General features: G+C 45.2%; 7 protein-coding genes and 1 long non-coding RNA gene across 14 annotated transcripts in view; 6 read left to right on the forward strand and 2 right to left on the reverse strand.

Annotated features, from left to right (window-relative positions):
* Nucleotides 1–257: 257 nt before the first annotated feature.
* Nucleotides 258–8,555, forward strand: APOLD1 (apolipoprotein L domain containing 1). The gene is made up of 4 exons (XM_085047829.1): nucleotides 258–352; nucleotides 911–1,051; nucleotides 3,665–3,836; nucleotides 5,976–8,555. Exon 4 carries the CDS (start codon nucleotides 5,981–5,983, stop codon nucleotides 6,719–6,721), a length of 741 nt encoding a protein of 246 aa, XP_084903955.1. The 5' UTR covers nucleotides 258–352; nucleotides 911–1,051; nucleotides 3,665–3,836; nucleotides 5,976–5,980; the 3' UTR covers nucleotides 6,722–8,555.
* A 1,873-nt stretch (nucleotides 8,556–10,428) lies between these two features.
* On the forward strand, nucleotides 10,429–18,330 carry DDX47 (DEAD-box helicase 47). The gene is made up of 12 exons (XM_085047864.1): nucleotides 10,429–10,574; nucleotides 11,162–11,255; nucleotides 12,418–12,606; nucleotides 13,282–13,353; nucleotides 13,847–13,965; nucleotides 14,471–14,542; nucleotides 14,660–14,776; nucleotides 14,933–15,079; nucleotides 15,376–15,513; nucleotides 16,896–16,966; nucleotides 17,499–17,628; nucleotides 17,722–18,330. The coding sequence occupies exons 1-12, from the start codon at nucleotides 10,491–10,493 to the stop codon at nucleotides 17,839–17,841; spliced, it is 1,353 nt and encodes a 450-aa protein (XP_084903990.1). The 5' UTR covers nucleotides 10,429–10,490; the 3' UTR covers nucleotides 17,842–18,330.
* Nucleotides 18,331–33,763: 15,433 nt separating this feature from the next.
* Nucleotides 33,764–40,373, forward strand: GPRC5A (G protein-coupled receptor class C group 5 member A). 2 transcript variants are annotated; one of them, XM_085047875.1, is made up of 5 exons: nucleotides 33,769–33,889; nucleotides 36,053–36,185; nucleotides 36,400–37,355; nucleotides 38,342–38,385; nucleotides 39,039–40,373. In XM_085047875.1, exons 3-5 carry the CDS (start codon nucleotides 36,431–36,433, stop codon nucleotides 39,129–39,131), a joined length of 1,062 nt encoding a protein of 353 aa, XP_084904001.1. In that variant the 5' UTR covers nucleotides 33,769–33,889; nucleotides 36,053–36,185; nucleotides 36,400–36,430; the 3' UTR covers nucleotides 39,132–40,373. The 2 variants fall into 2 exon arrangements, with proteins under 2 accessions (XP_084903995.1, XP_084904001.1); XM_085047869.1 differs by lacking the exon at nucleotides 36,053–36,185 and having other exon boundaries at nucleotides 33,764–33,889.
* Nucleotides 40,374–56,949: 16,576 nt separating this feature from the next.
* On the reverse strand, nucleotides 56,950–62,384 carry HEBP1 (heme binding protein 1). Its single transcript, XM_085047884.1, has 4 exons — nucleotides 62,201–62,384; nucleotides 61,960–62,098; nucleotides 60,364–60,544; nucleotides 56,950–59,076 (listed from the first exon to the last, which is right to left on the reverse strand). The coding sequence occupies exons 1-4, from the start codon at nucleotides 62,276–62,278 to the stop codon at nucleotides 58,905–58,907; spliced, it is 570 nt and encodes a 189-aa protein (XP_084904010.1). The 5' UTR covers nucleotides 62,279–62,384; the 3' UTR covers nucleotides 56,950–58,904.
* A 4,122-nt stretch (nucleotides 62,385–66,506) lies between these two features.
* LOC146443661 (uncharacterized) lies at nucleotides 66,507–68,901 on the forward strand. Its single transcript, XR_014848891.1, has 2 exons — nucleotides 66,507–67,494; nucleotides 67,843–68,901. It is a non-coding gene; the product is annotated as an uncharacterized LOC146443661 (long non-coding RNA).
* Nucleotides 68,902–77,920: 9,019 nt separating this feature from the next.
* Nucleotides 77,921–98,895, forward strand: FAM234B (family with sequence similarity 234 member B). 3 transcript variants are annotated; one of them, XM_085047893.1, is made up of 13 exons: nucleotides 77,921–77,992; nucleotides 83,550–83,942; nucleotides 84,893–84,991; nucleotides 86,294–86,482; nucleotides 88,348–88,478; nucleotides 89,149–89,296; nucleotides 89,636–89,777; nucleotides 90,403–90,546; nucleotides 93,923–94,004; nucleotides 94,232–94,387; nucleotides 94,965–95,082; nucleotides 96,207–96,433; nucleotides 96,854–98,895. In XM_085047893.1, exons 1-13 carry the CDS (start codon nucleotides 77,956–77,958, stop codon nucleotides 96,857–96,859), a joined length of 1,872 nt encoding a protein of 623 aa, XP_084904019.1. In that variant the 5' UTR covers nucleotides 77,921–77,955; the 3' UTR covers nucleotides 96,860–98,895. The 3 variants fall into 3 exon arrangements, with proteins under 3 accessions (XP_084904019.1, XP_084904026.1, XP_084904034.1); XM_085047900.1 differs by having other exon boundaries at nucleotides 94,968–95,082; XM_085047908.1 differs by lacking the exon at nucleotides 77,921–77,992 and adding an exon at nucleotides 78,231–78,392.
* Nucleotides 98,838–120,524, reverse strand: GSG1 (germ cell associated 1). Of its 4 annotated transcripts, none has more exons than XM_085047931.1 (7): nucleotides 120,481–120,524; nucleotides 110,787–110,853; nucleotides 106,194–106,512; nucleotides 103,611–103,658; nucleotides 101,426–101,578; nucleotides 101,189–101,300; nucleotides 98,838–99,991 (listed from the first exon to the last, which is right to left on the reverse strand). In XM_085047931.1, the coding sequence occupies exons 3-7, from the start codon at nucleotides 106,510–106,512 to the stop codon at nucleotides 99,679–99,681; spliced, it is 945 nt and encodes a 314-aa protein (XP_084904057.1). In that variant the 5' UTR covers nucleotides 110,787–110,853; nucleotides 120,481–120,524; the 3' UTR covers nucleotides 98,838–99,678. The 4 variants fall into 4 exon arrangements, with proteins under 4 accessions (XP_084904057.1, XP_084904050.1, XP_084904043.1 ...); XM_085047924.1 differs by lacking the exon at nucleotides 120,481–120,524 and adding an exon at nucleotides 111,830–111,947; XM_085047917.1 differs by lacking the exons at nucleotides 110,787–110,853; nucleotides 120,481–120,524 and adding an exon at nucleotides 109,635–110,198.
* A 14,582-nt stretch (nucleotides 120,525–135,106) lies between these two features.
* The window catches only part of EMP1 (epithelial membrane protein 1), a 14,765-nt gene continuing 8,933 nt past the window's right edge, over nucleotides 135,107–140,938 (forward strand). The window contains exon 1 of the mRNA XM_085047944.1: nucleotides 135,107–135,266. The gene's annotated coding sequence lies outside the window, so the exon portion shown is untranslated. The remainder of the gene's footprint in view (nucleotides 135,267–140,938) is intronic.

The raw sequence follows: 140,938 nt of genomic DNA on the forward strand, positions 1-140,938 counted from the left end.
CTAAAGAGGGCTGAAATTAGGTGAGATGCATCTCTATCTGAAGTTGAAGGTAGCAGTTTTTTCCTGGACTTCTTCAGGCCCTTGTTTTTCTCTGTCATGTTTCTGTTGTGCCAGATGAGAGGGTTAGTCAATGTAATGACAGTAGCTTTTGAGCTTCCTAGACAATCTCAGACAGAATTTGAAAAAACAGTCAAGGTTTTAAAGATTCTTGAAAGTTTGACTTCTTGAAAGTTTCACAAAAATAAGTAGTTTTGAAGGTGAGAAGAATCCAGACTCTTTTCTTCCAAGAGAAATGTTGCCTTATGAATTCAGCCATCAAGAAGTCCATTGGAAAAGAGACACAAGGAACAAGGTTAGCTAACTTCTACTTTTTACCAACCTATTAGGTTTCTTTGCAGTTCTGAAAATACATTAACAATTCTCTGCTTTCTATAATCCCGGAGGGAATGGGCAGCCAGAATTGCTTATTGCAGTGCTGCTGCTTGCAATGCTAAGACACTGAAGAGAGCAAAGTCCTCCAGCAGCACTGGTCTCAGCAGAACCTGCGTGTGGCTGCACTGAGTTACGTCAGCTGAGCCACAGCCAAGGCTGGAGGCTTTTGGGATAAGTGGGGAGTTGTTTCTTTGTGCGTCAGAGACAGAGTCTTGTGCCACACAGAATGCACTGAAACATGTAATTTAAGCTGGCGAATGGCAGCATAAGCTGCTCTGTTTAAATACATTGCAGAAATTCATTCTCCACGTCCAAATAAACACTTGATCACTGCAAACAGTGCTAACAGTGTTTTGACAAGGCAATTTAGGATGGTATTTCTGTTACATGAATGCTTGCTCACAAAGTAGGCACAGTCAGTGCGCTTGACTAATTTTCTGCTTAAATGGAACTAACAAGATGCATTCTCATCCCACAGGCTTTCCCGTTCCCCCCACCCTGCCCTGCTCTTTGCCACTTTCTTCAAACCCAGCTGAAGTCCCACATAGACCAGTGACTAGAGCCCAGAGCAGCCTGTCTCATTCTGGAATGCTTTCAAAAAATTGATTTGGATCTACTGGTAAAGTTACTAAAAGCTGATGCAGCCCTTTTGGTTCCAATTTGCTTTCTTTGTTTTAGTTTCTGCCTATTCTAGTTTCCTTGGATTCTGAACTAGTCTCTTGCTGTGAAAAGTTAAAATTCATCTTTGATTCAATTGAAAAAGAAAATAAAAGAAAAAAAAGACAACTTTCAGCTCCAGGATCTAGCAGTTAAGGTTGAAAGTACCATGCATGGCAGAAATCTCCTATTAAAAAGATGGTACATCAGTGTAAATGAACTCAAATTTTCTCAGTTATTTGATCAAAACAATGTCAATAAAGGAAGTGTATATTTGAAACTCCAGTTTCAAATATTATACATTTGCACTCAAATGTTACATCACAGTAGCTGCAAACAGCTTCAGATCAAACACTTCTGCTATATATCCCTTCTGCTGGAAAGACCAGGAGCATAAAGACCAGTCCTTTCTGCCAAAATCCCCTGAAAGGAAGAGAGCTGAGGCAATAAAACATCCTTCCTTCCCTTTTCTGGTCACCTGCTCCCACAAAATGCCCTCAGGCATTTCAAGAGGATGTGGCTAGATGGGAAAGGGTGGAGCAGAGGTACAATTTTTGGCCAGGGTCATTGTGAAACACCTGCTGTGCCCCTTCCACCATCAAACCAAAGTGCTTCACAGGTCACAAAGAGACAGCAGCAGCAGAGGGGTTGGGTGAAACTGAGTATGAACCTAATTATATGGGTGGATTATAGGGAAACATCCTCTTTAAATGGTGAAAGAGCCCAAGGATGACTCCTGTGAGAAACCATCCTTGGCTGACACCAAAAGCTCATCTTGAGTGAAGTGCAGATCTTTCAGTGGACAGGAAAGTCTGTGAGGAAATACTCTAAGAAAAATGAATTGTCTCTCCTGCACTCTAATCAGGTCCTTGCTCACACACTGAGCATCACAGGCATTTCTGACAATATTTGGCAGCTGAGTATATTGGAGGAAGAGCACTGGAAAAGGAAAGACAGGACCCAAAACTATATGTCATCATCTTAGGCTCATTCTAGATCAGTTTTTTTCCTTTTACTTTGTTATTTCATTTTACCAAAACTCACTGTCCTAACAAGGACACATCTACAGGCATGAACTCTGATGCAGATACAGTTAAATGAAAAAATGTGCCCTATTCTGTTTGGGAATGTGAGAAAAGAACTCTCCATCAACTGCAAACCCTTGCCAAGGCAGATAGGCTCCAATTCAAGCACATGCTTGCTAAAACAAAGGGAAGGGCTAAAGTAGAGTTTCCTTCAGTGTCAAAGCTCACCTTCCTGTCAACGTGCAGTAAGTACAAATTGTAACAGACCACGACAGCATATTCAGGCATCTTCAAAATTATGTTTTCTCTTTTCATGTCTGTGACAAAGTGAAATAACTCTTCCATGCTATTTATTTTTTCACTCATGTTTCATCTCCTGTAGGTCCACCCCTGACAAAACACTTGACATACTCTTGCACACCTATTTTAACATAATTGAAAATCAAGATTGCCATTGAAATGAATAATCCCAGCTTTCTACTCTCCCTGCCTGATGCCTCTCAGTCCTGGCTCTTTTTAAGGTCAGCTCCAGCAATTGTGTGGCTACACATCTCACAAATCCAACAGGAATTCAACAGGAAAGCCTCACCACTCAGTGACAGCTAGATAGCTTTCAGATTAGATAGGTCAGGGGATCTCTAGGGCCCAATCAGAGCTTCCCTGTCAGCAAATAGTCCTGAAGAGTAACAATCCACCAAACAAGAAAGTAGATGTCCCATCTTCAAGCACAACAGCTCAGAAAAAATGTCCCCAGCACCACAGGCCCTGTGTCAAGAGAGACACATACCACTTTGGTCTGCCACTTTGATCTACCACTTAGCACCATCAAAAAAGTGACTTTTCCTCACCCCATCAAAAGAATCTTTCTCTGATTAAAACTGGCCCTGGTTCAGCATGGAAGGCAGCACCAGGAGTGGCACTTAGGCTGTTCCTCTCCAACACCTTCATCACTTCTTCCCTCTGACCACATCTGTATGGCACAACTGCCAGGCAACAGCAGGCAGCAAAACAGGGGACCCAAATGATCCTTTTTTTCTGATTATTCATTGCTGGGCAAGCACCTTAGGAAAACAACAGGTCTGTTTCTCAATCATTGTGGTGCCCATAGTAAAGAAACAGAATAAAACCACAGGGAAATCACTGCTTTTGCAGCATGTTTTTACGTGAGAAGGAATAGGAATTCAGAGCAATGATCTTGCTGTGGAGCTGCTTCCCTTTTATGGGTTGTGCCAAAGAGCAGGGATTTTAAAAGTACACTGGCCTTGAATGGAGTAGCTGACTGGCTGATAGCTCCACTGGGTCTAGACATGTGGCAGAGGGAAACTTAAGTCATCAAGCAGTCGGTGGCTCCAGCACAGAGTAAAGTCAGTTGCTATTTCAGGGAAAGGAAAGGCAACTGTTCCCTGCAGGGGATGTCTGCACTACCTCAGAGCCAGGAATAGGCTGCAGTTTTAACTTTTTTTTCACCCTACACTTCAGGAAAAGCGAACACACAATGTCCATTTGCAGGGATCATTTCCTGAACACGATGTGTGCTCGCTGTCCCACAGGTCACTTTCCAGTGTGTCACATCCTCCTGCACAAGGGAGAACAGGAAATGGCAAACTCCCAGTATGAGGCAAAGCATTCCCATCGCAGCAATTGGTCCACAGGAGCTATAAATTGGTCTCCTCCAGAAACAGATCAAAATTTGTCTTCTGGGACAGTGGCTGGAAACTGAAGGTAAGTTTGAACCAGTAATTTTTGGAATGTCTCTGAGTCCTCTATTAGGAAAGTGTTTGCAGGTTTTGGACTAATGTATACCTTTATTGCTGGGGAGATTTTTCTCAAAGATCAGGAGTTGGACTTTTTGCCTTTATGCTGGAATTAATCAATATCAGAGGATATGCATCACTAAATGGCCTATGTTATATACTGAATGATTGTTCTTATAATGTAGTGAGATAGCTGCTGTTATTACCTGAGACAGTTCTCAGCGACTGAATCTTCAGAACAAATTGTTAAGAGGCAACAGGGACTGATATATTTAATGATCATCATATTGATCTGTTGTTATTAGTTTTATGCTCATTGCTCCTTTCAATGCTGGTATCCATTTAGATTATTGTTAGTCCTTGTGCATCCAGCTGTATCTTTGATTATAATGAAAAAATAATAGAACACTGCCTCCAGTTGAGAGAAGCACAACATACTAAGTGATTCAAATGACTCAATGACACCAAGAGAGACTGGGGCATTTTCTGAAGGGCATAGGGGGAGGTCTTAAAGGATCTGTGTGAGACAAATTAGGTCAAGCAAGGAGAAAGGGGGAAAGATTGCAGTGAGGATTATTTACCTGGACACTTCAGGATGGATAAACTATTTATGGTACACAGTTTCCTCCTTCTGAAACATGAGGATCCTGCAGAATGAAACCCCAAGGATCCTAACTACACAGTGCAACTTTGTGAGGGACTAGGCACCTCCAGTTCCCACAGCACAGAAAGCTTAGCAGTAAAAAGGTGCCTTCAGCAATAAATAGTTTTGCTTAGCTGGCATTGTGACAGGGTCTCTCTGCTACAGAGACTCCTTTTGGCTATGAGGGCATTATGGACTGCAAACAGCTTCTTAGCTCTATGGCTGGACCTTGCTAGGTGCAGAGGCAGTACAGCTGTGTGCACAAATGCAGTGTTGTGAAGCACAGAAACTCTGCTTCCACCAGACAATTGGCTACATCACTCATTGCCTTAGGTTCCCTGTAAGCAAGCTGCCTTCCTTTGTAAAGCATTTTGCAGCCCTAGAGCAGCCCAAAAATGCTTATTGGAACATTTCTTTCTGGTCTTGTGACAAAGAACAGAGACAGCAAACAGAGATCATCTAGCATGGAAACCCTGAAGATTCATCTTCCAGAAGGGAAGACTCTCCTGCAATCTTGCCAGGGGAGGTTTTCCATAGCCAGCAGTTTTCAAGTGTTTTCTGTTCATAGGCCTCTGTATTTCCCCTGTTCCCCCATCCCCAAGGAAAGCAAACTAAAAATGGGCCTGCTTTTCTGATACACTGTACATGAGCATTTTAAACCATTTCTGTAGGCCTCCCCGCCACTGTCACTGGGGATCCACAACCACAGGTTGCACTAAGAGCCACAGAACAGTGGTTCCCATCTTTGTTTTTACACAGACACCAGGTTACAATAGGAAAAAAAAGTGCTGCAGGACCTTGAGTTACTTAAGCTTAAAGAAAGGAAGGATGTTCACAATACCCATCCAAGGCATCAATAAGCTCCTCACCTCCTATATGGAAAAGCCAGATGTAGATTCTGCTTAGCAGCTTCCCTCTGTCCTCCTTTAATGGGAAATAACCCCTAAATAAAATCCTGGGATGGTGGCTTTCACCTACTTAGAGTCTGACCTTTCTTGTGAAAGATGTCCTTCTATAGTGCAGATCCTCTGAATTCTGTCACAGGGGACAACATATTAGTTCTGACAGGATTACCATTCTGGGCATTGAGTCACTTAATCTCAGGGGAGTTTCTGTCCCCAGGGTTTGAAAAGACATTTTGTGTCTTCCCAGAGATAATGGCAACAGCACCTCAGACTCCAGCCCTCAGGATATTTTAGCCTTTGCAGGGAATAAGAAAAACATTTAAAAGTTTCTCTGTCTGAAAGTTACAATGGAATATGCAATTAAATGTACATGTGCAAACGAGTATGTGTGTGTGCATGAGTGTGCATGTGTGTGCAGATGGAAAAGCTTTCTCATAGCCAGGTGAAACAAAAAAAAACTTGGCTGGATGCCATCCCTGAAATGGTGGTCCAGGATGAGCATGTCTCAGGGGGGTTTTCTGACATAAATCCCAACCCAGACTTTTCTGTTTCTGGACAGAAGCCATGGAGAGGAACAGTGATGCTTTTCTGCAAACGCCAGACCCCACACACCACTTCCACGTGGCCCTGCTGGACCAGAGACAGAGGCTGCGCGGCCAAATTGCTCACCTCCACAAGGCAGCTCGGAAACTCAACAAGCTCCGCAAAAGGTCCCTGATTGCCAACGTCAGCGGGAGCACCCTGACTGCTGCAGGAGCTGTCACAGCCATCCTGGGGCTGTCCCTGAGCCCGGCAACGCTGGGAGCTTCTCTGCTGGCATCAGCTGTGGGCCTGGGCCTGGCCACTGCCGGTGGGGCTGTCAGCATCACTTCTGACCTCTCCTTAGTGCTCTGCAACTCCCGAGAGGTGAGGAAGGTGCAGGAAATTGCAGTGACTTGTCGGAAACAGATGAGGGAAATACTCGGCTGCCTGGAGTTCCTTCGCCGAGGGCAGGGCCCAGGTGACCCCGCGCTGCGCCAGTCGGAGAAGAGGGCATCCATCTCCCTCTACAACTCTGTCTGCTTCATGGTCTTCTGCGGCTCCCACAGCTTCCTCGTGCCAGAATACACCAAGGAGGTCACAAAAGTAAGCCAGGCTGTGCTGAAGGCCAAAATCCAGAAGCTGGCTGACAACCTCGAGACCTGCACCAGGGCGATGGATGAAGTCTGTGACCTTCTTGAGTCCAGAACTGAGCTTTCTCCATGCACGAGGAGACTCAACTTGGGTGCTAAAACCACCGCTGAGATCCTGAGACCATCCAGCTGAAAAAGTGTTTGGCCCATATGAAAACTGGGTTTGGGGACATTACATTATTAACTGTGACCATCAGGACCTCTACCTGTTTTACAGTTCACGGTGCTGATGCACACAGGTACGCCTGTCTCATGTGCTTTATACACATCCGAACACAAACTCCTCCCTGACGGGAAGATAAAGCTTACACACACCCCCCACTCCTCAGAGTGACAGTAGCCACCTGACTCGGGTTGGAGGCTATGATGGACACACAGACTCTGACAGAAACAGCAGCAGATCTCAGAGCCTGAGGGCTGGGGTCGGTGGATGTTCCACAAACCCATCTTTCCCCAGCCATCTCCACTGCTCTGCTTCCCCAAGGCAGCAAAAAGAAGTAGGTCAGGAGACTGATGAAATACCTGATGCTGACTGAACCTAGTTTGCAAACAACTGATGAATCTGTGTGTGGTACAAGGGCTGGAGTACCTTAAAAAAGCCAGCAGCTGCCCATTTCCAGCAGAGTACAGTCCCATTAGCAAGGTACATCTGGAAACGCTGTAGAAAGAAGCAGCTCCAGATACAACAGACTGTATGGATAGTTCACCATCCCAGGGTGAAATAGCAGGGCCAGAACTTGTTATCCCTTTTGAAGAAACCTCTCCAGACTGAGAACTGTGATGTTTGTGTTCTATTTATTTACACAGAATTATTTTAACGTTATGATATTGTATTTAAGAGTGTATATTTTTTTCTGTTTGTTTTAAAAAGGAGGCCTCTGTTCCAAAGGAAAGCAGTTGTTTTTCAGAGTAAAAGCAAGTCTGTGGCATGTGAGAGCAAGTTACCTGTTAATTTTGTAGTGAGGGAGGGCAAGTCCCTGTAGGAAAAGGAAAGCATGACCTGAATGCTGATAGTTATAGGTGAAACACAGTCAAACAGTGACAACAGATCTTAGGAGCCAAAACAGAGAGAACAGTGACCCTGGGACCAGAGTTTGCCTCAGGGCATTGGTGGAAGAGAGAAGCAGCAGGAAGGGAAGGGTAGGTTGATTACTGGTCTGAGCTGGAGCCCTGCTGTGCTGGGAGCACACCTGAGAGCTGGAGGTGCCACTCTCCATGCAGTCAAGCAGCCTGTGAGACCCACAGTGGATCATCTGTGAGGAAGGAGGCAGCATTCATACTCCTAGCAATGCTTCCCAGGGAAGGCTTCAAATGAGTGAAATATATGCGGGTGCTAATAACCAGGAGAGGTAGAGAGGAGTAGGATGACTCAGTGGCTGAGCCCCTACAAAGCAGCAGCAAGGACTGGGACCCTATTTCGAGTGATTGTTCTGCTAAATATTCCCTTTGTGACCCATCAATACCTCAGTTCCCTGTCTAAGAAACAGGGACAGTAGCACTTGCTTACCTCATACCTCACAAGAATGCTTCTGGGACAAATACTGAAAAGTGCTCAAGTACAGTGATGATGGGGATCATATCAGTACCTGAAAGAGGTAAAAGGAAGAGACCCTGAAACTAGCTTGAGGCAACTAGAAGAGTTAATGCAGAAGTAATTCCGTTCACAAGCATGCCCCCGTGGATAAAATTCCCTGTGCAGGCACAAATCCAAATGATCAGAAAAACCTACTCTGTAATTCTGTAACATTGACCAAATTCTTTGGAAGGGCAACACTCCCTGTCACAAAGCTTGAATCCTTGTCCTTTTTGTCTCTTCTTCTCATGAAATCAACACTTGTTTTTATGTGTAGGAAGAATAAAAGCTCTGGTTCCTCAGAGTGGGACTCACTCAAATGCTTGTGACACCCATGCCTGTTTGCCAGAAATGAACAAGTACACTGCTGATTCGAATAAATGAATATGAAGCACTTTTGTGTCAGTGTCTCTCTGCCCACCTGGATGTGACAAGCTGTACACATTGTCCATCTCATCTCATCTCATCTCATCTCATCTCATCTCATCTCATCTCATTCTGTTTTCCTTATGAAATAGCTGACATTATATCTGCACTGAAGCTCATCTCCTGTCGATGCTCTCACTCTGTCCCTGCTAAGGAAGACTGAGCTGTAACATGCAGTAGAGCTAGGAGCATATTGGGTTAAAAGGCAAGTTTAAAAGGCCAGGAGTGAAAATTTTTAAATCCTGTATAATCCGCAGTGTCTTGTGCTGAAAAGCACAGAAAGGGAATTACTATTTAGAAACTGTATATTTATTTTATCACACATGACTGCACTCAACAGCAGTTTAGGACAGGGGAAAACTTTCATTTAAATACACCTATTGACAAAAGGGAATTACACTATCTGAAATTTCACCAGAACAGAATTTCTCCACCCTGCTCCCCAGTAAAACAGCACCATATAACGTGGGCAATAAGCCCAACAAAGAATCACAAGCAGTGACTTCCTGTCACATCCCTATTCCATTTCCTGAGGCATCCCAGTGACCCTTACAGGGGCTCATGTCTACGTGCTGGCCAGGCTTAACTTCCAGCACTAATGATATATAGCAAGCTCATGGCTCAGACTGCAGCAATTTTTGAAACATATGATCACAAAGAGCATTTACACAGGGTGGTTTGGGGTTTTTTTGTTGTTTTACTTTATTGTTGCTCCTGAGCGCAGTGGGATGCAGCAGTTTCATTTCCACTCCTGCCCATTAATTGTTTCGGGTTTCCTCTTCTTTCCCTGTCACACAGAGAGTTTGTTCGTATTTCCTCTCACTTTCCTCATTGTTCTGGGAGCAGAGGAAATGCCATGCTTGGAATCCAGTGACAGATGCTGAAGCACATCAGCATTTCCACTGAGAGCGCGCCCAGACAGCCTTCCCACAAAGAGGGAGGTCTGCTCAGAAATGCAGGCATGAGCATCATTTTGCAGCCAGCTCTGCTGTCCTTTTGAAGCCCAAACATCTAACCCTAACATCTCGCATACATTAATCTTCTTTTCCCTAAAACAAAGCTCATCTAGCTGCAAGGTTGCCCTGCTGCAATCAGCACTGGGACTACAGACCAGAGATGTTACACCCAGACCAGATGGAAACCAGTGACTCAGGAACTTCCATCATGATGATATTTTGATGCTGCACTCCCTGAGAGGTCATTAAATGCATATCCACCTCTCATCAAGCACTTGCAGGCTTAATTCACAACAGCAGCAATCAAGAGAGCTGGGATAGTGTTTGCATCTATTCTCATCCTGTACTCTCTCATTTCATGACATGAGTTGCCATGGTTCAGTTTATTTTGTATTTCTGGCACTTCAAAAATTCATACTAGCAATTACCATACGCAGGAAAACAGTATGGGACAATGACAGTTCTTTTCTCTCTTCCCATCACTAGTGCTTCAAAATATTTCATACCAGCACTTCCGAAGCAGTTAATTTGTTCTTGATATGCATTATGCATGTAAGTTGATAAATATTCTCGTCCTTTTGTGCCTGGCCGGCTCATTTTGCCTTGTTCTTTCACAGCTGTAGAAGGTATGAATTGGTAAGAGCATCACCCACTGCCTGAGCAGTGCAGTGCTGAGCTGCGCGCCTGAGGCTTAGCCGCTCGGGGTTACCGCTGGGCGGGCAGGCAGGCAGGAAGTTTTCCCACAGCCAAGTGAGTGTGCCCTTGTCCCAGGACAGGCGGCTGTAGATCCGCAGCTTCCCCGTCCCTGGGCACCTCTCGGAGCAGAGGGAAAACCCACCCGCGCCGCGCCGCTCGGCTCTTCCCCGGAACTACAACTCCCATCGCACCCCGAGGAGGACTACAGCTCCCAGAATGCTCCGCGCTGCCCCGTGAGGGGACGGGCCAAGATGGCGGCAGGAGAGGAGGACGGCGCGGCGGCGCAGCCGGAGCAGGAGCCGGCGGTGGAAGAGCCACGGACCTTCAAGGACTTGGTGAGGCTGGACCGGAGCCGCTTCTGCCCCCGGTGCTCGCCGCCCGGTTCCGAGGAGCAGACCGGGCCGGGGGAGCTCCGCGGCAGCCCCTGTGCGCCCCGGGCAGACACGTGCGGTGCCGGGCCCGGGCGGGAGCTGTGCGCCCTCGGGCCGCTGCCCCCTGGGCTTGCCATTGCTGCTCCCATCGCCGCTCCGCAGCCGGCCGCCGGTAGCTTCAGTAGTGTTAACTCGCCGTGGCGTGTTTTGTTTTCCATGGTCATGGGTCACCCACTGAGGTGAAGAGAGACAGCTGAGTCTGGGGAAAGTTCCTTGTGTAAACTAGGGTAAAATCGACCCTAAAATTTCTTCCTGATGACGGTCGTCTCTAACAGATGATTTTGAACACATCCTATGAAGTTACTGATGGAGATGGGGACCACTGTGGGCAGCCTGCCCTTTCAGAGAGTTGCACTGGGGGCCTGGTGAGGTTTATCTCTGCTAGAGACAAGCTTGCTCTGTTGCAGCATGGATTTAACTTAACTCTGTGATTTAATATAAGTCTTCTTGGCGATGTCTGTTTCCCCTTTTTCCTTGTCACTAATGTTCAGGGGGTGACAGATGTCCTGTGTGAAGCTTGTGACCAGTTAGGATGGAAGGTGCCAACGAAGATCCAAATCGAGGCTATTCCAGTGGCTCTCCAAGGTGAGAAGTGTTCTTCTTTTATCCTCAATCAGGGAGTGCTGTAACACTGCCTGCAATCACAAACTTTCAAATGGGTACAAACATTGTTCCTGGAGTGTTCACTACGGTTGTGTAGTTCTGACAGTCTGTGTTAAATAGAATTTTTATGAATCATTTGAACTGCTAGTCCACTTTGACCATTTTGTTCCTGAAATACCCAAGGATACACAGGAAGCTTTCAATAGGTTTTGGACTGTGCTCCTCATAGAGACCTACAGACCTACAGGAATTACAAAAAAATTAATTACTGAATTCAGCTGACATTTTTGCCTCTAGGACTATTTTTTTTTAATAAACAAAACCTCCCAAAACACTGTCAAAGAGGAAAAGAATAATGTAGTGACAGAATAGGAACAAACTTTCAGTATCTACTCTGTCCTAGTATTTAACTTTTGTCAGACTCTTTTACTACACATATAAGATTCTCTTGGAGGGAAAAGAAGACCAAACGCAAAGGTAAGACTGCATTCCTGAGAAATTGTTCCTAGTGTAAGGCCTGTTGACATCACGTTCTTCTTGGATTTATGAGCTTAGGAGCTCATAGTGGATTCTACTGATAAATTCCACCCTGTTGCCTGCCTTTTTTTTGGGCAAAGGACTTGCTGTTGTACCCTTCCTGCAGCAAACTGGTTTAGCGTACTCTGTTAACCAATGCCACAGTTGTGGCTTGTGAAATGTGAGTTTGGTAGTGCTGTTGTCCTGTAGTTTGTGTGACTGAAGTCTCAAACACTGCAGTCTGTTTCCTTGTAAGCCTGTAAACAGACAACATCTGGACTAGAGTACTGAGACAGAGTCATGAAGCTGTAAACTGATGTCTGATTTGAGACATAATAAAGCTTATTTTGAACCTAAAGTTTGTATGAAACCCTGTGTATTAGCAGAATTTTGACTAGACAACTGAATATTGAGACTGTAATCATTGTACAAATAAAAGCACAGTCTAAAAATGCTTCAGAGAGATTCTGAAATTCTTTGGTTTGATCCTTTGTTATTTTTTACCATCTGTGTGTCTGCTTTTTTTCTGTCCTCAGGGAATTCTTGTGTTTTATTGCACAGTGCTTTGAAAGCTTCGTTCTCTGTCTTAGCTATATAAGTTTTTTGCCCTTCCTGCTCCTTCTCGTAGGCAGAGACGTCATTGGGCTGGCAGAAACAGGCTCTGGAAAAACAGGAGCCTTTGCTTTGCCAATTCTTCAAGCACTGCTGGAAACACCTCAGCGATTGTTTGCTCTTGTCCTGACACCAACAAGGGAGCTGGCCTTTCAAATCTCAGAGCAGTTTGAAGCTCTTGGCTCCTCCATCGGTGTTCAAAGTAGTAAGTAGCTTTATGATATTGGACCAGTTCTTCTGAAGACCAGTTTGTCAGCTCTAGATTGCAAAGATAAAAATAGAGGATTTGTTTGGGGGGTTGAACAAAATGTGAGAAAAGCTTATGATGCTGGAAGACAGAGATCTGGTATCAGGTTTGAGAAAGAAAGATTGCATGGTTTTTCCTCATGGAGTAGTCTGCAGCTCTCCTGCGTTTTATGTCTAAACAATTAAAAGTGGAAGTGGAAGAGAATGTTCTCAGTAGTGGGTTTGTGTCCAGTGAAATTGCACAGAGCTCCCTGATATAGTGTGATATAGTTTAATCTTTCCTTCAGACTGTCTGTATTGATTCTTTAGATAACCTGTCAAAAAGAGCCTTGTGGGTATTTTTAGAATTCCTAGATTTTTGCAGCTGAGTTAAGCTGCAAGTAATAGATTCTGCCTGTAGCTCTTCAGCTGTGAAAATAAAGTACTTGTGACCAGTTAGGACTTAATTGTATGGCTTAAGAAGCCTAGAAAGGTCAGATATGCTAAAATAAAGTGAAATATCTTAAAAATAAGTAGCTTTTCATTTGTACAGAATTGCTGTGGGTGGTGGGCAGTAGGAGTAAATACTATAGTGCCAGGGGAGGACTGGTGCTACGCTGAGGGGTTCACTCTTTTCTTTCTGTTTGTCCTGCAGCGGTTATTGTGGGTGGAATTGACACAATGTCTCAATCCCTGGCCTTAGCCAAGAAACCACATGTTATAATTGGTAAGTTAGTGTGCTGGGGGATATGGGGTATGAATGTTACCAAACTGCACTTAACCAAAGAAAGGAGAGTACATCCTTCATTTGTTTTTGTCCCAAGCTCTGAGTTGTGACTTGTTAATTTTTCAAAAGTATCCACCACTGACTTCATTGCTACAAGCTCATTCCAAAACATTCCTGCTAGACCTAGAGCATCTTTGGCTTGTTTTTTTCATTCTCCTCAAGTATTTAAAATGCTGGTCTCATCCTTCACAATACAGCTTTCTACAGTCTTTTGGTGTCATGTTTTTTTTAGGACATTCTTCAGAGAGTCCGACTCCATTACTCTTATTTCAAAACACTCTCTGAAGATTTCCTATGAAAGAGTTATTCCCACAAAGCAGTCTTTACTTTTCTTGGGCAAAGAATCCTGTTTCTGTAATGTACAACTCTCTTGTCTGTTTGGATCTTTTCCTTTGCTTTCATTCTGAATTTGCTCTCATCATGCTTTTGGTAGCAACCCCTGGCCGTCTGGTTGATCATCTGGAGAACACAAAGGGCTTCAACTTACGAGCTCTGAAATTCCTGGTGATGGATGAGGCTGACCGGATTCTTAACATGGATTTCGAGACAGAGGTAGGAATCTCCCAAAAGAACAGTTTGGAACACCAGATGAATCCCTTTAAAAATCACTTCGTATGGTCACACAGTAAACACTGAGCTGTTCTGTAGAAATCAGTAGCAAATTGTAACTAACATCTAATAATTACACAAAAGTCTGTGGTGGGATTACAACATAGCAGAGTTCTGCAGAGCACTGGCAAGACAGTAGGAGGCATTTTGTTTCTGAAATCTGCTGGTTTCTCTGATGTAGAATCTAGTTAGTGTAGAACACAATCACACACACATTCCTGCAGAAATATTGCCTGATATTTGCACTTTTGCACTTTCTGGAGTTCACACTGCCTAATTATAAACAAGATATCATCTTACACCTTTCCTTTAGAAGAGAGAAAATTTATTCCTACTGTATGTTTACACATGCATTACTCTTCATGTGGATGATCATTCTGTTTGTGGGAGGCTTGTGTCTTGCTTGGTTGTAGTATTTAGTATTTCTGTTTCCTTTCTGTTTTTACAGGTGGATAAGATATTAAAAGTGATTCCTCGAGACAGGAAGACATTCCTGTTTTCTGCCACCATGACCAAGAAGGTGGGAGCAGAGTAGTCTGTTTTAGCTCTTCTTCCATCAGGCTATCCCTGTTGACTAGACTGTATTAATACAGTTTTCTGACAAGATCTCTGTCCTAAATTTCATTGATCTTACCAGGTTCAAAAGCTCCAGCGTGCTGCTCTGAAGAATCCTGTTAAATGTGCTGTTTCTTCCAAGTATCAGACTGTTGAAAAACTACAGCAGTACTACATTTTCATCCCCTCCAAATTCAAGGTAATGCCACTTCTGTTTCTTCTGTCTTACTGTGTCTTTTCTTGTTCCCACATCTGTCCAGTATCTTGTCATCTTCTGAGGCCTGTACTTACTCTTTAATGTTGAACATGTGATTATCTCTGGGTTTATTTTAATTCCATCTCCATTTCTTTACAGGACAGCTACCTGGTCTATATCTTGAATGAGCTGGCTGGTAACTCTTTCATGATATTCTGCAGTACATGTAACAATACTCAGAGGACTGCGCTACTGCTCCGCAACCTGGGCTTCACTGCCATTCCCCTCCACGGGCAGATGAGTCAGGTATGGGTGTGACTCCACAGAGCAGACAGGAGACCTGGGGCTTGGGAAATGGGCTGCACCATACTGAGTCACAGCTACCTTGCAGAAGGAGCATTTCACAGCTAGTGGACTGGACTGATCCATAAAAATTTAACTAATGTGAATGCTGCCACTGATTCTGTAATATTTCAAAAATAAATTAGAGAAGTGACATTTTCAAGCAGTTTCTCCCTCAATTCTTTTGTACCACTATTTCAACAAGAGAATATTAACTAGAATGAGTGTTATTTTCTCATTCCCTTTTTATCCTTTCCCAGAATAAACGTTTGGGCTCTCTAAACAAGTTCAAGGCAAAAGCACGCTCCATTCTGCTGGCTACTGATGTTGCAAGCAGAGGTCTGGACATCCCACATGTCGATGTGGTGATAAACTTTGATATTCCTACGCACTCTAAGGTAAGCTTGTCTGAATGCCAGCTGAGAGCTTCTGGTCACTGGGAACAGACAGACAAAGAAGATAGACAAAGGAACAGAGACATCTTTTCTCTGTTCTGCTGACTGGAAACCTAATTCATGATTCTGTACATTGCAAGGTGTAGTTCAGCCTGTGCAATTGAGTTGGTATCTCAGTTTGCTTGTATGGCCTCATGGCCTCAGCTGGGTTGTAGAAGTGATCCTGTAAGGGAAGAGGGGAAGTGAGGAATGTTTTTTTGTCTTTACATTTCTGCTCAGACTATACGTTTTGCCATATTACATTAAAGGGCTTTGAAAACAGTTTTAACATAATACTAGTTTCATATAGTCATCTCTGTTCCTGTGATCCAGGTCTGCCTTCGTATTGTAAACTGAGTTTAAAAAAAAAGAAAAAAAATTAAATTCTCTCATTATGATGTTCAATGAGCATTTGGTCAAGAAAGGTGTCCTTAGTATGTTTCACCTTCATAGCACAAAAGTACAGCAAAAGGAAAAGAAAGTGAGTTACTAACTCTCTGCCTTATGGAAAGTCTGGGATTCTCTCAGGAATGTGACTGTTTCCCAGCTTAGTTCTAGAAGGCATACCATTAACATGCACTTCAGGAATTGTAATGATTAAAGATACTGCACCTTGCAAACAGAAGAAAGTTTGGTGGGTCTTTTGAAGACATTCCTTTTGCCATTGTAAAAGGACAAAAGCAAATGAAAAAGCAAAAGGTGGGGGCAGCAACTTGAATGGTGTTATTACAGTCTTTGTGCTCTTCTCTCTCATCTAACCCACAGAATACATCCTTTCTTACGATCCTCTCTCCACAGTTCCTGTATGGAGAAGGGAGTTTTAATTTCCACAATGTAGTATAAAACCTGGAAAACAGCATGGAACTATATTGACAGAAGATGCTCAATAGATCAGACTCTTTTAAATTGTTCTCCATCATCCTTTCTTTCACTGTGCTTACCAGATCTAAATCTACTTGTCAGAGTTTCTCTGGAAAATGGACTATGCAGAGCACTAGATCCCAGGACTGAAAATGCAGGCATGGGCTCACTGAATATTAGCTTTCCAAGGAAGTGATAGTGAAGTCCTTGCAAAGTCATGTATTGCAACTTACGTCCCACAGTCTGGAATAATTGGAGTTGGTCTTTTATTTTAGAAAGAGAAGAATTAAAACTGAAGTTATGCCTCCACCTATGCCTCTTCTCAAAATCTGATGTTGCACACCCTCATGAGCATTTAATCCTGGCTCTTGGTTCTCAACACTTTCTTGTTATTTCCTAAAGAGAAAATATTGGCTGACCTGGTGTAAGATCTGTTCTGTGTAAGGTGAACATATATTATTGCTTATCAAGAAAATTCTTTCCAGGATTACATTCATCGTGTTGGGAGAACAGCTCGAGCTGGGAGATCTGGCAAATCTATCACCTTTGTCACACAGTAAGTGACAAAATTTGACAGACTTATTCTTTCCAGCTGTGTTTCAGAGTAAAAAATACCTGACCTCATCCTTGGTGAGAAGAAAAAACTGCTTTTCATTTTGAGGTGCCCGCTGGTTTTATTTAGTTAAAGGGGAAGAATTCAAAGCCCAGGGTGGGGAGGGTAGAAGGTCTAGGTAAATTCTAAAAGCAGGCATGTATTGAGCAGAACTGTTAATAACTGGACTCTACAACATATATGCATTTTTAAAATATATAATGCAGGTTAAGTAACTGTGGGGGTGTTTTATAAACACTGAAGTATTAGTCTAAAAGGAAAATCTTTGCCAAATGCTTCTGAACAGAGTTCAGCTGAACAAATCAGAGAACCCATGCCAAATGGCATCATTTAGATGCAGCTGAGTTGCTTGTGAGACCATCAGCACAAACTAGCAGTATCTGTGGGCTGGAGATAAGGAGTGAAGTCTGTGAGTGGTGACAGCTGAGGGCCTCTCAGGGGGGCTGATTCAAGCTGGTGTCTTGTCTTTTCTCAGGTATGATGTAGAGCTGTTCCAGCGTATTGAACACCTGATTGGCAAGAAGCTGCCAGCATTCCCCATGCAAGAGGAAGAAGTCATGATGCTGACAGAGCGTGTAGCTGAGGCCCAGAGATTTGCTAGAATGGTGGGTGCTGGCTTCTTGACCCTGTACTCACTGTTAGAGTCTGAATTTCTTCAGGTGCCAGAACTCTGGGTCAATATGTTGATTGCATTGCAGGAGCTGCGGGAGCAGGGAGAGAAGAAGCGATCTCGGAATGATGATGATGATACAGAAGAGGCTATTGGTGTCAGGAATAAGGTGGCAGGTGGGAAAAAGAAGAAAAGGAAAGCCTTCTAGCTTGGTATTTGAACAGACTTTTTTATTTTTCTCTTTATGGCTGCATGAGCTGTCAGAAACAGTCTACCAAGCCATCTCCAGTGGATTTTTTTTTTTTTTCGGAACTACACATGAAATTTGGCAATCTGAGGAAAAACCTACTTATTTTCTTCACAAGCTATAGAGTGAGCTTGGCCCAAATTTGTACCATGGTTCCAGTTTTCCTTTCAGAGACCATCACCTCTGGACCTGTAAGCAGCTGTGGTCTGGCCCTGCTCATTCACAATGAAGCTGGTTCCAGTATGCAGTGTGAGTGCAGCTTTTGCACTGCTGCAGCCTGTCTCACTATCCAATCTTACTGAGTGCATCTGGAGTCAGATCTGTCGGAAGAAAGAGGAAAAATTTTAAAAAGTGACTGAATTTTCACAGCACAGCTGTGATGCCCTTGCCTTGGTGAAAGGATGTGTTACGTTGAGAACTCAAAATATATTTTGCTTAATTTTAAAGCTACCTGGTTTTCCTTGTCTTGTCACTGGCCTGTTCCGTTTACTTTGTGTATCAGCTCTGCCAGAAGGTTTTCTGCTTGGGTCAGTTTTAACAATTTTAAGATCAGTGGCTTAGATTTGTCAGCTGAAGAGTGGTCCAGCACAGCGAGAACCATTTTCGGCATGATGAAGCTTTTCACTGCCTGGAATTCGATCCACTATCTGTTAATGATTGACACCATCAAGGATAGGTCTGGGTTTTGGGTGGGGTTTTTGTGGCCTGTTCTTGTAGTGCTTCCAAATGAACACAAGAGGGAGGTATTTACGTGGGAAAGCAGCTCAAAACTGGGAGGTGAAGAAAAACAGGTATCCTGGAAAGCTCTTTGTTTCCCTAGGCAGGGAACTTTGTTACTCTTAGGCAGAGTTCCATGCCATATAAGTAGACTTTGGCAAGGATGAGATAAAAGTCCTTCATATCAATCTAGAAGATTACTCCTAGTTCTCATTGACAATAAAAACTTTCACACTGGATGTTCCTGCTGGTGGGCAGAGAACAGTAGGAAGCTCCTGCATATGAAATTTACTCAATACATGAAAATTTATTGCCCATTAGAACCATGCATAGGCTGGATTTTCTGCCACATGAAAAACAATATTCAAAATAGTCTTTTTTAGATCTAAAAGGAAAGTAGAACCTATTGCAATAGTCAAGATGAGCACAGTGGTTATTTCACCTTGTCAGCATAAATCTAATATACAAATGTATGCTAGTCAGAATGCTTTTTACACTTTTGTTAGGGGCAGCATATTTTGCAAAGAAAGGCCAAAAAATAATAGGACTGTTTTCTCATGAGGAGCAGACATACTCTTTGGTGCAAAAAGAGTGACAGTGTTCTCACTCTGTTTTTATTTTGTAGCAGTTTACTTATATCTCTCAAATATCTTCAAGTTTGATAGCTCTGAAATGGTCTCAAGTCAGTGGCAGATAGTAAGTGTACAAGTCTTGTGTGTGTTGACTGCTAAGAGAATTATTGTAAAGCAGAGTGTGTATCTTCCCTTCACAAAGGGGCAGGGGTGAAAGCCCAGGAAAGAGAACATGTTCCTTCTACAGGGCCTTTTGGTAGCAAACCACACAGGTAAGAGGAAAAAGCCCTAGAAGACAGAGAGAACAAAATGAGTGATAACATGGGTGGAGATGCAAATGCTTGTTCCCCATGGAGGAAGGGAACACTCCCAGCTGTCCTGCTGGGTGCTTGAACAAAACTTCTTATTCTTTGCAGGCAGGATAGGGTTGGTTCCAGTATCAGCAAAGGAAGCTTAAATCCATCTGAGGGTCCTGGATCACTGGAAAGTCTCTGGAGTGTTATTCTTAGCTATGTAATGGATGAGATGCAGAGTCAGTCCTGAACCAGTCTTGGAAAATGATGTGAAGAGCACTTTGCTGGAGAAGGCAGGGCAGAGTCATTCCTTTCAGAAGTAGTGAGGCTTGTTTAAGAGATTGTTAGAGTCTCTAGCATCTCTCTGTGTTCTTCCTATGTGGAAGGCTGCAACAACAGGGCATGTCTTGCCCCTTGGTGGAGTCAAAGATTATCCCTCATTTGCAGCTGCAAGAATATTGGAGGAGAGAAATAGAGCTACTCCTTGTGAAAGATTAAAAAGCCTTGATAGGAGTGACTAGGCAGCTGGCCACCTCCCTGGATTTGGAATGACAAACTGTAGAAGCACTTGGCATTAGAAAAGCAAAGGTCTCACCACACCCACATTCTCACTGGTGCCTCACCTGCCACAGGTATGTGCATTCAGTTTCAACTAAAAATATCTCAACAGGTTGGAGGGGCAGGAAATGGGGTTTTTATTGTGGCTACTCCAGGAGGGCTGGGTCAGAGGGTGTTTGTATAACTGAAGTGGAATAGGGAGTGTCCAAAGATGTATTTGGGCAAAACAGAATTTGCAGCCAGCCTAAAACAAAATCTCTAGCTGATCTAATGAGACACGAGGGGAAAAGAATGAAGTGAGACCTGTCTCTCTCTGAATAAATGTTCAGAAAATACCAGCAGTGGTATGTGTGTGGCTGCATACTTTCATACAACAACTGCTGCCAGTGTGTTTGTTCAGTCAGGAGGGCTTTTGAGGGGCAGCTCTGAAGCACACCCTGCACACTCTCGAGTTTCACTCAGCAGGGAGCTGAGTGGAGCATTAACCTTAGTGTGATGTAAGGTAGGATTGGGCTAACACAATCTGTCATATTTTTATGGTTGAAACTCAGGTGAAGTTTCAGTGAAAGCTCTGTTCTCAAACAATGTTCAGCGGGGATGTTTGCAGTTTAAAACAATTCTGCACTTCCCAAGTCCATAATGAGAAGGTGATTATTTATTTGTAATACATACTTTAAATTTTGGTTTATAGTTTTTATTTCTAGTACTGTGTAGGTGAGTACTTCAGGCAGTAAAAAAGACGGATAGAGTGTCTTTCATTTAAATGTTCTAGGGGTAACAGAAGTGGGTCAACCTTTCTGAAGGGAGAACTAAAATTAAACATTGATGTCAGTGTGGATAACTAACTTCAAGATAAGTGACAATAGCTGCAAAAACGTAGCAGTCCCTGCCAACCACACAGTGGTCCAGTTGCTGCACAGAAGCTGCACTGAACTGACCCATCTGAAAAGGATTTGGCCATGGCAGCTCCCCAGTGCCATGCACCTCCTGCCCAGGGGCTGCAAGGGAAGGCATGGGCCAGAAAGCTGGGAACCAAAGTGGGCAATCCAGGGCCTTTTTCTGTGGTGGCATCCTGAGCTGAAGTCTTCTAAAAGTAATGAGGCATACATGAACTTGTTGAAGGAGCTGACAGCCCACCTGTCCCCCTGCCCCCAAAGAGGTAGAGATAACTAAAGAGGGAGAGCTAAATGCCATGACTTTCTAGCAATACCACTGCCTTCTGCTGAAAAGAGTCCCAGTTTAGGAGGAATCCTCAGAAGTACTTGGCAATCTGGAAGGCCTTAGTTTACAAATCAGGATGAAGTTAGTAAAAATTCTCAGTTTAACCAAGAACAGAAGTAGTAAAATATCCAACATACTTAAAAGCCCTTGGACATACTTAAGAAGGAATGGAATTTATTGCATGACCTCTGAAAGACTCAGGCATGTACCAAGCATTGTGGTGTTGTATAAATGTGAAGTTGTGGTTTGTCTGCAATGACATGTGAGGAGCTTCTATAAACATTCAAGTGAGCAATTAATTATTGTAAATGTTGCAGAGTAAATGCTGTAAAAATCCAGCTTCGGTGCAAGGCATAGTTTACGTGATCATTCTGAATTCTTACTCCTCTTTCTTACGTACTTAGTAGATTTTTGGGGGGAGTAAAAACTCCCAACAATAGTAAACACAGAGAAACAGAATATGAGTTTCTGACAGAATCCCAAGATTTGGGGTTAACTCCTGACCTTTAAAAAAAAAAAAAGGTTAAAAGATACTTTCTTAGTTTTCAGACTGCTTTTTCTCCTGGTCTGACTAGGAAAGCTCCTTTTGAATAACAACATTTAAAAGAGAGAACTAAGGATGTTTTGTTCATCTGGCACCTAAGAAATGGAAATTGTTACTTGATCTCTGGCCCAAGGGTGAATACAGCCATGCCTCCAGTGCTATATCTCTTCCTTAGGACCCTTCAGATATGGAAACTTAGAATGATGACAATAACACTTCCTCTTGGCTTCCAAAGCCCTCCTTAGGCACCAGTATTTGCCTTCCTGAACATGGTAATGGAGTACTCATCATGTCTCATGGTAGGATGGGTGTCAGACTGTGCCAAGGTCATGCCCAGTTGTGCAACAGAAGACAGTGGCACTGTGCAGTTTTTACATGTTGATACTGTAGGTCCTCAGGGAGGGGTGGATGCCTTTGGAGCTTGCTCAGCACTTTTTCAGGGAAGCACCTACAAGCCTGAAGCTGTGTTTCCTAGAGGTTAACACAGAGTAATTTTACATGCCCAAAGGGAAGAGAACTCTTTATCTTTACTTTCTCTTCTGGAGGATCAGCATCATTGCAGAGATGTACATGCTGGTCTGTTGCCTCTCTCTAGAATAAAGTTAGGGAGAGGACTTGTGTAAGAAGCTTCTGCCTTCCTTTGGGCTTGGTGGTTGCTAAAGGTTCCTGAGGAAAGGGAATGTAATGTGGGCTTTCTATGCAAAAAATGGGAGAAGTTTTTTCTTGCATCTCAGACTCCATTGCTTCTGTCCAGCACTTCCTCTTCCCTTTTTGATATTTTCAAGGAAGGTGGGTTTTTTGGCATGTATTCCCATTTGAACTGAAGTCCCCCTTAATCCTGTTCAAATTTTTCACTCACAAACATGCCTCTGTGTAAAGGAAACAAAAAAAACCCACTTGCTCTGCCAGTTATCTGTGTGATGTAGAGGGAGGACTGCCTGATAAGGTTGAACTGCTTTGGTTATGCTGGCTTTCCAGACAAAAATGAACTCCTTTGTGTGGTTTTCATTGTACATTTGCTCCATCCTATGAGCAGGGATAAAGCATGAAATTTCTTGGCTCTGATGTAGGAGAAAGTCTTTTGCACTGTAAGAGTTGGAGCCACAAAAGTAGCTCCTCTCCTGCAGTAGCAATGTAAGGATCCATGGAGCAAGCCTCGGAGAGAATGCATGGAGGCTCATTCAGTTTTATTTAAAGCAACAGAAATTAAGGTACCCCAGTCATGCATGTAATTGCATATACTCGGTCTTCTACTGTCTTTATTTTAGCTCAGTTGAAGGGAATTCATAACAGGAAATACCCAGCCTGATCTCTCCTTGACAGCTTCTGTGTTTGGTGTATCAGCAGGAAAGTAATACTTCTTATCCTTCAGTATGTATTCAGAATGATAGATTTGCCACAGGTGAGTGATTTCCTATTACTGCTGCTCCTGTGCATGCTTGCAGGCTTGCTAAGTCTTTGCCCTGGTGTCTGCCAGAGGCTGTTTTTGGTCTAAAAGGATTAGTCGTCTCCAAACACAGCCAACAACATGAAGCAGACAGCCTAACAGACTCCTGGCAAAGCAGCTTTCCATGCCTGTAGTTGCAGGTCTCAAGATGCTTCTTGGAGATCCTGCAGAGCTACTAGCTGTTTTCCACTGGATACACTCAAGGTATGTATATGTAACTTAGTTTAGTCTTTGTACACCCATTGGTGAGAATTTCCTCAGTATTATCTAGGAATCTTAGAGTTGCCTTCCCAATTTTCAAAAAGAGTTTAGATAAAAATGCAAACCTTTGAAAATGAATAAAGGCTGTGCTCTCCAAAATGGATAACATAGTGAGGAATGGTTATAAAAGATCTGTGGAAGAAATGTCAGAAACAGATTTGTTGCTATGTTCTCCTTAAGATCAAATTTAGAGATATACACAGGCAGATGTGAGGTTATCTGGCAGGCTGCAGCTAGGCCTGCTCATCTTGGATAAGTTTGTTAGAGAGCTTTTCCTTGCAAAAAACATGCTAGTGTTTTGTGGCCCTTTAGTTCTTCCAAAGCTGCCACTCAGATATGACTTCTTTACTTCAACTATACTGCCTCTATCTAGTTCAGAGGATGACTTTTTGAAGATCCATTCTCTGAATACCAGGCTATTCCCTCCTCTTTCAAATGCTGCCACCTGGTCTGTCTGATGAACAGTTTGTCATTAGTGTGGAAATCCCCTCTCCATCAGGGCTGCATTAGGCTGGTGGAAGAGGAATCACTGTCACTAGTCTTGCTCTTGTATTTGCATGGACTGTTTTTGAGTATGTGACTGCTGTGCTCTTTTGAAAATCCTCTAGCAGAAAGTTGTGCCTCTCTTGGATTTAGTAAAAGCAGTAGATGTAGGGGAAGACTTAACTAGTGCAAGGGCCCTGTTAGCCTTCTATTGTTGAGAAACCTGTTGAGCAATGGGAAGGCAGCATGCTGGAGGGCATGGTATCAATTAAATCTTTGGTGTCTTTATCTCTGTATCTTACACACGAAGCAAATAAGGACTCATTTTTGTGTGTGTGGTTTTTTTGGAGTTGGTTGGTTAGTTTGTTTTGGGGTTTTTTTTTGTTTGTTTGTTTTACTTTTAACCCAAGCAGCCCTTTGGAAGGCTAATTGCTCTGTTCTTTCTTGAAAAGGGAGGTATAGCCCCTGAACCAGTGTGTCCTGTACCAATCAGGATAAACAGATTAAAAAATTTAAGAGCTCTCCTCCTTTGTCCTGCCTGTCCTTTAGCTTCCACTGCTTGGGCCTGGGCAGCCTCATCTGGAAGCGCTCAGCTTTGTTAGCCACGTTAGCCCTTTGTTTCTCTACAGGATTGTGTATTACCAATTTATAAAGGCAACACAGAAAATGTGCAGGTGAGGATGCTTTTGTGCCTTGAAAGGCTTGTGGATTAATATCCAAACATATGCTGAGATCTCTGGAAAAGACAGCACTGTAGTTATTTACACGTGAAAGGACAGAGATAAAGAGGAGGACTGATGGGTGGAGAGATGCTCTTTTTAGCAGGATGGTGAGTTTGCTTGAAGCTGCTGTCTCTCTTGGTGGGAAATGGCCTTTGCCAAATAGAGATCTGAAACCAGCCATGGTTGGGTGGCATTGCCTTGAAGTGGCTTCTGTGATCTGGACACTCATTTCCGCTGCCTTCACGATGGAAAGACAAATGGGTAAATTTCTGCTTGCTTTACCAAAGTAAAGCCACGAGCCTTAAGACCAGAAGCTATGAGCCTTAAAATTAGTCCTGTATAGAGGGAAACAGCTTGTGAGCTTCTGTATTGCCCTGGATTCTGCTTCAGCTGTAACATTTTTCTCTATGACCAAAGTGGGTGATGGGGCTGAGCCTCGTGGCAGAAACCAGAATTGCCTGACATACAAGATGCTGGTACACCAGAGCAGGTGAGCCTGCCTGCTCAGCAGAATCACAGAGGCAGACTTTGCATGTTGCTGCTCTCCTGAATTGTCTTGCAGGATTGCATCATTACCCACTTCGCTCCAATCGTTTGATCAGATAAGGCTGACCAAGGGATTCCACTAACCTTTGGAAGCATTCAGTGACTGCTGTCCTGGGACAGTGATGCCTGCAGGTGCACGAAGTTGGGGAACCACCTCTCCTGTGACTGAGGGAGAGGGAATCTCCCTGCACAGGCTGGGGTAGGGAAGTCCCTCTGCCCAGGAGTGCCTGGGTGCAGCCACCCTCCCTGCCTTCAGGTCTTTCCACATGGACTAACTTACTCATTCGGAAGCATTGGCCAAGGGTTCCCTTCACATAATTGACTAACAGTGATGTGCTTTGTTTCTTCAGCTAGCACAGACCTGCTGAGTTCTGCTGAGATCCTTCCCAGGCAAGATTTCCTCTTGCTCTGCATGTCCCAGAATGTGTTGCATTAGTGTTCCATTATTTGGTGGTTTTTTGGGACCTCCCATCTTCTCACCCCATCTTTAGCCTCTCCGACATGTTTGAATCCCTTCCTTCACCCTGCAAGTCTTGTGTATGCTTCCCATTTTCCCAAGCACCTTCTGCACTCTCTTCTGCTTACTTTTCCCCAGCCTTGCCCCACCGAATAGCCTGCAACCAGGCCCCAAACAGGGCTGGTTCTTTGCTTTGCTGTTCTTCTGCATTGCAATATGGTCCTGCAGGCTCTTCTCCTGTCTAACAGGTGTCTGCTCAAGCTGTTTGCTTTCAGTTCTGTTTTGATTTTGGTTTCCAGAGTATAGGGAAGATGGGAGCTGCCTCAACAGTTTCCATGTGGCTCTCCCTGTCTTAATGGTATTTTAGGAAACACTTCAGTGCCTTGAAGCCTCTTGCCAGAGGAAGCTACTACACCCCCTGTGCAGGTAGAGGTTCCTCTACTGCACAACTGCAGGCATACCCCACCTCAGTTGTTATGGGACTGACTGAAATTTGTGTTTCCAGATGCTCTAGCAGATACAAAACAAGTAGGAATATGACAGAAAGTATTAGAGATCCTGTTGGGCTCTCTGGGCAAGTATCTCGTTAATAAGTGTAGCACTGCTTGTTAGGAAAAGATGGTTTATTTATATGCAGCAACTTGTTTCAACTCATTAATTGTTGTAGTAAACTCCTTTTGATAATTAAAGAGAAGGATAGTTGGATTTAGGGCAAAACAATCAAAATTTTGTGCTGTCCTGCAAGGTTAGGATACATCCCAACCAGTAATAGTCTCAATAGTGTCATTGTTCTGCTTTATGGTTATAAATGAGTAGTTAAGAAAGTCAGATTTCAATTGGCCAGCAGAGGTTTTAACCATGCATACATCTAGATTAACCATTCCGGAGATTGGGGATTATCAACTGTTACATAATAGCAGACTTTTCTTTTTTTTCATTGGAACAGGACTGTTAACAGATGCTGTGCTTGCTAAAGAAATCAGATTGTCATGTAATACATCCAGAGTGTGTGCTTTGTTTGGCAGAATCATGCATGTGGATTGCTACATTTCTTTGCCTTTACATCTTGGGACAGCACGCTGCTGATCAGACAGGTGAATCACTAGAGGTTGGATTAAGTTCTTATTTGGGTTAAGTAAGAACTGAAGTTGGTTTGGTTTAGTTCTGGTTCAACACAGCTTTAGATCTCCTGTGTGTGTTTAGTTCTGACTGAGGGAAAGCTAACTCCATGTACTGTAAAATCTCACGGTAACTTGAATTCCATGTGTATCACAGCTCAGTAATTTGATAAGGCCCCTGCAGCAATAATATTGCTCAAATCCATAGCATATTTTGGTGGGATCCCTTCATTGACATAGAGCATAGGCTTCTTTTTTTTCAATAATATATCCTAGTTCATCCCACTTAATGGGACGTGTTGTGTGCCAAGCAGAAGGTCTGTGCTAAAATTTGTAGTGATTCTGTTTGCCTTTTAAAATGTAGCCACAGAGACACTGAATTTTCTGTGTGACCAAATAAACCTCCCCACAGGTCCCAGAGATGGAATAATGTGTGCTTGCTGAAATGTAGCAGCTCTGCCTGGTGCCCAGAAGCTGATAGGTCCTATCCTGGGTGAGGTCCCATTGCAGCCAGGGACTCCTGGAAAAAGCAATATATAGCCTTTTAAAGAGAGCCACTCGTGTGCCAGTTGGTATTTCATTACTGGTGTAGTAGTTATAGCAGTTTGTTCATAATTAACAAGGAAGGGAATGTCGGGCAGAGCAACAACCTTGGAAGAGAAGAACCTGCTGGAGAGAGGCTAAAGCTTCTCTTTGCCATATTATGCACACACCAAGAGGCATCCCTCATCTCTGATGCTTTCCTGGATTGCTCATGCCATTAGCTGAAGCTGTGTTTGCATTTCTGAAGAGGTTAATTGGTAATTAAACCTCCACTCAATCCTTCCCTGGGGTATGGCTGTCACTTACAATGTCGTTTTTGTTTACCAAGCAAAACAGCCAGGGCTGCTAGGTCTGGAGAGCAGCAGGGAGCCCAGGGGCTCCCATGGGAGGCTTGTCCATCACACCCAGCAGCCAGCTAAGTGGCCAGGAAAGAAGCACAGCAAGGCCAGAAAGGGGCTCCTTAGGTTGAAGTTACTGGTCCAAATGGACGCACAGTCTCTCTTCATACTGCAAGCCAGAAGCTTGTAAACCTTCTCCCTTCTGCCAAGTCCTCACCACTTGGCTGTTAGTAATGTTCTTCCCGCTAGTTTAGGGGAGCTCCTGGATTGTCAAGATGGTTGGAAGAAAAATAATCAAGACCAGAGGCATGGCAACCTTTGTGTTTTCCGGCTAGTTCAGACCTCTCCTTCTCCTAGCCCTGGGCACAGCATCCAGGCTGAGAGTTCTCATTTAACAGCTTAATGCTCTTTTGTAATCCAGTATTGCTGCTTGTTATTGTAAACATGGCAAGTTTACAATATCTTTAGTGACTATAGCAAATATGAGATAGCAAATATTCCTACAGGCTTATCTGAAATCAGGAGAGGAGTTAAATGAAGGTGTGAGGTGAGACAAAGAAACTGTCCCAGCAGCTGATCAAGAGACACTTTTGAGTTCTGACAGCTGGTCTGAATTATCAGTGGAAATTTCCATTTGAACTTTTGATGGAATAATGGACTTTTGGTTAAATGAGTGAGGAAGAGTATCTGTGTATATGTGACTCTTAAAGACTATATATTTGTGGCATTCTTTATTCTTTGCATGAATCAGAAGACTTAAAATAGGAGTAGGAATTTTATGCACAAGAGTGCATTTTTCAGTTAACTTTGTTTGAGATTTATGCTCTTTATCATGAAAGATTTAAAGGGAGAATAATTAAATGGATTACATTAGGCCCTCTGCTTCAGTTCTCAAGTACTTAATCTCTCTGGCTAGGATTCAAATCTATGGCCTCAAGTGCTCCATCTTTAAAAAGTGGAGCCACTGAACTAGATAGCATTTAAAGAGTGCACATCTTTCAGATCTGGTGTCACAAAGCAAAGAAGACCCATTGCAGAGGAATAGGTAGATGTGCTAGATATCCTGCAGTCAATTTTCTATAGAAAACAATTTTCAGTGCTGGTCCTAGCTTGCAATTGCCCATTTTTTCCCAACCTGCCTGGCTGCCACTTCTGCTCCTAGTTTGTCATTGCCTTCTCTCGCTCTTCCAACACCTGGCTACCACTTCTACCAACAACACCCCCACACCTTGCAAGTCCTGCATTTTATCTATTTTTAGTAGATATTGCAACCAGGGAGGCAAAAGAGTGGCAGGCAGTGCGAGGCTGGGTGTGGCTGACAGCAGGGTGTGCGTGCTTGCACACAGGTATGTGTGTGTTTTTGTGGGTCTGTGCCTGCCGAGAGTAGGTAGAAACTGCAGAAAGAGGCATCATTTCACAGAAGCCAGCAGGAATGCTAGCAGACCTCTGAAACACACCCAAGTCATTGGTATGTCCCTTAGGCAGCTCAGTGTCTCTGGTGGTACTTAGGAGTGGGAGATTTCATAAAGTGTCAGTTGTGGTTAGCAGGTAGGGCGAAAAGAAACTTGGGAGGCCTTAATATTGATGCAACAACTGGTCACTTCTGGCAAATATTGCACCAAGTGAATCATTTAAGAAAAGGATTTTGGTGCCTGCACTCTGAGCTGGGGAAGGACTTCAGCATGGACCAACCTAGTACTCCCATGATGGATGCTGACATATGAGTGAGTGCTTGAGCTGCCCTGGAAAATATCTGAGGAGTTTTATGAAGAGGTTTTATGAGTTTTATGGTCATCTATAATCAGGGCCAAGCAACAAACTTTATCTAGAGTGAATTATCAAGCAGAAGTGAGGCGTTGGCTTTACAAGTAATTTATATATAATCTGATAACTATTACTCACTGGCATTTCTGCCAGGTAAGCACTGGCCTGGCGCTTCTAACAGTCTCCAGCTCTAACCCCGAGGAACACAAACCATCTCCCCTCAAGTCACAGGGACCCACAGATGGTAATGCCTATGGCTCCTGGGATATGGCTGTGTCTGTGGAGCAGAGCAGAGCTAAAAGTCCCCAACTCCATCTGCCTGAGCTTGGCTGCCAAGCCCCTAGCACCCCAGAAGATGAAGCTGCGCAGAGGAGAAGCTCTCCTCCCAGAACTACAGCAAGACATTCTTCAGCAGTAAACAAGAGATCTGAAAACACACCCTCAGAAAGGAAGACATGTCAAGGGAGATCCAGGAGGACCTGCATTTGCTCTCTCCCAGAAAGGCTGTGGTAATGATTTAGGAGAGAGGGGATGTCTGGCTGCACCAGACTTCACTTTAACTAGTGAAGCATGACAGAGAGACTCTCAGCAAAACACTCCAGGATCAGTCAGCCTTTGCTTTCCTTATGTGCCAGTCCTGGTTTTGGTACCCTTGTCTGGCCAGTGATAGTGTTCCTTTCAGCATTCCTTGCCCACTGTCTGGAGTAGTTTCCCCTTTTCCCTCCTTGTCCACTCCACATTGTGTGGTTGCAAAGACTGGCTGAGATTATTGCCGGGAAAGGATTAGGCCACCTGAACTGATTTAAAGATGAAGAAAATGGATGGAACAGGATGGGGTGTAAGTTGCTGTAATGTTAGCTCAGGGTGACTGTGATAAGTACTGGCAGGGGGGATGTTTTCCAGGGAACAAGGCTGTTCTTATGTTGTTAAGCTATCTGTTGTGCACAGGTAGCCAAGCAGAAGGAGTGCCACAAGCATATTCACAGTGCAGCCAATATCACTGGTCAAACATAAATATGTTATTTAGACACATTCCAGAGTGCCATGCACCATTTCTCCCCAGACATCTACTTGCTTTATTACTTGTCTTAATAAAATATACTATCTCAGTCCCTCCCAGACATGCTGCCTTCCCCATGCCTGGCTGAGCTGAGGGGGCTGCAGCATTCTGCCCTTTGCTGGAAGCTCAGCCCTGTGACACTGAAGCCAGTGGAGAAGGGCTGGCCCGGGGCACTGTGGGCATTGCTGGGCACTCCCACGCACAGGAGGGAGCAGAGCCAGGCAATGCCAGCAGCAAGAAGGGGCAGGGAGCAGAGCTGACACAAGAGGGAGAGCCCATCTCTCATCCTACCCCTCATCCTGCTGCCTGGGAACTGGGAGTTGTGGGTGCCTGCTGCCCAAAGGGGTCAGACCCTGCTGCTGTCCCTGACTCTCCTTGTCAACCATAGTCACTCTTGTCTCCACTACCAGCAGCCAGCTTGCTTCTCCAGGGCTGCAATATGGCCAAAGCAAGCAGTTTTGCTACCAACAGCCTCCTACAGAAAGGAACTTCCAACATTACCAGCATTTTGCTGCTGGATTGTGTTTAAATTATTTTTGAGACTTGCTATGCAATTCAGCTGTCAAATGTAAAGTTCTGTATCATTATCTTGTCTCCCTTCATCTCTGTTGGAAAGAAATGGGTACTGCTCAGGTGTGATTTGGTTTGTCTTGAAGCAGATCAACTGCAACTACCTTGGAAGTGCCCCTTTCCATCAGCTACAATGGGAATCCACATGACTGCCTCCAGTGAAGAAGTCTGCTCTGTAGACACCTAGGAGTCAATTTAATATCCATACACTGGTGCCCAGGGTCATTTGGAATCCCCTCTGTTGTTTAGTGTGAGCTAATGCTCCAGAAGGATTGATTCCCACAGCTCTTGTATCTCACATGCCACCCCTATGCTGTTGACTGAGTAATAAATAACAGAGCTACAGTACCTTCAATAAACTATTTATCTATGCTGGTGTACCAGAATTAAGTCCATATGGCAGACTAGGCAGATACATATAAGCTGGGCATCTCGACTCTGAACTAGCCTGGGGAGATTGAATGCTCAACCCATTTGCTCTTAAAAAGGTGATTAGAGATGCCTAAGGGTATCCAAAACATCTGCACAGGCCTGCCAGATCTGATAGAGGTGATAAGGGAAATGCAAGTGCTCCTGCAGTGGTCACAGGAAGCTGAGCAGGACACACTGGGGCATCTCAAATGACACCATGCCGATGTAAAAGCCACTAAAGTGAGGCCTCAGGCAATCCAGGCAACCACACCTGGGAGCATTTCAGTGCACACAGAAATAGGCACTTGCATCCAATCTGCCGGGACAGTCCTCCTGACCTTCTGGCTGTTTGCGAGCTGAGACACTCAGTTCACGTTTAGGTAATAACCATCAGACATCTAAATTTAGGTGCCTCTATCTGCAGGTTACATCGTGTCCCTAAAGCGAGGTGACAGCCATCTCACCTTTCTGGTGTGATCACTGCACCATCTGTACCTGCCCATGGAGACCAGTGGTGCCTCTCCACCCTCCTTGGCTCAGCATGAGAGCTGTGGCCACCATGCCTTACACTGCCTACAGTGAGTCAGCAGCCCTCAGGCTCCTAAGTCGCTTGGGATTGTTTTTAAATGTAGCCCCATTAGCCTTGTGAAAGTACAGGTTATGTTTGATGACTGATTCTCATGGATTTCTCAGGCATTCTGAAAAACGTCTGTGTTACTTTTATCTTTTCTTCTTTTTTTCCCCTGATACAATTTGACACAGTCTATTCCATGAGGTTTTGTGTGTCTGTGTAAATGTAGGGAAGTAGCTGGCAGTCCATAATGTGCTCTGACAAGATGCAAATAGGTTGGCAGTGACCAGTGACCTTTGAAAGCTTCTTGAGATGCTTTCCTTGACAGGTTGGGTCCCACTGAGATGGTGCTAAACTCCTCTCCATCACAGCTGATTTTCCCTTCTCATTTTTCATAACTGCCTCCTCATTGGCTGGCTCACTAAGTCCAGGACCTGCTTTAAAGTTTAGATTAATTTCATGTAGAGAAACCCGGTATGTCCTTTCCTAAGAAGGCTCAGGATTTTATGCTGAAATAAAAGTAGGCAGGACGTGAAGAACTGTCTTAGAGCTCAGCATGACCCACTCCACAGTGGGTGTTGCCTTTCACTGGATGAGCCACTCATCCCTGCAGTCCTCCTGTACTTCTGCGGGGTCTGGAACAGAGGACTCTCTCGTATGAGTTTTGTGGCAATCTCCACATGTGAGATTCAAAAAGGATCAGCACCCAGAAATAACCCAGCAGCCCTAAAACAAACAAAGATTAACAAGCACATGAAACACCTGTGAGCACTTAGACCTCAGCACAAGCATATGCAGCTGCTCCCCCCACTCCCGGTTTTGGGAAGGAGCACAAACATCATGAGCTGGGGGAGATTTTCAGGTTTGGGGCTGTGTGTAGGATTGAGTGCTCAGTGAGGATAGGCCCTGATGTCAATGCCTTAATCAGCATAATGAAATACCCCCAGTGAGTAACTTTAAAATAACAAATGAAGTCATGAATACATTGGAGATACTCAGGGATTTGGATGGGGTTGCGCTGATAGGTGTGTCGGGCCAGAGGCATAAAATGTAGAGCAAGGGGGAATTTGTCATTGCCTTTGTTCATTAGCAGTTTGGGCCAGCAATTTGGACAAAGTGACTCAGAGCTCGCTAGCAGGCAGAACTGAGCCTTCAGAAAGCAAGGCTGGTCCGAGTGGGACATAAGGAAGGCCAAGCTGGTCTTTTCAGGAAAGAAGCCGGTGGAAGGGACAGGCAGAGCAGCCGTATCCCCACACGCAGACATTGAGAACCCCGAGGAAACCATCTCTGGATCCAGGCTTGCCACTTTCCCTCTGGGCACTGCGGGCCTGGTCACACACCACGGCCTCCTCATCTCCTACTTCGCAAGCAGTTATCTGGTGAGAAAGCAGGCGAAGAGACAAAAGGCTCGGAGCAGGGAGGGGACACACTGCTATTCACAGTCCCGGACCCACCCACGGGTGCCAGGAGCCAGACAGGGGAGCACCTTATCAGGTGCCTGAGTGAGCAGCATTCAGCGCTGTCCCAGGGCTCCCTCTCCACCCCGACGCAGGGGTGAGTGCCCCGCTGACGTCAGGAGGCCTTACTTCATTTGCTGGCACAGGGTCCGAATTTTCATAGCCATGTCCTGTGGGAGAAGAGAGGCGGTGGAACTGGAATAGGCGTGCTCAGCCCCACCTCCTCAGCCCTCCAGCTGTTAAAGCTCCCAGGAGCGGCGGGCGCGGAGCTGCTGCTCGGCCGAGATTGCTGGTGCGCTGGAAACGTGCCTCTTCTAGACGGAGCCTCCCTGCTGCCTTCGCCAGGCAGGACACAGGTAATTCAAGGCAATGTTTCACAGGATCCAAGGTGGATCCTTTTACAGGATCCCCAGGTGGGCCTGCCTTCTGCGGCCGGGGTGGGATGGTGTGCAGGACCTTGGCTCTGCAGGGTGGGAGAGCAGGGGCATGGATGCCTCCCGTCCGTTACTGTGAGATGGGATTGCCAGCTGGAGCTGGGGAGGCACTCCTGGGAAATGATTTGAAATTTTGGGGTGAATAGGTGTATTTTGCGTACAAGTTTCCATTTTTATCAGTGGGAAAGGACGGTCAGGGTGGAGTGAGAAGACTCAGCACCCAAGCGAGAGCTGTGATTTGGGGTGTGCTGTATAAGGTACCATAGCACAGGCTCCCTTGCACAGACTGCAGGGCTCCTGGGAATTCCTAGACACTTTGGAAGATGCTAGAGGAGCAGACAACTTCTGGGGAGCCACACTCACCCAGGAGACAGGGTAGAGGCTCTTCATGCCTCATCATGCCTCACAGGTCATCTACTCTGGAAGAAAAGTGGTTGCAAGTGGCCGAGTTCTCCAAGTCAGCAAGGTTATTTCCATCCCATTTGTTCCACTGGCCATGGTGGCTGGCTGTGGCAAGCACCACTTGCAGTCAGGACCCAAAGCTATGGGTGTGCTCCATGCTGTCATGAGGTCACTCACGCTGGTTCTCTGGGCTCTCCACGTGCCTCAACAGCGAGCACCAGTCTGTCTGTACCAGAGCTGTGAATAGATAAGCTAATCTAATCAACAGTAAATGTCTGTGGATAAAATTTTAGAATTTTCTCTCCAGCTTTTCACGAAGGTTCATTATTTATTACTCACAAATGTCCAGATAACTCAGCTAGCTGTGCAAGAGATCATAAATCCCCCAAATTTTGTTTACAATGATTGTGAAAACTCCTGCATGTGTTATCCACTTATTCCGTTCTCTCCATGGGAGTCCAAACTTCCTGCATATTTGAATAATTTGCATTTTATTGTAGCCAGCCTTTTGAATAGCTGCACATCTTTTACACAGTGAGGTTAAAGGCTGGAAAAACATTTCTGCAGTTCAGTTATAAGCAAGTCCTACTGAAGCATATGTGGGGCTGAGAGTGAGTAAGTGATATTTTCACCCTTTGTTCATCCCTTGATTAGATCAACTGCCATTTATTAAAAATGTAGTTTTCACTCACTAAAATCTGCTGGAAGGGTTTGAGAACAAACTTCATAATAACAGTATGTTGTTCTGGAGCAGGAGAATCAAGGCAAATGTCATAGTGAGCACTAAAGTCTAAATTTTGCAGGGTTAATATTTTTTCTTTATCTATCAGAAAACCCCTGATTTTCCAGTGTGGGTCACCATTAAGGGCAGGTTCTTCCATGTTTCATTGTGATAGTATATCTAAACACCTCTTTTGAAAGATTTTAGAGACTCAAGTCTAATTGAGGAATTGGGATCTAGAGATCAGTACCTGGTCCCTAGGATCTAAACTCACCCAGTGCCTGCATAATGAAGTGGCCAACACCCTCGTGCAGTGGTTTCTGGATATGCTTCAAGCTTCCAAGATAGTAGGGAATTTAATTCCCCTAAACAGCCCACTTAAGCCCTCTTATCCCCTGGGAGACAGGCTTTCTCAGGCAGCACTGAAATGCTCATGATGAGGCAGCAGGAATGCGTTAGAGACCTTGACATCATTGACTTGTGGACTCCTCAGACAATAACTTGATTCTCATGCAATGAACAGAGTTAGCTCTGACATGTCAGGCCTCCAGTCAGTGCAAGGCAATGTCTTGGGGAGGAGGCTGAGGTCTTTGAGACACTCCTTATTGCTACACTGCCTTGAAGAAGGAGGAATATGAGTTTAGGGCTAGCTAATGGCTGGTAGCCTATATTTGCTGCCTATTTTGGAATGAGAAGAGCTATGCTGGAGGCATCCAGGTTAGTTATCTGCAAGGTAAAAAGCATTAAAATTCCCCCTTTATTCATAACAGTAAACCAAAGCCAGAAGTGCTTCAGAGAATGTAAAAGAGGGAAAATGAACAGAACAATGAGTTTTCTGTTCTGCATTGCTCATCTCTGAATCTCCCTGGTATGCAGTATGATGCAGTAAGGTACTGATGTGGTTTGAACTTGTCAAAAGAGCATAAACTGAATTATGACTAACAGCTGCTCTTGTATCACAGGAGTGACAAGGCAGCTCAGTCTCTGCACTGCAGGGCACCAAGCAAATGCCTGCTGAAGCACCTCACCTTCTCCCTGCTCCCCACGCTCCTAAAACATTGCACAATATCAGGCACAGTGCAGAGGACATGCAAGGTGAATTACCTCCTCCTGAGGGGCTTGGCTTGCCCTAGATGGAGAGCCAATGCCAAGCAATGAGATGACTCTGCTCTCATTGCCCCATGTCCTTAGCACTGTGGTGTCCTTGCCCAGTGAGGTGGGGGTGGAGGTCTGTCCTGACTCTCCTTCCCCACTGCTGACAGTACCCAGATGATTGACTTGACAGCCTGTGTTTTTTCTTTCTCTACAGCTTTGGAGAGGTTGTTCAAGAAGGCGAGAGGATGACAACGTCACCTCCCCGAGGCTGCGGCAGCATCGATGCTGACTACCACCTGCTCTGTGACACAGAGGCGGCCTGGGGGATTGTCCTGGAGTCGCTGGCTGCAGCAGGCATCCTCATCACCATTTTCCTCATCTGCTCGCTCTTCTTCCTCATCTGCAAAGTCCAAGACAACAGCAAGCGACACATGATCTCCGTCTATTTTTTCTTTCTTTTAGGCACACTCGGCGTTTTTGGTCTCACTTTTGCCTTCATCATTAAACTCAATGACAGGACTCGTCCCACTCGCTTCTTCCTATTTGGAGTCATCTTTGCCCTCTGCTTCTCGTGCCTCCTCACCCATGCCTGCAACCTCACCAAACTAGTGAGAGGAAGAAAGCCCTTCTCCTGGCGGGTGCTGCTGCTCTTCATTGTGTGCTTTGCCCTGGTACAAGTTGTGATCAGCATTGAGTACTTAGTCACCATGTTCGTAAACCAGAAAGAAGAATTTCTGAGTATGTCTCGGGAGGCTACCAACAAGGACTTTGTCCTGCTTTTGATCTACGTGCTCTTCCTGATGGCTCTGACCTTCTTGATTTCCATGTTCACGTTCTGTGGGTCATACAAAAGCTGGAAGAGGCATGGGGCACACATCTTTGTCACCGTCCTGTTCTCCATTGCCATTTGGGTAGTGTGGATCACCATGCTCACGAAAGGCAACAACGTTTTAAACAAAGAAATTTGGGATGATCCTGTTGTGGCCATTGCTCTGGTGTCCAATGGCTGGGTTTTCCTGATAATGTATATTGTCCCCGAAATTTGTTTCCTCACTGCTCCTCTGAAGCTAGAGGACTACCCTCCAGAAAATGACTTCTGCCAACCCAAGTTCATAAAGCAGGCAAGTGGAGTGGACAACCGTGCCTACACCCAAGATGAAATTGTGCAAGGTATGATGAAATGAATGACTCCACTGTCCCCCTAGCCCTAAGCACACAAGCACCACTCATGGCTTAAAAGAGGTAGGAGAGCTATAATAAAAGATTTGAAGATGATAGATAAATTAAAGGTTAGGTAAAAGTTTCAGATTGATGAAACTTTGGAAATGCACATGAAAATTAATCTCCAGACAAGGGAAATTAGTGAGGACGAATGCAAAAGCTGATGATGTGTAGAAGTGACTGAGGAGAAGACTTGCTGCATGTCAGGGCTCAAACATAACTCCTTATGACCCTTCTATGTCTAGGAAATCCATGCTAAAAATCAGGAGGGTTTTTTTGTCTCTTAGTGACACATCAGCTCTTCAGGCTTATCCAGGTTACAACTTGGAGGTTATTTATCACATTTCTGATCTGGTTCCCATGTCCATGTAAGAATGAATCTATCATCCAAAAAGAAGGCAAGGAGGTCTTACTTTTTTGTATGAGTCTTCTGCCTACTTGGACAAAGCAAAATGTTTTATCGATTGAGGTTTCCCAAATCTATGGGTAGGAGATGTGATTCCTCTCACTGTGGATCTGCTACTGGTGTCATGTTTGTCACCTGAAGTCAGACCCCCAGCTTTGTAAAACAATAGCCAAGAAAGCCTGGGCTCTCCTAGGGAATACAATGAAGGGGGTCTTGTGCATACAAGTGGGAGGGATTTGGCAGGTGATGGTGACAGTGATTGTGAGGCAACAGGAGATGTCTAAACTCCAAGGCCACCTATGTCCTGCTATTTGCAATGCCATTCATTCCTGCTTTCAGAAGGAAATATTTAATGTCTTCCACCTATGGTTTTTAGCCCATTCCTGCCTGCACATTGCATAGTTAGACCAGTCTAAAAGCAGCTGCTAATGTAGCCACAGACTCTTTGAGCCTCCCTTGATGTTGTGTTTCCAAGCTACTGTGTAATGCTAATATGCTAACTTTCCCCTGCTTTTGTCTTGTGACTCAGGAGACCTCAACTACTCTCCATATGCATCTCACTTTCAGATGAAGGTAAGTTCATGCCCCCTGTCACCTGCTTCACCCCATGCAGGCTATAGGCTATTGTTCAAATGCTCTGTGAAGGCAGGCAGATGCTTTGCATGGAGCCGAATGATACTGTGGCATGTGTTCATGGAGGTGCCTGTGGCTAGGGGGGAAAGAAAGAGCTGTGACATGTCCAGAGACATGGGAAGGCAAAAGGGCCCAAGGTGGTGAAGAGGCTGTGGTTTTCAATACTTTGGGATTTGGTATCACATAAGTCCTCTCTTCAAGCACAGTTTCTACAGTAGACTATGCCCTTTCCTCAGGAGATTGTGTTTATTTCTTCAGCCCATGCCTGGAATGTATTCCCACCAGCAGACATGGGAAGCTGCAGTGCAGGTCCAGAGTGAGCAGTCTGCATGTCCTCCTGTCCGTTTGCCAGTCCTCCTTCAGACCACAGCCTAGCCAGGTCTAGCAGCTCACATCATGTTCCTATGTGTCCTCTGGTGACATGTCTCCATCACTCATTTGTTCTGCCAGGATCCTCTTCCACAGCCTTATTGGTCACAGTCACAGCAAACCTTCAGCTGTTTCTCCCTTCCTTCCTTTGTTTTCTCTATAAGCCCTGTTTTATTACTTCTGTCTAGTTTTCAAAGGTAAAGACTTCTGTTCTTGCTTTTCAGGCCATTGAACCCCAGAATGATTTCTCCATCCCTCGCCCCAAGGCCCGGACAAGCCCATACCATGATTACACTGGTGGGAAAAGCCCCATGTAGCAGCTCCAGAGTGAGCAAAGAGACTAAGTGCCCCTCAGCAGAATGGACCACATGGTGACAAGTGAGATGATCCTGCAGAAGAGAGAGTCAACCCACACCAGAAAAAGAGGAGAGGGATTCTCTTTCCCCCACACAGGCACCCTTGTAGCTCCCTCTTCTTCTTCAAATGTCATTTTCAGACACAGCCCTGGCCACCCTGTCCCTGCTCACTCTGTGTCTCCGTGGAATGGAGCTTCTCTCTTCTGACAGAGGAGCATCCTGGCCTATTTTCAGCCAGAATGCCAGAGAAGCAGGAAGATCATCAGCCAGGTCTGTGACTGGCTCTGCCCCAGACAGGACCTGCTTTAATCAGCTCATGGGGGTGCCTGCACCCCTTGTCTGATGGGAGAAGAGGAAGGACCAGGAGCATCAGCCCTACGCATTCCTTCCTCCTGCCCACTGATGAAGACAGCTCAGGTACTACTGAGGACATCTTTATCTATCCACTGTTACTTTTGTGCCCACTCCCAGCCCTGCCTGGCTGTCCTCCTGAGATCAGGGGAGACAGAGAAGAGAGAAAGAGTATTCCTTTTTTCATCTTCATATTTGCTTCCAACACCTTCCCCATCATCTAGGAACCATGCTGGAGATGGGGAAGAAAACTTAAAGACATAAAAGCAGCTACACCAATTTACCCTGACATATTTTCCAGTTCATGTTCTAAGAGCCTCCTTCCTAGCTCTGACTCCTGCCCATGTGCCCCAGCTGAGCTCCCCGAGGTGCCTGCCCAACCCCACAAACCCTCCCTCCCCACCCCTGCCTCTCCAGGCTGTGGATCCCCAAAGACAAAACCTCTTCCGTGTGGCTCTGTGCAGTACCCTGGTGGGATTGAATCCTGTGAACCTTGGATCTCGGCCTCTTGCTGAGTGTGTCTGTGACATTAAGATAACATTTCCCAAGCAGCCAGGTTACAGAGGGCAGACACCCTTCTTCCCAGGCATGAGTGAGCAAAAGTGTGCATGTGTATGTGTGTGTGTGTGTGGTGTGTGGACTGCACCCTGGTGATGAGCAATGAGTCTGCAGAGTTGAATCATTCTGTAACCCGCTTTGCATTTGATAAATAGCTTTCCATGGTATATCATATATAACTACAGAGAGCTCTCCAAGTGGGTGTGTATGGTACACTGGCGTCTGACACAGCTGTATATTTATTTGGGACTTTGTATATGGACTGTTTAATTAATAAAAATGCAAACAGGCTGACTATGAGAAACTGGCATTCTTCCTTGGGAATGTGATTCCTGTAATGCCTGGTGGGGTGACAGCAATAGCTCTCCATGGGTTGGAGTGGGACACCTGGGAGGTTGCACTTGGGGAAAAATGGCAAAGAGATGCTGGCTGCTTTGAAGCGGTCACTGTGATCCAAAGATCAGCTGCTTGAGGGTGCAGAAGAAGGGTTGGTAGCTTCTCCATACTACTTTTCTTGAATGAAGTTGATTTAATGTTAGGAGTGCTTAAGAAATGAAGAAATATAAGTCAGAGCCACAGCAAGCAAATGCCAGAGGAAGATGTGAACTTCTCATCACTGGGTATGTCTGTATCTGCTGTGTCAATACTCCTGGTATTTATTTGCTTGTCTTTTGTTAGGCACTTGCATAATCAAGAATAGGAAAGGAGCTTGTGGATATGTAATTCAGTTTGTAAAAGGATGTCTTTCTGATGTTCTGAATGCATGTAATATTTTTATTTGAAAGTAGAAACAATATCAAAGCAAAGTAATATCAGTCAAGATCATGATGATTATAATAATGATAGTAATAATAATTTTTAAACCTTCTGATAGTAAGAGGCTATAATTTCCCTTTTTAGAGGATATTCTCCCATGAGATTTTACATGGTATGTTATGCTACCACCTATCCATATGCTCCTGGCAAGTAAATGCCAAGAATACCTTCCTCAGGCACTGCTAGTGCTGTTCAGAATAGGTCAGTCTGGGATCTCCCCACTCTGCCTACCAGCACTGAAGGGTAACACAGGGATATCTAAGGCTTCTGAACCCCTTGGCATGAGAAAGAACCCACCTAAGGACTGATTTTTCAAATGAGTCACAGGATAACTTGCCTTCTTTTGGTAAATTTGAGGTGGAAATGATGCTAACCTTCCCCCTTCTTCTCCCTTCCACCTACACAGTCCACAGGTGTAACACAGAGGATGAGGAATAAAACTCAAGGTGCTAATATAACGTTGGAGAGCAGGCTGGGAAAAGGGGTTTTTGAAACCGTGATGCAACTTGTTGATTTGCAGACTGAAGGTAGGAGGAATATGCTTAAAACAGAACCAAACTCAAGAAATTAGCTTTTCAAGCAGATGTGGTGTCATGGATGGCTTAAATGTAGCTATAGGATGTTCCAGGATGATTCAAAAATGTGTTAAAACAGAGCCAGCTCCTCTGCTTCAGAGGAGTGTGGTAGAGCAAATGAACAGGCGAACAGGAGAAATAAGAGTGAAGTGTGCTCTTCCTGTGTGTGTTTTCCATATCCCAGACACTTACCAACTCCTTCACTAATTGCCATAGACCAGAAAGTGCCTCCCAGTGTGCCTTGGCTCCAGAGGCAGCAGAACTAGGAGGGATGAGAGACATCATATGTGCTCCCATTGATTCAGGGCATGGTGATTTTCTTGATTACTTAGTTGTTACTGTGCATGCTGCTCAGCAGAGAATGAAAATCTCCTTCCACAGATTTACAGTGCCTTTCAGAGTAATTTTTTTTTAAACCTCTCTAATGACACAAATACTAATCTGCCCAGGGTTATTTTGCACTTGTTCGATATTAAGGCAGCTTTGTGTGAGAGCTCATTTAAATGCTAAAATAAATATGAATTTCTGTGGAACTTGGCGCTGCTGGGTTTCTCATACCTCAGGAGAGACTTTTGGGAAAGCAGCAGTTCCCTCTCTCCTTATAACTGAGCTTAAACCAAACCAGTTTGCCACTTAGTCACATACACACATCCCAGGGAAATCCTAAACGGGTGGGGCCAGACAGACTAGACCCAAAATGAACTAGTGAGCTGAGGAGGCAGTAAGGTTACCTGATCCATGTGCTCTTTTTTCCTAAAATCTGCTTACTGGGAGGCCTGTAAACCCAGTAAGGCCCTCTCTCCTGCAAAGGGAGATGGTGGCTGCAGGTAAACTGCCTTCAGGGCCCTCTGTTTCCCAGTCCCTCCTCTCCCTGCTCGAGGAGACCAGAGAGCCAGAAATTACACACCACAGAAGGGTTGGCACAGAGCACACCTGGGTTATGAAAGCAGCCAGGATTATCAGGAGGCAGGATAAACTCTGCTGACCTTCAGGTCAGTGGTGTCATGGGAAAAGAGCAAAGAAGGACAAAAACACTGTTCAGTCCCAGGACCTTCAGGGTCATCACCCTGTGGCCTTGCCAGAGCTGTAGGGCTCCACCTGCCTGGCCAGCAGTGAACATGAAGGGTGCCATAAACCCTTGGGGCACAGACCCAGGTCAGTGGTGACACAAGCTGGAATGGGGAGGGACCTTGCTGGGGTCACCTCTCAATGCTCACTGCCCCTTCTGGCAGCTGGTGCCAGTGCCACCCTCCCTAAACAAGATTTTTCTTTGAGAGGGATTCGCTCCCTTCCAACAAATCTGTACCCCTTGCTGTGGCACATGGGTCATGAGTCCCTCTACCTCAGCTGGGGCCACTCCCTCCAGGCCCACAGGGCCAGGAAATTGCTCTAAAATGTAAGCTCACACAACATGCAGGGAGCTGGTGGTTCTGAGAAGCCACAGAGCTCTTCTGTGTTTGCAGCTCTTTCCTACATTTTAGTAGGTTTAGTGGTACTACAGAGTCACTCCAACGTTTTGGAGAGGAGACTTCTGGAGAGGTCCAGTCCAGCTTCTGCCCTGAACAAGGCTCACCCCAAAGTTAGACCAGTTTGAGGTAAGCTTTGAATGTCTCCAAAGGTGGAGTTCACACAGCTTTTCTGGGTCCCTGTGCTGGTGTCTGACCACTCACATTGAGACTTTTTTAAACCTTTGTCTAATCAGAATTTCCCTTCTTGCAACTTCTCTGTCATCCCTTGACCTTTCATTCTGCACCTCTAAGAGAAGTCTGGTCCCATTTTCTCAATAGTATCCATTTACTTAATAGACAAAGCAACTGGATCCCCCTCAGCCTTTCTTCTGATGACCAAGCAGGTCCCTCAGTCCTTCCCCTGGTGACATGGTCCAAGCAGCTCCCAACAGTCTTAGTGGTTCCCCTGCCAGGCTTGTTCTACTGGATCAAGCTCTGTACCAGTGAGAGACCCAAACTGACTCAGTACTCCAGATACAGCCTCCCGAGCACTAAATAAAAGGAAACAACCAAATCTCTCACCTTGCTGACTTCACCCTTACTCAAACAGCCTGGTATGTGGTTGGTGTACATCACCATAAGTGTGCATCACTGGACAATGCCTTCTTCAGATTCATTCTCCCCAGCACTAGTTACTCCCTTTGCCCTGGAGGAGCTTGTGTGGTTATAAATAGAAGTTCTGAACTTCCCTTTGTAAGGGAGGTGGTTTCTGACAGGAGACAGACATAGCACCCAGGGCCACTCAGCTGAGGGCTGCAGTGGGAGATCTTCTCCTAGGAGGAAGCCCTGGAGAAGGAAACCCAAGAGCCCCTGCTCAGATTTGCCTGCTTTCTGGGATTCTGAATGCAAAGTGGACATGTGCCTCAGTAGCAGCAAGCCCAGCCCTTGAGTACCCCCTGGCCTGTGTCACTCCACCCAGGCTGGGGTTGGTGAGCTGTTGGTGACCAGCTGTGCTCTCTGGGACACCCAACCATGGGGCCTCAGCTGCCTCTGCCCCAAGGCAGTCTCTGACACTGCAGGACAGTGGCCATGAGAGTCTCTGCTCAGAGTCCCTGCCCCACTCCAGCCATCTTGGTCCCTGTGGCCCTGGGACAAGTCCTGTCCCCTCTCCCTGCTTGCAGCACACTCACCCTTCTGCACCTAGGACTTTCCTACTTAGGATTCTCTCCCTCCCTTAAAGTCAACATGCCCTGCCACTTGCAGTTTCTAGGGAAACTGGTGTTTGCTCTGCTTTTGCTATGGTGATGAGTGAAGCACTGTGCTAGATGCGAGTGCCATTTTCTGCAGAAGACTTTCTGAAGTGCCAGGCGTGGAGCAGGAGCTGCCCTCCTGTCAGGCCAGGCTGATTTTATCTGTATCTATCTCCAGAGACAGCCAGGGCTCTGCCTGGCTGAGCAGTTTCTCCCATCCAGCTGGTATCAGGTGCATTTGAGGAGAAAGCAAAGGCTGTGGCTTACAAAATGGGCATCTTGTTCTCTAACGAATTAGTCAAGAGCTGAAATAGAATGCTGTGTCTCTGACATATGTTGCTGTCTGCTGTTGCTCTCTCAAAACTCTCTGTAGTGAGGACCAAATGCTTGAGCATAGAGAAATGCTGAAAAATTTTGACAAGCTCTCTAATCACAGAGAGAAAGGGACCTCAGCTGCATCCTGACTCTGGTACTGCTCCCTGCTCAGGGCTGTAAGAAACCACCTTTTCATGCAAATCATCTCTTTACCGGTTTTGCCATTCAAACACAAGTTTGAATCTCAAAAGTTAGGCACCGAGGTGCTGCTCAGTGTCACTTGGTCATCCCAGGACGCCCCTATAATTCAAAAAGCAGGCTGCTCCTGCAGGCACTCTGTTTTTAGCAGTGCTGAATGCCCTCATCACTGTCTGTTTGCCACATCCTCAGCCCCTAAACCAGCCACCTGAGACTACTGCCATGGGAGAAATGAACGAGGCACGCAGGATCCAGGCTGATTCCAGCACCCACCTGGCATCCACAGCGCTCTCCAGAGCAGTGCGCCAAGTCCAACGCCCTCGAAAACAGGGAGGAGGCTGGGTTTAGCTTTCTGGCCCCTCAAGGGAAGCGGAGGCCACGCCAGGAGAGTCGGGGCGAGCAGGAGAGGCGGCAGCGTTGGAAGGAAGCCCGCGGGAGGTTCCTCCTGGCGTTCCGCCAGCGGCCGCCGGGCGGCGCCCTTGCCCCGCGGAGCGACCGCGGAGGGAGAGAGGGAGAGAGGGAGAGAGGGAGAGGGAGAGAGAGAGAGAGGGAGGGACGGACGGACGGACGGGCCGTTCCTGCTGCGGGGAAAACGCGCTCTGCCCTAAATAAAACCCCACCCCAGACAGAAATACCTGCACCTCATCACAGCTCTGGTATTAACACTCTTTACAAAAATAATCAGAACTATTTAATTTTTTCTTTTTCATGGCCTGGCACTGAACTTCGGCAAAAATTGCAATTTTGCTGCCGTGAAACAATTTCTTCGACTCAGCATGTTCCAATAATAAAAAACAAACAAAAACCCAAACCCAAGCAACAGAAACTTTCCAGCTGAAAAAAGGAAGCCTTTCCACTGTGATTGTTCTGCTTGTTTTATACAGCAGCACAAGGACCTTGTCTCTGAACTCATTTTATTTTAGGCACAGCTCAGTTTCATTTCGACTAGCCTCCTCCTGGCTGTCTGCACTTAAGCTGCTGGAGAGAAATGGCTGCCTGGAGAGGCTGCTGCCCACCTTTGGTGAGGTGGCTGTGATCGAGGAAGCTCATTCAGCTCCCAGACCCTGCATCTCAGACTCCTGGTGCTTCTCAAGGCCACGGGAGATGGGCAGCTGCTGGTGGGACTGTGCCAGTCAGAAAGCCAGGAGATCCCCAGTGTCAAAGCCCATGGTATCTGGCAGCAACGTGGACAGGACAAATTTGTCACACAAAGAAGTATCAGGTCTTTGTCCTTTCTCCTCCTCACCTATCACCATCATCACTACTATGTCCCCGAGACTGTGTTGTGGTTCTCCTTTGTTGCATCCAGAATTTCGGGTTAAAATCAGCAAGTGATTTGTGTGAGATGAGACATTGACAGGGCCAAGATTAAGCTCCCAGTTCTTAAGCACAAGTCACTCACAGGCAGGTGGAGTCACCGATGCAAGGATGTGTGTGCTGAGCCAAGGTGTGCTCAGCTCTCCAGAGCACAGGCTGATGGAAGGGTTTTGGGACAGCTGTGGTGCTTCAAACGACCTGAGAGCTGTCTGCTCGGTTCCTGCAGCATTGCAGTGCCACTGTCATGCTCTCTGCTACCCTGCTCCTGTCCTAGGAGGACATCACCTCCACTGTGCTTCAGCAAACTCTCTGAAAGGCGAGCTGACACCTGTTCCGTGTGGGGACACGAAATTTGGAGCTGTCTCTGTTTTATGACATGGATTTTCAGCAGCCAGGCGGGGGCACTGCGGGATCTGCATCCACCGTGAGCACACAGCTCCGCTCCTGCGGAGCTATCCGGAACCCACGAAGACACACCACGAACTATTTTTAACCTACTCAAAATGTTCGAGTGAGGTCACACAGCTCAGTAGTTCGTGTCTTGCTGGTGATCACATTTTTCATCCGACAGCAGAAGTTCTAAAGCCAGATTCATCGAGGTGTCTAGCTCTGGTTCTAGCTACAAGTGCTTTTTTCCAAATCCTGGGACAAGTGGGGTGGGAGGAGGGGAAAGTCCTCCCTCTGAAAGTTTCATTGTGGGTTTTGCCTTTTTTTTTTTTTTAATACCTCTTGTCTTTATTGTCTGGCAATACTCTCTAAAAGTGGAATCTACTTTATGGAATGAACAAGAAAACGCTGAAAGAAGCTGCATGCTCCTTTACAGGATCCCAGAGATGAAACCCTTACTAGTGTCTCACCTGATTTCTCTTTCACAGTGCACTCTTCAAATTCAATCAGCTTTTGGGGCATGTTCTGCCTCCAACTGTGTGTACAATGCTCACATTGAAATTAATAGAAGCATGATGATACATTTGAAGTGAGAACATTGGAAAAAAAATGTCTTGTGGGTACAATCAAAGGCAGAAGTTTCTTCGACTTTAGTTCTCACCTTAAAGACATCTATAGGTCTAAGTATGTAAAGAATCATTTTCATGGGTATATGTGTCAGCATAATCCTAAGAAATAAAAAACTCCATGAACTTGAAAACATATAGGGATTTTAGCAACAAGTCTTTGTTGCCTCCTTCTTAAAAGAGATTTGTTATTGTGTTTAACCCCACTGTCTCAACCCCAGTCCTACCCTGGGGAATGGGGAATTGTTTATGTTTGATGGGATCACCACAATACATGTGGACAAGGTGCTGGTCACCAATTTGCATCAGTGACCTTAAATCTGCTATTTAGAAATCCTTCTGTTTTGTTTTTGGTGTGTCGAGTTGCTAAGAGTCCTTCAGGAGGTATTCCACATGCTTATCCTTCCATCATGCTAGCATGATGGGAAAATGACACTTCCTACATTCAGGGCAGAAGGTGAAGGTCAAATTTTCACCATGTCTAGGTGATTGCTCACCCACACACCCAGGTGCATTGCTCTGTGCCATTCAGAAAAGAGAGTCAAACCTGGGCTGCTTCCAGGCAAGGACTCAAACTACAGAAGTGGTGGAGTCACCACCCTTGGAAATGCTCAAAACACAAATAGACATGGAAATTCATGCTATGACTTAGTGGGCACGGTGGCATTTGGTTGAAGGTTGGACTTTATGATCTCAGAGGTTTTTTCCAACCTGTATGATTCTATGATCCTGTGCCCTCCTCTCCCTTCCTGTAATGGAGGTGATTTGGGGATAATCACAAGTGTCTGCAGCCCTCTGGCTTAACTCAGAGGTGACTGCAAGGGAGCCAGAGGCTGACAAGCACCAGCTTCTGGAAACACACATCTCACACACCAACAAGCTGGGTCCACAGCAGAGCCAGTGGCTCACTGTTACCTGGACAGTGGTGGACACCAGTCCAGCCAGAAAGCACATTGTCTAACCTGGGAGCAGGGACTAATCACAGCATGGAGTTTCTGCCTCCTTTTCCAAGTTCCTGAGGAATAACTCTCATCATCGTGTATCTGTGAGATGAAGTGAAGCAGCAAAAGACCTCAGACCTGAAACTGCCCCAATTTCTTTAAGGGTGGAAGTCAGAGGAACTCAGTGGATTGGCGAGAAGCTGAGCAGGGAGACTGTGTGTCCCCTCTTGATTCACCCCTGCAGGGTAGTGGTCAGCACAAATCCCAAGGGACTGTTGCTATCAGATGTGAGTGCAGTGCTGTCTTTTCCACAGTTCATACAGTTGCTGTGACCACTCTTGCAGCAGGTGAGCATTAATCCTAGGCATGCCCCATCCCTGCAAATCTCTCTGCATGCAGAGAACTGAATAACTTCTTGCACAAGCAGCCTCTCCATCTACTAGAACAGCCTGAGCCCTGGCAAAGCTCCCACCAGCACCTGGTTTACAGTAAGAAGGGACCAAACAAGTAGGACAGCTCTTCTGAACAGCAGCCTTACTCAGAAGAGACACTGTTATCAAGTATAAGGTTTAAGATCCTTTCCTGGAGGAGGATGCCCTCTTGGCTAGCACTGCTCATCTGCTTAAATGGAAGCCTCTCTAGGAGGAAATGAGGAGGGTCAAAACATCTGGATGCCCTCAGACCATGAAGTAAGGGGATGCTTGGGATAGGTCTTCACTTTCAGACTGTCCTGTCTTCCCTGGCACTGCCTGAATGGCAAACCAAGCACAGAAGCTGGGAGCAGCCCACACTGGCAGCTGGACTCCAGGATCTCTGTGGGCTCTCCACTCCAGTGATAATAGTTTGGCTTGTCCTGCCCTACCAGCTAGATGAAGCAAATTCAGGTTTCCAGGAACAAGCTGCATGCCTGCCACTTCTGCTTTGTAAAATCAGCTAGCAGCAGCTTTCTGCAGAGATTTCATAACACGAAGTCATGGGTTAGCAGCACTTGGTCAAAGGTTTCCCTGGCTGCAGCTATGCCTGGGAGAAGCTCCCAATCCTTGTCTCATGAGCTGGAGCAGATCTGCAATCATGAGCACACAGCAGGGGGAATGGGAGCATCTCCCAGTCAGGCAGGATGACCTCCTGTCTCCATGGCAGGACAGCTGAGATGCAGCTCCCTGCACCCAAACCATCCATCCTCCCATTACACCATGGCCTCCTACTCAGTGTCCATCTGGTACCCTGGCCAAGGGGAGGAGAAAAGCAGGAGTGGAATGTAATCCTGCCAGGTTGTGCTGACAGTGAGCATTCATCCTTTGCAGCTTCCTCTGAGCATCTGTAGCACTGCTTTGCCTGTCTCAGCTCCATCCAGCTCTGCAGGTGAATTCCTCAAAGGGCTGTGAACTAACTGTGCTTTCTAAAGACCTGAAGAATGAGGATATTATTTACTTTGGCTGTCGATGGGCATAAAATGGTGTGAAAGAAATCTATGCCTCAACTCCATCACTATCTGAGACCAAAATAACAGATAAAAGGAGAAAATCTGTGGGAGTTATCATTATATGGAGTTGCCATGGAAATAGCATGAGAGAACTTGGAAGAGAGCTGACACACCATGTCTCCAGGAGGGCATAAATCTCCAGCTAGCCTCACTCCTTTTTATCACATTAACAGACAATATTTTTTGCTTCAGCAAGAGGTGGGAAAACATCAAAGCACAGTTCTGACATTTTTGTCTCTCCTTTGATTTCTCTGATGAAGACCTCCTTGACCCCTCAAGAAATATAAAAGTGAACCCTAATGCTATTGGTAAGTTGCCCTAGAAACCATTTAATCATTTCAGTAAAATGGTTAGAGGGATGTAATTTTGCCCTGAAAATATTACTAGCTTTTGTGAAATCATGTTAAAAAAAAACCCTTATTAAAAATGTACTATTCTAAGAGTTTTTTCAAATTAAAAATTACGCATTTCATTAAAAAGGTTTTTTAAATGATGATTTTTAAGGAAAAGCATTACAATTTGAAGGATCTCAGAATTTCAGTGAAGTTGCTGTCTTGTGCCACTGCACTGTTCTGGGAAGCCTATTTTATTCTCTTCTCTCATTTGCCAAATCCCACTTTTAATCTACCTCATCCCCTCAGATCAGGACAGGACAACCAAGTCTGCTTTGGCCACTTCAGACTGTGACTGAGCACCTTCAGAGGCAAGAAGAACCCTCAGCCTGCAGCCAGGCTCTACAGGGTAGAGGGTGGGCAGGAAAGCTTTCATATCTGTAGCTGCTCCCTCTCAGCAGAGACAATAAGTGGAAAAGGAAAGATGCCCAGGAGCCTCCAATGAGACCTCATCCTCCCCACCCACCAGCACCAGTGCTTTGGCCCTGAATCAGGACTGCAAAGGCAAGTGAGATGAAAGGAAGCAGAATAACGAGAGAGGAAGACAAAGAGCATGGTCCCCAAATGCTCCTTTAAGAGTCAATTCAAGTTATGCTCCAGCTATTGACCTAGTTATGTCTCAGAGCACCATCTCACCAGCTGAATCTCTGCCACGTTTGTGACTCCACTTGCAAAACCTTGAACCCCAAGAGATACAAAGGCCTGCATTTGAAAACCTCTCTCCTACAGAATAGCTAAAGCCATGGAATTAATTGTGTGGGTTGACAACTTTGGGCCAGGCTTCCTCTTTGGCTTATAGTTATCACCTTTGCCATAATGTCAGTAGTTTCCAGTTTTGTCCCTAAAGCTGTCTTAAAGAAAGAAAGGAAGGAGGGAAGAAGGGAGGAAGGTCTCTTTTGTCACCTACATTTCTAAAGCAAAAGTCACAATTATCTAAGAACAAAACTTATGTTCAGTTCTTGTTGATTGTTTTGTCTCTTTGCTCAGCATCAATTTAAGATAAAATTATACACATGATTTTATAAATGCTATTTATAAAGCTGTGGATACATATTATGCATATTTTGTGCCAAAATGAATCCATTTTTACCCTTAAGAAATGACAAGTCCCAAACACTGAATAATTCCAAAGGGGCTATTTTTAAGGCACTTGGTGGTGCATTTGTTGCTGAGTAGCATCTCTCTGTCTATAGCCATGGGAATAGACATCATTTTTAGCTTCTCATAATTCAGGAGCTGGATTCTGTCCAGAGGAGTTTGTCACAACAGATTGAAAGGCTATTTATGATAAATGGATTTGTGGATTATGGGATCAAACATTTCAGAAAACAATTGTGCTTACCTTCACATCAAGACTATCTGGGGAGCTCATATTCATCCCCTTGCTACATCTCCCAGCAGCAGGAGCTGCAGTCACTGGGAAGCTCTCTGCCCTGGTGGCAGTTCCCAGGGCATTTTCCTCCTCTCCCTGGTGTGCCTGGTTTTCTCTTGCTGCTTTCAGCAGAGGTATCTGGAAGCAGCTGCCTCCAGTATTGCTTCAGGATTGTTATTTCCATATGTTTCTTTCCAAGGAAAGGGAAAACATACAGAGCCTTTTCAAATGCTACTGCCTTAGCATCAGGAGTGGGAGTAACTTGAAAGGTGAAACAAAAATCCCTGTCTGTATCTGCAATTTTTTGCTACATTATGTGCATTCTGGGCTTCCATTCAAAATAAACAAATTTTTAAAGGCCAAAAACTAAATCATACGCTTCAGAAATAAACCCTCATTTTTCTCTCTTGTTCAGAAATAGCATCATCATGATGAAAAATAAATGAACTCCTGTTGCCTGTTAACAAACCAGCTCTGTGGAGAGCTGTCTCCAGCCAAACGACTCCCCTGGCTGAAAATCTGGCTTTCATTCCTGGATTCAGAGAGATGTCCTGTGCAGCCCTTTAGAAGCTGATACAAGCCATGCCTGCACCTGAGAAGCAAAGTGGGGAGCAGGGCACTGCCCACCCCACAGCAGCGTCACTGCCACGCCCTGTGAGATGGGAAAGGTGTGGCATGAAGCTACAGAGGGGTCAACACACGGTCAGATCAACAGATAAACATGGGAGGAGCAAAACCACACCGGTTGTGCTTGAAGCTGCACCCATTTTTTCTATCTCTATTTGCTCCAGGCCCTGTTACCCCATGTGGATCAAAACCTGAAGGACTGCTTTCATCATTTTGAAATTGGCTGGGCAGGTTTCCAGCTGGAGGATGTTTCAGACCAGGTTCCCAAGACACAGTATCTCATAAAATTGCCATTTCTGTTTCCCTCCCTGCCTTGGGACAGGGAGGAGTACTCAGAACAGTCTCAGCTGCACTTTGTGGCTCAGGATTTCACCCCTCCAGGGAAACAGCGCCAAAGATGTCCTCAGAGGAAGAGCATTGCTTCCCACAAAGGCGTACACCAGAGTCTTGTGCAAAGCAGATGGCAACACAGCGGGAGGAGAGTCATGCAGGGAATTTCCAGGGAGATCTTTGCTCCCTGGGCCCTGTAGGGAGGAGACATAGCTTGTCTCAAGGCAGGGCTGGAGAAGCTGTGAGGCATCTCTGGCTCCTCTTCTGTGTTTAACTGTGCTGCAGCCCCTGTTGCAAGGGGCTCATCAGTGTCCCCTGCCAATGTCCCCAAGGCAAAGGGGCAGTGTGTGAGGTATAGGGCACCAAGGACCCTGTGCTCAACCAACACACCCTCACACTGCTCTCCCCTGGCACGGCACAGCCAAGGCATCAATCTTCACCTTCCTACACCTCCACAGGACTGCTTCTTCCCCTGCAGCCTGGGTTTCCCACACTCAGGTATCGGCATGAAGGTGTGTCATGGTTTAACCCCAGCCAGCAGTGAAGCATCACCCAGCCTCTCACTCATTCGCCCACCCTGGTGGGAGTGGGAAGAGAATCAGAAGAATAAAAGTGAGAAAACCTGTGGGTTGAGATAGAGAGAGTTTAACAGGTAAAGCAAAAGCTGCACATGCAAACAAAGCAAAACAAGGAACCGATTCACCACTTTCCATGTGCAGGTGGGAGTTTCAGCCAACTCCAGGACATCAGGGCTCCATCACAGGTAACAGTTCCTTGGCAAGACAAACGACATCGCTCTGAACATCCCCCCTGCCTTCTTCCCCTTTTATATGCTGGGTGGCACCATATGGAGTGGAATATCAGCTGGGGTCAGCTGTTCCAGCTGTGTCCCCTCCCAGCTTCTTGTGCACCCCTACTCGTGAGTGAAGGGTACAAGAAGCAGACAATGCCTTGGCACTATGCAAGCACTTTTTACAGTTTTTGCAACAGCAAAAACGTCCCTGTATTATCAACACCGTTTTCAGCACAGATCCAAAACACAGCCCCACACCAGCTACTGTAAAGAAATTTAGCTCTATCCCAGCCAAAACACACGCAAAGTGGAAGCAAGGTACTGGAAAATGAGAAGCATGGTAATTACCCCAAAGAAACACCACTACAGTAATCATCCCCTTCAAAGTACCCTGTCTACATAATACTACAGCTCATGAAAGATACTTCAATGAGCCAGCACATGTTGATTTGGAAAGATGTTCCTTCACAAAGTTGAGTCATAAAGAAGATTGAGAAACTCTACAATCAGTGATTAAACAGCTAAAAAGATCCACTGGCGGGGAAGTGCCCAAAATTGTCATGCTGTATGCTACATTTTATTTCAATGCTTTGCTTTGGGTAAAAGGCTTCATTAGTTCGTTTGTCTGGGTACAATGCACTTCAAATTTCAGATCTCCTCTTACTCACAGCAACATTCAATTCTGTTGATCTTGTACTTCACCAGTTGTGTGGGAAGGTGTCTGAACTTTTTGTCTAATCATAGAATTCAGTTCAATTGCTTTTTTGGACTCCAATTAGGAAAGGCCTTAAATTAAACACTAGGGATATAAGAAAAAAATGAATAAGATTGGAAAACACTGGAAAAACACTCAAGGGAGAATAGTTGCCATGGCAATCCTTCTCTGTTTTCATGTGCTAAAGAAGACACATCTCCAACACACACATCTCTTAGAACCCACCTCGCTTCCAAGTCCAGGCATGGGTGGGTGCAGCTGCCCACACAGCACGGGCTGGGCTCTGCTGTCCCACCACAAAGAGCCCCAGTGCCAGGTCACACTGCCAGTGTCACACTGCACACTCAATGTCACTCAAGTCACAATGCAGGTCGGGGTGCTGCAGCACATGTCGTTTCTGAGATGTCGTTTCAGGATGTGGTTTCTGAGATTTTTCACTTCCGCTGGTACTTTTGAAAATCTGCACCTTAGATTCAGCCTCCTCAACCCAGTCTTCTCACAGGGACTGCACAGAAGAAATGTTTGAGACTTCCCTGGGACCTTGGGCTGCTGATCAGTCAGACCTCACACTCAGTCTGAGAACAGTGCAGCTGCTTCCACCCCAGTCACTCAAATTTCTCCTCATGGGGTTGGGAATGGGAGTGGCATGCACCCAACTCTCGCCCAGGTATACAGTCTGGATGTGGAATTTAGCAGATTCTCACGAACCAAGCAGCATTTACACTGACCCATCTTCTGCAGCATCTCCCACAGAGGACTAGAAAAAAAGCATCTGCCATGGCTGAAACCCATCTTGTGCAATGGATTCTGCTGAGAGCAAAGCAGAGATTATGAATGAGCTGACAAAACCAGCCTGCTGTTGGCATAGGCACCAAGCAGAGACAGAGTAGCTATGCTGGAAGTGTTTCATCCATTACTGTCAGAGAAGTCACTTTTACCACTGATCCCTCTCTAATAAATCATGTTGCCAAGCAGTTTTATAGAGGTGTTATACATCCAAAGCTACTTATGGTCCTGTTAAAAGAGATGCATTTCTCTTTTAGCTCAGTGTGGCTGAAATGCTGTCACAGAAGAAAGAGAGCTGCTGCTTAGAGCACTATTGTAAAAGAGGTATTACTGTAATTACAATAGGGAGGGACGACGTGAGCTAGGAGCCACCATCTTCCTCCTCTGACCCATCACTTTTGGGCAGCATTGCAAAACTGAAAATTTGTGACCATAAGCACAATAGCTGCTCACACACTCTTTGCCACGGGGATTGATGAAAATGGGGAAATAATGATGTTACTTCCTCATTCACCATAAATCACCCATCCCCTCAAAGTGACTGGAGTATTATAAGTCTGGCAAGATGTCTATGGACAACTTAACCAATTAGCTCTTTTATAAAGGCTGTCGTCCTCTTAATGCAGTGTTAGATATATTTAGGCATGTGTCTACAAAATAAAGTATTTCTTTCTGAAGCTAACAAAGCTCTCATTCTAGCAGACTTAAAACTTCAGTCTGCAAATGTTCACCCTGTGGCTGCATTCACATTAGTGAGTTATGCAGTGACTACAGAAACCAAACAATAGATCAAAGTAGCTGGTCTGCATACACACTACATATGCATATGTTTATACACCCATGCATGCCCATTTATATATAAATATAAATTGTTTGCCACCATTAATGCCAGCAGGAAAATTCCTTACTAACCAGTGGAGTAGCTTAGGAAGGTTGTCTATCCAGCACAGCTAAATCTACGTGGCACGTGTGTAATTGCCATCAAGATTATGCTTTTAAATTTGGCTCTGTTTAAATGTAGCCCTTCCCACAGCCAGTCCTATCACCGTCATACCACTGTTTTGCATAGCACGGGGAGGGACCTGCCCAGCTCCTAATATGCAGCAAGGGCACTCCTGTCTCTGGAAGGCAGAGATAATTCCCAAGGCTACTCCCCTGCTGAGCCTGTCCAGCCCAGCGGGCAGCACAGGCAGCTGTGGAGCTGTTCCAGTGCACTGACAAGTGAGGCAATGGCAAAAGGGCAACAGGCAGCAAAAACCCACCACATCCCAACCACCCAGCAAGGCAACCTCCAGCAGTGCTGAGGGGCCTCAGCAAGAAGAAACATCCACTTTTCAGTTTCCCCTGCACTCTTTTTAAATCAGCACACAACAGGCAACATCGTGATGCCCTGTCGAACAACTGAAAAGCACCAACATCTCTCCATTTCAGCATTCACTTGAGACAGAAAAGGACACTGCACAGGCACAGAAGAGAAGCAAGGAGGTCTCTAGGCAATCTGCTGCACTATTATCTCTCAGAAAACTAATACTGCAGGGGATGGAGAAAAATACTTTGTTTTAACATCAGTTCAGGAGTCAACTGTGTGTAACACAGTGTGTGTGGCCATGCTGGCCTTGGGTCAAAATCCAGAACACACCTCTGACTTCTGGCCCTAGCACAGAGAGGTGGCTGGAAATCCTCCAATGTCTACAGCAACTCTGGCTGTCCAAACAAACATTCACTTGCAGTGACGGAGGCACATCAAAAAGCTGACTGACTCAGCTACCTAAGGAGCAGAGAGACAGCCTGCAGGAAACCCTCAGACAAAGAGCATTTCTACCCTTCCATAACCAAGGAAGGATGAAAGGATGCAATGGATAGTAACTCTACCTTATTTCTAGAAAACAACTGGACAAATGCATGGGATAAAGTCTACCTGGGTCCACCAAGCACAATAACAAAAATCCCTGAGGCACATTGTACTAGAGATAGGGAAATATTTAGAGGAGGTCTGAGCCCACAGTTGCACTGTTCCTGTAATCCTGTCTCAGATGTCCACTACTGTCCACCACAGGGACAGGGCACCGAGCTAGATGGACCTCAATGGGACAAAGTGTCTAACATTTCTGGATCATAGATCATTTTTAAAATCTGTCATGAGTACTTGCCTGAACACTCACATGTTCACTGCCTGTGAACCCCAGCCACAGCAACACACAATTTCCCTCAGGTGAGCAGGTCCCTCATTTTTACATTAATACAAACACATCACTCAAAGCTTCTCAATGGCTGGGACAAATTAGGGAGATTAGTCCATCAGCTTCTGTCTCACAGAGTCAGATAATGCAGGGCCACACCAGGATACCTAAAATAGCAATTTATTGGAAAAAGCATTATGACTATATATAAGTGCTGTGACATGATTAGTACCCCAAACAGAAAGACAAACTGGCAACCTACGGTCTAGAGAATCAACAACTCCCACTGAGCTCACAAAGTCAGTGATCAGCACAGAAGTTGTAAATCACAATATTATTTTTCATTTATTTCAACACTGTAGAAAACGCAGACAAAACACAGGCATCTTTGTGTGTACAGAAAAGGCAATTCGGTTTGCATAAGGCTTTGACATCATTTAACACTGTTTATGAAATTCTATCCAGCCTGCTTCATGCAAAAGGCCAGTAGCAGGGCTGCACAGGCAGAGCCTACAGATGTTTACTCCCACTGTTGGGTCTGAAGCTCTCACTCTCTGTTCAGTGTATGCATTTTATAGAAGAACCCCACCATGCTGCTGAGATACCAGGTTTATTATTGGCAACCCTAACATCTGAGATTTCACAGGATAAATTTTGAGAAATTTCAAGGTTTTGATCATTGAAGGACATTCACTACCAGTCGCCAGACTACATCCACAGTCCACATGCAAGTTCCAAAAGGAACCTAGGAAGGCATAAACTGGACAACACTGTGCTCCTCCATTCCTCACCCACACAGGTTAAAATAATCTGGGACATGAATGGTCCCTTTGGATTCAAGTACAAGCTTTTGCTCTTTAAAAATTCCTTTGAATACCTAATTCTTTGTTTGTCTTGATTTCTCTTTTGGCTCTTCCTCACCTGCACTGCAATCATTAACCACAGTCAATAGCTTTTCCCTTGTTGTGTTTGTTTGGTTTTTCACTTAACTAAATAATATCTGCTATTTTTACCCATCTTGAACTACCTGCTCTTGCACACAGGTGACTGAAACTCTCATGAAGTCCACAGCAAAGCTCTTATATGCAAGAGAGAAAATGAAAGCATGTAAAAAACTCAGGTTTTCTCCTTTTACTGCTGAGATTTTTTTCTCAGAAAGCAGGTGCTTATGAAACAGCTTGACCAGCCAGAAGCCAAGATGCCATCTGAAAATGTCTCTTCCAGCTCCAGGGGAAAACAGCTTTTGGAAAGCACCTGAACTATGGGGCCCTTTACCACCAGAGGACCACACCTCTTTTAGTGCAGGTAACAAATTATACAGGCACCCACAGGAGCATAGTGTGTGAGTGTGTTCCCACTGTGGGCATTCTGCTATCACCCTGGCAGAGCCAACAGCTAAAATGCTGGTTTGATGCCTGACATTTCAACATTGCCACTCTTCCTGAAACAAGACCCACACTTGCTATTGTATTTGAATTTTCCAAAAGGCTACTCATTATTTGACCCAAGTCCCTGCTTTCCAGAATAGCCATGTTTTCCTTGTTGTCCTCTAAAGAAAACAGCTGGTCTGGGTAGCCCTTCAAAAATTGACACCCTGTAAAAAGTTGCTAGCTGAGATCAAGACAGACAGCACACCCCAAAACATCTCTCCTCAAACAGAATAAAGCTGCAAACAGAATCTGGATCTTTCTTTAAATAACATTTCTCAGACAGATGATAGAAGCATTGGTCTCCTGCACACTCTGAATTAATGGAAGGGATGTTTATTTTCACTGTGCTGTGTTGGCAGCAATGCCCGTGTCCCTTTAGACAGTTTGTGGAATGGCAAAGATAAAAGGAGCATTTTACAGCTGCAGCAAACTGAAGGAGATAAAAAAGTCTCTGTATGCACTTTTGTCCTGTTTCCCTGCCCATCTCAGGTGAGACTAATAGCCTGCCTACACTTGGACGTGACTCCTGTCAGGCACCAGTCAAATGCTTTTGGCTTTCTCAGCACTGAACTCTGGAAGCACAAAGGAGATAAAAGCCAGCCATGGAGAGATCAAGAGAGTCCGTGTGGCTGAGGACCTGGTCTGGAATGAAGGAGCAGGACTATCAGGAGGGTCAGCAAGTGTTCTTCTAAAATGGCTGGGCCCTAAAAGACTAAGGCATAGGCATGCAGAAAGGCAATGATAGTTTTTTGCCTCTGTTGAATAATTAGTTTATTTTAAAGAGGACAGGGACACAGTGTGGGGAAGTTATCAGTGCAAGGCAGCAGCACAGGGAGCCAGATGTTCACTCTTTCACAAACCAGACCTCATTGCGACGTCCATAAGGCTTCATAGGGGGATCATAGCCATTGCACAAGTAGAAATCCTTGCGGTATGCAGCTTCACTCCCCAGAGCAGCCTTCAGCTTGGCAGCATGGTTCACGTAATCTGCCTCTTTGGCATAGCCACCAAACTGCCTGCAAATAAACCAGAAGGTGTTGAGCAGTCCTGGCAAAGCACAGAAAGGAAGAGAAAGAGAATATATAGCCACAGTATATTTAGACAAGCATTTTGATCCAGGTCCTGCCAATATGTACTCATGCATGCACTGTTCATTGTGAACCAGCACACTTCATCTGTGACAGATGAAGTCTAAGGGGTGACACAGCCAAGGTGCAGCCATCCATTGGCAGACCCCAAAGAGATCCCCCCAAAGAGATCCATGTGTGTCAGCTAGCAGAATGGCCCTGCCCTGTGAATCAACACCATATCAGAAAAACAACTGTCTAAAACACAGGGTTATCTCCAAGTCAGCTCAGCCCACAGTCCTCACCAATGCTGTCAACAACCATGTCCACTGTGGTGTGAACAGCCATCTGTGGGAATCCAGATCATGAAGGAAAGCCAAACTCTAGCTAGCCCAAGAAAGAGGGGAGGCAGGAACAGACAATTGACAATTACAGCACAGATGCTATTTAAAAGGGGTGGGCTGAAATGGGTCTGGTTTATGTCGACCTCCCACCAACAGGAACTGTTTCCACATTAGCCTGCACCTCACCACCCTCCCTCAGGGCCAATGTTTGAGACAAAGCAGGCTGATATTGCAGACGTGGCCCACGCCCAGAGCAAAGGCCAAGCAGCAGTCGGAAGCAAGGGAGCAGCCAGCTCAGAATCAGCCAAAATAGTTCAAGCAAGGAAGCAGGGGAACCTCCAAGGGGTTAAAGACAAGGTGAACAGGTTATTGCTACTGTGATGCTAGTTTGAGTCCAGGCTGTCAGTCAACAGCAGAAGACATTCAAAGGTGATTTGAAGCAATGCAATGGCTGCGTGTTTCCATGGTGGAGTCTGGTGTGAGTCCATCTAGATGAGGCTTCAGCTGACACTAGTTTGACGTGAACCACACCAAAGGATATTCTCTAATGATTGTTCATCATGTGGCTGTGAACTCATAGATGAACAATCTGAAACCCAGAAAGCAGGAGAAACAATAGTTTCACACAATAGAATTGGCTCAGTATCTTTCAGGGCTAACCTACACACTTGTTTACCCAGTGGGAAAAAATCCATATTCCAAATCAGTGCAGCATGACCAAGGGTAAGAAATGACAAAAACCACCTGTCTTCAGTCTAGACATACCCCTCCATCTCCTTCTACCACATGCACCCCTCATCCAGCAAGTCACCTGGTAAAACAAACACTGCTCTTCAGAGCACCCTAAAGACCTCAACACTTGGGACTGGAGATCCCAGGATGCATTCCTTACGTGGAATAAATGGTCATCCCCTGTCTTTCTTCAATCTTAATGCTTTCATCGGTAGGACGAGGAGGGTTGTCTTGAAACTGGCTCGGGATCCGCAGAGAGACCTTCACTTTCTGCTGAAAGGAGCCATCTTCAGCAGGATAAGCAGTGATGGAGACAGGAGCAGTCATGCCCATTCCAGCCCCTGCAACAGACACACAGACATTACTCTAGATTCTCAAGAACTCGCAAAATTAACAGGGAATTCACAAAGGCTAATTTTAGTTTTGGGAAACTCCTCATACTGAATTAGTTGTCAGGAGTGGGGTCCTCTGGGGCACACAGAACAGCCATCATCAGGCTTCTTTTGGGCCAAGCTCTCCCTCCACACAAGGACCCTGGGAGATAAGTGTCCCAAGTGACCTCTGGAATGCTTTTTATTAATGGTACAGCTTTTGTGGTTCTCTGAGACACTCTGTTCTTCTGACAAATCACCTGTAATTCAGCAGGGTCTGTAGCTCCAGGGCAGGCCAGCGGCACATATAAATCTACATCAGCATGTAAATTAATATTATCTGCACTTAGTCATGAGCCCACAGCCAATACTGGGTGACAGGAGCTTTCTCTTAAACCCCTCCAAATGCTTCCAGACATCCTACAAGCTCCAGTGCCCCAAAATTCAGTGCTTTTATGGCTTTCAGCAGGACTGTCCCTGCTGTCCACACTCCAGAAACAGCATGCTTTTTCCCCAAGAAGTGCCACATGGTACCGAAGACTATTTTTCTTCACTCTTCTTGCAGCAGTAGGGAACCTCTAAATTTCAGGAGCAAGCAGCCACAGAAACAGTTGAGATCAAGCCATCTTTCTCATTTATTTTCCTCTGATGTCATACCTGTGTTTTTGTCACATGTTATAGAAGGCAACCTTTCTACTGCAGCAACAGCAATCATAACCTTTCCAAAACATGTTGCTGCAACATTTCCCACTGCATCAACTTTCTATTCCCATAGAGACTACACCAGTCCCTCTACTAGATGCTGGAGAAAGGTGTGCAAAAACATGTGTATGCACTACTCTCTAGACTTGTCCTCCTATGGAGTTAAATTTCATCTGAATGGTTAAAATACACACACTTTAGTAAAGAATTAGAAGTCACCTGGAAGCACTGCCATAAAACACTACAAAATACCATTAAAAAGGAAGCTCATTGTTCATTACCCTTTCATGAATAAAAATAGATAGATAAAATATCAAGGCCATAGCAGTTATTTCACTGCCCTCAAGGGCACATCATAGAACCAAAGTGTCCCAGATACGCTGGATTTCATAAGCTACTGCTCACCCAGGGAGCTGTGATAGATATATGTCTGTCTGTCCTCATCTTATTCCAGCTGCAAGGTAACCGACTCCTGTTTAAACAAATAATTTTTGAGATTTCACCCTGAAACAGAGATGAGTTTTAAGTGGACTCAAAGCACAAGCTGGCTGGGCACGACTCAACCTGTGGTGAGTTTACTCTTCCCAGTGAGAGGCTGTTTCCAGTTGTAGGAGCTACAAGCCAGGCAGGCCTGCAGTGCCATCACCTCCGTCCTGCCTGCAGGGGCAGGCAGAATCTCTCACCCTTGTCGTTGCTTCCTCCGACGTACTTAAGGAGCTTGACTGCCCCTTCCTTCGAGGCTTCGTCGAACGGCTTCCCCACCAGCTCCACCGCCGCAAAGCGCCCGCCCTCGCACTCCCTCTCCTCGTAGCTGACCTGCTCCTGGGGAAGGAGATGGGGATGGAGACGCAGCCAGGAGGAATGCGCTGCCCGGGGGTGATCCCCGCTTTCCCTCGCAGCGCCTTATCCCGGCCCGGCACAGACCTTCTCGCCCTTGCTCAGCAGGCGGTAGGGCCATGCCTCCACCGTGCTCAGCAGCGAGTTCTTCACCATGCCCAGCATGATGCCGCGCGGCTCGGCTCTGCCCCGCTCGGCTCGACTCTGCCCTTCCCGGCTCGGCTGTGCCCTTTTGGGCTCGGCTCGGCCCCTCCCGGCTCGGCTCGGCCCCGCTCGGCGGAGGTGGGAGGGCCGGAGCCGCCCCGCAGCGCGGCCATCGCCCCCAGGGCGTCCCCGGGGCCGTGCGGGGACAGCGGGAGCGGCGGCAGCGCGGAGCGCCGGGGTGACAGCCCCGGGGGGTGAGGGAACGGAGGGCGCCGAGAAGTGTGAGGAGTCATGGGGTGCGGGAACACATCGTATTCATCTCTGGGAGACAGGAAATACGGGAGGAAATACGAAGAGAATGAAATACAGGGGAAGGGAAGTACTGGCAAAGCGTGTCGTGCATAGTGTGGAAGGGCACCGTGCTCCTAGAACTGCAAAATCATAACCTCTTTTTTTTTTAATAAACAGAACTAAGGGGGAACATAGTTGTTTTTTAGGGAAGTGGTCTGTGTGGCTGGATGTTGTAAGCTTTAGGTGAGGGGTAGATTTTAGAACCCCCGAATGATATTTGATCTCCCTCGACTGACAACCGTACTGGTCACCTCTGTTTAAATCTGATCTGTCCAGATCCCTTCCCGGAAATACAGGTAAATGAACGCAACAGAGAGCTCAGCTGGTTTATGTAGCTGGATACGTTTCTATGCACAGAAGACTTAGACACTTTGTGACCACAAGTGTTTTTTGTTGTGTAACGTGTGTCAAACCACAAGTGCCAGCTAGAGAAAGTGCCTTACCCAGGATCTTTTAAGAAGAGGTTAGCAGAGGCAGAAATCCAATACCAGTCGCTGTCAATCAGTCCCATGTGTCAGCCCAGCTTCCCCAGGCAGATGAGACAAAAGCACCTCAAGATGGTTGCTCAGCCAGGCTCCTGCCTCCTCAAATAGAAGGTGAGCAGTGCAGAAGTAGGCTGATGCATAACCTTCCTACACTCTTAAAGAGCAAAAAGAAAATTATAAAAGAAATAGGACACTAAAACTTTTCCATCTAGAGAGAGGGTCGTGCAAAGGCAAAGAAGCTAAAAAAGCTGGCTGTTATCATCTGATCAAACGGGCTGTGTTCACGTCAGGGAGCTGGGCTGGAGCCTGGCATGGGCTTTCACAGAGTGAATGACAGGAGCTGCTATCAGTGGTGACAAGGCCACAGCCTGGTAATTTATTAACCATTTCTATTACTTGGTTTATTCACCATTATGCAAGAAATTGCAGAATTGTAATATACATTGCATGCTGCAGCTCATTTGTTCTCTTTTAAAGCAAATGGTGAATTTCTCCATTGGGCTGAGGAGGTTTTGCCAAGAATACAAACCTGCACATTTCAGCATAGGAATACATGAACTGGGTTAGACCAGGGGTCCATCTTGCCCTCTTCTCTATCTCTGGCAGAAGCTGGTGGTGAACATTTAGGTATAAAGTAAAAGTTTGCAGCGATCTGGTCAGGCCTCCCACCATTGGCCATCTGTGATTTGAGTGACTTAGGCAAGTATCATCCTTCAGTTTCAGTTGATTTATACTACTTCAGGTTACCTGATAAAATGCTCATGTCTAAAATACGACCACTAAAGCTAACATTTATGTTATATTCTTCCTCCAGACAGGCCAAAATAACCAGCAGTCCCTACAGCCCCAAGCAAAGCATCCCTTGGAGGAATCAGCAGTCTGTGCAAGCCTGCAGCTGTTGCTACAGCACAGCCTAGAAATTCTGAATGCAGAATAACAAGAAGTTAGGGGCCTTGCTTTCCTGTTATTCCTTGTAATTTATGTAAATATATTCTAGGATCAAAATACTCTACATTTCCTGAGAAATTATGATGACAACTTCAACAAAGGCACAACTGTATCCTTTTATCAGCCTTTTCACAGTCTTGATTTTTCCCTTCTCTAGCTAAGCAGTGTTTCAAATTCCCATGCAAAAGCCAAGGAGAGCCAAGTTGGAGTTTTGTTATTTTCTGAAAACCTGAACTCAGAGACTTTACATCCAGGAAATATTTATTGGATTGTCTCATACACTGCTCGTACCCCCTCCACTCAACTAACTCCCAAGCTGCAGCCAAAATTCCTACCATGTTAATTCTTCTGGTCCATTCTGAAAGATTTCATATGAATCTAGGTTTTCCCCTTTCCTTTTGGAGGTTATTGTAGTGTCATTGAGTTTCTTTCCATAAACTCAGGCTTTGGGAATCCTTAAATAGCTAGTCTGCATCCTCACTGTGACTGGAGAGTGTTTTCAAAACAACTGTCATGCCAGACACCCCCACAGTCATTTAGATATAATCCATTCTTTATTTGTGTTCTCATAAATTGCTTCATCCAGACCTTAAAGAAAGCCTTTTCCTCTCTGGCTCTCCTTCTTATGTTTCAACACATTTCATGTACACAGTTGACTGCAGTGCTGAATGGAAATCTCTGTACTGGATTTATCTTTAGAGACCTGAAGGGCAAGCCCACTCTATCCTCTGTTCAGTGCATAATTTGATTTATGCACTCTTTTTTATCACCAGCTGTATTGTCAGGAAGACAGTGGCAAAGACAAGCTGAAGGCAGGGTATTCTGGGTAATCCCTGAGGGACCAAAGTCTTTGGAGTGTGCGGTTGTTAATTTTCTACAGATCTTAATTGTGCTAAAGGATGTTGGGAAATGTCTGGAGGTCAGTGCTTGCATGTAGAGAAAATACTCTGTGAATTAGACACCAATTGAATTATTGTCTGTGATTTTGGGTACTGAAGAGTCTCCTAAGCTATTTTGGAAAATCCTTCTAGACACCTGTCTTTGCCATTAGGTATCTAAATAGTTTGGAGGGGGAAAAGATCCTCTGGTTTCCATGGGTCTTGGCAGAAATCAGTTCAGTGCATTTCAGAGTACTGGAAATTCTGAACATATCTACTGAATAACACCATTCGGAGTGCACAGTTCCAGGTAGCTAGAAAAACACTCTTTGTAGAAGGTGGATGTTCAAATTTGGTCCCTAGAAACAGATGTATCTTCAGTGTTGAAGCAAAATGTACAGACCAAGGTCATCCAACCCTGCCCACCCTCTGAACATAGACCATGGACAATAGGTTTGGGCTATATTTTGAAACATAACTTCCTCTCCCTGCCCAGCTGGAAGTGCCAAACACCAATCCATCTTTCTTCATTCATCAGTTGTTCAGCACTTTTGAAGTTCAAATTCCCCAGCTGTTTCAGATGGAGTGCTTTAAAAATAGGGCAGAGAGAGAATTTCACCTGATCTTTGTAGAAAGAGCTTCCTCTGGTAAGCAGAAAGAATGCCTTTATAGACTAAAGGTGTTCACACTCAGGTAGACTGAGCTTGTCAACTTTTTTTTGCTTGGACACTAAATAGGTTTCACCTACTGACCTAGGTTTGGAAGGCAGCAACAAAATGCAGAAGTTCTAGCCTCCTTAGCAAAGCTGACTTGTGCGTGCTTTACTTTTTTCTCTCCAGCAGTGTCCCATTCAGAAAGGCTTAAGCAGATGAAAAAAAAATAAAGATTTCCCTTTTTTTTTTCTGCTAGAGAATTAAGTGCTCTGAGGTCTCCTGCGAGCATAAAACCTTCTCCTATGCATGGGGAGTCTCCTCAGCTGAGTATTTCCACGCCTCTGGCTCTGCAGGACATTCAGTCGAAGGGGAAGGACAGTTTTGCTGATGACATTGAGACGTTCATTCAGTTCTTCCAGCCTTTTCCTTATCGACTGGACTTCCCGCACAAGATTGTCCACAGCCGCAGAGACAGGGCGGAGACTACAAAGAGAGTAATACAGAAGAATAATTCAGTTTAGGGAGTGTTTCTGAGCAAAGTGATTTACCATGACCTTTGTTTCTCGGTGGATAAGGGCCCTGGATGATGAAAGAGTTGCAAGCAAGCATTAAAAGATGCTTCAAAGCTACCCTGCCCCTTCAGTGATGGGAATTCATCTGAGGTGCCCCATCTGAACCCTGGAAAGCACAAGCTTCAGGACCAGGGTGGGCAACAGGCACCTGATTTTAATTCGTATTAATTAGCTGGGAGTACACATGGAGCAATTCCATGGAGTACTGCTAGTCCTCGACATTTCCAATGAATCAGTCTGTGTCCTTGCCAGCAAACTCTTAATTCAAACCCCAGTACAGGACATATGGCTGGTACATATATCCTGTATCGTACAGGATATATATGGATAGTCTCATTGCATCTTCCTGAACTAAAGTTAGAACTTTAAAAGAACAAGACCTAATATCGTCCCTGATAATCTGAGGCACCAATGAATTTCAGCACTGTCAGTGTGAAAGCTGTGATGAATTCTGATCTAGGAACAACAGCCACCATGCAGCCAGGGAGAAATCCACGTGATGCCAAAGGCCAGTATATAATCTATCAAGTTTATCCTCTTGAAACCCTGATTTGTACAGATATTGTATGACCACCTGACTAGTGTCTTTTTTATTCTTCTAGCCTTTCCTTATCAACAGGTTCAATGTGTAGCATTTGCAAACATTATTTTTCTTGTTCCTAGAGAGAACAATGAGTTATGGAAGACAGCATTATTTTTTGCTTTATGAACAATTTTAGTTGCTTTATGAACAATTCTGATTTAAGTGATATTAGGTTTCTAGTAATTCCCAGTATTCCCCTCTCCTCTCTTTCTTTCACTGCCTTTCCTACTCTCTTCCTGGAAATATGAGATTTAAGTAAATTTTGTGAGTTTGCTCAACAGTTAATATTTCCTGCAATTCAAAGGGGGAATAAGATGACATGAACTAGTGAATAGCTTTCTCAGATCTGGGTGTTAGAGACTGAAATAAAAAAACAAACCATCACAGGCCAAATAAGCTTCTTTTCCCTGATCTGTGGCCAAGCCCATGTGTGGATTTGTTGAAAAATTCATATTTTCCAGCCTGTTCTCACAAGTGTGAGGTGCCAAGGACATTATCTTTAGGATAATTCTTGTAGTACAGTGATGGCAATTGAGAAGGTGTCACAATAGTCAGCAGAGTATTCAGTTTACTAATCAGAGCTGCTAGCACAACAGGTACCAAGACAGTGTGCTTTATTCCCCCCAGGTGAGAAATATTAACATTTATCTTGAAGAAGATGAATCCTGCTCAAGGAAGGACACCCAGGAGAGGGCTGAACCCCTCCTCCAGATGAGAGGAATTACCTGGAGAACTCAGGCAGTAGAGCATTTGGGTTGTTCAGCAGGGTATGCTTCATTTGCCAGAAGATTTCATTTCCCCATTTCTCAAGGGTTTGAGTAATGCTGTTAATACCTTCTATGTTGACCTTGTCAGCTAGGTTAGCAGGATGTCCATGGAAGAGAGGAAAACAAATATGTCAGAACAAGAAAACATGAGCCAGTGCTCCCAGTTTGATTCCATTTCCCATCACAACTCAGTTGTAATGAATTGCCAAACATTAAACACATGAAAGATCTAAATTTAAAAGCAGTTAACTCTCCCTCACAATGTATTTCTCTGCCTCCAGCTGCCCAAGTTTTCTGACGTCACTGGATACCCCAGCTGATTATTTCTAAAACCATTTTTTTCTCCAGAAATCCCAGCAGCTACCCAGAAATCAAGAAAGAGCAGTCATGAATGAGCAGTGTCTATCTCACTCTAAGGACAAAATAAGTGAATCTGCAGCTCTGAGTTACTGAACATCTCCCATGCTGACCCAGCACTGTGACTTCCTACCGCCTTCTCTGTAGTTCCACTTCTGATCCAGAAAGTCCTCCTGAGATTTACTGCAGGGCAAAAGGATGAAGAGCAGGAAAAGAGGAAGAGTCACCATGATGGCTCTTGTAGGATCTTGACTTCCCCCTGTTCTGTGGAGACAAAAAGTCTTGCTAAGTGCTTTATTTCTTTTTTTCTTTTCTTTCTCCACTTCCCATCTGTCGCCAAAACACCAAATTTCTTTTTGGTGGTGGTTTTATTTGAAATATTGTTCAAGTTGCTTAGTCTAGGTTTTCCAGAAGCACAGGGACTTTTTCACAAGTATTTACTTTTTTTTTCAAGCAATGGAATGGTACTGAGATGCTTCATCAACTGGCAGCAGCTGGGGAGTAGCTTTGGGATAGCACCACGTGTTGGGATAGCACCTTATAGCTATAATTTTTCTATCAGTGTCAGGAAAGGTACTACAAGGTATGAAAATAGCTGCAACCCTACTTTCCATCTGGGAGAAACAAGGTAAAAACCAATGAAACAATTTATCAAGTGTCTGATAGTAGCCAGAATTAAAAAAGGTTCTTTCCCATGTGATCCACTAACCAGTGGCAATATCTTCAATGCTGCCCAGTGATGGAGCCTCAAAGGCAATCCCACCCCTCATGTACTCTCTCCATCTTTCCCTGGTGCCAGGGGCTTGGTTCCTCCTGAGCAAAGCTGCAGAGTTGACACAAAAGGTGTATGAACTGATGTGAACACTTAACTGCCTCGTTTTCTCTCAAGTTTACCATCATTCCCAAGCCAAAGAAGTCAACCCTAACCTACAAGGCCTCCTGGGCAAGTACCATCTCTAAATGTAAGAGGATAGATCAGTCCCTCCACAGCTTACTCATGCTAATTTGTTATTCTGTCCTAATAAATTAGTCCCTCAGTGTTGAATCTGATTTTTTTTTTTTTTTTAATGTCATGAACAGCTGTTCTGGTAGAAATTGGCTGAAAATATCCATTATGCACATATTGCACATAGCAAACAGAAAAAATGTGTTGCCAAGTTCATGGGGTTTAGTGATGATTTCAGTCATCTGTAGTCACAGTGATGGAGGGACTCATGTGAGAAGTAGGCACATCCAGAAAATCCAAATTATTTTTCTGTTCAGGTACATGAATTGAAAGACTAAGATCTCACTGCAAAATATGAGGACATTAAATTTCTTTTTGAATATAATATAACCCTCATCCCCTAACCATCTGGGAAGAATTCAGTCACCTCAAAACGTACCAGGAGCTGTAGCAGATAAAACAGTAAATAAGTCCTTTCACTTTGCGCCTTTCTTACATTAGATCACTAGTGCATTTTAATTGCAACAACATTTATTTTTCCACTATTTAAAGCAGCAGTATGAATATAGCCATACTAATGGAAAATGTCATGATACTTTAAAAATATTACTTTCCACCTGTCAGGATGTAATTTGTACTTAGTATTCTTCATCTAATTGGAGTATTCATTTAAAGGAAAAATAAATTACCTTCTTCCTATCTCACACATGCATACACCTTTTCTTCCCCCTAACTCAGAGCTGCCAAAATGAAGATCTTTAAGAAGGTCTGACTATATCACCAAGGCTCATAATGAAAAGGACTTCATGGACCTTCTTGAAACTATTTGCATTGACACCATACCTCCCCCACCTCTCAGCTTTTCCAGATAAATACTCCATCCTTTACAGCTTTTTTATTTTCTCTCTTTCTTTGAATCACTATGCCCTGCACATGCCTTTTTAATCTTCCCTGATGGGAAAGGACTTACCAGACACCAATGTGTCTAATTGCAAATTATTTGAAAATGCTGCCAACATCAAGGAGGCAGTGTGACTTCCAAGCTAATTGGAAAACTTCATGAAGAGATTGTCCATTCCTTGCTCTTTCCACCTCCCACTTGTTCCAGTCCCACAGCTGGGATACTTTGATCTTTCTGTATTTGTTAAAAGTAGGGTGGTAATAAATTCCACCTACATCTGATGCTGAAAATCCACCCTACTTGAGCTCAAACTTTTTAAAACATCAGGTGTCCAAGTGAATCACAATACCCACATGTTCTATTTCCACGGCCCCTCACAGACCAGTTTCTTTGTAGCTTTGCTCCCCGCATTCCTGAGGGTCTACCGTAATTTATTATCACAGTAAACATCAGGTTATAATCATCTTTGAAGTAGACTCTCGTACTTCAGACACACAGAAAATGAGCAATCTTCCCTCTCTTAGGTGGAATTGTAGACAGAAAATAGATATTCACTAGCAAAGTTACTATCTGAAAAAGTCTGCAGGGTCATCTGTAATAGGAACCAGATCCCCAGCCAATTCAAATATGTCTTCTGATCTGTTGCAGACTTGCACTGGAAAGTACTATCAGGGTAGAACACGGACTGACAAGCAGGGAGAACTCACATCCTTCGATGGAAACTCTTTCCTAAACACAGAGAATAACAATAGCAACATACTAGCTTTGTCATTGTTACTACTAATTACAATAATATGAAATGCTGTCAGAAAATTACATCACATTCTGCCCTTGGAGCAGGGAAGGCTCAGTGATTCATTGGACAGTCCCTTCATCTGCAGACAATGAAGACCAACATATTTGTCTCATTATTAGACAGTATTTTTTCATCTTTTAACCTTTTGATTCCTCACTTCAACATGATAAAAGAGCTCAGCCAGCTCAATACCCTGAGCACAGCCCGGCTGGGATCAGCAGTGGTGCCATCCAAGCCAGAATCCCTGCCCCAAAGCAAAGGAGTATTGCCAGTATTTGAACCACCATTGCAGTCCTTCTCCCCTTAACTCCTTTGGTTTCTTGTTGTTCCATTTCCAGTGCTCATCCCTCCTTACAATGGAGTGGGTAATCACAACAGAGCACTGAGGTTTCACTGGCACCTGTCCCAAACTTTGATAACTGAGGTCAAGCATGTGATGACAGTTTACCACTGCTTCTGGGCTGTGCTGTCTGCTAGGATGTGGGGGAATTGCCTAGATTACCTGCTTCTGGTACCAAACACAGCTTCATTTCAGAGAGCCCTCCCTCCTCTGAAGCCTGAGGAGAGCACACTCATCCTATTGCAGGCATGAGAGTTGCTGCTTTTTGCAATGCAGAGCTTGCCTGCCCCTTGTACATCAAGAGGGCTGGAAACCTTCCCCTGTGCTTCTGACTGCTCTAAACAAGTGCTCTAAGCCTCTCCTGAGTGCATGAGCATCCCAGTGCGTTAGCTCAAGCCCATGCTTGCTTTGAGAAGAGGATGTTGTTGATTAGAGTTATCAATCACTGGAGTGATGCCTAAAATGAAGGATTTTTTTCTGCATTTGAATACTGAACTGCAAGTGAATTACATTCATGCTTTTCATTTGAGGTCTGTTCTCCTCTCTTAACTTTTCCAAGTTCCTTTTGAGATACTTTCAGATTAAAGCTGAAGAGTGATTCTGGATTTTGTGTTGTTTGCAGAGAAATAAAATATACTTTTAAGTGAATCAGGGAGTTTGATCTCAGGTAAATCATAAATACGTAAAATGTAGCTCTCACTCCAATGATAGTGGATATTTAAACATCAAAGTACATTTAAGATTCTAAGATTCTCTATTTTGTAAAGGATCTCAATTGATAATAAATCTATTTTTGCAGACTGTTGGAATTCCTCTATCTCTTTTCCCTTCTATCTCTTTTATTTCCATTGCAATATTTTAAGTTTATATTACTTACACACACCCAACTAAAATGTTCTGGTTTATGTATTAGGTTCAAGAGAGTTTAACCAAACAACTTCATATTAAAAAAAAAACCGCATTTTATAGCTGCATACAATTTTTAATGCCAGTTCTGTTAGAGCTCCCAGCCTGGGATCTTGAAAAAAAGGTCTCTGAGCTTTTAGAGGAGAAAGCTGCCAAGCCTGTGAGTCCAAAACAATCAAAGTATTTGCAAGCTCTACTTGCAAAGCGGATGGCATTTGTAAGCTGTCCAAGCGAAAAAAAAAAAAAAAGCAACAAAAAAAACAAACAAGCAAACCACCCCTAAAAATCAGCATATGCTTGTTGAATTATGTAATGGTAGAAAGATCATGAAAAAGGCCAAAAATAATTTTAAAACTTGGATCCTACAATATTAACCCAGCCACTGTGGTATAGCTAGAATATCACCTGTTTTAAAAGTCTTTGTTATAAATCCATTGTACTGGAATATTCTTCAATCAATGTGTGTATATGTATATGTATAATGTGATCATGGGTATAATGGGTATAATGATCATGGGTATATATGGGTATAATGCCATATGTTGGTTCACACACACAGACACACTCAGTTTGGGGTTGGAATAACAATATGTAGGAATAACAATATCTTGAAATTTTCAAGTTTAGCTATAAATTTGAGTTAAATAGTGCTTTTTCACATAACTAGGAGTTATACTGTTCATTTTCTACCTGGATGTTGTGTGAAAGTGAAGAGCATCTGAATCCCTGAAACAGCCTGACCGTGCTGTTAAACTGAGATCTGATTGACAGCCCTGATGACAGACAGCTAGGGTGATGCTCTTGCCAGCAGGCAGCCATAATGGTGATAAAGAAGAAAAAAAAGCCATCCAGGTGCAAAGCACACATCTACTGCAATTCATCTGCTGCAATTCATCTGCTGCAATTCATAACATTAAAAAAATACTATTGGTTTTGAGGAGGTAATTTTCACCTTCTGCCTCTTCTCCGGGTTTGCCTGCTTTTTCAGGATGTGTCTTATCTTCAACTCTCTCTCATTTAGTGCTTGGTCCTTCCTCTTAGGAAGTTTCCTCTCTCCCACAGACCTTGCACTCTCCATGTCTGCCAGTCTCACTGCCTGCCTGACTCTAAGGAATTGCTTTCTCTTTCTTTCTCCCTACTTCTCTCACTCTGCACACCCCTGTTCTCTGGAAATGTGGGTAGCAATCCTCTAACCTCCACATCCATGCCAGTCTGCACATATCCCCTCCTCTCCAGGCTCTTCCCACAGGTGCCTTTAGAGTCCCTCAACCCAACAACCTCTTTCTGAGGTGTATGGATACATTTCCTCCAGAGGAAGAAACAAAACATTCCTGGGAAAGAAGGCAGAGAATTGTATACAAGCATTACCTTTGCTCTTGAGGCCAGTTCTCCTGTGATGAAGCTTCCAAATCTCTGCCTCCCTGCTCCTTTCTTCTCCTTGCTACCCCCTCTGCATTTCAGCTTGCAAGGAGTGACGTGTCCCTCTTCATCTCCCTGCTTTCCACATTTCCACAGTCTTTCCGTGGAGCCTCCTCCAGCTGTACCTCTCTTACCCCTCCCTCCCACTCCTGCAAACTAGCATCTCTCCCCACACATGGGAGCCTTATGGGAAAGAAAGCCTAGGCGATGGAGCCCTTCTCAAAATCAGCTCTGTCTGCAAGGACACCCGTGTATCTTTGCCCCCGGTTCTTTTGGGCAGCTCTCAACTGCTGGTTCTCTGGCACAGCTGTATGACTTCTCCTACTAGTCACAGTTTCCACTATGCAGTGCTCCTCTCTGGCTGCTTGAACCCTCCAGCCATCCAGTCATGAATTTGTTCACCGCGTTCTTCCTGCCTTTTAACTAACATGCCAATTAATTCCCTGCTGATTAGTTCATTCCTGATGCATTCTGCCAAATCTATTTCTAGTGGAATAAACAAGGAGGGATGAATCGGCTGAAGTGTTGTTGGTTTTTTTCCCTTGACCCACTCCCCCAGGTCTGCACTTGCCAAGTCAAACAAGCTTTGGTCTGGTCAGTACTTAATAAAGAAATTTCCAAATAAATGCAAGGTGTTAAAGGGACGAATTTTGTGAAGCAGGGGGTGAACCCCTGACTCTGGTCCCATGTCCATGTCAAACTGATATTTTGCTGTGATTTGAGAGGATGTGCAGCCGTCACAGCCCGAAGCTGCAGAACTGCTGCACACACAGACTCATGACTAGACCCATGGCACTGCTTGTGAGTGCCTTGGCCAAATCTGCATTCTTCTTGATATTACTTCTCCAGTATCAACTGGCAAGAACACCCTTTCTGTTTCCTGACCAGCCTACTCTTACTTAACTCAATTTTCCACAGCCAAGACGCTTTACTCTACAGTGAGAAAAAAGACATTTTTCTCACAGTGTGAAGGACTGCCCAGCCACTCAGAATAAAAGCAAACATCCAGAAGTAAGGAATCAGAGGATATGTGCAAGTGATACAGACAGAGCAGTTAAAAATGCAGTGTTGTGTTTGCAACAGAGTGATGCTGGTGTAAACTAGTTGAGGAGCTGATTGTAAGGGAAGCTGAGTGGCTTTTAAGCACAGTCTATAAACATCAGTCAGCACTATCATTTAGTCAGCCACTTAAATCCAGTCAAGAGGAGAGAGGTTCCACTGTAACCAGTCTCAGGGATATCTGCTTCTCTGACAACAGAAGCATGTGGTTTTGGCTGCTCCTGCTCCCCCAGTCCCACTGGCTCTGTGGCAGGGAAATTTCTGAGAAGACTGTCTTGTTTATGGAGCCTTGCCACTGAAACAGCAGGACACTCATTTGCAAAGTTATAAAACACCAGTTTTTTAAATCAGCACACAATATACAGGCTTAACACAGACCAGCCTCCAGAGGAACTGGAAACATATTTTTTCAGGGCTCAAACAAGCAAACAAAATGTCCAGGCAACAGGCAAATAACCCAAACAATCATCTGCCTCCAGCTGTTCTCCATTCAGCATGTGGCAAACAGTCCTGTTATGCCTTTGCATCTCCCTTCTAAGAGGAAGCGATCTCCTGACAGTCAGTGTGAGATGGGGACACCAGTCTGATGAATGCTCAGTGCAAGAACCCCTCCATGGGGGCATGACAAAGAGACACTAGCAGAGCAAACCTGATGGGAAAACACACACACACACACACACACACACACACACACTCCCAAAACCCTGGTCCAATTCCAAGCTGTGCTGGTGAAGGGTCACACCCAATGTCCTGGTCTCATGCTGGTGGCCTGTTAGCTCAGAACAGCTCTCAGCAAGCAGGAGTGCATCAGAGAAAACCCCCATTCCCTCTGCCTCCTTGGGGATTGGCAGGACAGGAAGGAGATGTATAATTTCTGGCCCTGTCTCCTTTCAGCTCCCATCCACATTCCCGGTGATGTGAAAGGACCATTGCTCAGCACATTGTCACCACCATGGCTGCATTCAGATAGTGATGCCAGCCATGTACCAACACTGCACCACACTAAGCAGAGACTGGGGAACTGTAACACAACCAAGTAACAAGAAACTCCCTTTATTTTTTGTTGTCAGATTTCTGTGATGGTGTTGTAAGCAACAGCAGGGTGATCAATCTGCTCTCCTGCATGAGGACCACTGCTTGCAGTCACTTTTTTAAACCTGTGTAACCTCAGCATAAAGCTTGCTCATGATGTGCATGTGTCTGTCTGTGGCTCTCTCAATTAGCCCCATCCTTTACTAAGTGGTGGGTAGCTGTGCAAGGGGGATCACTGCACGAAAAGGGCAATGCATTTGCCTTGTGGAACATTCAGGGTAGGCTGTTCCAATGGCTAAAGCAGAAGAGAACTGAACAAACTGATTGCGGGGCAGGAGGGGCATTATTCACAGCCTGTCCCAGAAGAAAATCAGGTAGGGGAGAAAGAGATGAGAGCTGCAAGTGTCTCTGGGGTGCAGAGCTAGCATGCATTATCTGGGATTTTTGAACAAGGCAACTGTGTTCCTGCTGCTGTTCTAGGACTTCACCGCTCTCCTTTCTTGTGGAGTGATGGTGAGAAGTTACTGAGAGAGGTGACACTGAAGAGGTTTCCTTATAGTATGTCCCACCATTTCTAACCAAATGCAAAATCTTCTGCGCTGGCCCTATTGGGTGGGCTCTGGATATCACTACAGTTTGTGCACGTCAGGTGAATATTGCAAATCTGTGCAGTGACTCCAATGCACTGGCATTGCAAAGCACATGGGTCAGGTCAGAAATCTGGCATCCAGCAGGGCACAGCAAATTTACCTTGGGCAGGGTCCTCACTCTACACAGGACAGCAGGGGCCAGACTGGGCAGAGAGGGATGGCACAAGATTAACACTGATGAGGGGCCAGTGGCTGTGTATTTTCACGCTTTTTGGCTTCTAACATTTTTCTAAACGACCACATTTTCTACACAAAGCTATCAGACTTCCAAGCTTAACCCCAAGTATCTCATTTTTCAGCATCTGGCTTTTTCAAACTGCTTTGGAAAAAAAAAATAAAATGAACAGTGACATTCACATACATTAATGATCTATTTGCAACTTTTTGATTGATACTAGAACACTTGACAGGTCCAATTTATATGCAAATCAGCTTACATTCACAGCGTAAAGAAAGAAAACTTCATTTCTCATGCTTTGCAAATCATTAAATCCTCTGAACTCTTTGCTTAGTCATATGTTCCTCAAAAGCACCAGTTTAACCACAAATCACTTGTCCGTGCAATTTATTAGCCTCACAGAGAACTCTGGGCTTGCAGGACAAGCCATTTTTGTGGGGATGCATGAAATACACAGTAGGTTATGCTGTACCACAAATGTAAAAAAACCATTGCAAACTGCGGGCTTTTGCAGTGTATGTGTGTGTGCCAGATGTTAGAAGATCACAAATGAGGACACCAGACTTCCCAGTTCCTGCTTCTGGCTGTTTTCTGCCGTTCTTTTGCTCCCAGCACTAATTGGTACCAGAAGCATTTTCTTAGAAGGAGTCACTCTGCTGGACAGGTCTTGCCCTGTCTATCACAAGCTTTTCTAACTGAAACTTGAAAAGGATCCAGGATCTATCCTGTAAATATTTACATAGATACAGGACTGTCACTGCTCTTAAATCAAAGCCTGGAGGACAGGAAATGGCATATGGAACAGAAAGACTCTGTATTCAGAAAAACCTGGAAGGGAAAGAATAATAACAACTGTGAAGGCTTCTCCAGAATTTGCCACCTGGGACTGCCCCCGCAAGTGCTGTGTTCTCAGGAAGGTCTCTCTCAAGCCTGGTGACATCAGTGGAATAAAAACCTCTGGTACCAAAAGATTTTGGATCAGAACTATTCCCTTTCCCATTCATATCTGGAAAAGAAAAAAAAATTCTCTTCACCAGCTAGACCACTTGGTGTCTCTCTTCTGCTCCTTATTTTTTGGTACTATGGAGTTTCAGGACAGATCTGGACATGAAAGAAAGAGTAAGTACATTATTTGCAGAAACAGCACCTGAAACAGGGGAAAGCAAGAGCAGCAGCAGATGTTAGGGAAATGTGATGTGTTCGTTAGCCAGGCAGACTCTCTTTTGATGTATTTAGCCAATTCCTTTTATTCAGTAACAAAGGACGTTGCCTTTAGAGTTCTCTCACAAATTATGACCTGAAGAAGTGGCAGTGGTAGATGAACCATATGTGGGGCTGGAAATCAGGAAGCTGGAGCCTTGCGGCTTTGGGGAAGCCACAAAACCCTCCTTGCTCAACTTCCCCATTGTGGGAAAGGGAGAGTTCACTTGTTCACTTGCCACAGAAGGCTGCGGTGATGATTGAGGACAGCTTTGGAAAACAACCTGGCTGACCTTTGTAATTAATCAATAACAACAAGAGAAAAAAACCCAAAAAACAAACAAACCTAAAAAAAGCTCTCCAAGAATAAAGGCATATATTTACAACAAGAACAATTTATAAGGACTGGCACTTTCTGTGCACGCACTTAGGATGACAAGCCTATTTTCCATCTGCCCATGCCCACACAGTCGTGCAGCCTGCGGACACCTGGGCTGTCCTGGGTCACAGCTCGCTGCCACCAGCCCTCCCTGCGGCTCTCTGGCCCTCGAGACCACCAGGAGCCGAAGGGCCACTGTGGCTCCCTCTCCCCTCACGCTCGGGAACTACAACTCCCAGCAGGCAGCGGGGCTGCGCGGGGCGGGCGGGCGGTGCGCGTGCGCACTGCCCTGTCCAGCATGGCTACGGTGCTGTCCCGGGCGCTGAAGCTGCCGGGTAAGGGCTGCGCGCCCCAGGGAGGCGCCGGGCGCTGGCCGGGCGGAGCGGGGCGGGACAGGGCAGGGGCAGGGCAGGTGTGGCCGCGCCCGGGGCAGCCCTGACCGCGGGAGGCGCGGGTGCTCTGCTTGAGGGCTGCGGGGCGCGTTGCCATAGCGATGGGGCGATGTGGGGTGAGGCCCGGGGGTGCAGGCGGTGAGGGGCTGCCGGCGAGCTCCCCGCGGCCCAAGGAGGGACACAGGGGCCGGGGCAGCGTCTCGGGGCCCGGGGGGCGTCGTGTGTGGCATAGGGGACCTGGGCCGCGGCCCTGTGAGGGGACTGCGCGGGAGGAAAGAAAGCGCAGACCCTGTCAGATCCTCTCCTGCCGGGTTTTAACCACAGAAGCCAGGACAGGAGTTCGGTAAGTGCCACTGCAATTACCCAGGTAAATGTTTAAAGCCTGCCTGCCGCCTCTGCACCTTCCAGCCAGAGATCTTCAGCGAGATGAAAGGATATTCAAGCATAAGGGTCTATTGTGTGCGGCGAGCAGCAGTCCAACAGCTATTCTCTTCAATAAGGAGATTAAAAGAGAATTAAAATACCCTGCCAAACCAGATCTTGGGAGCGTGCTAGTTGCTGTTGGATGTACTGCAAACGGTGCCAATGCACCTGGCTGCATTAAGTTCAACGGGAATGTGCCCCATTGCTCTTCCTAACCGTGTCTTGCCTTTGGGACAGCCCTGGGACAGAGACCAAGCCCAGCTGTGTGCTGCTGGGGATGCTTCTCCTTGGCACTGCACACCACAGTGGTCCTGCCCAGTCTGTGGGGCTGCACTCTGGACCAGTTGTACTTTATTCTTCCATGGGTCTATGGAGGTCATGATGTCTTCAAGGTCCTTCCTGCCATCTTTCCTTAACCCTCACCAGGAGTCATTACTTTTAGTTTATGTGGTTCCTGTTGAGCGTCGTTCAAAGAAATAAGTATATATATATATGTCTGTCTAAATGGGAAGGTATACATTTTACATGAAGTCTGTTTTAAGAGGAGTGCAAACTGCTAGATGTAGGTGTGTGCATTAGGGCGTGAGCACTGGGGAACTGTGCAATTAGAAGTACTGATCTCTTCTGGGACCTTTGGAACCAGCATGATCTATTTGATATGGCTGTTGGGAAACACTGTTTTGTAAAAGATCATAACAGGCTTTGCAACTGCACTTAAGAGAATAGCTCTTGCATCAACCCTTAGGTTAAATTGCAGAAATCATGCCTTTTGTGTGTGTTCAGTTCTTGAAAAATGCAGCTTTCAACAGCAATGAGAAAGCAGAAGGCCTATTGCTATATCTGTTTTTCCTGCTGCATCTCATTAAATTAATTAAAAATCAGTGTGGCGACTTATCTCCTCATGGGCTTAGAGATACGTCGGCAGTATGCTGTGACTAGTGCCTGCCAAGTGCCAGAAAAATAAACAGAACATGAAGTGAGTACAACAGATACTGGAACCAGTAGGCCATCACTGGAATAATGCACTGAAAATTACACTCTTCTAAAGTCCAAGATCTGGTCTTTTCACTGCAAAGTGAGTGCAAAGAAAGGCCTTTCCAGTCAGTCAAACCCAGAAAAAGTAAGATTACAGTTCATGTCTTTGAAGCTCTAGAAATGAGTATTTTGTTATGACTGGGACCTAATTTCAACACAGATCACCTCACTGTTGCCTTTTTTCCAGATCATGATCACACAATGATAGTCTATTTTTTATTGAGAGGTCACATTCCTCTACTGCAATAGTTGCAAGAGCTGCCTGTGCAAAAACAGCATTTGACAAATACACAGAGGATTTTGAAAGTCATAAAGTGCAATTTAGAGACCTACTGCCCTTGAAAGGCAATAAGTTTGGGGCATTTTCCCTCTGTTCTGTCTTTGAAAACCTCCATCTTCAGTATTTGCTTTTTCTTCCAATGGCTGCAAAAACAAAAGAAAATCCAGGGTGATGTGACCAGTAACTTCCTCTGATTGTAACCACAGGCCACTGAATGGGAACCTCTGTTTTATCACTGATGCCATGAAAAAAATGGAACAAGATTTAGAGCAGGTCAGAGCAGAAGGTGCTTTGTTGACTATACCTGTAGGAGGGAGGGAACACAGAGCAGTAGGGAAACTGACTTTGCAGATATTAGCTCCATACCATTAGCTCCATGCTGTAAAGTGGATGCAAGGTTTATATACACTTGGAGTCACTTTGGAAGACAGATAGCAAAGTGTGAGTTACACAGATCTGGTACCTACATAAGGCCACAGAATGGTCACTTGCTTTAGCACAGAGACTAATTTATCATGAAAGCTACACCGTGATCATCATTTCAGGAGATATGGTGAGAGTTTGACCAAGAGGCCAGCTCAGATCTTAACAATTCTATGTCCATAATGAAAAACTGAAAACTGCATGTATTTCCTGACAGCTGATTACTTGCAACAGAGGCAGTTTTAGATTTCTATTGATGGACAAACTGTTTTCCCCTAGGCTGAACGTTGTTGTTGACCAGAAAGGAAAGAATTGGACTTCTGGAGCACTTACAAATAAATCATCATTCTCTAAATGGTGTGAGACTGCCCCTATTTTCACACATTCTTTACTGGTTTTTATGTTTGTTTATGCTTTTCTGCTGAAAAATCGTCTGGGAGTGATTAGTGGAAGCCAGGTGTGTTATCCCTCCTTCCCACAGCAAGTGACCTAAAACTTGGATGAAGAGTCATGTTCCTTCTGCTCTCTCTCCAGCCAGGTGAATCATGAGTAACCTGTTCTCTGCACCACAGAACAGCCTTGGGAGGCTGAGCTGAGCCCATCCCTGCCAGCTCTTCAGACACATTCCCAAAACACCTACAGATCAGTTAAGGTTCTCTGTGAACAGTGGGAGATAAGCATTTGAATCCTCTGAGGTTAGATATACAGTTGGGTTTTACATGTGCTTGATGAGTGCTCCAACAGCCCTTCTTAAAGGGCAGTATCTTCCCTTCTTTTGGCTTAAAAAAATAAATCAGCAGGGTGCTTTGTGCCTGACTTTACTAAGTGGCTGTGCCTTGTGGGTGTGCCAGATAACCTTTTAGGAAAGATAGGGTGAAGGAGTGCCAGTTTCTGATTCCTTGTCAGGCTTAGACATGAATTAAGACTGAGCAGCTCTCTGCTTTGTAGCTATCCTATAATTCTGCAGATTCTTTCCAATGGAGATCATCAAAAGCTGTCATACTGTGTAGTAGCTGTTTTCTAGCCACTGATCAGTGGTTCTCAGTAGGACAGGTGTTCCTGTTACAGATTGTGGTTGACACCACTGTCGATGGTTCCAGCATCTCAGTCCCTGCCAGTTCAAGGAGGGAAGGAGCCATAGTTTCTAGATCCTTTCTGTCTCCTAGGGATCCAGAAACTGTTCCAGATAAATTTTATTGATACCATTGCTTTCTGTTGCTCTAAGGATGAACAGCAGGTTCCAGTCTTTTGGTTGACTGTTTGGAATGAAAATAATTAAACAAATCATAGTATATCTGAAGTGTAAGTATGCTTTGAGTTGTTTTACTCAAAGCTTGCCAGTTTCCAAAATCAGGAGCAGTCCAGTTAACATAACTGTCCAACTTTGACTTCCCAGGCTAAATACCATTTACTCTTGGGCCAGCCACATTTGTTTTTCATGCCATTCTGACCTGGCTTGAACTGGCACATCTGGATCTATGGTGAGAAGCTGCAAATACCCTGGCAGTGAGACCTCTCTGGAGTTTTTTGTTTTGACTGAGTAGTCTTTCAGTCACTTTTTAGCACAACTCACTGTATAGACACCTGTGACATTTACGTTGCAGTCTCTGAGCAGAGAGCTGTGTGCCAAGGTCAGTGGCCTTCTGTGCACCTACAGGATGGAGCCAAAGTTGTCAAGAGTTCCTGAAAAGCCCACACTTTGAACACATATTTAGAGCAGACCTATGTGAAACAATGCAGTGTGTCACAGGGATATACCAGACTGACCCATGGGAATGTAGTATCTCTTGGCTGGGTGCTCTGCTTCCACAAGGAACTGCTTTTTGGAGTGTATATGTGCACCAGATTTTTGGGTATTCTGTACAAGCCCGTGGTTCAAAAAGGAAGTCTGAGTTAGATATGTGAACTTGTTGGATATTTTTATTTCCTTGTGTTCAGTGTAGGTGAGTTGTCCTGGCTGTTCCACCTAGTTTGGGGCATTTGGCTTTTAGTGGGATTGAAAGTTTTTCTTAAATCCTAAAGATGAAGCTTAATACCATTTATAAGTGGTAGACAAAGGGAAAGTGAAGGTCCTTTTGTGGAGTGAGAAATGAGAAAGAAATGAGGTGCATATGCTGCAAAATACACTGGATTATGCAAAATAGATGTGTTGCACTAACTAGGTACTACAGTACATCTGTAACTTGAGTCTCTTTAACAGGAGAACCAGAAGTAAGGTATAGTATCTTAGTCAGCAAGAATAATCATGAAGCCCTGAAATTTCCACTCTGTAAAGCTTTCCCATCATCTTAGTGTCTGAGAGGGCTTACAGCTTGCATATGTTTGCTTATTAGTTATGCCTTGCATGTATCATTCCAGGAATCTTAGGGCACAAACTAGTTCCTGTCTCAGATCAGCTTTAAACAAAAGGAAATGAGGCAGATACCTGGGGTAGCAAAGTCCCACCTTGGAATAGGAGAGAGAGAGAGAACCAGACCGACGCTCTGCAATCATCGGAGCAGTGGCCATGGCTCCATGCCCAGCCTTGTGGCACAGGGCAGCTCCCTGAGACGTGACCCTCCCCTCGTAGCTCAGGGCAGTGAGTCTGCGTGATCTTTCCTGTCCCCATAAACAGATGGCGCTGGGCTTACGCCAGGGTGTATAACCAGCCTCTACACCTGCCCTTGCCACGCTCCCTGTGGCTGTCTAGGGCTTGGGGGAGAAGTCATCTGTGTGCCAGGCATCTGTGCTGGAGACACCTAAAGCTAAGCTACTTTCCTGTGCCACCACCTAAGGGGATCAATACCAAGTTATCTATCTTGGCCAGGCCAAGCACAGGCTGTTGGCTCTGGTGGGAGCAGGAGCAAAGCAGGTGCACTGTGGTTGCCTACTGCAGGGATTGGAGCATTCCCTCTTACAGAGCTGAGCCAGGCAGAGAAGGTGGTGTCTTAGAGGAGCAGCCTGATCCCTCCAGACATCAGCATGTTACTGGCCCAAAGGGGCAAAATCACCTTGCCTTCATCTTCAGGGAGACTTCATGTGTCTTATTGCCAGTCAAAAAAGTATTATAATTAAATCAGCCATGAATTCCATATATACGTAGACATACATATATGTCTATACACACACACACCTTTATCTGAGGGAAATAAACTGTGAGCATCTTTTCTCCCACAGCTGCTACTGTGAAACATGGAGAGACCCTGTCATTTCACTCACACTTCTCACTTGGATCCATGCAAAATGCAGACTGCTGTGTTGTCCTTTCTGTGTTACTCTGCACTGCAGCCTTTTCTCCACTGAGATCCAGCAAAAGTGAGGAACTCATGCTTTATTGATTCTCTCCATCTTTTTTCTCAGGAAAGAAGAGCCCAGACCTTGGGGAATATGATCCCCTCACTCAGGCTGACAGTGATGAAAGTGAAGATGACCTTGTACTCAACATCCAGAAGAATGGGGGGGTCAAGAATGGGAAGAGCCCCCCTGAAGAGATACAGGACCCTGATTCTGATGTGGAGGTTGGGATGACAAAGCAGCACACGTCAGAGAGCGCACCCGAGGGTTATCCTGCAGAGACGGCCGGGAGTCTGGAGCAGAAGGCTGCTCCCTCCCTCATGCCATACCTGCGCACTGCAATCTTTTTGCTCACTGTGGTGATCTCGATGATTCTCGTGTTGGTGTGCGCATTTCTAATTCCCTGTCCCCCTAGAGACTTGCATAACACCTGGAACCGCAACCTAGGTCAGGGAGCAGGTGAGAAAGCCCCAGGAACAGCATCTGGCATGGGGGAGGTGGCAGCTCCCAGGCTGGGCATTGGTGGGAGAGTCCTATCTGGGAGAGCCAGGTCAGAGCAGAGACCCTTCCTCACCTGCATTACTACAGATGCTCCGAGGTTAATGGACAGGTGGCTGTGTCCTGCTCGCTCTTGAAGCTGAGGCCTGTGACATCTGGCAGCAATGGATAACAGTGCCAAAAAATTTTGTTTGTGCCAACATCAAAAATTATTTCGACTCTTCTTCCATCCTGCCTTTTTGTCTGGATGTTGTGCTCTGTTCCAGATGGAGATGGCCCAGCCCACTTTAAAATACAGTGCTTCCCTTTCTACAGCCTGGACTTTACCAGTACCTCCATGCTGAAGTATGTAGTTGTGTTCGAGAGGAGAGGGATAGAAGTCTTTGTGTCTCCTAACTAGCTTAACTAACCTTATTTATTTGTCTTTTTGTCCTGCTTGAATCCATAAATCAACATTTGAGATCTTTTGTTATCCTGTATTGGCCACTGGTAACATTTCTAAAGTATCTCCCATTCTGGCTTCTGCAATAAAGTAACACTGTTTTGTGAAATAATTTCTGCCAGGTCTAGATATGTCTCTCCCTCCTTGCTGTCTGCCCTTGGCTTCCCAATCTAAGCTTTTCATAAGATACATGGCTCCACATCACCTCAGAAAGGGAAGTGGGAAACATAAATCTTTTTCTGTTAGCTCTTCCATTTTTCCTTTCTCTGACCCAAATGCTACATTACTGCCTTTCCATGTAATGGAAGATCTTACCATGGTGTGAGCTGCCTGCCCTTGGTGATTCCCTAGCAGACTTTGTGAGGCTTGTCTATCCACAAGTCCCATTTCTGGGCCAGCCCTCCTCTCCCAGTGTGAAAAATGACCTGGGTGGTCTTTTTGACATGTGGTGACTCTGTAATTGTTGCAGGTGGTGTGTTATCCCCACTGGAACTATGTGATGTGAATGGTGATGGGCTCCCTGACATCCTCATTGTCTTCACTGCCTTGATGAATGCCAGTGTCATGGGTAAGCACTGCAGCTCCTTTCTATTCCTCTTCATATATCAGTATGGACCTTTGTATGTTTGTCTTATACACAGGAAGAGTTCCTGCTGCTGCAAATCCACTGCATTGCTCTTTTCAGAGTTCCCTAAAATTGCTGATGTACTCTGCCTGTGGTTGGTCATGCTTAGAATTTTCATTACAAGCCTGTGCTCCTATACCTTTTGGTCAACATCATCTGTTTGCCCTTACCTTATCTTGGGGCAGCTCCATCTCTTTGCCCTGAATTTGTGCCCACTTCCCTTTGGTTCTGGATTAGTTGTAGGTTAGTGTTGCAGGAAGCACTCTCACTTTGCTGCCTTTTTCTCCCAATCACTCCACATACTTGCCAGGCTCCAAATCATTGTTAATTCACAAATAATAGACTGATGATGGGGAAGCTACTGTGCCTGGCTGTTTTGCAGGTATTGCCCTGCTTCCTCCTCCTGACTGCTTTGTTAGCCCTCACACCCTTCAGGTAACATAGCAGCAGCCTGCTTATAGTGGCTGCTGTTACACAGGGGCTGCCAAGTGCCGTGGCATCCTATTGCCCTGAGTTCTGAAGTCCTGGAGGTTCCCAGCTCCCTGCTGGACTGTGTCTGCCTATCCTGTCATTGCCTGGTACTAGGTGAACCTGTTCAGTCTCAGATATATTCAGGGAGCAAGCATACATTGCACAACCTGAAAATTCATGGGAGTCAAATGTCTTGGCTCTTCAAAGAGTTAATAAAAATATTGGTAGAGAATAGGGAAAATTCCTTTCTCTATGGCCCAAGCAAGGCCCATGGTATTTCACAGCAAGTCCTATCAAAAGAAAACTATGAACATAGGGGAAACTGTAAGTTCAAAAGTATGTGAGAGAGATGCTGTTGACATAAAGGCTGTATTCAGTTCGTGTAGGTTGTCCTTGCATTCTGGTTTGTTGTTGTTTTTTTTTTTTTTACACAAGGAAGTGAGCACAACTAAGCACATTGTCTGCAGAAACTCAGTTCTCTTTACCCAGCTGACCATGTTTCTTGCTATGAGCTCAGGTCCAGCCTCCATGATTGTCTGGCTGTTGATTTTCAGCCCAGCTTGTTTGGAGATCACTGCTAGGCTCTGTAGCAGAGAAATTCAGCCATGGGGTGGCATTTGACCTTAACTTTCAGGCAGTGTGGATTTGTCTGTCTTGAACCGCTCAGCTCCAGGAGCTAGAGCTGGAGCTCAGGCTCAGGGACCAAAGGCAACATGGTCATAGTAATCCCTCTGATACCAAGGAATTACATTCTCTCTTTCCTGCCTCTTCCAGGTGTCTCTAGACCATCTGTAACTGTGGTGGCACTTTCTGGTATGAATGGCAGCACCTTGTGGTCCATCCAGCTTCCAGAGGAGACTCGGAGTGTGCAGTGCAATGAGCTGTCACTGGGGGCAGCTGCAGGACCTGTCTGTCTTGTTACAGGAACATCAAAGTTCCTTAGCCTTCTCAGTGCCTCCACAGGTAAAGTTAACTACCAGCATATTAGAAATATGCTACTGCTTTTTTGTTTTCTTTAAAGGATAATAAGCATGAATTATTTGGTTCTGGCACTTTGCAGTGGCTATTACTTCGTGACACACAGGAAGGACTCAAAACATTAATGAATTTCTAGTTATGCAGGATAAGAGAATCCAAAACATTTTGTTTCTTTGGCAGCATCTTCATCCTACATCTCAGAATATTTCAAAGTGTTAATCTTAGCCTGTAGCATCCCCTTGTCATAAAGAATATGTAAAGTCTGTTCTCATTAGCATTGAGCTGCTAGTACAGCTCAGGAGCTACCTAACAGCATTGCAAAGCTGAACAGCATTCTTGGAGAAGTTATATAAGGATATACACGACAGTCAGGAAACCTTGCAGAGAAATTAGGCCCATAGTTGAATTGATTAGATGTGAATGAATATTGCATTTTAAATCACTTGATCATGTGCATCTTCATTCTCTGATTGCTGTTTGTTCTACCACATTAATTCATTGGCAGAAATATTCATAGGTAGGTATAGGGTTATTTTTGGAATCAACCAAAAGGTACCTTGAAGGTGGGTAACTTTGGGGCGGAGGTGTACGTTAATATTACAGTTATGTTTTAATGAACCAGGTTCATCCAAGGAGAATGATTTCACCACAGTTGCTGGCTCAGCAGCAAGATATCTCCTATCTGCCCTGGCTGGCAGGTGCTCTGTGGTTTATCAGTAGCAAAGTGCCATCAAGTTCCCCTCCCTGCAACAATTTCTACAGTCTGGCTGTGGTGTCTCAAATCGATTCCACTCTCCATTCCATCCCCCTCAGTAGGTGCTGTGGTTGCAGATTGTGGATGTGGGGAATCATCTTGGAATAGGTTTGGGCATGCCAACCACATTCCATCCAGGGAGCAGCAACTGTATTTTACCCTATAGTTCCTATACCATTAGAACTTCTGTTAGGATGTGAATTTAACTTCTCAATTTCCTCTAATTTTACCCCCAGCCATATTTCCACACCTTTCAAATGCTTTTAGGGAGCAGGTTACTTGCACAGTGTTTACATGGTCAGGACCATGAGCTGTCACCTTTACCAGAAGTAGTGGTGTTATTAATGCACAAGTTTGGCCCTTGGTTTACTTTGCCATGCAGGGGCAAACCTTATCCTACAGAGCAGCAGCAGCAAAAAAGCATAATTAAAGACTGAAAAAGCAGAAGTGTTGGCAAAAGAATGATGAAAAAGTAAAAGCATCAAATTTAACTGTTGCCTTTTTTTTATGTTTATTTCCAAGTTTGAAAATCTGGTTTTACTGAGTTTCCAGCTGGGTCCATGCTGGACGGCTGAACCATTTGACATCACGTCTGCTAACATGCTTTCACCCTCAGGTGGAGCAAGCATGTCATGCTGGAGTGGTAATTTGCTGCTGGGAATTTAACTGAGACACAGATTTGCACTTTGAATATCAGAACTGCCCATCTGTTCCCTTTTCTCGCATCTACCTAGCCCTTGCTGCTGGCTGAGGCAGACAACTGCCATCCTACAGAGAAGCACTATCATTTAGGTTCTCCTTCCAAAAGTGAACCTTAAATATTCTCTGCTCTTTCAGAAATTGTTCAGGGCATAGGTCTTTTAGAAAGATGCTAAGAAGGAAGCACAGCAGGACTTGAGGCCTGACTCAAAGGCAGTCTGAAGAAATGTTGGGAGAATAATTTTGCTTCCCACTGCTTGTCTCAGTGTGTAGGTTTGTATTTCCTCTTCACAGAGAATGGGAGAAATAATCTCTCTTGCTCCCTTTTCAAGAAACCCTGTAGGGATGCTCTCTGATTCCCTAAGTACAGGTCTCTTTCATCCTGTTGTTCCCACAGGCAAGACCATCTGGACACTGAACTCCATTCACCTTTCGAGTGGGATCCTGGCTGCACCGGCTGCAACTCTTCCAGATGTAGATGGAGATGGGATTAGGGATATCGTTGTTCTGGCCCTCAAAGAAACACAGGTACAGCATATCCCTGCTCAAGGTTTGGAAGGACCTTGATGGTCTGTGTAGAGGAAAAACAGGGACGCTGATGTGGAAGGACTGTAACTGGAGCTGCAAGAGCCCCTAATTTTCATTCCCTTGGATTTTGCTGAAAAGCACTGTTTTTCTTCCAATAGGTCAGAGCAGTGAGATCAAACAATAATGACACTACATGCATTTCTCGACAGCTGGGAATGAACAGAAGGGTCATTATTTGCACCTGACTGAGACTTGAGATTATCTGTTTCTGTTCAGTGAATGTGTGGTTTGAAGTTAGTGTTTAGCAGTAGTGTAGGAGTGAATCTCTGGAGAAAGGAGTATTTAGCTTATCCAAAAGAAATACTTGCGTGATTAATTCAGATGCAGATTTACTTTATGCTCATCTCTCCCCACAATTTTAGCATTGATGTTGGTAGAGGAGTTCAGGTTTTTTAAGTCCCTTTCATATTTGATGCATTAGTGTCAAGAGAAAAACACGAATGTAAGATGCCCAGGAAGCCAGACTGAGCAAAGAGAAAGCAAACGTTATCTAGACCTTGCTGAGGGGGAAAAGATCGATGGCGCTTCATGCTGTGGGGTTGGAGGAAGATTCGGAGTGCGGAGGTGCATGAAAGCACTGATAAAAATCTCTACCTCTCTCTCCTTGCAGCCTGATGTGTTTTTCATCTTGGTATCAGGAAAGACTGGAACTGCTTTGGGTGGGCCTGTGAAGTACAGCACCAATGGAGAAGGGAAAGTTATTGGCCCCCAAGTCCACATCACCAGCCGGGGAGCCATCTACATCCTGTTTGGTTTTGGTAAGATGCACCTTGCCTCTGCAGCATTTCACCTTACTGAGAAAATATTTGTTTTACCTAAAATGGTAATACCCCTGGGATATTTCTGCCATGCATTGTGCTGTAAAAGCTAGGAGGGCAAAAGCACAAGTCTCAGTGCGTGGTGTGGAAAAGTACAGGAGCACCAATACCTGCTAGCCTTGAATACCTTGAAGTTTCCCAAAGGTACATCATGCCAGAGAAGTTCCAGCTCTGGGCATTTCATTGCCTTCTGCCATAACTGCAGTGGTCCCAATCACTCCCTGTTTTACTAGGTTATCTTTTGCAGTCAGGACTCTTCATCTTTACTCTTCCTGGCAGGTAATGTTCAAGCAGTTGCCCTGCGGGATATCTTTACCCAAGCCAGAAACCGGGACAACTTTCCTGCAATGCTGCAGCAGGAGGAGCCAGAGTGGGAAAAGCGCAGATCTGTCAACCTGTCAGAGCTCATTGACATTTACAGGTAGAAGATGGACTTGTCATCTTTCTCCTTCTTGGGGAGGAAGGGAAGGGGAGGCACTTAGTGCTCCTAGAGGTGGTCACTTCTACTTCAATACTGTCAATCTCTTCATTGTCCAGTTGATAACTGGGGAATACTGTGGGGAACCCATCATTTCCTCCCTGTCCTATGGTTGTCCTAGCAAAAGAAGTGCAGAGTATGGTAAAAGGGAGTCCTTAGCTTCTGCTGCTCCTTGTTCCTTTCTTCAACCCCATATGCATAGCTGAAGTGGGGAAAAAAGAGGTGTTCCCAGCTAATGGAGTCTCTTTGAGAAGCTCAGTCTGTGTGGGCCTGGATTTCTCAGCTCATTCTTCTTTACTGCCAAATCATGGGGCAGGCCTCAACAGGAATAAAGGGAGGGAGCAAATGTGAACTTGCAAACTTCATGCTTGTTATAGTAACTCACGATGTTCAGAAGACCACACACTTGAATTTAGCTCACTTAACTGAGGAACCCCCATCACTGGGGAAAGATAGACTTCTCCAAGTATAGTTCAAATCTTTGGTAGGAATTGCCATGTGGACAGGCAGTTAGTGCTGAGATGTGCAGATACGAGGCTTGATCTCCTCTGTTTTCCATTTGTCCCAGTGGGGGTGTTGACTTCCTGCAGACAATGAAGACACCTGACACAAACTGCAGCAACCTGCTCATCACAACCAAAGAGAGCTTGATCCTGCTGAGGGGACAGGACCTGGAGCCTCGCTGGACTCTGGAGCTGCAGAATATCAGCAGGTTACTTACTGCGAACATTTTTCTGTCCTATTTCTTCCTGTAACACTTCCCAGCTCTCAGTTGTAAGCCCATACATTCCTTAGAAAGCAATTGACAGTTATTCTCCAAGTCTGCAGAGGAATCTAAGAACTGGAGGTGTGTGTTGTTCAGCCAAGTGAGGAGACAAAGGGGAGCAAGGAACAGAAGACTGGAAATTTGAGCTGTGTGCTTGTGAGTGATCACAAATAAGGGGCTTGATTCAGGTACCCAACACTGAAGTCATGGGAATGATGTGGCATTAGAATTCAGTGGATTACTGATGTGTGATTCAGCCCATCTGCTGTCCAGGGCTTCCCAGCCCAGTGGAGAGGATCAGTTGCATTAGTGGTGTTAGGAATTCAGAGAAGGTGTCTGAGTATGGCCCGGAGATCTTAATGTTCCTTGAAAGTTGAAAATGAGCTCTCTGATGACAGCACACCATCTATACTGAATGTAAACCTTAAAATAATACTGCTCATCTTCTAATTTCACACATGGAAATTAAGTAATTTTCCAGATCTTGTGGGTTGGTAATAACCAGCAATTTCAGCTTGCCCACTATTAAATATTTGCAAAGGGCAGTTGGGCACGATTGAGGGAAATTTCATGGGAAACAATTGCTTGCTCTAGTGTCTAGAATAAAGCAAGCAGCTCTCAGCTCAGTGTTACCCAACTGTCAAGAGCATAAATAGGAAGAAGGCACTGAAACTTCATTAGGAAAAAAAAATGGGAGTTCAACTTCTGGTACTGTCCACACTCTTGAGGGCTGATGGGTGACATAAGCAGTGATTTAGGAATGGGTTATGGCTAGTTGGTCCTGCTATAGGGAAGGGAAATGGACTAGAAGTGTTTTGGGCCCAGAATCTGCAGACTTCTGAATGTGTCTGGAGTCTAGTTTAAACTCAGTCTAGTTACTGACTAAGCAAAGCCACTTCACAGATGCTGTAGAATCACTTATACACAAGAAATTTCTAAAGGGATGCAGTATTAAATTGGAAAATACAAATCAAGAAGGGTTAAAAACTTCTTTACCATTGTGGTTGAGGTTGGAAAGCACCTCTGGAGATTGCCTAATCCCACCTACCTGCTGAAGCAGACTCAGCTAGAGCAAGTTACTCAGGGCTGTGTGCTGTTAGGTTTTAAATATTTGCAAGAATGGAGACTTTACAATGTCTCTGGGCAGCTAGTATTCAAGGTTGCTGCTTTCCAGCTCTGTTTTTCCTGTTCCCTAGCCTCCCAAGGGACTGAGTACAATACATGTAGAGGAGCTGCCAGATAATCACTGAAAAATAATGAAAGCAATTCCTGTTCTAGGCCATTGCATTCAAGTCCTGGACTAATTGTTTTCTCAGAGTTAAGAAAGACAAAATTTGCTGGATTGAATGTATTGTGGGCAAGCATTTATTTAAGAGGTTTGTTTGGATTTTTTTACGACCTAAGTTCTGCTTAAGCAACACAGGCTGGGGAACAAATTCAGCTCAGGGACATTACCACAGAGTCAAACAGACTGAATTCCCTGTTAGACAAAGCTTACAGAGCCAGCTGTGGGCACCCCTTTTCCTGGGTAAACCTGCCCCAAGCCCACCACTTCATCCAGGCAGACTGAGCCCAGACCTGCAGGAATAATTTCTGAGGAAACCAACATGGCTACTGCAGATGTGCTGCATTTCCAGATAGCTTTTGACAAGATCCCTGGAAAACCATGAAGGAGAATCAGTAGTCATAAAACAAGGGCGAAGTTCAGAGACCATGAAATTGAGTAAGCAGTTGCAAATTGTGTTGTAAATGGATGTTTCAGATGAGAGAGGATTAATGGCAGGTTGCTGTGGGGATTACCGTTGGGCAGAATAATTACTAGCCTTCTGGTTCATTTGAGAAAGTGCCCAGGGGATTTTTCACTTGATTGGAAGCATCCAATGTACTTATGTATGTCTGCATTCAGTTTGTGGGAGCTGCCACTGACTGTAACCCATAAAGGACATGAGAAGAGGCACCTTAGGAGATGTTTTGAGTTTGTGGTCATAGGATAGAATTGCCTGCTACTTCCTTTTGCTGCTGGAGAGCTTTTAGTTTATAGGAGTGTCTCCTGATACTGCCTTGAAAGCAACACCTGGTTGCCAAAGGTGTCTGTAAAGCAAATGATATTTGATGTCATAAGTATAAACAGTCAAGCCACTGCAGTACTGTGGCATTGCTGTTCAGGAACAATTCTGTCATGCACATTTTAAAGGGGAGGCTGGAAAAACAGTTGAGAAAAGATCTGGGAAAAAATGCTTTAGTATGGAAGATTTAAATTACTGAGTTTATTTGATCAAAGAGAAGCCTGAGAGGTAAGTTCATAAGCATGTGTAAGAAATAGAAGCTAACAGGCATTGTAGTCTTGCCACAGCAAGAACAAGTGCCTTGAAGCAAAAGCCATTCAAGTTCAAGAAAATGAAGATGCAGGAATGTTTCTTTGGTTGAAATTAATCATTAGAAATGACTGTCATGAGAAGTGATGAATTCATTTCATCAAAGATGAGGCAAAGTCAGCCTACTGATACTTGGTTAATTGGGTGAAATACAGTAATCTGTCATAAATAAGAGGAGAGAGGATAGACTCTGATGATCCTGCCTTGCCATAAAGTCTCTGGTTCTCTGAATTTTGTGGACTGAACTGTTCTTATTTAGAACCTTGCATCTAGCTGTGATGAATTGAGGAAAGACAGAGGCAAGACTCAGAAAGCCAAAAGCAAGCATGATGGTTAAAAAACAGTTATAATGAGAGATACTGATTTGTTATGTCACCCAGAAGTGAGAGGATGAGAAGGGACTTCATTTAACCTGCTTAAGGTCATAAAAAGTCTTGTAAACCTGCCAGCAGTAAGAATACAAGGAATCATAGGCTGACATTAATGGTGAGTATATTAAGATCCATTTCACACAGCTAAGGCAGCCTGGGAAATCCACTTTCAGCAGGAGGTCAGACGTGCCAAAGCATTTTGGAAGGGCTGTGTAATTTTTTATAATTATAGCAACAACTGTACAGGTTCTCATACAAAGGAGAGAATGATAGAGTCATGTGCAGGGAGATAAACAGATGTCTACACAACCCATCAAGAGATGCACCCCATGGAGACAACCCTGAAGAATGGCTGACAAGCACCATGAGCTGCTTTACCATTTTTCACTTTTCTGATCCGCCAACAAATGATTCCTGAAAGTCAGAATAGTTGTGAGTGGACGAAAGATCTTATTTAGCATGACAAATCCTGCCATTTTAAGAGGCAGAATGGAGGATGAAGGCAACTATTCTCCCTCCATCTGAAATGCTTTTTTTCTACCGTGGGGCTAAGTGTTCCTTTTTCCAAATTTACAGCCAGCCCGTACCAGGTTACTTTGGTGCTGACCAAACTCTGGACTTCATGCTGCAAGCACAGACTGGAGATGGGAACAAAAAGGTAAAACAGGTGGAGGCTGGGAGGGCAATGGCAGCATGGGAGTGGGAGAGGTTGTGTAGAAAGAGACAAACATTCTCTGGTCTTCTCTTTTCCCATTTCTTTGGCTGACACTCACTACTGTGTGGCCACAAGCATGAAGGGGAAAGCACAGGCCATGCCTCTGCAGGAGGGCTCTGTGTACCCACACCTTGACACCCATTAATGCTTGATCTCTCCCCTTCCTTGAGGTGGTGGTGATAGACGGCAAATCTGGCCTCCCTGTTTGGAACCAGGAATTTCCATGGCAGAGGCAGCAGCTTGATGCACTCTCAGTCATGACTTTGGACAAGAAGTCTGTTTTTCTCTTCTGGGCTGATGAAACACAGCCTGTATTTCAAAGTTTGGTGAGCAAGCATCCTTTCTTCACTTCGAGGTTTCTCTGTAAAGCACATGCAGTCTCTGTCTTTTATTCCTATTATCACTGAACTCGAAACCTAACGTATAAGAAGGCTGTCAGGGATATCTCTTATTTTGACATTCTGACTTCTCTGAGCCTGAACAGTTTTTGAGTGCAAATTCTTCACTGTAAAGCTTTGTTGACAGAAATTTTGCATTCATAAACCCAAAAATTTATGAATTTCGTGTTTTTATGCAGTTCTGAGGAGCTGTAACTGCAGATTTGTTCCCAGCCCAGCGTGTTTCTTCTGTGCATGCAGTGGCACAGTTGGGCATGAAGACTCGAACTTCCAGACTGTAGCTTTGCCCATCAAGCTGGATATGACAGCTTCCCAAACAGAAGTTGTGGAGCAAATTCTGTTTCAGGGAAAAAAAGATTTTAGGATTTCATGTCTGTAAAACCATAGCTTTTCATTCTCTGATCCATGTAAAAACAACTCAGTGTCAGAAAACTTTATTTCTTTGACAAAGTTCAACTTCCCTTTTTAGCCAGCTGTTACATTTTTGTCTCTTGCATTCCAACAGCAGCCTGGTCCCAGACTTGAGCACCCAGGGCTGCACCACCTCTATCTCCTCCATCCTGTTTTTCCTACAGTCCTTTTGGACCTCACCAATGCAACAGACAAAGTCATTGCTTCAGCAGGTGAGTACAAATGGAGGAGAAGCTACCTAGGCTAGAAATATGGAGAGAGAAGTAGCTGTGAGAAACAATGGGCTGTAGTTGTGCCTGTAAAGGTAGCATCCGAGGTCCACCACACACAGGACAACAGGGGCAAATAAGATTCATTTCCCTCCTGAGGGAATATCCTGTCCACCCCCTACTTTGCAAATAAAAGACCACAAAGTTTCTCACACATGTTTAAGCAAGTAAGGGTCCAAGTTTGATTTCATGCATGTTTTGCACCAGAGAATTTGTGTTGCTTTCCATGGAGCTATTTATAATTTAATGCAGTGCATGAAAAATCACTACGAAACTTTTCTCTGTCACCTCAGATACACTTCTGCTTTTGTGGCCATCTCCTGCTCTTTGGGATAGCAGCTGTGCTGCTTCTTTTGCTTTATTTTTGTAAGGGTGAATCCAAAATATTTAACCATGTTTTCAGGGAAAAGTAGATCTGGATTTAACATCTATACAAGATTGTACAGCCCCTGTTGGAATGCCTTGCTCTTTATAAAGCAGTTTGCCAAATAGCTATCCTCTTGTGCATGGCAATGTGGGATAAAAGATCAGTTCATCCAGAACTGAGAGAAGTAGGCCAGGAAGCATAGAAAGACTGGTGCATAGTAATAACATCTAATTGGACTTGTATCAAGAACACAGTTGAATCAAGAACAAATAGAATACTATTTTTATGGGGGTTTTTTAGAAACTTGGATTTCTGAGGCAGATCATTCTGCAGTGGCTGGAGTCACCTGACTCCAAATTTCCCCTTTTACAGAGATAAACAATAGTCACCAACAGGTGTGGGAAGGAAAGCTGAGAATGAACTATATTCTTGAAATATATTCATATCCTATGTCAAGCCCAAAAGCATAACCTGGAACCAAACCCGTCCGTTTCTGATCTATATTTCAGTTTCTTTCCATGGAAAAATATTAAAATAATTTTCCCTTACCAACTAAGGCACCTGGAATTGTAAAGTCAGAGAGAATATACTTTTAGTCCAGTGGATGTTTTCACTGAGTAAGGACTGTAAAATTTTCTTTGGAAGAAACATAACCATTTCCTCCTCACCACTATTTTCTTGCCCTTTGCTGACGGACCAGTTGGAATTAATGATCTCCAAAAGGATGCATTTCACATCACTGTGACAACAACCGCAACTTCTGAAAAACAGCCAGGGTTTCTCTCAGTCAGCAAGTTGGGCCTGAAATGGGCCATGATGAGCCAAGGTCGAATGGTGTGGCTAAAGGACAGCACCACTCCCAAAATCAGCCGTGGAGAAGTGAGGCGATTTCTTGCCCGGATGAAATTTGCTGACTTTCCTCAGAAGGTGAGATTGTGCAGAAATCCCTAATGAAATCCAGATCTTTGAAAACATCTGATCTCTTCCCTACAGACATGTTAAGGTGCTCTTTAAGATGGAAAGACACTGGTGGGATGCAGAGAGACTGCAAGATGACTGGCTGCCCCTTTGGGCATAATCTGGACAGATTGTGAGGCAGAGATGTACTTTGGCAGTTGAACACAGCACAGGATCTTAGAAAGAAGCAGGGAAGATGATCATAAGAGACTGAGATACTTGCAGAGGGATCAGAGAGGTGGGACTGAGATTGTTTGTTTTGACATGGACAAACAAGGGTCCTCTGTATAGTGGTGCCCAGGTTCTCTTGCTGACTTGTAAATTACTACTTTACCAGACTGGATGATAATAGACTTTGGCTTTAATGTTTGTTTGCCTTTCCTTCCTCAGCTCTAGCCTGGTGGTTCCTCAGATGTTGGTTGGACCTGTGGCCTGTATGGGGAATATAGGAAGCTGCTCTGTGTATCTTCAGGAAAACTGCTACATAGAGGGAATGGGAGCTAAAAGCACTTCCCCTTTCTCCAGCTATCTGGGGAATGCTGCTGGAGGCAGGTTTGTCCTTGGCAGACCTGTTCTGTACCAGAGAAACCTTGTTCAGCAACTCCCCCTCCATATGCTGTTCTTGCATGCTTCCTTCCAGGTAACACAGAAATGTGAATTTAGAATTTATATACATATATATATAAAATCAGGCTTTATATATATATGCGTTAATTTATATGATATATGTATATTTTTTGTATGTTTAATTTATGAATGAGATTTAGGACACACCTTTTTATGTCCAGTGTTCCCAAGTAGTCTAACAAGCTTTATGCCTAGAGTGGGCCATGATGAGTCAAGGCAAGTGGTGTGGCTAAAGTACACCTTCTATTTTTGGAGAGAAGCCTCTGGGCCCTGCAGGGTTAGTCTTACCTTCAATCTTTTCTGTGCTCTCAGCTCTCTTGTCCATGCTGTCACCAAAATCCCAAACAAATTAGTTCTCTGGCTGAATTATCTGACCTAGAGAAAGATAGTCTCCACAGCATTTGCCAGCCCCTTGCACTTGTGTCTTTCTTTCCCAGTTCCAAGTTTGGGACACCAAGTTCAGGCTTGTGAAAGAAAGAGTGATGTAGAAGTGAAAGGTTCACATCTCATTTCTCTCCATCCTTAAGCTTTGTATGAACCCAAATTGTCACTTTAACATCAAACTGCAGTCCAATGGGCAGAGTCTCCCTTTGCAAATGTATCACAGCCCTCTTGGGATAGAAGTCCAGCAGATCCCAACTGTCACTGTAAAGGTCACTCAATCTAGTCACAGAAAAGCTGATTCTTACACTGCTGCTTCAGGGTTTGGAGACTCAGACAGAGACAAAATTAGAAAGCTTTTCTGTGCATTTTAACCTTATTCTGGGCCCAATATTCCCATTCCCTTGCCAGCCCGGCCCTGTATGCAGCTCCAGGAGGAGCAAGCTACCCCTGGGACACATTTGCTCACAGTGTGTTAGGTGTTTTGAACTGTGCCCCACAGTGTGCCATCATTCTCCTGTGTTGCATTCAAAGAGCATCTGTATGAATTTTCTTGTAACAGAAGAAAACATACAAAAAGGAACCTATTTGGTTCCTCAGCAGTTCCCCACAGGTCAGGGCAATAATATGGGAACTGCTCTCCTAGTATGCCATTGTAAGTCTGGCCTTTGACATTAAGCAAAGCCAGGCTGAGATGAGGATTGCAAAGGACTCTTATATCTGGCATATGCCCTTCCAGTCTCCCCACATTTCCCCATGAGTGGTGAGGTGACAGCAGACTTTGACCCTCCTTCCAGATGGGCACATTAGCCATGGATTTGCTCTCCTGGGCCCTTGACACCTCTCTTTGCTGTGTCTCCCTCTCCATCATCCCACATCTCTATATAAAGCTTCCAGGATAGCCCTTCAGGATTAGCTGCAAGCCCCAAGGCTGGTCCTTGGGCCCTGATCTCCTAATGTCAGAGCCTGTGAACAGTTTGTATATGTTTAATGGCATTTTTGTGTAAATAGCTTTGTATATATTAGCACAACTGTAGCAATGGCTCTAGGCCTGGCATTTTCCTCCAGACAGGGTTTAGTGTTTTTAATATGTAGTCAGTTAATAGAGCTGCATAATAGGACTGGAAGTGTGAGGACCAGTAACAACTGAGGGATTAAACAGGAGTGCCTCTTCCCTCCTGTCCAGCCACCACCTTGCTGGGAAAGGTGAAGTGGCTGTTACCTAAGTAGTTACTCTTCTGGGATTCTTCCTGAGAGAAATGAAATTCAAGAGCAGTGATGTTAGCTCCTCCATAATGTGAATTCACCCTGCCCACACCCCACACCCTGCCCCCTGTCCCCACTGTGAATAAAGAGTCTGTCTGTATATTGTTGGGAAAATGTATTTGAACTGCAGTGAAACAAAATAAATACTGTGTACAGCATCATGTGTCATGTGAACCAGTATTTTACCTTTGAGAGATTATGCGTTTGCTTGGGGTTTTGATTTGGGGGTTGTTTGCAATATTTTTACAATGGGCAGAAAGGAACAGAAATAAAGTAAAAAGCAAATGTCCAGCCAAATTCTTAAAGGTTGTGAAGAAACAGTAAAAAGAGGCAGACAGCAAAGTACCTCAGAATGGGAGATTTTTGGGCAAAAAGCAAGAAGGGAGCACGTGGGAGTCATTACAGATAGGAAGGAGGAGAGAGATGTCTGAAAGCCACCCCCTAGTCCTACTGCAGCAGGACTTTTAATATGGGGGCAGGGTGAAGTAGAGTTTGGGCCTGGAAATTAAGAATAAGTAGGGTGTTCAGAGAGGGCAACAGCTGATCAATATGAACACTGATGCCCTTCACCATAGCACTGAACTGGAAGCGTTGGTGGAAGGTCAATGTGACACCAGCCAGCAGTGCAATTTGCCATCTGGATGGTGCTGACTATCTATTTCCAAGTGCAATACTGGGATTAGGACATCTGCCTCAACTCTGAAAGTGCTTGGAAACAGCTGGCACCAACATGTCCCTCCAGTTTCACCCTTGTCAGCTGAGGGCATCTATCAGGGAGGACGCCCAAGCTGCTGCTGTAATTGACCTGACCCAGTGTACCTTCTCACTCCCTGAACTGTAGAGAAAGGAAGAGCTCCCCAAAACCTGCTAACGGTGCCAGTGCTTGGTTCAGAGCCCTTGTGCCTCCCAAACCCCACTGTTCTGTCCCTGTACACTCATCCCTAACAGCGATCCTCCCCAATTGTCTGGCCCAAGACTTCATCCAGTTCCAGCTCTGGTTCCCGCTGTAATATTTTCTGCTGCAGATCAGTGTAGAAGTCGACTCCCTCAGAGACCGAATGGAAGACCTTGCCTTTGGGCTCATAGTAGCTGCTTAGTTGCTGTATGAAGCACTGGTGGTGCTGAGGCTGATCCTTGAGGCTCCCATCATATCCCTTGATGTGGTTCCTTTTGAACTCCAGTATCGTCTTGGTGTAGGTGTTGAGAGTGGTGACAGCAGAGGCCATGCAGCAGGTAAAGGAGGCCCAGGCCATGCTGCCAGAGACACACAGAAGAAGCACATGCTGTGAAAAGCCTTGGAGGGTAAGGAATTTAACACCGTGATGAACCCTGATTTGCCAGGCAGAATCTACTGGGCACAGACATGAACTAAAATGACTAAGGCTCCTGGCATTACAGTTCTGAGGGGTTATCCCACCACAAGATCCTTCTTAGATCAGTGGGATAAATATTGGTCATCCCCATCCCAGGGAAGGGAATGTCAGGGAAGAGGAAAAGGGCAGCAGGAACGTCTGTAACTGGTCAGAGCAGGAGAGCACAGCTCTGTATTGCAGGGCTGCTCACTGTCTTCCTCTGCATGAGGCTTGTCTACCTGAGCATAACCAAATTGCCATGCTGGTGGTACACAGCACTGGAGTGTTTAACTGTTAAGAATCAATGTGGTCATCATCAATACAGCATTGTAAATTGAACCTGCACTATCCACGGGCACCTGCAAGGCTCATCCAAACGTTTTTCAAGCCAGGTATGTCATGTCAGCTGTGCTTGGCTGCTTTACCCTTTAGAGAAAGGCACACTGAGCCACTTGCTTTTCACAGCTCCTCTTCCTGGCACACAAGTGACACTGTGGTCTATCGCCTGCTTTGTCTCCTTCCTGCACATAGTATCATCTCAAGATGACCTTGGCCTTCAGTGCAGTGGCCACTATATGGCTGGGCCAGCACTGGAGAGGATGGTGTGACTGCTGGTTGAGGGCTCAGCTGTGCCCACATCTTTAGGCACATGTCTAGGCTTGCTGTTGCAGGAATAAGCCCTTTGGCCAAACATTAGTTAGTGAAGATGCCAAACCAGCATGCAACTTATTAAAATTGCAGAAAAACAAGGCATGTTTGAGAGCACCATCACGAGTGTGACACTGGCCTGTGCACACAGGGAAGAGCTGAGACCAAACAGGGCAAACCAGCAGAAGGGCAAGCCTGATTAGTCAGCAGGGTTGAAGGCAATTGTCTAGGTGTGACCCCATTGTTTTGCCAGTCCCTTAGTAGCTACTCATTTAAGTAGCTCAGCTATTTATTAAAATGGGGTGAGGCAGAGAGAGGAGATTAGTAGTAGGAGAACCATGGTACGCTTGTCTTTGGAACACACAGAAGGTCAAGAAAGGAGGAGGAAGCAGATGGTGTGGCTGAATCTCAAAAGGCTGGGGAGGTGAAGGTGGCTTCAGAGCTCACGTACTAGAATGCCCAGCCATAGTCCCATGTGTGTGGTCTCCAGTCCTCTGGTCCCAGATTAACCGTTGCCTGGAAGACTTGAGTGTACATCATGTGGGCCACCATCCCAAGGAGACCTGGACATAAAAGACAAGAAGCAAAGAAATTACAGCAGGAGCCAGAGCAGTGTACTTCCTTCAGCCTTGAGTGAAAAAGCAGGGTCTCTGGTGCTGAGATTCCAAGGCTACAGTAATACACTTACCTGACAGCACTGAGGAGACAGCAGCAAAGGCATTGAGCTTCATTCCGCAGACAGGATTGCCAGTATGCAGAATTTCCACCATCATGAGGATGAAGCTGATGAGCAGCAAGCTGATGTACAGCATCTCCGATCCCAGTGACAGCCACAGGATTCCTGCCAGGAATACAGGATGAAACCATGTACTCCCCTTTCCCAAGCCCATCCTGAAAGGATGTTCTTTGGATGGAAGGGAACGAAGGAAAACAGCAAACACCCAAAAGCAATCTCCCCAGCCTGTGAGCAAGGGCTCCATGGATGCTGTAGGGGGCAGAGTGCCTGTCACAGTGGTGGCTTGGCTTCTCTAGCATGGCAAAGCTGAGAGGAACTAAAATGCCATCTGTAAACAAGGCAGCATTACTCATAAACAGCAAGGAGGAAAGCAAAGGGAAAAAGAGAGGGGAAGCTGTTCACTATTAGCATAAAACCTAATGGTCATAGATTGGTCACAAACACATCTGAGTGCTAGTTACAGCAATGAAAGCAAACAACATTTAACTTGGGACACAACTAATTAAGAACTACATGGAGCACCCATGACTGTCTGGGACCTGGCCTCTGGAATTCAGGAAGCCCCTTGCAAGCCTTTATTTCTCACTGAAACCCCAATCAAAATTAAATCCTTGGGGTTGATATCCAGCCAGAGCAGTAACATTCACCACTCACCCTGCTTCTTGAACAGAGTGCAGGTACTTTGGGATTTGTTGGGATTTTGAGTGGGATTTAAGTGATACCAGAGTCCACAGCTGAGCTCAGTTCTACAGCTGTGCAGTAGGACTTGGAGGAGAATGAAGAAAAGCACTCTGTAATGCTGGGCTGTGGAAAAGCACAGGATTCACTGAGGAAGAAACATTAATCTGACAAATGAAGCAGCACTGCGAACACTACTGTTAGCAACTATTAATGGCTGTAGAGGAGACGTTCAGCTGGGGAAAAGGAGTGTGAAGAAAACCCTCATTAATGTGGCACTGACTTGAATACTCAACATCATTAGTGCCATAGAGTCACCCAGCTCTTTAGCAGAAATAGATGAGCTGCATTCCCTGTTTAAAGGAGCCGGCTTGCTTGCTGCAGCACCATCAAGGAGAATATTTCATTAAAGGTCAGACTGTCAAAAGCATTCTGGAGGTTGCAGGCACCACACATACACAGAGACCTCTGCATCATTTTCCTTGTGAGTCCAGGCTCCCCACTGGTGCTGTGTGATTTGGTCTTGTAATGTTGCCTGTGTATTGTGTTGTTGCTCTGCGCACACCCAGCTCAGCCAGCCCATCCCACAATCAGCAGTCACACCACCTTCTCCAGTGCTAACCCAACTACACAATAACACCTGCATTGGTTATCTTAAGATGCTACTATGCGCAGGAAGGGGTGAAAATGGCATTTGCAAACCCCCAGCATTTATTCCATGCCTTGCTCTTGGGGTTTGAACGCTGACACAAGCTCTGCACCCTAGGCCTTTCTCTTCACATATGAACATCTTCTGAAATGACTTGCCTTCAGCCCCCATCTCGGAATAGTTAGTAAGCCCACAACAATAGAAAAGCCTTCATTAAGTAAAATCTCCACAGCATATGTACACATAGATCAAAGTAAACTGAGGCTATCCACAGGGTGATTTGAAACATGTGACCATGACAGGAGGGATGATCTCTCCTACCCAAATGCAGTTTTGTATTTCATGAGGCAGCAACTTCCCCCTGAAAGCATAACTGTCCTATGTCCTGTTCACTTACCACAAAGTAAGAGGTGATTCAGCTTCCAGATCCATCATATTAGACCCCCAAAAGTGAAGCACTGAGTCAATATGTAGCCCCTGTGAGAGGGATTGCCCTCAGGTGGCATCCATCCTCTTCCCCCTGACTACAGCAAGATGAAAAGCCCTGACCAGGCAACTTACTAGATGAGACAAATCCCACTGCATATTGCAGGGGGTCTGAGGTTTCCAGCACTGACTTCACAGAAGGCAGTGGTTCATGCAAACAGCTGGGAGGAAATCTTTGCTCTTTTAGCAACCACGAGGCCAGGATTTCATGTCTGGTCCTTGGGGGGCCCAACCTGCTGCCCCACACAAGGCAAAATGTTTCAGGTCCCCTGTCCCAAGGAGGAGCACGCAGCAGCTACAGTGAGATACAGGATTTGCTCTTACCTCTCTCTGCTGGTGGTGAAAGCTCAATAAAGCTGCGACATTTCTCTTCTGAAACACAAAACCAAAGCTTTTAGTTTACAAAACAATGCAGGGAACATAAGAGAAGAGAAAAGAAAATCTCTTCAACTCCCTCTCTTTTCAGTGCGTACATCCAGTCATCTTTGAGTCTACCCATCAGATGTTCTCACCTCTGGTCTTTTCCTGACTGTTTTTCCAGACCTTTTCCCAGGAGGGGAAGGCAACATTTGCCTGAAAAACTAGAAATGGCCATTTCAGAAAGAAAGGATCAGCAATTTGTAAATCTTATGAGCCTCTGCTGAATATAAAAATCCATTGCTACTCATTCACAACATTACTGATGATCAGGTCTGTTAAGGGTGTAGCTTGTAGCAGGCTGCAGATCCACCACTTCTGCTGAGGACGTGAATTCCCACACACCCTCCTCTCAGAAGAGCAATTCTAGCATTGCTTCTTAAAGAAGAAAGCAAAAGAAGAACTTCCCAAGTGAAATGCTTCATGACAGAGCTGTGAGCCCCCCTTCTGTGGCAGAGACTCACACAGAAATATGAGGTCCTTGGTCCTCACGTTTTAGGTATGTTATTTCAACAAATTGTGTTTATATTTGCTTTGGCTTTTTATGTTGATCAGGCACAAACTACTGTCTCAGCTGAGGGTCCATCATTATTATCTGTACGTCTCTGTTCCTGCAAACTGCATTACTGCATTTGAGGGTCCTCTCCTCCACTTGGCACAGCATTTTCTCCTAGACATTTCTGCTTCATGTAAGAATCTCATTTTCTTAATTTCTATCCCCAGTTCTAATCTTTCCAAATCTCCTGTGTTACTTCTGTCATCCACAGCTCTCAGGATGCTACCCAGTTTAGTGCCATCTGCAGTTCTCATTAACTTGCAATTTGCTACTTCACCTAGAACTGTAATGAGCATATTCAGTAATGGCTCATCTAAACTGATCCTGAGATTAGCCTGAATAATGAAATCCTTCCTCCAGCTCGACTCAAACTCCTTTTGTTCAGAGTAGCCCCTTTTTTGTTGTTGTTTTTATTGTCTATGCACTTGCTTCAAAAAGGCACAGTGGTGGGTGGGTTGTGCTTGATTTACAGGAAGCAGGAGACTGAGAGTGACTGTGCTTCTACCCCGTGCTCTATCCCATGCACTGCTGCGATCCAGATGTAACATACTTTCTGTGTTCCTTCAGTCACTGGGGTTATTCCAGGACTGCCCAGTGGCCAGATAAGTCTTTTAGACAAATCAGTCAAGGGATGTAGTTTTATTCCCACAAGCATCATGGAAATGCAACCCAATCCAAACCAGTTCTAAATAAACACATGTCCTTCCACAGCCTGTCTGGAAATGCTCACAACAAAAAGCAGCTCACTTGTTAGGACATAAGCGCTTCAAGCACATTCCCTTCTGCTCTAACCCCTCCTTCTGTCTGCTTTTCTTCACCAGTTATTTATTTTCAAACTCTGACAGCAGAGAAATACTATACTGAAACAGTGGCTTGGTTAAATAAGGTGAGGTGTTTGTACTTGGGCAGAGCTGAAGGGAGGGTGGTGGGCTCAGGGGAATGGGCCTGATGAAAGTGACTTTCATCACTATATCTTTAGATAAAAATCTGTCTGTTGGCCATCTTAGTTGGATTAGTTCTGATCCTTGATGTGTGTGCCAGGCCATAAGGGGCATCTGAGCACTGCAGAGCACCCACCTGTGCTGGCGTGGCACAGGTTCCAGAAGAAAGACTTCAGCAGGTCTGGGCAGGAACGAGTCAAGGGTGAAGGGAAGCACCAAAGGATTCTAGTACAGGTGGCATGACCAGTCCCTGGCACTCCAGGATTTACGGTGCCAGTCCCACATGGTCAAAAATCACAAATGAAACCTGTCACAATATCATGAAAATGAAAATTACAACACTGCTGCTCTAATCCTCAGGTCAATTTGCCTCTTAGCTTTAGCTCCTCTGGGTTCAGATCCTCCAAGTTTTTCTCTGTATCTATAAGGTAGTAATTCTCTTTCTCTATTTTTATTTTGTTTTTAAGAAAAGCCCAGTCTATTTAATAACACAAAACCCCTCAGTTTGGTGATTTAAGGAGAACACCAATTATTGCAGTCCTCACAGTGATAGCTAAAAATTGACAACTCTGCATAAAATCACTGTACTTAAATTTCTGAGAGGACATGCACAAATATACCCTGAAGAGCATTAAGTAAGTTGTGTGTAGGAATGGAGATATGGGGAGAGGGAAAGGAGGCTCACGGAAGTTCCCATCAGGATGAGCAGTGCCATCACAAAGTCACTGCCATCACCACCATCATTTGCACTTCACAGCCCCTATTCCAGACCAAAGGGCACACCAGAGACAACCATTCTCCATTTCCTTGATCTGTGAACATTCCAGTGAGGGACAGAAATGTATTGACCACACCAGTGCACAGGGCTGATGCCAGCTAGGAAAAGGAAGAAGACTTTTCTCCCAAGTGTCATCAGCCTCCCACCTTTCAATTTCAAACTTCTGTGGAGTAAATACAAGAGAATAAGTCGTGGCTGCCTGAGTAACACACTACCTGGCCCTTCCATGCTCTCTTCACAGGAAAGCCACATCCCTGTGTGGAAGTATCTGAAGGCAAACCGGTCATCTCCAGTCTCCCAGCTGTAGTGCACTACATCCTCAGATGAAGAATTGCCAGCATCCTCATCAGATGGCATGGGGACACCAACACACTGGGAGGCTTTGTTCTTCCCACACAGAGGCTTGGGAACTTTCTGGGTCCCAGTGCACCAGTAGCTGCCCAGCAAGGCGGTGGTGGAGAGGGTGAGAGCCAGCAGGTTCAGGGTGACAGCCAGGAAAGTACGGTTCAAGGGCAGTCCCTTCAGCAGCTCCATCTACAACACACAAACAGGAGAGGTCATCACACTGGCCACCTGTCCCACCGAGCCTTATGAATCCCACCTTTTCCCAGCATGTGTGGGGAGGTATAATGAACACTCTGCCCTCCTCATGACATCCTAACAGCTCACCCAGCATGGAAGTACTTTTTCTCAAAAGCCAGGGCAGCTTCAATCGTTTCAAAGTATGCTGAATATCAATAGTGGGGAAGAGAGGGTGACCCAGTAGACACAGCAGGGCTGAGTGCAGTGAGAGTCTGAGCACCTGAGCAAAATTAAAGGAACATCACATTCATCTGTCTCAGAGATGATAGGGAAAAACTGTTAACCATCTTCCCCAACTACCATGTGCTGCCTTTACATGAAATACAATGAATGCTCTCTCCAACTAAATGAGAAATCTTGCTGCCAAGTGTCCCTAAACTCTTTTTCAAGCAGTTCATTACTGTAGCTAGGGAGGTAAGGAGTACAGTAATTTTACAGTAGGCAAAGGCAGGAAAATGTTTCCATATCAGTGAAGGTCACACATCAAAGCAGTGACCTGCTCAGAGAGGATACCCAGCTATCCAGATCTGGCATCTTGAGTCTAAGCCCCAGAGCAGCATCTCCCACCTGAGCTCTCATCTGCACATCAGAAATTTGGTAGGGTGGTGGGATGACAGTGTCTTTGCTTTCACACAAAGTGTCAAAGGACCTTTTTCATATAAGAGCAAACCTTGCCACAAACATTCTTAACACTTTCATCTCATTATTAAAATTAATTCAGAAAGCAGTTTGTGAACCAATATCCTGTGGACTTTCTCACTCAGAGGGAAGACAAAGACTTTAGGGTTCCTGCAAAACCCTGCACTGACTTCGGAGAACCCCAAAATATCACTCCATGGATTGATTAGATGTCATCTACCCACACATCAACTTTCATGTAATCAACGCATGTCTCTTCCCACATGGCACTCCCTATGTTTGGCACAACTTCATCCAGATCCTCCCACCCTTTCCTATTTATGACTCTCAAAATCTATTTACCCATGAATAGATTCAGTTTGTACAGACATTGCCTGCTGCTGGTCCTCTTCACTTAACTTGGGCTGACTCACCCAACACTGAACGTGTGAGAAAGACCCAGCATTCTGTGGACACCACTATAAATAAACAATACTAGACCGAGCTTTGCATTGTTTGTGACTGCACCACAGCTAAAAGTGGTACAGTTAGAATCATTTTTTCCTGCTAACCAGCAAGCTTGGAAACATGGTCAACAAAGATGGTGCTGAAGCTCCTCTTGAAAAGCAGGACTTTATTGGCATCCCGTCACACTGAGAAAGCAGTGCCTGGCCCAGAACATCCAGAAAGCAAGAAAATACTCAGCTCCTGAAATTCTCCTGTGTTGTTTCATACTCTGCCTTCTTTTGTCCCTTCATCAGGACATTCCTTTCTGCACCCTGGAGATGGTAACATTTTAGTGATGTCATAACTAATGACTTTCATGATTTAAAGGTATGTTGAATATCACCATTTTGGCAGAGTAGACACCTACTAGGAAGAGTTTCTGGATAAGGTTAGTGGTAAATTTCTCACTGAAAGTTTTTTTAGTTGAAGATTTGGCTTATGACTGAAAAGCAAATTATGGATGAAATTGCTCTCCTCAAAAACATAATTTTTCACCTGAAAATAGAAACCTTCAGCACATGAAGTTTTTCAGTTTTTCATCAATGCTTGATTATAAGATTTTCTGTCATCAGGTTTTGGGTTGCTAATGCGTTTATTTAACAAAAAAATATTCCACTCACAATATTGACAAAAATCATCTTTCTAATTTAAATCTTCAATAGTGGGAAAAATATTCTCTCCAGTTGATTTATGACAGCAGTTGAAAGGCCGTATAATTTCAGGAAGAGTGTTAAGGAAAAGACATAAAAAATACAAGAAACAAATGAGTCAGAAGAAGGAAGTGGATCAAGGATGCAGAAGACATATGGAATGACAAGCAAATCTGAACTACTTCCTGAAAACATTGTTAGAAAATCTTCCCTCCACAAAAGCCAAGCACTCACTGATAACAACTAACCATAATACATCTAGATAGCCCCAAAAGGAAAGATAGTTGAATTTACCTTAGCAGCAAGTCTTTGAAGTCCCGTTAATTTGGAAGAACAGCACAGAACTGGGACTCACACTTTGTCTGCTGTTTCGCTCATCTCTACATCCTCCAAGAAAACCAATTGCTGCAAAATCCCTTCTTCCTTTGTCTGGTCCCCTCCTCCCTTGCCTCCTCAGTGATTATTAAATGCTATCCCTCTGACAAGCAGCTGTTTTGTGGAAAATGGTCATTTTGTAATCCACAATGCAATCACAGCACAGCTGTTCTAGGAGATTATATGGGAAGCGATTGGTGCTGCGGGTTGGGATTAAGTGCAGAAGAGTGACCTGTATTGACTGACTAGAAAGTTTCTTTAAAACAGAAAGATTCCGGCCACTCCTGTGTGGTGGCTGCTTGGGAGCTTGTATGGAGCAAGCTGGCAGCTCTAGCCAATGCTACAGGGGAGGAGTGACCTCAGCTTGCAAACTACCAGCACCCTTGCCCTGTGCACTATCTCAGCAGAATGGCAAAGACCAAAACCATCCCAGCGCTAGGATATCCTCCTGGCCAGACCTGAAAGTTGCAGAAAGGGCAGAATAAAAAAATGGGGAGAGGAAAGTTCATGCAACTGCATCTGCTCTGAGGACTGAGGATCTCAGGCCCTGAAGAGATACTAATACAGCTGTCCCCATGGGCACTGGAAATTTTGATGCCAAAAGGAGCCCCTTTTGGCAGACCATGGCATCACTTCTGTGAAGGAAGAATGTGAAACAGTGACAAGTCAAGCCCAATATTCAAAGCATGGGAAAATGAGGTAGACTGTCAGTGTCACTTTTAGTGGCAGCTTTTACCAAAATGTGAAGTTCACTGGGAATCCCAGCTCCCAGCAGGTTCACACTGGATGAATTTGGGAACCTAGTAAGAAGAGACAGAGAATCCCATTCACACAAAGTCCCCTCTGAGCTCTTGTCCTGAAAGTTTAAAGGCTCCCACAATGCCTGTGTGGTATCAAAACAGTGAAAAGTAAGAAAGACATCACCTCTCATGAGAATGTACGGGAGGCCATGGAGCAGAGCTGCGCTGAATCAAACGGCAAGGGAGAGGAGCATCCCAAAGGGACACACCCTGTCTTCCCCACAAAGACTTTGCCCAGTGCCAAGCAGGTGAAGCTCACACCAGCACTGGGAGGGAACAAGGCAGATTCCCTGCACGCTGCTCTGTCAAGACAGAGGAAACCAGTGGTCCATCCATTCTCATGTCCAACACCTGAGCCCAGAGGCTGGGGGCAGGAGCAGGAGCAGCTCTGGGTGACAGCACAGCCTGTGACAGCCCCACACTGTGACAGAGCTGACAAGTTCATGGCCCAGAACATCACGAGCTCCTGACCCTTCCTGCCCTGAGCAGAATGGGCTCTGTGGTTATTTTAATCCCAGTCGCTGCATAAACTCCTTTAATATAGATAATCATTTCTAAGACGGACTAACTGAAAGCAATGCTAAATGTCTCTGTGCTCCATGGACTGCCTGCAGGTTTTTGATTAAAGAAAAGGTTCTGTTTGAAACAGATGTATTTAATTTACTGATGTAGATAGAACAACAGCTGATGCTGTTTAAAAGAAGAGTGATTTTTCTTTTCTTTCTTTTTTCAGTCTGTCCACATCTGGACACTTTAAATTCGACTTCTAAATGGCCTGTTAAAACAAAAAAAACCAAACCCCCCCCCAAAAAAAAAGCCTGATTTGCAGGCTCAAGAATAGATAAAGTCAATCTCTACCAATAATCCTAAACACCTTCCTAGTTTCCAGCTTGATGAGAGTATCATTAAAACCCAAGATTCTATGTCAGTTTCTAAAGCTGGGTTCACAGCATAGATATTGACGAAATGAGACTGAATTAGTTTTATATGGATAAGAATACAGGTTGGGAAATACATTTATCAGAAATAAGCTAAGGATTTATCAGAAATATTCAAAAGTATAAGTACGCATATAGCAGATTTAGTGTGCTGAATAATGGTCGATATTTATCCTTCCAGAAGATGGCAATCTTTCTCTAGTCTTCTTTTCGGGAGTCTCTGCCGCTCCCACGTATGCTGGGGGAAAGCAACACCCAAATTTAGATTTCTATTCCTTCCCTTGAAATTCTCCCCCCACCTCTTTTTTTTCACATCTTCATGAACACAAACTCTTTACCTTGACTCTGACATGGGGGGTGGGTCTGTATCTTGGAGTTATCTGAGCCTGGGAACACTTGAAATCACTGGGAAAAGAAAAAAAAAAAGCAGAATGATGCAGGAGCTTAGCTTTTTCTCACCTTCTGCCCTGCATGAAACTATACTTTCTAACACTTTTCCCAATATTTTGTCAAGTACCATATCAACTTTCCCCAGATTATTGCACACAACTCACAGAATACCAACACCAGAGCATGTTTTGTGATATTCAACGAATTTCCCTTAGCAAAATTATGGGGATTTTATCTAGCTTTGGTTTAGATTTCAGTTGTTTGTTTGTTTTTTTTTAAATCTCCATTTTAACCTCACCTCCATCTGACCAATTATGGACAGGAAAATCAAGCTGTATCTGTCTTTCACCCTACTGTGCCTCCAGTTCTCTCCTCTTTGTATCTGATATTTCCCACCACAACTTGGCCTGGCTAGAGTTTTTGGATGTCTTTCTCTTTGAACTCAGCAGCAGCCAGTCCCTGGTGACTCGTTTAAAATCTGCCCATTGATGTCAATGCCCATGGCAGTCGATTTCCTGTACAATCAGCCAAGTGCTTGACTTATAGAAACAAAACAAGGAAACAAAATGCAAAACCCCCCAAAATCTTAGCACAGCAGCTCTGTGGAGATTGCCAGCTCTAAAAAAGCCTGGGCGTTGACAAGTGATGCATTTTTATCCTGGCTCTATCACCATCTACACCCTGGCCTGGGTGTATCCTGCCCCAAAGTGACACACTGCTCCCAGGGATGTCGGTGGAAAAGAAGGTGAAGGAGACCTTTCCAGATTGGCCCCAAACCTTGCAATATCTAACTGGCAGGTCTCAAGAGGCACACGACTCCTCACAGCCCCCCATGCAGCTGGGGATGCATCCATCCTCCATCCTCCAAGGATAGCAGGGATCATTTGCCGTCCTGACATTGGCTCTCCGGCTGACCTGAAGGAGGAAGGGTGGCTATTTACACCCATCGAGTCACTCTGTGAAAACTGGACAAAGACGGGCTCATACTCACCCCTCATTCCACACATTCCTCGCACATGACACTTCCCACCGCTCCTGTTTTTGCTGCTTTTACAGGAAGATCACTCAGAGCCGCAGTCCCCTCCCTTACTGCCAAACGGAAAGCAGGATGTCTCCCGAGTGACAGTGACATGGACAGAGCCAGACTTCTCAAACCCAGTGACAGACTGCAAATGCCAGATTTCTCCCTGAGCTCTGAATAATTCCACTCAGATTGTAACCTTTATTTAGCTGTTTGCATGATGCATTAACTCTTGCTCTGAAAATGACCTCACCAGGCATATTTTTTCTAGTCTAAGCACATTTAAAGGTGAATTCCATTTTCAAAGATGAGCAGCTTACATTGCTAGACATTAAGATTGTGGCAGAAGAGAAATAAAGATTGAACTGGACTAAGTAAATGCATCTTAAAGATGAACAAACAAGTTGGTCGGTTTAGACATAACTACTTTTTATCTTCCTTCTACTTTTTTTGTTTTTCTCAAAACAAGTCTTAGTTGGCTGGATTTTTTTCCCGAATCTTTATGGTTATCAGCCACTCAAAAACTACACAGAAAGCAGACATGAAAAGAAAACAAATCAGATGCATCAACAAAGACTTTGAAGACTCACTAGAGATTCTAGGTATCTCAGTTTCTGGATAGGAAATATAAGACTATATATTATATATAAGGCTAGATGCTATATCATGCTTTTCACAGAGTACTCAAACTCTGGCATCTCTAGGATGCGTTCACCTGAGCACACAGAAAAAAAAGTTATTTATGTAATTTAGATAACCATGAATTGTAAACAGGCAAGAAGAACACAACTTTTAATATAGATCTATAAGGATATTAAAGAGGTGCCAGTCCAGAAAAGGGTCGGTACAAAACTCCAAGCAGATAAAGGCTTACCTTATCCAATGCTCCCTATTCCCATCTGCTCTTCTGAGACATCCAGTGAAATACTACAAGGTCATTGTGAACTCTCCCCCATATCTTTCTGTCTGACTGAACATGAAGCAGGCAAGAATGCCATGAAACCTGACCAGAAGCTTTGAAATCTACCAAGACTGTCATTTAATTTATGGTTTAATTCTTTCTGAGCTTGCTAAATCATCACAGCACATTATATCAGCTGCAAGATTGGCAGGGCGTCCACTTCTGCAGAATGAATCTTTGTAATTTGGTAGTCCCCTCTATGAAAATTGCTGCTACTTTTAAATCTACCACTTACGAGATCTCAGTCTGTTACTACACAGAATCACAAACACCCAGACTCAAAGGCTGCCACAGGCTCATGGGGTTTTGCATCATCAAGAGGAACCATTACAGCAACCTGGGCTCATCTCAGATGTAACAGAACCCAAAGAACTTCAGATAATCATTTCTAGTGATACACAGATCTCCTACTGGAGCTACAGCACATATTTTATACAACTAACTGGTATTGACTGTGCAGCAGAATATGATGGAGAACCCATCACATCCTTAGAAAAGTTATTCCAATGGTTAATTAACCTCATTCTTAAAATTTTGCTCTTGGTCTGCAAGCAGTGTCTGCTTTAGTTTTCCAACCTCACCGGGCTGCTCCGACACACAAATACCCAGTGAAGTGATTTCCTAAAAGTGTTATTGCAAGAGTCACAAATCAATGCGTTTCATTAGAGGCACAGAGTGTGATCTAACCAGCTGGCTGCTGGCCCAAATTCCTGGTTCTGTACTTGGCTCTGACACGTAATTTTCCCCTCCCATCGGCCAAGTCATTAGTGGTGCGTTTACACTGCAGTCAAAGCAGTGGCAGTGATGGGGAGTAAACATTCAGTGCTTGTTTTAATTGGGTGTTGCTAAGAATTTCACTCCAGCAACGTGCAGCACAATGCAGGGCACAAACCTAAGTCCTGAAATGGAGTAAACTGTGCTAAACTCTGCATTGCCATGGCTGGAATGATAGTTCAAAAATAGTCCTCCTTTCCACACTCTGTAAAGCTGGGTCTTTGGAGTCATTCCCACACATGCAAATCTACAGCACGGGGGATCCTTATTGATATTGGAATCAGCACAAGGACGGCAGGAGACATTCTGTTTTGATCATGACAAAATTCGAAGATCTAAAATTAATCTGTGCAAAGAGTACATCACATATGCAGGTGATCTTGGAGTCATGTTCAATATGTTTTAAAGAAAAAAAAAAATTAAACAACACAGTTAAATTACATTGTACTTTGGCTTCCCTCATGGAAATGAGAAAGCCAAAGCAATTGTTCTTTGTTTCAATTTATCTTTTCCTCCGTTTCACCATGGTGAATCAGAATAAGCAGAGTTAGAGGAAGCCTCCAAAGATTATTTTATCAATCCATCTGCATCACTATGACCTTAGCACCCTGAAGAACCTCAAGCCTACTGTTAAAAATTTTTGTAAGGGAGATAACTACTCCATCGTGGAATAAAGTCCCTTGTAATATCTTTTTTTTTTCAACCAAATCACAATATAAACCAGAAAACTTTTCCATCTCTGCTAAATGCCATGGTGTCCAATCTGATTTATTTATTCATGTGAATTGTCCTCTCAAGGCCATTGGAGCTACATGGTTTACTAAAGTTATACTCACATGCTAGTATTTGAGGAACCAATGCCTCAAAGGAAACATCTAAGCTAGCAGGAAAGGTTTGGAAATCTAAAAGAGTAAGACAGAGAGTTAGCTTTTTTGAGGCGAGGCGTGGGAGGTGTTTTCGTTCTTTAGCTATTAAAAACTCCTTGCTTTGACAAGAAAAAAAAAAGGAAGAGAAAACTGGGAGGGGAAGGATTAATGAATAAAGAGGCAGCATGGCAAGAGAAGTAGCAAGCATGGTGGCCAGAAGGCACAAGCGAGTTTCTCAGGCTGGGCTCCCTGACAGAGCTGAGGAGGTAGCAAGCACAGACCAGAGGAGTCAAGGTCTACTACACTGCCTAAAGAGAACAATGAGACCAGCTTTACTCACAGTGCTGAGCAGAGGGGTTTTGTTACAGCGAGTGCTTTGAAAACAATCATACCAGATATTACAATGGCACCTTTTATCTTTCTGGATGTCCTGCTAATTATCCAGGCCTGGGGGCATCTCCTTTTTTCCTCAGATTTGATGAGGATTTTGGACACATCTCCATTCCTTTATGGCATTTTGGAGCTGTGGCTTCACAGACAGTCCTGCTGTTGAGTCCCATCTCCATGGCTCATGCCTCCCATGGCCTTGCAGGCTGTGGTGGGCAGCAGGCTGAAGCTGCCTGTGCACCAGGGAGGAGACAGGGCAGTGCAGACACCAGTCTGGGGCCCTGGCACACACCTTGGAGGCCCAGTGGGAGCAGGCAGTGCCAGGAGCTGATGGTGTCACTGGCTGTGGGGAGGATGCAGCACGTGTGTGCTGTGCCAGGGGAGTTTCGGGGCACCCAGGCTTCCCTACAAGTCCTGAGGGAAAGGAGTGCCCCAGCTGCTGCAAACACAAACACCAAATATTTTGGAGACAGCCAGCAGAGAAATTGGGCGTCTGCCTCTCTTCTGCCGTATTTTTTTTTATTTTTGTTTGTCTTTCTTTCGGTTGGTTTTTCTTTCTTTCCTTTTCTCTCTCCTCCTCCTCCTCCTCCCTCCACACCTCCCTGTTTCCTCCTAGCCAGGTTTCCGCATGCCTGGGCAACCCCAGCTCCATGCTCAGGGCAAGGACATCAGGTCCTGAGGGTGACCCAGCCACGGGCAGGAGGGGACCAGGAGCAGTGACACCATCCTGGCCCAAGGGAGGCCAGAACGAGGTGACCCTGCAGCCACAGCCAGGGGCCTTTGTGCAAGTACATTATAACCTGGGTCTTAAATCATGTGCCATTATTTCCTTCAGGGTCACAGTTCAAAAAAAAAGAAGATAAACAACTGTCCTTCCTAGCCCACATCATTTTTCTGAGCAGTCTCGAGCTGCAATAATTCAAAAGCTCATTATTTAGCCAACTTTGGGGGTTGGCCTTTGTCACAGATGACAAAAGATGTGCTCCTGACAGGAAAAAGTGTGATTTATTTTAATGCAAGACATTGCTCAAAATGTGGTTTGTTGGGGTTTTTTTAAATAAGAAGTCATTAAGATTTTTTTTTATGTGGATTAAGCAGAATATTCCCCTGCCAGCCTTGTTCTCAGAAAGAGCTAAATGGTCTTGACTGAAATTAAAAACAAAACCAAAAAGAATCCTATAAAACTACTGAAGCAGACATGAGCTAGATGTTGGTTTCAAGTTTGGCAAAGCCAAAAGCAACCAAAGCCAGACCTGGTAATGAAATGTGTCAAGTGACTGTTATAATAAAGAGGCAACACTAGCAGCAATGTGTTCTCTCTACCCATTCACATGCTAATTTCAACTTTAGTCTTTCCCAGGTAGCCAAGGACTATAATTGCTGAGCTTTACAACTAAATATTAAGCACTGTGGCTAAACAGCTTGACTGAACAAGAATTATTTGCCATCACCTGAAGGAGGTAAGCATGAAGGAAGGAGAACCCAGCCAGCGTGTTACCACAGGCAGAACTCAAAGAAATTAGGTCAGGCAGAATGGAAAGAAAACTTCAGAAACTTCTTCCAAACAGTGAAAAGTAGTCCTCTGTGGTACAGTTTCTCATGGGAAGCAAAGGATGCAGACTGGATAATACACTGGAAAATGCATTGTAGGCAAGAATCTTGCAGGAATTGGGCTAGGCTAGAATGTAAAATAATGGACTGGATGAGCAGCAAGATTTTCCAATCTCTAATTTCCATGATTTAAAAAAAAAAATAATCGCCACAGTTTGCATTGCTTGAAATTCCTTCACATGAGTTACAGAATCTCTGAGTGAGGCAGAATATGAGGCTTGAGCAAGAGAGGTGGGTGTGTTTCCTGGATGACACAAAGGGGTAAAAAAAAAAAGAAGCCTTCAGCCTGGAAGAGGCTGTAAAACTAGGAGGCTGGTTGGAGAGAAAAGGAAGGAGCACAGCTCGGAGGCACTGCTCCCACTGGGCTGAGGTGGGTGAGATACACTGAGGACACCATGGCTGAGGATTTAGGGGTTGGGTCAGTGGTAAAGAGGGTGGCTTTGAGAGAGCTGTGACACTGCCCATGCATGCTGCCATCACTCCTGGTCAGTCTTCAGCACTGGGTAAGAAGCAGGATGGTTCAGCTCCTGCTGTCTGCATGGCTCTCCAATATTAGTGTTCACCAACAGATTTTTCAATCATCAGAACATTTGATTAGAGACTTCTCTCCTACTCTCCTTCTCTTTAAAACAAGAATTTTCTGTTTTGCTTTGGTTTGAACTCAGCTTCCAGAGGGTTGGATTAAAGCAGAGATTGCAGAGCTGGTCTTTCACGCCAATCCAGTGCTGGACAATAAATATCCTCAATTACTCCTGTCGGTCCTGAAGCCTCACACACAGCTTTACCAATGCACTGCAATCCTGACCTTCAAAATCCTTCAGTTCATGACTGGATGCAGTCACAGGTCAGTCACTCCCCTTTTAAAGCAGGTCACTGGCCTGTGCTACAGCAATCCTAAGGATGCCCCTGGGCTCTGCTAAGGGACACCTGAAGTCCAACCTTATTGAGTAATTCTCAATCAGCCCTAAGAAAGTTCAGTCTGTCCTACTGTACCACATTTATTATTCCAGCCTTGGAACATGTCTTGGTTTGGGCAAGACCAGGAAAACTCCTGCCTGTGCAATCATCATGCTCCAGGTTTGGTACAAAGGTGACATATGAAGTACAATATTGCTGAGATTCCAAACGAAACCATTCTTGAGCTTACTGGTGTTTCTTTCCACCCACAGTCTGTTACAGACCTTAAATGCATGCTTCACAGCTTTGTTGGAGCAGATCTGCTGTTCCCCTCTCTTCATAAATTAAAATGCATTTCTTAATTATTAAATGAAAATTAAAATCTATCATGAACTTCCCCACAGACCTTCATAGCCATTTTTACAGCTGACTTAAACTCTGCTCTGAAGATCTAGAGACTGTTGTTTCAAAAGCTCTACTGAGGTCCTCAAGACTCTTCGAGATCCTCTAGAACAGAAGAGCTACTGATGTCTTTCTGTTGTTGCTAAAGAAAAAACCTGTGGGTCGCAGATCAAATCTGGTAAGGTACAGGTTGTCCCAGACAGCACCAATTGCTGCCTTGGGGATGTATCCAGGAAAGCGTAGGCAGGGGTGTCAGAGGAGCCATACATCCAATCTGGCTTTGTTTACTGTATTTCCTAATGGGAAATTCCTGTACTATTCCTTCTCCACCTTCCCAGGCGTTCACTGGTGTCCTGACTCAGACATCAGGCTCACTAGCCCATAACCAAAATGTACAGGCAGAGAAAGTGACTTGATGCCTCCAGGATCTTAGCCAGCTTCTTCCACCACTTTTTGGAAAATAGCAATGGCTTGGAATGCCTATGTCCACCCCCAAAAAGCTTCTCTCTCTTTTTCTGAGCCCGGAGCCTGTCTCAGCTGCTGGGTTATGCGTAGGCGCTGAGACTTCCCACAGAAGAGAGCAGCAGGGAGTGCAGGGAGTGCCACTTCAATCTCCTATCCCAGAGGCAGAGATTTAATCGAGTGCTTTCCACAGAGCTTGGGGCTCCTAGCAGTGATGATGGAGAATGATTCCTTTACAGTCCTTTGGAGGTTCTCACAGAGGCTTTCCCTGCAGTGGTCACACCCTTCAGGGACACAGGTGCATGTGCTGGATGAGATACCTGCTCTGACTCAGTGCACAGCATTCACCCTTGGGCTCTCTCCTGCCCACATTGTGGCCATGGTTTCTCTTAAATCTGTCTTTTTAGGGTGACATCCAAGCTGGACTGAAAAACTTCAAATTACAAGTAATTTACTGTCCCTAAACTGTCCCACTAGCTAAGCAACCTCACAGTTCAGAGTGCACACCCTATTTCTAGATGTTCTTCACCACCAGCCTGTGAGGTGACTTCTCCCTTGGCAAGCTGAGCAGCTCAAGACATGCACAAGCCCTGACAGGCAATTTTCCGTGTTGTTAGCATGCTCCATGGCAAGTTTTGGCTTGTGGCAGCTAGTGCTCTCTGAACAACATGAGGGTATTCTAGCAGCAGGGCTGAGCCTGACAACATGGACCAGGGCATCGTCCCTAACAGATTATTTGGGCAAGGCTACCTTCTTTGGGGAAGGAGAAGTTTTATTCAGATGGATGCTGTGCCACTTGCCCTCAGGTTCAGGGAACTAACCCTGGATTGCTTTATTTACTAGTGTAGGTGTAACCTAGATTTCAACAAGACCTTTTCTGCCAGCATTGTTTACTATTAGAAATCTATCTCCCAAGTGAAATATTTGTAGACTTTGATTAAGTCAGTTCCTAACTTTCAGCTATATAAACTACATTTTGAGTCCTTTCCAGTTTTTAGCATCCTTTGAGAACTTCATACAGGGAAATAGAAGAGAGAATTTCATAGTTCTCATAGGGAAATAGAAGACAGTACTCCAGCATGATCTCACCAGCCATGCCTGTACTCCAGGCCCTTCCCAGCTTGCCTTCCTCTTTGGATCATAGCACAAGGCACAAGTCCTCCTCTCCTCACCTGTGTACCTCATTTCCAGGGTCAGGAATCCTACAGACCTGTGCCAACTGGAGAATACACTATTCTGGTCCCTGATATGAGCTCTCAGTAGATCAAGAGTTTAGAGGGTGCCAAGTTACACTTTTGCTGCTCAGCTTGGACACAGAAGTTAGTGGGACTGAAAAAACGAAAATGTCCCACTTGCTATTCCACTCATACATTTCAGAGTGATGTCTTTCCTAATCGTATAAGGTTTTTAGCCTGGAGACTATTTATTGTGATTCCCATATTCTCTATAGTGGCACTCTGAGACAGGATACTGTCTCCAAGCTCCCTGTCAAATCCCAGCACACACTTTGCTATAAGAAGGTAGCCATGGCATTTCGCTGTTCAAATGCACTTCAGACATCCACCTGTGCAGTTTGAGCTGACCTTACTGTCATTGTCCTCCTCCCTATTGTTTATATGACATGCAAATATAGCAGAAATTAAATTTTCCTGATATATTAGTTCAGTCCATCAGGCTAAAATTTATATCCTTAAGAACCCCACTAGAAACACTTAGGGATACCCTGATGCAAGCTTTGCACTGTTGCAAAACAAATACTACTGAGTTTCAGCCTCACCAGCCCTCAGGTGTGACACAGCTGTCACTGTGCCTCAGAACAAGTGTCACTTCCTTGCTAGGCAACCACCACAACATCGTAATGGCCTGTCAATCACCACAGGAAGGTCACAAGGCTGAATCCTGAATCTTCAGCAGCAATCTCCAGAACTTTTTGGTGAGGTCTCCATGGCCAGGTAGCTCAGGAGACAGCACTTTTCTCCAGCAAGTGGTATTTGTATGAATAATAAAAAGGAAATAAAAAAAGAAAAAGAAAAGGAAAAAGAAGAAAAAAAAAAGAAAAAAAAGAAAAAGAAACAAAAAAACCTCAGCCTGCTCTGCAAGCACAGCTACAATTTGCAACTGGGAGCTTAATTTTCCAGCTATCAGAATGTATTTTTCTCCATATCTGTCCCTTTTCTCCCCAGGACAAATACTTTACTATCTGAACCATGGGCAAAGTTTTAGGGGCTGTGTCCAGCCCTCTTGGAAAATACCACACTTACCACACTGGAAGCTTACTGTCCTTATTGTCAGTGCAAAGACTTCCCCCTGACAACTTTGCCTTCAGCAGAGAGCAAGGTGGCATTAAGTGCTGAGCACTAGATAAAGCCAAGAAAGCAGGAGTCTTATTGTGCTAACCCTTATCTCCAGAAACACCTTTGACATGCAGAATGTTTGTTCGAGGTGATTACCTGGGTGGAGAGGTTATTGTTGCCTAAATTATTTACTTTTAAAACCACAGCTATTTGCCTCCACCCTTCTCACCACTGCCCTGTGCACCCCAGTACCAACACACCTTGGCATTTGGGAACCCTGGGAAGAGCTTTGGGAGGATGGCTGTGCTGGGATGCACCTGGCAAGAGACAGATGTCCACTAGAACCAGTCATTAGCACAAGAGAGCAAAAAAAGCCACCTAGCACTGCTGTAAGGGCTACTGGGCAGAGTAGCCCCAGGGGAGCAGGGACCACAAGTGAAGGGAAGCAAAACCAAGCCTGGTAGAAAGGCATCAATTCCTTTGCCTTTGCCTTTCCCTGCCTCTGCCACATCAGAGGCCAGGGTGAGTTCCAGTTAATCAATGGCACTTAAGGATATGGTTTTGTGGTGAACATGGTGCTGCTGCTGGCTTCATAGTTGGACTGGACGATCTTAGAGGTCTTTTCCAGCTCCAATGATTCTATGATTCCGTGGAATAAACACAGTCTTGCAGGCCTCATGCACCACAGGGATGTGCTCCCTCTAATCCCTACAGGTGAGAAGTATACTTGGCTCTGTTCTTCTCATGCTCTGTGCATCTGAAACTCTCAGGACCATACCTGAACAGATGCCTGGAGGGAGCAAGCAGTAGAATTGAATGGAAGGGCATGGGTTTGGATATAGCTGTGACATAACTGCACTGATAAGAAACACCTTCAAGTATAGAGGAGTGATGGAAAATCAGCACTGGATTGCTGGTTAGAAGGAGGCTGTGTTCCCTGAGGTCACTGGCAACACTCACATTGGGTTTTTTGCAGTGCAGGGTCACACCCATAGTCTTCATCCCAGAAAAAGCAAGTTCATTTCCTGGCCTGCAGTGTGTCCTGCTGTGTCCAGTCCAGTGCTGGAGACCAGAACTGATGGGCTTCCATTATTTGGTTTCTCTTGGGAAACTACTCCACACACCAACAAAAGTCAGTCCTGATATTCAACCAAAAATTTCTTTTCTTTCCATTACACCAGATACTTTATTTTGGATATTCTCCCTTAAGCAGCATATTTCCCTTGCCCCTGTCCTTCCAAGACAAAATTCCATCACTGTGTATGCAAGCCCAGTTCTTCAGCAGAACTGCCTGTCCCAGCCCTGCCCTGCCTTGGTTCACCACCCTGTCAAAAGGAAGCACACCACTCGCAGTGCTGGCAGCAAGACTCAGATTTTCAGGGTTATTAAAGAACCACAATTCCAGGGCAGTCTGTGGGAGCTGCAGCTGTGAGCATGTCCAGCTGCCACAGCAGGCAAAGAGGCTCCAATCCCAGTGGGACAGGACTGGTTAGCTCCAGAGGCAGGCCTTGCTGCTCCTGATGACAGCCGTGTGATCACCAGAAACAGAATAACTGAGGTGCAAAGATCAGTGTCACATGTCTAGAAATACTCCCCAAAGTATCCAAACTGAAGAGAATTACGGAAAGAAAATTCTTTTCTTCCAGGCAAATCATTACACTCTGAAACAGGAACAGGGATCCCTGTGACAGCCATGCTAGTGATTAGCATTGCATTTCAACATCCCATGGACATCCAAGGGCAGTGTGGCTGATTATATTTCTGGCCAGCATCTGGCACACTGGGGCTCTGGTTTCTCAGCATTGCCATAGAGCAGATAACGGTAATAACCATCAGTAATAATATGGTTTGGTTTGTTTCCTCAGACTGTTAGAATAAGTTGTCAGTAAGAGTAATGAGCATTGTGCTTGCCTTTTATACAGAGCAAATTTAATTCCAGTGCTACAAAGGTATTCATTTGGATATATGAGGCCACAGAGACACTAGCTCTAGGCACAAGCAGCCATATTCCCCCAAATACATGTCTATTCCAGGTGTTCTGGTGACTGTATCACTCAAAGAACAATTCAAGCTTGAGAAAGGAAAAAAAATAGTCATACCTCAGAGCTATTAACCCCTTGTTCCCTCAGCAGACTTATCAGGGAAACAATCACAACATGGGAGTCAAACTGAGGTAGCATGTAGGCTGAATATGGCCCAGATATGTGCAAACTATTAAATTACATTACATTTGTGGGGCAGCCTGGAAAGCTAAATTGAGTCAGACAAGAACCTATAAAATCTGTCATGGTTTAAGTCACTCTTGCTCAGTGGTTTATTACTATCCTCTGAGCTATGACACATGAGCTGAACAGTGCCTGTGGTAGTATGACGTGAAACAGAACAGCACAAATCACACCCTGCAATAGTTAACTTATCAAAAGGTGAATGGATGCCTTTAGTCTGTCTGGGGTTGAGGACTAGAAAATTGAGACAGATCTACTATAATATATTCTTCCAGCTCTTGAGTGCATGTCCATACACAATACATCTATTCTTTTCAGAATAAGCCTCACTTACTTTAAGAGTAAAAATTCAACAGCCAGCCACAAATGGTTCCCAAATTGCATAAACACAGAAGAATACAGCCTCTCTAGTCTGCTCAGACTTGCAATACAAGAAGCAACATCAAGACACATGTTTCCAGGCAAGCAGGCAAACAGTACCTTGGTGTGACACCAGAAGTTAAGGTAGTTGGATCCATTCAGGTCCCAGAGATGCAAAGCAGGGTGAAAAACCTGAGGCTATTGTGCAGCCAAACCAGTGAACTCCCACAGGAAAGGCACAGGGAGCTGCTGGCCATTATCAGAACATAAAGGCAGACAGAATCCCACAGCCCCACACACACCTTTTTTTTTTTCCTTTTTTTTATTGCTTCAGGAAAATGACACACCTGTTTCCTCTGTGCCAGGCCTTAAATTCCAGACCACCAGCTCAATGATCTTTGTCCTATTAGTCATGACAAGGGCATTTACAACAATGATGAGTGTGGCTGTAAGCATTGTAAAGCACTCCATAATGCAGTCATAGCAGAAAGCCTGTGCAGGCTAAGGAAACCCAGCGATAACAAGTAAGTCTCTGTTCTGAGGTTTTTAAAATGGAACTGCAAATTATCCACCTTCCTGGCAAGCAGGGGTCCAGTTACAGCCATTTACTCTAAGGGGGAAAGGAGGATGCAAGAAACATGAAGTTTTATTCTTCAGTGGTGGAAAAGTCATTTGAAGCCTGGGTGAATTGCTCTACAGACAAAATGCAGCCCACAGGTCACTGGCTGGACCATTTGGATAAAGTCAGTTGTTCCAGGATGTTAGAACCTACACAATGCTTCAGACAACTCATTCTAACTATTGCTGGATATGTTTAACACCACAGAAGAATAAATCCTCCATTTTTAATTGCTTCCAAAGTATGCATTTGGAGACCTCAAAACAAGGAAACCTCTAAACCCAAATAAAAATTTCCTCATGGAAAAGGAAACCTCGGAGTCTCACACTTGAAAAAGGATGGAAGGGTCACAGGTTTCTTCACAGACTCCCCTCACAAAGCCTCTTTCTGTCATGTCTGCAATGGAGTGTTTAGCCAGAAAGTTACATGGATTGGATTTCAAAGCAAGGAATGTCAGAAGAGATCTTCCAGCTGTGAATGGCCTCCAGATGTGGGCTTTTCTTCTCCAACCCTGGGGGAGGGGATGAAAATGGCTTTCATTAGTCTCATAAAATTAAATGGAAAAACATTGTCTGATGAGGAGGCTGGGCAGCAGAGAAGGTGGAGTCAGAAACTGGGCAGAACAGAACAGGAAAAAAAAGCAAGACCACAGCTGAAACGGTTCAGGATGTGCCTCATCTTAAAAGCTGTAGTCTCTGAAGAGGGATTGGTCATTAAACAATATGGCAGGCATCAGCAATCAAGGCATTTGAAATTGAAAAGGCCAAATAAACCAAAACATAACTTTGTTTGCAGAGAGAATATCCTCTCCCTCCCCAGAGCTGTGAGAGGATCTTACACTGTGAAACACCACCAGAGAGGCTGTGTCTAAGATGGCTTTCTGAGCAAAACTGTGCTAAGACACAACCAAAATGTTTCTCTTACCAGCACCCCACAGTCCTGGACTTGCTGCTAGTGATCTTTTCTTCTGCAAAAATTGTCTATGGACAGCTTATACCTCCTCTCAGCTTATTCATGCAAAATTATTCTCCTTAATTGAAATTTGTCTCCAAGCAATGAATCTGTGCAAGCTGGATGGACCAACATCCCTGGGGACAAATGTTACTCTCAGTTACTTCTGAAAATGTTCTACTCACAGTTGCAAATACACAGAATCCAAATTTCATTGCTGATACAAAACTTGGTATTTCCTGCTTGGACAGGTGTAACTGTTTGGCTCAAACTGCCAGAGCACATTTACTGCAAGGGAAGACTTTGTCTCTTCTGTCTCCTAAATGTCTGAGGAAATCTACTACCCTGGCAAAGCTAACAGGGAAAACAATGTTTTCCTCATTTTAAGAATATTCACAATCTTTGCTTACTTTCATTCAAAAGTCCCTATTTCTGGATTACAGCAGAATAGAGCAAAGAGCATTAGGAATGTCCTTAAGAGATGTCAGTTCTCCATCTGGAAGCTTGCTCTCTTCTCCAGCTCATCAGTTCATTTTCTACTTCTCCTGTAATATGTCACCACTGAAAAGATAATAACTTGGGAAATTACTGAAGCGCAAAAAGACCAAAAAAAAAAATCAGTTTTACTAAAAATGCAAGTTGACCTGTGCTAGCCCAGGCTGAAGAAGCAGTAGCTCTTCCCTTGCAGTCACTTCACTTACAAAACAAGTATAAGAAACCGAGGAAATATAAACTGTATCCCAGTCCACCTTCTCACCTCCCATCAGCCTGCTGTTAAGGACATTTCTGATGCAGAGGTAACATCTGTGCTGCTGCATTCAGCAGCCTCCAAAGGAAATATGCTGCATAGATGTGCCCAACCCCTTCAAGGATTGTCTTCCACCAACAGTCTGTGGCAGAGTTCCATTATTCCTTGATGCCTACGTGGAAAAGTCCATAGCTTGTTTATTTTAACCTGTTGCCTAACCAGTTTATCAGGTGCCATTAGTTTTTGTGATATGGAGCTGCACGAATGTTAGTTCTTTGTTGACATTCTCCATACCATTTGTGATTCCCTTTCAGGCATCTCTTCTTCAAGATTAGCAATCTGTGTTTACCCAGAAACTATCTCCTACTTCTGATCATTGTTGATGTCCTCTCTTCTCTTACTAGTGTTTCTTTATGCTCTTCAACATAGTAACCAGAAGCACTCACAACTTGCAGACTTTCAGCAGACCATGAAGTACACAGAAGCATAATCATGTTCTTTGTTTCTTCTGTACTCATTCCTAACATTTCTTTTTGGCTTTTTGACCTCAACAGAGCCTTGAGAGACTGTTTTCAGCAGCCTATCTGCAATGAATCCAAGAATTTCTTTCTCTGCTGGTAGCAGCTGACTTAGAGACATTCAATATATCTGTGCAGGCACTCTGTTTTCTTCTTTTGTGGAATTCCCTTGCATTTGCCACCACTGAATTTCATCTGCCAGGGAGAGCACAGCCACTCAGTGCCAGGAGACTTTCTGCAACCCTTTGCACTCAGCTTTATATTGCCTCTCTGGAATAACTGCAGGACACAAGTAAACTCACTGCTCACGTTCCTGTCCAGACCATAACAAGTGTGTTGAATAGCACTAGTGCTACCACAGAGCTCTGTGAGGTCCTTCTGATGAGCTCTTTGTCGAGACTGACCATTTGAAGTGCTCGGGTTGACGCTTGTTTTCTTACTTATATCCCATTTACAGAGCTCTCCAGAGCCAGGGCTTGCCTTTGAGACTGGTGCAGTGCACAGCAGTGCCTGGCACAGGGGCAGTGTGCTCAGACAGCAGGTATGTGAGCACACTCTTTGTGATAACTAGACCTAGTTGCTGTAATGAGCTGGGCCTTAAATCAAGCAAATCCAGGGACTCAAGAAACTGAGCACACATGCTTGCTGGTTTTTGTGTTACTGAGTTTCAGGGGATGTGAGGGCTGCAGAGGAAAACCAGAGTTACTGCACAGGGAAGGTTGGGGCTGCTCACACCGGTGCAGGATAGGGTGCAGATCTGCACCATTCCACTGCAACTCCTCACCTCCATCTGCCAAGAGTAGCATGGCTTAGAAACAGATCAGAGGGCCAAGTGTGGGCACAGCACAGCCTCCACCCTCCTCTGCCAAACCACAGGCTCAGCCAGGATGTCACACTGATATCCTCTTCTGATACACCCCAGCTCCTCGGCGTTCAGCCCCTCAGAATCCCCCAGCTGGAATCCTGAACTGCAAAATATGCCTTCTGCTCCTGACTGCCAAAAACCTCATGGTCATGTGCCCCATGGTTTCAGGTGCCACACTGTCTCCAAGGTGAGAGGGGCCACCTTGGGGGAAAGCAAATAGGAAAGTATCCCAGGCATGAAAATGCCTCTGTGGTTCTCAAGACAGGAATTTCTCTCACACCCATCCCCTCCCTCTATTCCTCCACACTGCTTGGTGCAGCCAAACCAGCAGGCAACTTTAGTCACTGCAGCACTGGGTATCGATTACATCTGAAGCTGGAAAACAAGAAATCAAAAACAAGGTGTCAGCTTTGCCTGAGGATTCTCCTCGACTCCCAGTTTGGGCCTGGTGCCAGTTCTCACCCTGCTGTACTTCAGCATCCCAGCTCTTCCCATGACAGGTGTTTATTCAGGCGGAGGCATTTCACTTCACATGTCTTCAGCCTTCGTGGAAGGCAGAGAATTTCCAGAGCTGCTTCTCTGAGCACCATTGAGCAACCTAACACCACTGACAGCCAGGACAGGCACAAAACAGAAGCTTCTTTGTGTCTGGGTCAAACCCTCCCATTACTTGTTTCTGCCTGCTGACATTTCCCTAGACGGCAAAAGCATTTTTAAATTACAGTGACAAGCTGGCCTTTCTTGTGTTAAGAACTCAGCTCTACCAGTAGCATATGGTACCCAGCAAGTCACAGGCTGAGCAAGAGCATACCTTCAGAGACTGCTCCCCTGGGAAGAGAAACCTCCACAGATCATAGTCTCTCTCAGACTCAGAGCCTCTCAGCTTGGCAACTCTCTCCAGGCATTTTGGGAGAGACACAGTGCATACCCAGTGAGCCACACTGGTGAGCAGCATCAGCTCCTGGGACAGAGTGCAGGGCAGAACCACCAGCAGCCACTTGTATGAGTATTGGGCAGGATCAGTTTCCAGCAAAGAGAAAGGCTGGAATTCACATCTCCAATGCAGCCACATATCCCCCCTCCCACAGAGGGGACAGCACAGACAACAGTGAAATGTCTTTGTTCCTCACCTGTGAGCACTCTTCACCTGTATCATGTCCTTTGCTTCAATTCACTAATTCTTGTTTTTTGTCATGTATCTCACGGGGATGGAGGTGTTCAGACACACCTATCAAATCCAAGCAATCATTTGGTGACATTGAGATGTTTTGCTCAATTTTCTTCACACTCACAAAGCATCATCCTTGATGAGTACACTTGATATGAAAAAGCCAAGGCTTTTAATCCTTTGTGCTATCTAATCACCCTCAGAGCCTGGCAATGTGGTGAGTGCTCCCTTCTTCCTCTCTCTTGCTAGCTCATGTCTTCCCCCATATTCCCAGTATGGAGCTGCACAAGGACATGTTGCCTCTGACTTTGACTGGTATGATAGTGAAACAGACCATCCAGGCAATTCCTTAGTCCCACAGCACTGTTTGCAACTACACTAGAGAGATCCCTTGTCATAGGATTTAAGTGAAATCCTCTCAGAAACAAAAACCTTTAGCTCTCACAGTCATTACCACTGATAGGGCATCTCTGGGGGTGAGATGGCTTTGATATCTGTGGATGTTGGAGGGACATAAACATCTGAAGAGCTCTAATGATACGATCTGTGTTCTTCTGTGCTAGGTGCTATATCACGTTGCAAGCTCTCCTCCAAGTCTCTGTCTGCTGTCCCTGTTAAGTTGCTTCCAGCTTTATTTCTCTTGCAAGTTCCAAAGGCTCACACCCTCTGAATAGCTAACTTTGAATTTATTTTCCCCCAGATAATAGGTTTGCATTTTTCCAGTTTGAATCTTGTGCTATTGTTTCCTGCCCTATCCTGCCTCAAGCAGGAGGGAGCCACACAAGCAGTGACTGTACATTGCAAAAGCAGAAGGAATGGAGTCATGAAAGTTTTTGTGCTTGTGAATGCATAAGGCACAGACAAGCAGCGGATATGTGTGAGGGAAAGCAAAGTATAATTTATGTTCTTCTCAAAAGTCCAATCAAGAGTTGGCAAGGAGCAAGGGGGGGAGGGAGCAAGGAAGGAGAGAGAGCTTTGTCAAATATTCAGTCTTTGTGCTCTGGTGAGAGGTTTTCCCCCTCACAAATTCTCTCTTTACCATCATTTTCTTGACATGGTGGCACTGCTTCAATCCCTGATTCTTTAATCAGAAAGACTGCCATGAAGTCCATGCAAGTTGTTCTGGTTCTGTCCTGCTGCAAATAAACTCAGAAGCTGGCCAGTAGTGTGACACAAGTAGATGTTTCCTCTTTCAGAAGGGAACAGCTGCTCTGCAGTGACAAGAATCATTTCCTTCTCTGTCAGGGAAGGAAAAGGCAAACCTAGAGATTGTCCCCTCCCTTTTCCATGGAACAGCAACAGAAAGGAGAGGACTTCCCAGCCTCCTGCCAGCTCTGTGCACTTTGTTCAGGAAATTGGAGCTCAAAGGCGTTATCCTCATTGGCTGCATCACCCATGGTGTTCAGCCCTCTCTGTCCTGCCCTGACCCTGCCAATGTTCAGCTGTCTTTCCATCTCAGATACACTTCCTTTTCTTTTTCTTCTCCTTCTCACGATGCATTGAGCTTGGTGCTTTTCCCTCTCCCATCAACTCTTCTCACTGGGAGACCAGTACAGGTAACCACTAGGAAGGTTCCCCAGGCTTTTCTTTCCATTTAGTTCAGAAAGTGATCTGCCTGCTTGGTTTGTTAATGTGCCAGATTCCTTGCAGTCTCTGCCATGTATATTCCCAGGCTAGCACTCTTCCTGAATATCTGTAGAGCCTGTGACACTACAACAATTCTTAAATAAATGCATCCTGAGATTCAAAAAGGCAAGATATGGCAGAGTGAGAGGTAAGTACAGAAGCCTTCATGTGCCTCCCAAACCTTACCTCTGGCTGCAAAATGAGATCCTACAACTTTCTCAGGACACCAACATCTGCTCTAAGAAAAAAGTCCAGCAAACCTTGAGTAGAATTAACACATGCAAATAGCACATGGGAGCAGCAGATAAATAGAAACATGTCCCATTATCAAACCTCAACCATGGTACAAATGGCACCTGCCCTTGCCTTGGCCTCTTAACCAAGATCCATTTCTATGGACAGTGAACACAGTTGCAGTCCAGAAGGCAAGACATTCCAGCAGCTAATTCACTTTGTTGTCACTGAATGAAAGAACAGTAAGGCACTGTCAACTTATGCCATTTCTTGGTGCTTTTTTTCTCCTTCAACAACACAGCAGAACCTGTTGGTGAAGCAATAGGTACTGCGCACTGCACAGTAGGACAGTCACAGAAGACAGAGGTAGAAATGAACCAGGAGCAGGAGAGAGTAACAAAGAAAACCTCTTTGGTTGCCAGAATGCATGAGAAAGGCCTTCATGTGCAGGTGGAAAATACCACCAACCACCAGCCCTTTGATGTGGAGTGGGAGAGGTTCTTGTGGAAAGTGACAGCTCAGATGGGTCTGCCAGAGCAGAGGTACCATTTGCACATTACAAGCAAATACCTTCAGCTGGGCTGTTTCCAATGGAAAAAAAAGAAGAGACTAAGATGAGGTTAAAGTAAGGGAAAATTAGATGGGGACTGCAGTTATAAAAGCAGGGGAAGACCACCACATTTCAGATGGCTCTCATCTCACCATACCTTCTTTTACACCAGAGCACAAAAAAAAGTTAAAATTTTCCAGGTTCAGATGTCTATTCCTAGCACCAGCCAGCTCATGCTGCCTCCTCCATGTGTTCAGAACCTCAGTCTGAGGATCACATTCAGCCCATCCAACAGCACCTGGGAAGGCAAGGCACCTTTGGGCTACCCATCCCCCTGAGAAGCAGTTCAAACCCCTCTGTCAGTTACAAATGGACTGCCATAAACTCAATTGCATAAAGTCTTCTGCAGGGACCACAGTGTGATTGTCAGACAGTCTGAGATGCCAGTCCACCCACTGCACAGCAGAATCATACCTCCCTCTTTGACTTAAGAACAAAGGATGTGGTCCTTTCCACATGGGAGGACAAAACTAAATTCCAATCACTATGAAACTGTGGTAGGACATGATCTCCTTATCTCGTGTCCATATCAATTTTTTTATTCCTGTTAAGAAACAAGGGAAGTTTTGGGTCTTCCTAGATGTGATAAATGAGATGTAGGGAAAGCATTCTGTCATAGATCCCTTTCATACTGCTAAAGTCCTGGAGGAAACTATTCCAATTTTTACCTGCTAAAGCTTTGTGACAAACCATACCTACACAAATACTATAAACCCAGTGCATTTTCAATCCAATACCTAGCATGTACTTTCAAAAGGCCAGTTAGTCTGGCAACTCTGAGTGATTTTGGAAAAATCATATGTAGATGTTTCTGTAGGTTTTGTTCATCATACAGTTTACCAGAGTACCTAGGACAGAGATCATCCCTGACTTTAAAAAAAAAAAAAACTAAAAACAAACTGAAGCAAACAAAAGCAACAACCCAACCCAAAAATTAAACTGTGCACAGGAAGAGTTACATCTGTTCAGCATTGACTGTGACCCACCCTTTTCTTGGGCCATTGAGCTTGCAGTCAGCCGCCCTAAGTACTGGACATCTAGCAGTCCTTGGAGGGACAGGAACATGACAAGACACATTTGAGAAAGGACCAAAACCACAGAGGTGGGACTTCCAAGATCCGCTTCCTCAAAACTGAGGGAAGCTATAAATAAGGGAACCACCGCCCTTTCCTCTCCAGTGGATGACTGCTCACATTTGAAGCCCAGCTCAGTCAGGCATGACAAATGCAGTTTATCATATAGCTCTGAGATTTATCGTATGTCTCTGCAAATTACTGTAGCACGTGGATAACCCCACAATACACACACAAACACATCAGTCACACCACTACAGAGCAGTATGAAACTTGCTGGTTTCTATTTCTTTAAACCCACACACTAGCTGAGGCTCAACCCCACCTTCTCCGTGTCATGACACGTATAGAAGTAGTGAACATCATGGACCATATCACTTCCATTTGTCCTGCAGCCAGCCAGCAAGATGAAGCACAAAATAAATAGCACGTGTAAGAGAGAGGACCTCTTTAGGTAGAAAGACATGCTATTTAGACTGAGGGGGGCTTAACCTGCAATATATATTTGGAGATAGTAAGCCAGAAAAGCACATCTAAATAGCATATAGTTAAATTCCTGTTGAAAGCATCCCAGAGAGCATGGGAACTCAGCTACAGAACTTTCCCAAGCATAGATTCTTGCATCTGAAAAAAGTGCAGAGAGACCATGTATGGCCCATTTCTCCTGGCACCCCCACTCTGTAAAAATAATCTGTTCTAGATGTTTCCAGCCAAGCCTGACCATGCCTCCCCCACCCCTAACTCCAAACCCCTTTCTCAGCCATTATCATCCATTACTCCTTTGATCTGAGCTTGCAAAGGCTTAATGTTTGTCGTATCTAATGTCACTGTGGACACTCACCTTTAATGCCAGGGGCTATTTTCACAGACAGTAGTAATGTCTGCAAATGTTTGGGGCATGGCAAAACAAGCAGAGTTACAGCAGCTGCAAGCTGCTTGTTTGGGAAGAACTTCAGCACAGGCATGGCACACGTGGGAAAGCTTCTCCCTTCCCATTTAGCCTGTGGAAATGCTAATCCAGATCCTCTCAACTTAAATTCTCATGGCTTTGACCTGACCACCTCCAATCAGCAAACTTTAGGCATTCAGAAAAGCCTGTGAGATGAGTGATGCTTAGGTGAAGGGACACCATGAAGCATGGCATGGGGATCTTAGGCAATTCTACCTCACTGTGTCTAACCTGCAGAATGCTCTAGACTTTTGATCTCCTGTTGAGTTTTCATGACATGGGTTTTCTATTGCAACTTGCCTTGTGGAAACCACATGCCCTAAAGGGAGAAATTGCTGCAGGCACACAGAAAGACCAGCCTCTTCTCTGGATGAGTGGATAGAGCTGGTTCTCCATCACACATATATATAGACTTACTGGGCTAAGTCTTCATCCACAGAAACAGCTAGAGAAAACATGATAAATCCTATCAACTTGAATCTTTCTCCTTTCTTAAGATATTGGTAGGAAGTCCTCTCACTTCTACCCTTTCCTGTATCCAGATGCAAGGTAGAAGTATCCCAATGAGCTACCAGTCTGCTCAGTGGAAGCTGAACCTCATTGCACCTTGACACAAGAGGGGTACCCTCTTTTCTTTAAGCCATCACCTTGCCAACGTGCAGCATTGCAGCACTGCTCCCAAACAGGAGCATCTATCCACATTCTTGCTCACCTGACACGTGCTGTTACCCCTCACACCTGGCTGGACAGGTCTAGCAACAGGGATGAAGGCAGTGGTTGGCAGGGAACCAGTGCTTCTCCAGGGCCACGGTCACAGCCTGTGTGGCCTGTCCAGTTAGACTTCTCTCTGCTGGCTGGGCACCAACACGTCCAGATGGAGAGCTAGGAAGCAATGCTCCTGTGGGCAAGCTGATGCTGATGCTGCACAACACCTCTGATATTGGCCATGGCCTGTCACAGCCTCCCAGGCTAGAGAGCAGTTTGTACAAAATTAATTTGCTCTCTCTGGACAAATAATGCTTTGCCAGTCACAGCTCACTTCTTACCCAGCCTCTTAGGGGGCTCCACTGTTGTTGCCCCACGAGAATATCTTTTTGATACAGATGTTCTGTCTGCTGGGTCCCAGATATGCATTTCTGTGATTGCAGGCAGCTGCTCCCTGGCAGGTGGGCAGTCACTTGTGAACAGGTCTGGGGCAGAGGATGTTTCACCACAGCTGAACTCTGGTCCACAGAGTTTGCTTTGGGATCTTGCACGCTAGTATTTTGTATGGAGCTGAGCATCCCTCACTCCAATAAACTCTGCCACTGTAACAGAGCAGGGGAAATGGACGGTGCAGCTCAACGCAAATGCCAGCTTCTTCTGCAGGGTAAGCAAATAAACTTTCCTTTCTCTGAATATCACATCCATATATATCAAGAAGCAGCCTATTTTAATTAATAGGTATTAAACACAGTTAGGCTTATTCTATCCTTGAGGAAAACAGGCTGCCTTTATTTTCTATCAGTGGAAAAATTCCCACAGGATTGTCTTTTGCCCACCATATGTGTCATCTTTGCTGCTGTTTTATCCATAACTCTTTTTTTAAGCAGGTTGCTACAGTCTAAAATTAGACCAGACACATATCAATAACAACAGACAGAAGGAATAATCTGAAAAACAGCAAGATCTTTTAATCTGTGTAGATTTCAAAGAGAACCAGCTTCATTTTTCAAATAAAGGCAATCCAACGTCATCCTCATTAAAATGGGAAAGGCCTTTGCCAGGTATTTTGTCAGTATCTGCTTATCTCTTGCTGGCCCTCTGCAAAGACAGGGTTGATTCCTTGCAGTAGCAGACCACCAACTCTATCACAATATAGATCACATTTTAACACGGATGCTTCCTGACGAACTTCTTCCCCTTTCACCCACATCTCAAGCACATCCCCACTCAACGTTGCCTGTAGCATCTATGAGACAGCTCCACCAGCCAATTCTCTGCAAATGTAAAGGATCTATTTTTAGAAGTCTTTAAGATGGCAAGAAATGCTGACCTCAGAAAACTGTGAATAAGATGCTCCTTATTTCTTCTTCCCTGCCTGCTCTCTCTGTGGAAGCAAACCACCACCATCTGGCCAAATTGTTCCAGAGCCACCACCAGGCCAGAGCTGCATTTTGAGCATCTCAGCTCCTTGATATATTCCTGAAAGTCTTGTCCATGCCAGGCTCACAGGTCGGATTTTAATTCCCCCTTGCTGTCAGCCTCAGCGACTTCTCTCGGTGCAGCACGGGGAGGGGATGCCGTGACTCACCCAGCCTCGGGATCCCCCCTGCCAACCCACTGTTTGTTTGAGTGATTGTATTGTTGAAGTCCCGTTGCCACATTTGTAACTATACATCTTTTTTTATGACAACCAGAAGTCGAGTTTTATAAACAGATGCTGTTGTGGGCCTCTGTTACTCAGCTGGATCAGCGTCAGTCGTTTTTCCAGGCTGCGGTCTCCGCGCTGCACTCTGAGTCACAGGCAGCCCTGCACAGATTTCTTTGAATCGCTGGTTTCCTCCCAGAGACTCTTGACACGCTGCCAACAAAACAGGGCGTAGCTCATTAATTTTATTTTTTTTCCCTCCTCTTTAAAGGCAGTCTGATTCATAGTAACTCCTTTAAAACAGAGTGGAAAGACACCACCCTCCCACACCACCGGAGGAAACTTAAACCACCACCAGGTCACTCCCCTTCACTCCAGCTCTGCACTCCAGGACATCGGCGCTGCAGCTCAGCACGCTCCTTCTCCCACAGGTGCCAGCACCGACCCAGCCCACACGGTAAGAAAATCCTCACCAACTTTTGTCCCTCAGTGCCTGCTCCCCGCTCCTAGCAGCACCAGGCTGCCTTTCTCCTCTGCTTCTCCACTTCTCTTCACCTTGGCACTCGAGCTGGCTATGGCACACACCTTAATTTTCATGTTCTGCTTTAAAATCCAGCTGTGTTACGGGGCAAAGGGGCACTGCAAGGCGCCCTGGTTGCAACCCCGGAGCTCTGGCAGCAGCAGTGATGTTTTCACCTCCAGGACACGTGCAGCCAGGGCACAGGCACAGGGTGCCCAACCTGGGCCAGCTCACACTCAGGAGCTGCTGTGTGCTTTTGGAGTAGCATTATTGACAAATGTGGGAAAATGCCTGCCTGGAATTAGGGCTGCTGGCTAAGTTTTTCTGGGGCTCAAATATTTCTGCTTGTTTCTCCCCCCTCCATCATTAGTTTGCCAAGCACTAATTTAAAACAATGGCAATCATTCCAAGTGCAGACTGAGAGGCCCCAAAGGTACAGACTCTGGGGTGGAGTCTGTAGGGAGGCAATCTCTCATTTTCTGGGGGTCCCAGCTCCTGAGGTTGAAGCCAAGCCCCAGTTCTTGAGCAAAGCCACATGAAGGGTAGAAATGCGTGCTACACCTTCCTTGGCAGCACAGACTCTGGAGTGGGGAGCACTGCCAGGCGAAGTGGGGAGAGGGTGGAATTGCTAGGAGCACCATGGGCTGCATGCTAGGGTGTGTCAAGGAGGCAGAGGCACTGATGGGAAGTGTAGAATTGCAGAGACTGGCAATTTTCCCTCTTCACCCACCTTTTGCCAGGCAACCGCCCCCTCTTTCTTCCCCTCCTTCACCAGTTTTCTCGTTTCATCTGTCTGCTATGGTTTGCATCCTGCGGTCAAATCTGAACTATTTTTGAGGTCTGAGAAAGGGAGAGCAGCAAAGCCAGTTTGTTGGCACCACACTTTGGTTCCTGTTGCAGGAACTCAGCCCGCCCCTGCACAGTTTCAAGGCTTTCAAAGAGGCTGAAACACTATTTAGCCCAATACGGCCAGGAATGGGTGGGGCTCAGGCTGGCATTGTGGATTATTACTATATGAATGAACTAGAAGCTGAGCTGACCATAACCTTGTGGCAAAAGGATGGATTTTGAGAATTTTGAAGACCCCTCTGGCCCTGTTGCTTGTGACTCTGTCATGCTGTGGTGCCTCCTGATTCAGAAATAGATGTGTTGGAGTGGTGGGGAAACTGACTGAGGCAGTGAGTGTTTCCAGGGCAGTCAGTAACCAGGATGGGAAGAAAGCATTTTTGGAAGTTGTCATTTAATGCAATTCACAATGAAATCATTTCGGGAAAAAGAAAATAAAATGCTGTGGCCACAAGTTTCACTCAGAAGCTTTGAATTCCTCAAGGCACCTCTGAGAGCAGATTTGCCCAGGAACTGCCCACTTGACATTTCTGGATGTAGTGGGATTCTTTTCTGAGCAAACACTCGAGGGAGCTGGGCACGAAGAGGTTGAAAATTTGGAGCCCATGAGCTATGGTTCCTATGATAACTGGGGTTTAACCAGCCTAGTGCCTCCACCCAGTCCACCTGGACTGTGAGCATTGAGAGAGTGAGGGCTTAAAGGCAGCTTATTTCTATTTGCTCCCCTGGCGATTAGCATTGCAAAAGGATCAAAACTGAAGCACCTTGCTAACACTGCAGTGCCTGGAAGCACATCCTGAAATGCAGCGCCTTCATGAGGCCCTGCACACCCACCTAAGGAATTCCTGTCAGTGGGATCCTGGGGAAGCTCCCCAGCTGTGAGTAACCATCCTAACACGTGGCACAGGGCCTGAGCCATTCATCCCGGCTAGCCCTGTGTGACTGCAGGGATCTCCACGGGCACATGGCATCCCGAGGGAGACATCTGACAGCTAGGGAGCTCAGCCACACCCAAGGACACATTCGTGGAGGAGTGGCTCGGGATCTTGCGGAGAAGCACCGAGTTTTGGAGAGGGTGCCTCAGCTGCAGGGCTGCTAGTGCTCCCCCAGTGAGAGACAGAGAGCCCTGGGCTTGGGAAACCGGCCCTTCTGGCCCAGCCGGTGGTCTTGCAGTTTTGCAGTGTGGGAGAACTGTCTGGTCTTCTGGGGTGGAGCAGAGGCTGTATTTTGAAACAGTTCTGGGAGATTTGCTGATAACAGCCAGCATGTTTTTTGGTAAAAGACCCACCTCGAGGCCTTGCTTATAATAAGGCTGGGGAGATTTGCTGCAAGCACTAATCTTTCTGTCTATTCATCACCCTCCCAGCCGCAAGGCTCAAGGCTCGCACATGGCACTCAGCCTGTGCCTGCTTCTGTTTCCTCAGAGCAAGCAAAAGTGGGACGGGTGGGGTACAGCCTGCTTCCACAGCCCTGCCCACTCCCATGGGAATGCTGTGACACCCCTCCCAGGGCATGTTTCCCCTTGCTCACCCCCCACTTCACTTAGTGTTCCTTTTGCTAAGTGCTGCACGGATGGCAAAGGAGGAGGCACCTGATGCTGGGCAGGGATTTGCCCTCATATGCTCAAGTGCCCCATAAGGCAGGAAATAGCACTACCAGACCCCTTTGATCTCAACAGGCTCCTGTGCCTGTACCCTTCAATAGGGAAGAGACAACACTGTCACCCAGCACAGCATAAGGCAGCTGCAAGGCATGGCACTCCTAGCTTTTTTCCTACCTTCTGTTTTCCTACAAAAAAAAGTAATGAGAAAAAACTAAAAGATGAGATTTATTTAACCTTCCTTCAAGGCAGGGAGAAGCAAGAGGCCTGGAGTTGCTCTTTTACTTCTCCAAAAGGGAGGGCGAGGAAGGGGTTTTCCAATCTTCACATTTGAAGATGGATGCTTAATACTTCAGTGGTCTATTCTGCTGAGGCAAAGCAGCACTCACAGAAAAGAAGGCTCTTCTCCATGGCCCTGCCAGGACTGATAACTAACTCATAGCCACAGTGCTGTAACAGTGACAGTGAACAAACGTGCTGAAGCACATCTCAATTATGCCTCTATTGACCCTCTGTCAGGGTCAGACCACACCCAATCATCCCACAGCGTGACACAGGGTCTAGCAGCAGTTCCCCACATAAACTGCCCAGGGGGAAATCTGGAGTGCCTCTTAAGCTGCTTTCTGCCATTACTCTGCCGGGAGAGCAGCAAAGCAGCACATCTCGGGGCTGCCATCTGGAGTATGATTTCTTCAAACCCTGCTGGGAGAGTTTTGGAAAATACCTCCTCAGCTAGAACAGCGTGACAATGAACAAAGGAAACTCTGGCCAAATTTGCAGCTCCACACACCCTCCTCCTCCTGAGCTGTTTTCAGGAGGGCAGAGAGTATATGGAAGCTGCTGTCTTGGTAAGACCAAATATAGCCCATGCCTTGTCATAGAAGGGAGGGACAGGTCAGGACAGCTCAGCTCCAGAAAGCACATCGCCCAAGGGAGTGACAAGGTTGCCAAGATCATAATTAAGGTCTATCCCCTTTGCCCTGTGCAAACCAGTCTGTGACAGGCATGGGGAGACACCCATGAGGAGAGCACAGGGACAGGTCTGGGCTAGGTCATGGCCAGTCCTGCAGAGAAGCGCACTGAACTCTGAGCACTGGCGTGGCTGACACAGGTGAACAGTGACTCATGCTGAAGGCTTAGCTCTTGTGATGTGGGGCCACCTGGCAATATGTTTGTATTTGAGGAAATCCAGGGTGAGGACCTTTGTTGTCCTTTTGCCCTCACAGGGCAGAGTCTGCTCAATGAGGGGAGTTGTGAAAGCAACCACTACAACTGGGTCCAGTGTCCACATTTTTCTCATTCCAGAGAGATATCTTCCCTATACTGGCTCCAGTGAGCCTCTGGGAAGAATAGTGAGAGCCATGGGAGCAAGAGGGGAGAGCTAGAAAATGCTCAGAGCTAGGAGCAGGCTGGTCAGAGGATTGCTAAAGACCAGTTCCAGGAAAGTGGAAGCTGCTGAAGGAAAGCTGGGCACATCCACTGGCTGTGACAGCTTAGGCAGCTGAGCCTGCCTGCATGCTAGCTGGCCTCCAGTGGCTGCAACTTGGCCAGCCTGGTGTGCCCTCAGCAGGAGAGTTCTGGATGTCTTGTGGAAAGCCATTTCCATGTGTAACATGAACTAGCTTTTACTGTTCTGCCAGCCCATACTGATCACAGGGTAAGGAGCCCTCTGAAAGCCAGGTGAGGTATTTTACATCATGGCAACCTTCATCCCACCCTGCACAGAGCACTGGCCAGCTGCAGACAGCACAGCATCCTCTTGTGTCTGCTTTAGGTGCATGATACCCCCAGTTCATCACCTGTGCACTTTGGTTGAAAGAGTGAGCTTCCACACAATTTTGCATTTTAATCCTGTGCAGTCTTTTCCAAGCTGGCTTGTGGGAAGGAGCAAAGGCACCCTGGAAGCAGACTGACCCAGAAGCTCAGACTCTTTAGATGCCACAGTCACAGTGTCCTCAGTGTCCCATAGGCTGTACTGGCATGATCAGAGGTTTTGCAGTTTTGAGAGACAGACACACTATAAGATACTACTTCTTTTTCAGAGTTACATGACCTTAAAAAAAAATAAATAAATAGGAGTATCTAGACAAAACTGTCTATGTGAATCGTAGGATTGCAGTTTTAATCCAAGAATGCAGCCAAAAGCACAGCTGATGTGGGGCTTCACAGACCTACAACCTCTATCTAAGGGCTGTTGCAAAGAGGGAAAGTAGGAAGTCCCACCAGAAGCGATCTGTGTACTTTTGCTTATACCACACTGTACTTTTGCTCCTACCCCACTGTAACCTGAGCTCTCCTGTCAGAGCTGTCAGATGTTTCTCCCACGTGGGCTCTGCCAGTGTCGCACAGATCGATCTGTGAGCCCATAAAGAAGCTGTGCACACACAGACACACACACAGCTCAGAGGGAACCCACAGATGCACACTCCCATTCACAGAGGGAGCCACACGGGGCTGCACATGCACACCCCTACACACAGCACCAACGCCCAGGCTGTCAGTCCTCCCACAGACGTTTCTCGTGTATCTCAGAATCTTGTTGGAACTCCTGCCAGTGTCTAATTGACCCACCCGGGGACCACCCAGCGCTCTGAGGGGTGAGGGTGCTCCCCATCGCACCTCTGGAGGTGCAGAGGAACACCTCTGTGCTTCCATTAGCTCTGGGGTCGCCTTCCCCACCCCTCCCTGGTACTAGCTGCCCATGAGTCCCAGCCCTTCCTTGGCGTGCCGAGTGTGAGGAGTGACAGTGTTTTCCTCCAGCAGCAGCTGCTGGCTGCCTGCCAGGCCCCAGGCAGCTGTCTCTTCCCCTTCCGACTACCAAGCGAGCATTGGAGTTTCAGTTGATGTTGTCACATGGCTGAGCGCTCGAGGGTGGTTTCTTCTGGAAAAAATGCCAATTTCTCACTGTCTGCCCTAGGAGCTCTGATATTTCCCCACTCTCACATGAATCACGAGCCTGAGTGCTGGAAAACCCTTATGTGTCATATTTTGTGACTCCCCTCTGCATCTCTCAGTGAGTGGAGGCTCATCACCAAGGGTGGATTCTTGAGGAATTTGTCAGATCCCACAAGAAATTTTTCACATGCTGGTGCTTCACCACTCCCTTGGGAAGGCAATCCCACTGATCTCTTGGAGACCATTCCACCAGGAAAAGCTTCACAAG

This window comes from Lichenostomus cassidix, chromosome 1Aa (assembly GCF_008360975.1).
Source record: "Lichenostomus cassidix isolate B80296 chromosome 1Aa, HeHo_3.0, whole genome shotgun sequence".
Taxonomy (NCBI): Eukaryota; Metazoa; Chordata; class Aves; order Passeriformes; family Meliphagidae; genus Lichenostomus; species Lichenostomus cassidix.

Excerpts from the sequence above, each read along its gene's own strand:
- APOLD1 (XM_085047829.1), top strand. The coding sequence starts at position 5,981 with ATGGAGAGGAACAGTGATGCTTTTCTGCAAACGCCAGACCCCACACAC.
- DDX47 (XM_085047864.1), top strand. The coding sequence starts at position 10,491 with ATGGCGGCAGGAGAGGAGGACGGCGCGGCGGCGCAGCCGGAGCAGGAG. Across the intron at positions 11,256-12,417 it reads TATTCCAGTGGCTCTCCAAG|GCAGAGACGTCATTGGGCTG; the intron begins GTGAGAAGTGTT and ends TCCTTCTCGTAG. Across the intron at positions 12,607-13,281 it reads CTCCATCGGTGTTCAAAGTA|CGGTTATTGTGGGTGGAATT; the intron begins GTAAGTAGCTTT and ends TTTGTCCTGCAG.
- GPRC5A (XM_085047869.1), top strand. The coding sequence starts at position 36,431 with ATGACAACGTCACCTCCCCGAGGCTGCGGCAGCATCGATGCTGACTAC. Across the intron at positions 37,356-38,341 it reads CCAAGATGAAATTGTGCAAG|GAGACCTCAACTACTCTCCA; the intron begins GTATGATGAAAT and ends CTTGTGACTCAG. Across the intron at positions 38,386-39,038 it reads CATCTCACTTTCAGATGAAG|GCCATTGAACCCCAGAATGA; the intron begins GTAAGTTCATGC and ends CTTGCTTTTCAG.
- HEBP1 (XM_085047884.1), bottom strand. The coding sequence starts at position 62,278 with ATGCTGGGCATGGTGAAGAACTCGCTGCTGAGCACGGTGGAGGCATGG. Across the intron at positions 62,099-62,200 it reads TGCTGAGCAAGGGCGAGAAG|GAGCAGGTCAGCTACGAGGA; the intron begins GTCTGTGCCGGG and ends CTCCTTCCCCAG. Across the intron at positions 60,545-61,959 it reads CGGAGGAAGCAACGACAAGG|GGGCTGGAATGGGCATGACT; the intron begins GTGAGAGATTCT and ends TGTCTGTTGCAG.
- FAM234B (XM_085047893.1), top strand. The coding sequence starts at position 77,956 with ATGGCTACGGTGCTGTCCCGGGCGCTGAAGCTGCCGG. Across the intron at positions 84,992-86,293 it reads GATGAATGCCAGTGTCATGG|GTGTCTCTAGACCATCTGTA; the intron begins GTAAGCACTGCA and ends TGCCTCTTCCAG. Across the intron at positions 95,083-96,206 it reads CAAAGTCATTGCTTCAGCAG|TTGGAATTAATGATCTCCAA; the intron begins GTGAGTACAAAT and ends CTGACGGACCAG.
- GSG1 (XM_085047931.1), bottom strand. The coding sequence starts at position 106,512 with ATGGAGCTGCTGAAGGGACTGCCCTTGAACCGTACTTTCCTGGCTGTC. Across the intron at positions 103,659-106,193 it reads AGAGAGCATGGAAGGGCCAG|AAGAGAAATGTCGCAGCTTT; the intron begins GTAGTGTGTTAC and ends TTTGTGTTTCAG. Across the intron at positions 101,301-101,425 it reads TGTCTCCTCAGTGCTGTCAG|GTCTCCTTGGGATGGTGGCC; the intron begins GTAAGTGTATTA and ends TTTTATGTCCAG.